The sequence below is a fragment of the Salvelinus alpinus genome, chromosome 1, assembly GCF_045679555.1.
Source record: "Salvelinus alpinus chromosome 1, SLU_Salpinus.1, whole genome shotgun sequence".
Taxonomy (NCBI): domain Eukaryota; kingdom Metazoa; phylum Chordata; class Actinopteri; order Salmoniformes; family Salmonidae; genus Salvelinus; species Salvelinus alpinus.
This window is the reverse complement of record NC_092086.1, coordinates 103,881,792-103,993,260: the sequence shown is the minus strand read 5'-3', so window position 1 is coordinate 103,993,260 and position 111,469 is coordinate 103,881,792. Positions and strand designations below refer to the sequence as shown.

At 43.5% G+C, this 111,469-nt stretch overlaps 5 protein-coding genes across 12 annotated transcripts in view; 3 read left to right on the top strand and 2 right to left on the bottom strand.

Annotated features, from left to right (window-relative positions):
* adamts6 (ADAM metallopeptidase with thrombospondin type 1 motif, 6) overlaps window positions 1–17,779 on the bottom strand; it is a 136,017-nt gene extending 118,238 nt beyond the window's left edge. For 2 of the 3 annotated variants that reach the window (XM_071338982.1, XM_071338992.1), the window contains exons 1-6: window positions 17,301–17,779; window positions 14,924–15,435; window positions 13,725–14,125; window positions 9,200–9,380; window positions 3,381–3,616; window positions 2,579–2,662 (exon numbers count right to left, since the gene is read on the bottom strand). In XM_071338982.1, coding sequence (XP_071195083.1) covers window positions 2,579–2,662; window positions 3,381–3,616; window positions 9,200–9,380; window positions 13,725–14,125; window positions 14,924–15,026 — 1,005 coding nt within the window. In that variant the 5' untranslated portion in view covers window positions 15,027–15,435; window positions 17,301–17,779. The remainder of the gene's footprint in view (window positions 1–2,578; window positions 2,663–3,380; window positions 3,617–9,199; window positions 9,381–13,724; window positions 14,126–14,923; window positions 15,436–17,300) is intronic. The other variant, XM_071338998.1, reaches the window with a different exon arrangement.
* Window positions 17,780–26,368: 8,589 nt separating this feature from the next.
* On the top strand, window positions 26,369–27,285 carry LOC139537534 (serine protease inhibitor Kazal-type 1-like). Its single transcript, XM_071338973.1, has 4 exons — window positions 26,369–26,523; window positions 26,614–26,639; window positions 26,779–26,888; window positions 27,144–27,285. The coding sequence occupies exons 1-4, from the start codon at window positions 26,472–26,474 to the stop codon at window positions 27,187–27,189; spliced, it is 234 nt and encodes a 77-aa protein (XP_071195074.1). The 5' UTR covers window positions 26,369–26,471; the 3' UTR covers window positions 27,190–27,285.
* Window positions 27,286–27,287: 2 nt separating this feature from the next.
* Window positions 27,288–35,460, bottom strand: LOC139537524 (COP9 signalosome complex subunit 4-like). 3 transcript variants are annotated; one of them, XM_071338945.1, is made up of 10 exons: window positions 35,119–35,460; window positions 34,480–34,559; window positions 34,180–34,331; window positions 33,963–34,066; window positions 33,531–33,835; window positions 33,151–33,321; window positions 32,932–33,047; window positions 32,353–32,397; window positions 29,503–29,587; window positions 27,288–29,221 (listed from the first exon to the last, which is right to left on the bottom strand). In XM_071338945.1, exons 1-10 carry the CDS (start codon window positions 35,190–35,192, stop codon window positions 29,088–29,090), a joined length of 1,266 nt encoding a protein of 421 aa, XP_071195046.1. In that variant the 5' UTR covers window positions 35,193–35,460; the 3' UTR covers window positions 27,288–29,087. The 3 variants fall into 3 exon arrangements, with proteins under 3 accessions (XP_071195046.1, XP_071195055.1, XP_071195065.1); XM_071338954.1 differs by lacking the exon at window positions 32,353–32,397; XM_071338964.1 differs by lacking the exons at window positions 27,288–29,221; window positions 29,503–29,587; window positions 32,353–32,397 and adding an exon at window positions 30,471–30,637.
* A 5,706-nt stretch (window positions 35,461–41,166) lies between these two features.
* Window positions 41,167–63,366, top strand: LOC139537508 (protein lin-54 homolog). 4 transcript variants are annotated; one of them, XM_071338924.1, is made up of 17 exons: window positions 41,167–41,348; window positions 43,685–44,435; window positions 44,911–45,022; window positions 45,241–45,359; window positions 46,731–46,859; window positions 47,078–47,279; window positions 47,395–47,468; window positions 47,610–47,798; window positions 47,879–47,970; window positions 48,186–48,257; window positions 48,418–48,520; window positions 48,718–48,855; window positions 56,021–56,223; window positions 56,521–60,413; window positions 60,756–60,806; window positions 61,058–61,099; window positions 62,514–63,366. In XM_071338924.1, the coding sequence occupies exons 2-14, from the start codon at window positions 43,713–43,715 to the stop codon at window positions 56,714–56,716; spliced, it is 2,352 nt and encodes a 783-aa protein (XP_071195025.1). In that variant the 5' UTR covers window positions 41,167–41,348; window positions 43,685–43,712; the 3' UTR covers window positions 56,717–60,413; window positions 60,756–60,806; window positions 61,058–61,099; window positions 62,514–63,366. The 4 variants fall into 4 exon arrangements, with proteins under 4 accessions (XP_071195025.1, XP_071195005.1, XP_071195033.1 ...); XM_071338904.1 differs by having other exon boundaries at window positions 43,682–44,435; XM_071338914.1 differs by lacking the exon at window positions 41,167–41,348 and adding an exon at window positions 42,545–42,745 and having other exon boundaries at window positions 43,682–44,435.
* Window positions 63,367–73,152: 9,786 nt separating this feature from the next.
* LOC139537500 (protein transport protein Sec31A-like) lies at window positions 73,153–111,071 on the top strand. The gene is made up of 16 exons (XM_071338893.1): window positions 73,153–74,834; window positions 76,899–76,995; window positions 79,087–79,265; window positions 80,180–80,306; window positions 81,437–81,582; window positions 84,859–85,032; window positions 85,130–85,366; window positions 85,616–85,714; window positions 92,098–92,203; window positions 94,424–94,738; window positions 95,654–95,689; window positions 97,024–97,076; window positions 107,185–107,424; window positions 107,620–107,739; window positions 107,927–107,998; window positions 108,177–111,071. The coding sequence occupies exons 1-16, from the start codon at window positions 74,361–74,363 to the stop codon at window positions 108,354–108,356; spliced, it is 2,655 nt and encodes an 884-aa protein (XP_071194994.1). The 5' UTR covers window positions 73,153–74,360; the 3' UTR covers window positions 108,357–111,071.
* The last annotated feature ends 398 nt before the right edge of the window (window positions 111,072–111,469 follow it).

Here is a 111,469-nt window from a genome sequence, read left to right as displayed (position 1 = left end):
GAACAGTATGAATACATCCACAACCCAGAACAGTCTAAATACATCAACAACCCAGAACAGTCTGAATACATCCACAACCCAGAACAGTCTGAATACATCCACAACCCAGAACAGTCTGAATACATCCACAACCCAGAACAGTCTGAATACATCCACAACCCAGAACAGTCTTAATACATCAACAACCCAGAACAGTCTGAATACATCCACAACCCAGAACAGTATGAATACATCCACAACCCAGAACAGTCTAAATACATCAACAACCCAGAACAGTCTGAATACATCCACAACCCAGAACAGTCTGAATACATCCACAACCCAGAACAGTCTGAATACATCCACAACCCAGAACAGTCTGAATACATCCACAACCCAGAACAGTCTGAATACATCAACAACCCAGAACAGTCTGAATACATCCACAACCCAGAACAGTCTGAATACATCCACAACCCTGAACAGTCTGAATACATCCACAACCCAGAACAGTCTGAATACATCAACAACCCAGAACAGTCTGAATACATCCACAACCCAGAACAGTCTGAATACATCCACAACCCAGAACAGTCTGAATACATCCACAACCCAGAACGGTCTGAATACATCCACAACCCAGAACACACAACACAGTCTGAACACACAGAACCCAGCATTCCATACAGAACAGGCCCAACATTCTGCACTTGACATATCTAGTGCTGAATTAAAATTCATGCTTGGCATATCTAGTGCTGAATTAAGATTAATGCAAGCCACTCAGACTTTCACTTAAATCTCCCATTGACATCAATGTATGACTTATGTTTTAAGTTAGGATTAGGCCGTCATAGTCAAAAGCATCAGTTGAAAACAATAGTATACAAGCTTATTAAAACCATGTCCACCATTTGACAGGATTCTGACTTATCCGTTAAGCTAATCCATATGATACATCTATGAAAGAATATTCTAATCATCAATATATTCATATTACACTCCATCTGGAAAAAGTATATGGGGTTCAGTCTTAAAATGGAGAATGAATGAAGAGGTATTCATCTCTGCTGGAGTCCATCCTCTATAGACTGAGGCTAGATGTACAGTTCACTCTGTTTCTCTCATCAAACCTACACTATATAGATTGAATGTAAAAAATCCTCAATCAAATCCCCCTGAGGGAAGAAGTCTGAGCTCATCTCCTGAGCTTCGTCTTTAGTGGCGGCAGACATATGGTAGATGCTTCCTATCCTCTCTCTTTTCCTCTTCTCTCTCTTCTCACTCATCTACTCTGGTGTCCTTTTGTCTCATCTTTTCAGTCCTCTCCTCTCTCACCTCTCTGTCATCCTTCTACTCTCTCTCCCAACTGTTTGGAATAACTATGTTATTGCATAATAAGTAACCAAAACAGATACATTTTAACTGAGATTAGAGAAATACATTCATGTTGATGTGGATAGAAAGAGAGAGGAACAAAGAGAGAGGCCGAGAGATAACGAGGAAGACAGAGAGAGAAAGAGAGATGTAAAGAGAAAGATGAAGACAGAGAGAGAGAGAGATAGAGAGAGAGAGAGAGGAAGAGAGATTGAGAGAAAGACAGAGAGAGAAAGAAGCAGAGAGATACAGAGAAAGAGGAAGACAGAGAGAGAGGAAGACAGAGAAAGAAAGAGGAAGACAGAGAGAGAGGAAGACAGAGAGAGAAAGAGGAAGACAGAGAGAGAAATAGGAAGACAGAGAGAGAGGAAGACAGAGAGAGAAAGAGGAAGACAGAGAGAGAGGAAGACAGAGAGAAAGAGGAAGACAGAGATAGAAAGAGGAAGACAGAGAGAAAGAGGAAGACAGAGATAGAAAGAGGAAGACAGAGATAGAAAGAGGAAGACAGCGAGAGAGAAATATAGAGAGAGAAAGAGGAAGAAAGAGAGAGAAAAAGGAAGACAGAGAGAGAAAAGGGAAGACAGAGAGAAAAAGAGGAAGACAGAGAGAGAGAAATAAAGAGAGAGAAAGAGGAAGACAGAGAGAGAGAAATACAGAGAGAGAAAGAGGAAGACAGAGATAGAAAGAGGAAGACAGAGATAGAGAAATAAAGAGAGAGAAAGAGGAAGACAGAGAGAGAGAAATACAGAGAGAGAAAGAGGAAGACAGAGATAGAAAGAGGAAGACAGAGAGAGAAAAGGGAAGACAGAGATAGAAAGAGGAAGACAGAGAGAGAAAAGGGAAGACAGAAAGAGAAAGAGGAAGACAGAGAGAGAAAAGGGAAGACAGAGATAGAAAGAGGAAGACAGAGAGAGAAAAGGGAAGACAGAGATAGAAAGAGGAAGACAGAGAGAGAAAAGGGAAGACAGAAAGAGAAAGAGGAAGACAGAGAGAGAAAAGGGAAGACAGAGATAGAAAGAGGAAGACAGAGAGAGAAAAGGGAAGACAGAGAGAGAAAGAGGAAGACAGAGAGAGAAAAGGGAAGACAGAGAGAGAAAAAGGAAGACAGAGATAGAAAGAGGAAGACAGAGAGAGAAAAAGGAAGACAGAGATAGAAAGAGGAAGACAGCGAGAGAAAAAGACAGAGAGAGAAAGAGGAAGACAGAGAGAAGAGTGCCCTCACCTGGTCCTCAGTCAGTACAATCAGGCGAGTTACTATAATGTTCACAACATTTCCTAGGCTGGCATCACGGTAAAGTTTGGCAACCTGACCTCCAGAAAAGAAGAAAAGACACAAAGTCAGACAAACTGTCACAACACTGGATCATTGTTTTCTTCACACATACTGGGGTTGAAAACAGCAACCACACATCCAGATCACGCTGCGATTTAAATGTCTGTTTTCAGTTAGAGAGAACATTCTGTTAAAATGTTAATGAAAACAAAATTCTATCCAAAGAGAGAAACGCTTCGAATAAGTCCATTGTTCCTGTTGTAATACTCTACATTGGCCTGTTTCCAATATCAGCAGGCTAGAGGTGCATCTTAATATCTTTCCTCCAGTCTTCATCTGCATTGATGTGAAAGACCTGGACAGGTGAAAGTGAGTCCTGACTGCTTTGTAATATTCTGTGCACTCAAACTAACGCAGGGCAGGAGATGAGGAAAACACTACATTAGACCATTGACATGAACCCATTTGAATTGTTTTTTGACCTTAATTTAACTAGGCAAGTCAGTTAAGAACAAATTCTTATTTACAATGACGGCCTACACCGGCCAAACCCGGACGACACTGGGCCAATTGTGCGCCGCCGTATGGGACTCCCAATCACGGCCGGATGTGATTCAGCCTGGATTTGAACCAGGGACTGTAGTGACGCTGCGCCACTCGGAAGCCCAAGTGATTGACTCCAACTCTATTGTCAGGCTTTTCTTTGAGACAAAACAACAGTAATCAAAGCGAAAAGCAGGATCAAACTTACAATATTCATCACAGACAGGATATAGTGCTCGATGTCTTTGCGTCCATGGTAACCAACCATCATCTTATCAGCTACCACCAGGGTCTCAACGAAGCGCTCCATGCTGACCGACCGCCTCTGTCTGTAGCCTCCGCTGGGAAGGGAACTGTTGGACCCAGGGGCTGGGGTGGGAGAGAAGGAGTGAGAGGAGGAGGTTGGAGAGGTTGGGGAAGGAGTGCTATGTTGGCAGGGGAGGTCTGTGGATGAAGGAGGGAGAGAAAAAAGATGCTCAACCAAGTGAGTAAAGTTGTTGTCTGATGATATGCTGTGAAAAAGAACCATCTCAGGTGATTATAGGAAATGGTTCATCTGATGATCATCTTCACAGGGTAACTTCAAAAAGAAAGGGAGCGTTTGATACTGTTCACCTCAATAGAAACATTCCAGGAAGATTAGAAACTACTGATGATTTGATAACCAATAATTATTATTTATTAAACATTTATCAACATTAAAAAAACTATTCACTGAATTAAAACACAATGAAACAATCAGATATACAGTACCAGTCAAAGGTTTGGACACACTTACTCATTCCATGGTTTTTCTTTATTTTTACTATTTTCTACATTATAGAATAATAGTGAAGACATCAAAACTATGAAATAACACATGGAATCATGTAGTAACCAAAAAAGTGTTAAACATGATTTTTTTATATATTTGAGATTCCAACCTTTGCCTTTATGACAGTTTTGCACACTTGGAATTCACTCAAACAGATTCATGAGGTAGTCACCTGGAATGCATTTCAATTAACAGCTGTGCCTTGTGTAAAAGAAAATGTGTGGAATTTCTTTACTCCTTAATGCGTTTGAACCAATCAGTTGTGTTGTGACAAGGTAGGGGTGGTATACAGAAGATATCCCTATTTGGTAAAAGACCAAGTCCATATTATGACAAGAACAGTTCAAATAAGCAAATAGAAACGACAGTCCATCATTACTTTAAGACATGAAGGTCAGTCAATCTGGAAAATGTCAAGAACTTTGAATGTTTCTTCAAGTGCAGTCGCTAAAACCATCAAGCGCTATGATGAAACTGGCTCTCATGACCACCGCCACAGGAAAGGAAGACCCAAAGTTACCTCTGCTGCAGAGGATAAGTTCATTAGAGTTACCAGCCTCAGAAATTGCAGCCCAAATAAATGCTTCACAGAGTTCAAGTAACAGTGTCACGTTCCTGACCTGTTTTCTGTTGTTTTGTATGTGTTTAGTTGGTCAGGACGTGAGCTGGGTGGGAATTCTATGTTGTGTGTCTAGTTTGTCTGTTTCTATGTCCAGCCTAATATGGTTCTCAATCAGAGGCAGATGGTAATCGTTGTCCCTGATTGAGAATCATATATAGGAGGCTTGTTTTGTGTTGGGATTTTGTGGGTGTTTGTTTCCTGTCTCTGTGTTTGTGTTCTGCACCAGATAGGACTGTCTCGGCTTTCACGTTTGTTGTTTTGAATTGTTGTTAAGTGTTCACAGTTTACCGTCTATTAAACATGTTAAACACTAACCACGCTGCATGTTGGTCCTCTCCTTCAGCCCAGGAAGAAAGCCGTTACAGAAATACCCACCAAACCCGGACCAAGCAGCGTGGAAATGGGCAGCAGCAACAGAAGCAGCGGTACCAGGAGGAATGGTCTTGGGAGCAAATATTAAACGGAGAAGGACCCTGGGCTAAGGTTGGAGAGAATCGCCGCTCTCGGGAGGAGAAGGAGGCAGCCACAGCCCAGGAGCGGTGGATTGAGGAGGCAGCACGTAAGAGAGGCTGGAAGCCCGAGAGGCTCACCCAAAAATTTCTTGGGGGGGGATAAAGGGGAGTGTGGCGAAGCCGGGTTGGATACCTGAGCCAACTCCCCGGGCTTACCGTGGAGTGAGAGGGCGTCGTACTGGTCAGACACCGTGTTATGCGGTGGAGCGCACGGTGTCCCCAGTACGCGTGCTTAGCCCAGTGCGGGCTATTCCACCTTGCCGCACTGGTAGGGCTAGGTTGGGCATCGAGCCGGGTGCCATGAAGCCGGCCCAACATATCTGGCCTCCAGTACGTCTCCTCGGGCCGGCGTACATGGCACCAGCCTTACAGGTGGTGTCCCCGGTTCGCCTGCATAGCCCAGTGCGAGCTATTCCACCTCGCCGCACTGGCAGGGCTACGGGGATCATTCAACCTGGTAAGGTTGGAGAGGCTCGGTGCTCAAGAGCGCGTGTCCTCCTTCACGGTCCGGTATATCCGGCGCCACCTTCCCGCCCCAGCCCAGTACCACCAGTGCCTACACCACGCACCAGGCTTCCAGTGCATCTCCAGAGCCCTGTTCCTCCTCCCCGCACTCGCCCTGAGGTGCGTGCCCTCAGCCCGGTACCTCCAGTTCCGGCACCACGCATCAGGCCTATAGTGCGTCTCAGCCGGCCAGAGTCTGCCGTCTGCCCAGCGGTGCCTGAACTCCCCGTCTGCCCAGCGGCGCCTGAACTGCCCGGCTGCCCAACGCCGTCTGAACTGTCCGTCTGCTCAACGCCGTCTGAACTGTCCGTCTGCTCAACGCCGTCTGAACTGTCCGTCTGCTCAACGCCGTCAGAGCTGGCCGTCTGCCAAGCGCCATCGGAGCCATACGTCTCCCCAGCGCCATCTGAGCCATCCGTCTCCCCAGCGCCATCTGAGCCATCCGTCTCCCCAGCGCCATCTGAGCCATCCGTCTCCCCAGCGCCATCTGAGCCATCCGTCTCCCCAGCGCCATCTGAGCCATCCGTCTCCCCAGCGCCGTTAGAGCCATCCGTCTGTCCCGAGCCGTTAGAGCCGCCCGTCTGTCCCGAGCCGTCAGAGCCGTTCGTCAGTCAGGAGCCGCTAGAGCCATTCGTCAGTCAGGATCTGCCAGGGCCGCCAACCAGACAGGATCTGCCAGAGCCGCCAACCAGACAGGATCTGCCAGAGCCGCCAACCAGACAGGATCTGCCGGAGTCGTCAGTCAGCCATGAGCGTCCAGAGCCGTCAGCCAGTCATGAGCTGCCCTACAGTCATGAGCTGCCCTACAGTCATGAGCTGCCCTACAGTCATGAGCTGCCCTACAGTCATGAGCTGCCCTACAGTCATGAGCTGCCCTCCAGTCATGAGCTGCCCTCCAGTCATGAGCTGCCCTCCAGTCATGAGCTGCCACCCAGTCCGGAGCTGCCACCCAGTCCGGAGCTGCCACCCAGTCCGGAGCTGCCACCCAGTCCGGAGCTGCCACCCAGTCCGGAGCTGCCACCCAGTCCGGAGCTGCCACTCAGTCCGGAGCTGCCACTCAGTCCGGAGCTGCCACTCAGTCCGGAGCTGCCATTAGTCCGGAGCTACCTCTCTGTCCTGAGCTACCTCTCTGTCCTGAGCTACCTCTCTGTCCTGAGCTACCTCTCTGTCCTGAGCTACCTCCTAAATCATGTGGGGGCCTTGGGGAGGATTCTTAGGCCAAGGTCGTGGGCGAGGGTCGCCACTCAAAGGACGCTAAGGAGGGGGACAAAGACAGTGGTGGAGTGGTGTCCTCGTCCTGCGCCGGAGCCGCCACCGCGGACAGATGCCCACCCAGACCCTCCCCTTGAGTTTTAGGGGTGCGCCCGGAGTTCTCACCTTGAGGGGGGGGTTCTGTCACGTTCCTGACCTGTTTTCTGTTGTTTTGTATGTGTTTAGTTGGTCAGGACGTGAGCTGGGTGGGAATTCTATGTTGTGTGTCTAGTTTGTCTGTTTCTATGTCCAGCCTAATATGGTTCTCAATCAGAGGCAGATGGTAATCGTTGTCCCTGATTGAGAATCATATATAGGAGGCTTGTTTTGTGTTGGGATTTTGTGGGTGTTTGTTTCCTGTCTCTGTGTTTGTGTTCTGCACCAGATAGGACTGTCTCGGCTTTCACGTTTGTTGTTTTGAATTGTTGTTAAGTGTTCACAGTTTACCGTCTATTAAACATGTTAAACACTAACCGCGCTGCATGTTGGTCCTCTCCTTCAGCCCAGGAAGAAAGCCGTTACAAACAGACACATCTCAACATCAACTGTTCAGAGGAGACTGTGTGAATCAGGACTTCATGGTCAAATTGCTACAAAGAAACCAGTACTAAAGGACACCAATAAGAAGAAGAGACTTGCTTGGGCCAAGAAACACGAGCAATGGACATTAGACCAGTGGAAATCTGTCCTTTGGTCTGATGAGATTGTTGGTTCCAACCGCCGTGTCTTTGTGAGATGCAGCGTAGGTGAACGGATGATCTCTGCATGTGTGGTTCCCACCGTGAAGCATGGAGAAGGAGGTGTCATGATGTGGGGATGCTTTGCTGGTGACACTGTCTGTGATTTATTTACATGTAGAATTCAAGGCACACTTAACCAGCATGGCTACCACAGCATTCTGCAGAGATATGCCATCCCATCTGGTTTGCGCTTAGTGGGACTATCATTTGTTTTTCAACAGGACAATGACCCAACACACCTGCAGGCTGTGTGAGGGCTATTTGACCAGGAAGGAGAGTGATGGTGTGCTGCATCAGATGACCTGCCCTCCACAATTATTATTATTATTTTTTTAACCTTTATTTATACAGGTTTTTCTCATTGAGATAACATCTCTTTTCCAAGAGAGACCTGGTCCAATAGCACCAGGGGGAACAAAGTTTCAGACAAAACAACTGACATACACTAACACAACAATCACCCAACCTCAACCCAATTGAGATGGTTTGGGATGAGTTGGACCGCATACTGAAGGAAAAGCAGCCAACAAGTGCTCAGTATATGTGGGAACTCCTTCAAGACTGTTGGAAAAGCATTCCAGGTGAAGCTGGTTGAGAGAATGCCAAGAGTGTGCAAAGCTGTCATCAAGGCAAAGGGTGGCTACTTTGAAGAATCTAAAATCTAAAATATATTTTGATTTGTTTAACACTTTTTGGTTACTACATGATTCCATATTTGTTATTTAATAGTTCTGATGTCTTCACTATAATTCTACAATGTATAAAATAGTACAAATAAAGAAAAACTTTGTCCAAACTTTTGACTGGTACTGTATATGGTACTGGTACTGTATATCCACGAAGGCATAGCCAGAGCAGAGTCAGGAGAGGGTTGCAGTCAGACACACATTGGGAATCTGGCCCTTTGAACCTTGCAGCTGAAGGCTTGCCTTCCTTTATGGCCCAGATGCTCTGGGGAAGGGCTATAAGATAGAACATGTCAGGGCACGCCAACTTCCTGCCCATGACAGCCTTCGCTGCTACTTATAAGACCTTGGACCAAATACCTCCACATCCACCTGGTTCCCCTCCAATTCCCATCCCACCACACCACATCTCACAGGACACAGCTCTGCGGAGGGCCAGAGTATGTGTATTGTTCATAAAAACACTTAATGAGAAAAGGAGCGTCCATTTGAATTCAGTGGTAGTAGTTGCTCTAGTTCTATAGTGCCCAGTCACAAAGCCTTTTTAGGATCAGTTTCTGGTGTATACACCAGGCTGAGTAGAGGCCAGAACGGGTCAAGCTTACAGCAGCATGGTCATATCCACCGGAACCTGGGCCTAGAACCAAACCAGCACTTCCTCTGTCCTGCTATGTATAGCTGCTTGTTTACGTCAGTCACCCAGCTCAGAGTCGGTCCAGGCTGAGAAGAGGGGAGGGGGAGGGGGGGCAGTGAGGGGAGGGGAGGGGGGGAGCTGGGGAGGGGAGAGCAGAGAAGGGAAGAGCAGAGAAGAGAAGAGCAGAGAAGAGCAGAGAAGAGAAGAGCAGAGCAGAGAAGAGAAGCGCAGAGAAGAGCAGAGAAGAGAAGATTCTTCACCAACCTGAGATGCCACAGCTGAACTCGTGTTGGCTGGGTTGCTGCTGCGGCGAGGGGATGGAAGACTTTTTATATATAACATGCTGCTGTCCTTCTCCCTGGTCCCATTGGCTGGAAGTTGTGGAGGATATATTCTTGAGTGGCTCTATTAAATATTGCTCTTCTTCTGTTGTAATAACGCCGTGCTTGTTGAGAAACAAGAACATCGAGAGAGACAGGTTATAAGCAAAGAATGCAAACAATGTCACAACACGCACACTTAAACACAACATTTCAATTGATCTTATTGCACTTTTTAAATAATTACATAACACCCTTAAAAATTATCTAACAATTTTGCCAAAAGTAATTCCAAGTACGACCAGCCTAAATGGCCTTACAGTAAAACATTTTAAGCTGTTTACATTAAATTACTTTTAACAAATAACCATTTTCATTATAGTCATCAACATATTGTTTTACTAATGAGTATTATTAACCAGTATTATTATTATTAATCAGGTTGAACGCTTTGTTCAGCACAACTACAATCATCTGTGAAATGATTGGCACCCTGAGTCAGGGCTAAATGGCTAATGGTGTGTTACAGCCTGAGTCAGGGCTAAATGGCTAATGGTGTGTTACAGCCTGAGTCAGGGCTAAATGGCTAATGGTGTGTTACACCCTGAGTCAGGGCTAAATGGCTAATGGTGTGTTACAGCCTGAGTCAGGGCTAAATGGCTAATGGTGTGTTACAGCCTGAGTCAGGGCTAAATGGCTAATGGTGTGTTACAGCCTGAGTCAGGGCTAAATGGCTAATGGTGTGTTACAGCCTGAGTCAGCGCTAAATGGCTAATGGTGTGTTACAGCCTGAGTCAGGGCTAAATGGCTAATGGCGTGTTACAGCCTGAGTCAGGGCTAAATGGCTAATGGCGTGTTACAGCCTGAGTCAGGGCTAAATGGCTAATGGTGTGTTACAGCCTGAGTCAGGGCTAAATGGCTAATGGCGTGTTACAGCCTGAGTCAGGGCTAAATGGCTAATGGTGTGTTACAGCCTGAGTCAGGGCTAAATGGCTAATGGCGTGTTACAGCCTGAGTCAGGGCTAAATGGCTAATGGTGTGTTACAGCCTGAGTCAGGGCTAAATGGCTAATGGCGTGTTACAGCCTGAGTCAGGGCTAAATGGCTAATGGTGTGTTACAGCCTGAGTCAGAGCTAAATGGCTAATGGCGTGTTACAGCCTGAGTCAGGGCTAAATGGCTAATGGTGTGTTACAGCCTGAGTCAGAGCTAAATGGCTAATGGTGTGTTACAGCCTGAGTCACATAACATTGCAGGCTGCAGCACATAGCTCTGTTCTGCTTTGCTCTGTGTGTTGCACTGCAGTCAGATGTAGAAACACCCCACACTCTGAAGCAATTTGATAAATCATGTTATAACAACCAATTACACCTAGAACAACGCAGTAATTACTGGGACTGGGACCAGAGTACACAGCTCTCTGCCCTTGAACACCCCCTTTGTAACATAAATTGAAAAAGTACTTCAGAATGTGTTTATAAAAAACATTGGCACGCTGTTTCCCTCCGTAAAAACCCACAACGAAACCAATTAACCAAATATCACAACTTGGCACACTCCGGCAAGAAACCCAGATTTGATAAATGCCTAGCAGAGTGTGATGTCAAGATATCAAATACGTCTAGCATTTTACAAGATTACACTTCAGATACATTTCACTTTTGTCCATTTTTGGTACTATTAAAATGGTCAGAGGCGAAACAGACCTAATTCAATTTATGATACTGTACATTTGGTCGCAGCAACAGTAATACATGTTTTTCTCCACATAATTGTGATTGGCACAGAGGAACAGAGCTTCCTTCTTCTTCTGAGATGTTTCAAAGTAAAATAGGGGGGATGAGAGGGGGATAGGGTGATAAGAGGGTGGATAAGGTGGTATAAGAGGGGGGATAAGAGAAGGGATGAGAGGGGTGATGAGAGGGGGGATGAGAGGGGGTATAATAGGAGGGATAAGGAGGGGGATAAGGGGGGATAAAAGGGGATAAGAGGGGTGATAAAAGGGGGTATAAAGGGGGGTTAAGAGGGGTGATAAGAGGGGGATAAGAGGGGTGGGTAAGAGGGAGTTAAGAGGGGGGGAAAGGGGATAAGAGGGGTGATAAGAGAGGGGATAAGAGGGGGTTAAGAGGGGGGATAAAAGGGGATAAGAGGGGTGATAAGAGGGGGTTAAGAGGGGGATAAGAGGGGGTTAAGAGGGGGGATAAGAGGGAGGATAAGAGTTTGGCAAGTCTGTCAGTGGTGAGTTTTAATGAAGACAGTCTGGCAGTCTATCAGTGGTGAGTTTTAATGAAGACAGTCTGGCAGTCTATCAGTGGTGAGTTTTAACAAGGACAGTCTGTTCAGTTCATCAGTGGTGAGTTTTAATGAAGACAGTCTGGCAGTCTATCAGTGGTGAGTTTTAACAAAGACAGTCTGGTCAGTCCATCAGTGGTGAGTTTTAACAAAGACAGTCTGGCCAGTCTATCAGTGGTGAGTTTTAACGAAGACATTCTGGTCAGTCCATCAGTGGTGAGTTTTAATGAAGACAGTCTGGCAGTCTATCAGTGGTGAGTTTTAATGAAGACAGTCTGGCCAGTCTATCAGTGGTGAGTTTTAACGAAGATATTCTGGTCAGTCCATCAGTGGTGAGTTTTAACAAAGACAGTCTGGTCAGTCCATCAGCGGTGAAATTTAATGAAGACAGTCTGGCCAGTCTATCAGTGGTGAGTTTTAACAAAGACAGTCTGGTCAGTCCATCAGCGGTGAGATTTAATGAAGACATTCTGGTCAGTCCATCAGTGGTGAGTTTTAACAAAGACAGTCTGGTCAGTCCATCAGTGGTGAGTTTTAACAAAGACAGTCTGGTGAGTCTGTCAGTGGTGAGTTTTAATGAAGACAGTCTGGCAGTCTATCAGTGGTGAGTTTTAATGAAGACATTCTGGTCAGTCCATCAGTGGTGAGTTTTAATGAAGACATTCTGGTCAGTCCATCAGTGGTGAGTTTTAACAAAGACAGTCTGGTCAGTCCATCAGCGGTGAGTTTTAATGAAGACAGTCTGGCCAGTCTATCAGTGGTGAGTTTTAACAAAGACAGTCTGGTCAGTCCATCAGCGGTGAGTTTTAACGAAGACAGTCTGGCCAGTCCATCAGCGGTGAGTTTTAACAAAGACAGTCTGGCCAGTCCATCAGCGGTGAGTTTTAACAAAGACAGTCTGGCCAGTCCATCAGTCTAAGATCAACACCTTTAAGAGGAACAATACCTAAGCTTTGATTAGCTGCCTCGTTAAGGCCCACAGAAAGCAACACAATCCCTTTCTTTATTTTTTCCCTGGAGAAACTCAAGCCCAGTTCATAACCCCCTTGTCTAGTCCCTTACCTCCAAACAGTCACGTCTCATAGATCTGACACTACCAGATAGTCCTGGGCTGGGTCTGTGTGGAGCTATTACCATATCGCCTACACTCATCCATCCAACCTCTTCAGATCTACAACAAATGCCTAGGGGTAAGTTAGGGGCTAGGGGTTGATTTGGGACTGGGCATTAGTATATCTGGGGAAACTGAAACCTGAGGAGAAGTTTGATGCATCCCCAAAACAAGAGAGTTGGTCCTGACTGTTTAGTAAGCAAACAGAAAGACAGCCCTGCATGCTTACTGTCACAGTCCATTGAGAAGGATAGGTGTGGGGTACACTATGGTGAACTGACTGGTTGGCTGGCTGGTTGGCTGGCTGTCTGGTTGGCTGGCTGGCTGGCTATGTGTTAGGTTCTTTATAGTGGGCAGACTAACTGGTTGGCTGGCTGGTTTCTGGCTGGCTGCATGTTAGGTTCTTTATAGTGGGTGGACTGGCTGGCTGGATGGCTGACTGCCTGGTTGGCTGGCTTGCTGGCTGGCTGTGACTAAAGCTCTGATGATCCTGTAGAGAGCTTTCCTCATCAGCCTTATCCTACTGTGCCCTATCCTAACAGTGTCACTGTGCCCTATCCTAACAGTGTCACTGTGCCCTATCCTAACTGTGCCCTATCCTAACAGTGTCACTGTGCCCTATCCTAACAGTGTCACTGTGCCAGGAGGAGGGAGGCCAACATGCTATTTAGCAAACTACACTCTGTCTAATCCTGTAGAGCTGTGGGTTTGTCTGAGGTAAGCAGAGCAGAGCAGAGCAGAGCAGAGAGACGGCATAGTATTAACTCTCTGTGACTCAGACAGGGAGAAGACTGGTCAATGGGGGCCTCCCGGCCTCCTCACAAAACAGGTCCTTGAGTACTATTCAAACACACTCAAATATACACAAATACACTCAGACATACTCAAAACTAAAGTCACAGAAAGCCATGAAGGGGAGTAGAGTGGTGGTGGGTGTTCTACGAAACACACAGATCAGGTTGTCCTCTCTTCCATCCCATCATCACACATTCCAATACTGCTTGGCTACTACATACAGCAGCTTCCTTCCAACACACCGCCGAACCAAACACATCCCATGGTACTCACCAAGCCCTTACAGTTACTGAGCGCTACTCTGGTGGAGCTGTACTGATCCTGCAGGTATCCTACATAGTGGCAGTTCTCCACCATGTCATGTCTCCACTCCAGGCCCTCTCTCCCCCAGTACTCCACCGTGAAATGTTTGGACACCAGGTGGGGGTTGAGGGTCAGGTTTAAGTGAAAGTGCTTTCCGTAAGCCGACAGTCTGTAGAAGAGCCGGGACTGGGCCGGGTTCTGTTCAGCGTGGTCGGTTGGCTCTGGGCCGATGGTGGTGTTGGTGGCGTCGGCGGTTCGTCTCCTGCGACCGGGCTTGTGATGTTTCACAGTGTAGCTGAGGAAGTCCCCGTTCTCGTCCACTCGCACTGGCACAGTCAGCTGGTAGTGCTGCAAGTAGGACAGGTACTCGTCTTTTACAGAAAATAATGAACGGGGGGATGGAGGGACGAGCCATCGGAGGAGGGGTGTATGAGGAGAAGAGAAGGAGGAAGAGACAAATGAGAGGGATCTAGCCATTGCATAATACATACAGGATACACACTACAGATAGTAGGACTCATAGAAAGTAGAATGTCAGTGTATGTCTATAGTGGAACTCAGACAGTGACAGGACAGACATGACCTCACAGTGTGCCAGAGCTAGCAGGTTGTGATTCATCCCTCTAAAACAACAGTGAGGTCAGGATCACCAGATGTTACAGATGTCTCACTGACTGACTGACCACTGACCATGTGCAGCAACCATACCTACACCTGCCTCACTGCTTAGAGAAATCACTTTCTCTGAAGGAGAGCATTTCTAGTACCTAGGGAGATGTGCACAAACCCCTTTTATGCATTCTATCACGAATAGTGCCCTCTAGTGGCCACATGGGTGGAATGTTATTCATATTTTTCATAATTTCATAATTAATCAAGGTTATAAAAAATAAAAATAAAACTGGTATTTCTATGTCAAACAGTTTTGGTATATTTCAGTCTTCTGTGATGTATATGAAGTGTAATATTGGGATGCAAACTCAAAATGGAATACATTTCTACTCTATATCTAACATGGTACAGGTGTCCTCTTTTTTAATCCCATAACCATTTGTTTGAGGTGTATCCTTTTGTTTCAAAGTAGATCTATCTAAGACGACCATGAATCACTGTGTGAATATGATTTAGCCCACTGCAGTACAAGGTTATTAAGCAATGCGCAATCCTACCTTGTGAGTTGTGCGAAAGTCTTTGAAATTCAGAGGAAGCCATGACCACCACCAGGCTCAATATCAATATCCAAGTCAGCGTCTTCCACAAAATGTCCATCATTTAGAGAAAGGTCTGACATGGGGTTGGGGGGAGGAGGGTTGAGGGGGGTGGTGGTGCTACTGATGGGCTAGGAACACACTTCAGTCCGGCGTGCCTGGCACCATAACAAGCCCATGGTTTTAGGTCCTCTGTGTGGGAAATGTTATCACTACTTCTCCTTCTCTTCTCGTCTCATCCAGGTCTCACACAGAGAATGTCTCAGAGACACTCAGCTTCCTCCTGAGGGCAACTGACACTTCCAGACCTCACTGGTGTTTCCCTCTGAGCTCATGTCAGCCACTAATCATGGGTGGTGGTGATGCTAGAATCCAGCAGTAGATCAGTCAGTCTCTTCAAACACATCCCATGCAGCAGATCTATAGATCTAGATCTATATTGGAAGCTTGTCTTGACCAATCCATCTGCATACCTGTGAATACATCATTTCATAGGTAAATAAGCATACCTGCTACAAAACAACTGATAAACCAGTACTGATAAACCAGCCTGATAAACCAGCCTGCTAAACCAGCCTGCTAAACCAGCCTTCTAAACCAGTACTGCTAAACCAGTACTGATAAACCAGCCTGCTAAACCAGTACTGATAAACCAGCCTGCTAAACCAGTACTGATAAACCAGTACTGCTAAACCAGCCTGCTAAACCAGTACTGCTAAACCAGCCTGTCATCTCTATCCCAGCCTGATAAACCCGAGGTGTGTGTTTAAGGATGTTTATGACACCATACCATCTCCACAGCCTAAGGAGAAGTCAGCCTCTCAGACGTTCAACAGCAAGTCAACAACAACAACAACCCATTGATCAAGTACAAAAGCAGCGTGTGCTGATGTCCGCCAGCCTCCTCAGTCAACACAGCACCTGTCTCTATAACAGGTTGTGTCATCTCTATCCCACTGATTCTCTCTGCAGCCAGGAGCAAATCAACAGATCAATGTTGGTCTCAGCAAGCCCTCTGAGTGTGTGTGTGTGTGTGTGCTTGTGTGGTGTGTGTGTGTGTGTGTGTGTGTGTGTGTGTGTGTGTGTGTGTGTGTGTGTGTGTGTGTGTGTGTGTGTGTGTGTGTGTGTGTGTGTGTGTGTGTGTGTGTGTGTGTGTGTGTGTGTGTGTGCACGCGCAAATAACTCAGAAGTAAAGGTGTAATAATCAGGTAATAACCATGTAATAACGCACACATTCATACATTAACCTATCAAGCAATTGATCAATCAATCAATAAAAACATTTATATTTCAAATCACTTACCGGATATTCTTCAAGAGAAGGTCACTCACTCACACAGCTCATATATATTGCATGCCATACTGTTAGAACCAAGCGCAGGCGAGGTTCCAAGTTTAGGTCCTAGTGAAAATGACGCGTAAATTCCACCAATCACCTCTGATCTATCAGATGCGCGTAAAACCAGTACGGGTGGGTATCTGTCTGTGGATAGGATCCATAGTGTTGGAAGCGGCGTGTTGTATCTTCTCTAAAGGCTATATAACCAACATAGCTGCACATATCCAGACAGCAGCCTAAATCTACTTGGCCACTCCGTCTGACCCAGACAGTTGGCACTCGGCCCGAATACATCAGACTACAACGACCGACCAAACGACCAACCGATCGCTCAAATAAAAACAAGTGACTTTACACTGCTTCTGTTAATCTAGGAGGCTATGTAATTCAACTACAACTGGAATATAATACAAACAGTCCAGCGCTGTTCTTATTTTAGGGATTTCGAAAAGAGTTTGAAAATGCCGGGAATCATTATTGTTAGTAGCCTAGGCACTCTATCTCGGCAAGTAATTTGGGTTTGTTTGACTTTGCCGACACAGACAGACACGCAGACTGTTCTAACAGATGTGGATCTGTTTTAGTGAGTTACAAATGTAACAGTGCAAGATAAAGTAGCCTGGGCTATGCCAAGTGCTCATAGGCATCAAACCAGTGTTAAAAGTTACACTGTTCTATAAAAATGATGGAATAAATAGTGGATGCAAGTTTGCAACTTTAACCAACATTTAGGCTACTCACCAAACACTGTGTCAGGAATTGTAAGTGCCTATAGGGTATACTTTTTCACCTTTGATCTATTTCCCGTTTTGCTAAAATCACAAAAGAGATTTTCCAAAATATGTAGTCCACAATGTGAAAGATAAGTCATTGTATTTTCTGTTATTTTCTAAAGATGGATAGCCTACAGGTTTTAAAGAAGAGGGATCTGCGTTGGCTCCGTTAAACGTGCATGAGTTGTGTCTATGGAGTGCTGATAGACTACAAGCAGATAGTTACCGTCTTCATTTTCATTGGCAGCGGCAAAACCCAACTGTAGAGAGTAGAGTACAGATTGCAGACAATAGACTTCGTCTGCACTGAGTTCCGTGGTAGCCAGATCACTTCTCTCCTCTGTGCATCTCTTCTCGGTTTATGCCATTCTCTTTTTCTTGGACTCTCATACCGCTACTGCAGTGGCTCGCTCCCCTTGAGAAAACAGAGGAGCACAGGCTAAGATACAACTCACTTTGCAGAAAATAGTCTATCCCCAAGAATAAGGATACCTAATTTATAGCCCAACTGTCCTTTTTAAAATAGACTTGGTGTGTTTGCTGAGTTGTTACTTTTGGATAACGCAGGTAGTACTCTGCTTAATAATAGCAACTAGTCTAGGTCTAGGACAGTGTATGCAACACAGCTAAATTGAGGTGAAGTATAGCTCCCTTTAATACAGTATACCCGGTCTGGAACCATAGCCAAGTTCCAAGCTGCTTCAAATTGGCAGCTTTTTCAGGCTGGGCGGTTCAGTTTACGTCATTGCAGATGTGCCTATTCTAACCATGTGTGCGCATGTTCCGATCTAATATCACGTGCAGGGGGAGGAGGATTGGGGGATAGAAATAGTGCGCAAGAACCGTCAGCGCAAAGTGTAGCATCATTTTTATTTTTATTTCACCTTTATTTAACTAGGCAAGTCAGTTAAGAACAAATTCTTATTTACAATGACGGCCTATCGGGGAACAGTGGGTTAACCGCCTTGTTCAGGGGCAGAACAAAATATTTTTACCTTGTAAGCTCGGGGATTCGATCCAGCGCCCTTTAGGTTACTGGCCCAACGCTCTAAACACTAGGCTATCTCTTCTGATGATTAAACACATAACTATTTGAAGGATTGTTGCGCCATCAAGTGTTCAAAAACTATATAGCAACTTTCACATTTCACAATTACCTGTCATCATTACCTCTATTAATAAATAATAATGAACTGTGTTTTTCTTCATCTCAGAAATGCATATTGTCCTCTTTATTTCGCCTATAGTTATTGCCTTATTCATTTGAGGCATTTGATGTGTTCTTAGTCTGGAGTTTCCTCATTGGGGATTTGATTGAATTCCAGCCTAATTCCAGGTCCTTAACCTGGTACTTACTCACCCTCATGCATATACAGTGCATTTGAAAAGTATTCAGACCCTTTCCCTTTTACCACATTTTGTTACGTTATGCCTTATTCTAAATATAAAATAATCCTCACCCATCTACACAGAATACCCCATAATGACAAAGTGAAAACATGTTCTTAGAAATGTTCACAAATGTGTAATAAAAAAATAACTGAAATTGTTTATTCACATAAGAATTCAGACCCTTTTCTATGAAACTCGAAATTGAGCTCAGATACATCCTGTTTCCATTGATCATCCTTGAGATGTTTCTACAACTTGATTGGAGTCCACCTGTGGTAAATTCAATTGATTGGACATGATTTTGAAAGGCACACACCTGTCTATATAAGGTCTCACAGTTGATAGTGCATTTCAGAGCAAAAACCAAGCCATGAGGTTGAAGGAATTGTCCATAAAACTCAGAGACAGGATTGTGTCTCGGCACAGATCTGGGGAAGGGTACCAAAACATTTCTGCAGCATTGAAGGTCCCCAAGAACACAGTGGCCTCCATCATTCTTAAATGGAAGAAGTTTGGAACCACCTAGACTCTTCCTAGAGCACTCGACCAATCAGACCTTTAGAGTGTTAGAGTGGCCAGATGGAAGCCACTCTTCAGTAAAAGGCACATGACAGCCCGCTTGGAGTTTGCCAAAAGGCACCTAAAGGACTCTCAGACCATGAGAAACAAGATTCTCTGGTCTGATGAAACTTTGAAAGTTTCTTCAAGTGCAATCGCAAAAACCATCAAGTGCTATGATGAAACTGTCTCTCATGAGGACCGCCACAGGAAAGGAAGACCCAGAGTTACCTCTGCTGCAGAGGATAAGTTCATTAGAGTTACCAGCCTCAGAAATTGCAGCCCAAATAAATGCTTCACAGAGTTCAAGTAACAGACACATCTCAACATCAACTGTTCAGTTCATGTTCACGCAGAATCAGGCCTTCATGGTCGAATTGCTGCAAAGAAACAACTAATAAAGGGCACCAATAAGAAGAAGAGACTTGCTAGGGCCAAGAAACACGAGCAATAGACATTAGACCGGTGGAAATCTGTCCTTTGGTCTGATGAGTCTAAATTCGATTTTTTTTGGTTCCAACCGCTGTGTCTTTGTGAGATGCAGAGTAGGTGAATGAATGATCTGCGCATGTGTGGTTCCCACCGTGAAGCCGGGAGGTATAGGTGCGATGGTATGGGGGTGCTTTGCTGGTGACACTGTCAGTGATTTATTTAGAATTCAAGGCACACTTAACTAGCATGGCTACCACAGCATTCTGCAGCCATATGCCATCCCATCTGGTTTGCGCTTAATGGGACTATCATTTGTGTTTCAACAGGACAATGACACAACACACCTCCAGGCTGTGTAAGGGCTATTTGATCAAGAAGGAGAGTTGGACCGCAGAGTGAAGGAAAAGCAGCCAACAAGTGCTCAGCATATGTGGGAACTCCTTCAAGACTGTTGGAAAAGCATTCCAGGTGAAGCTGGTTGAGAGAATGCCAAAAGTGTGCAAAGCTGTCATCAAGGCAAAGGGTGAAATGCCTGGAAATGCCCGGAAATTCCCTTGTCTGGAGCAAAGGATCCCATTTTCAAACTCTCCAAAAAATTGAAAATGTGAAAATTCTAAAAACTGGCAAAAATTGCTATTAACTGAAAAACTATTGGATGTAGTTTCTTGCAATAGCCCTTTGTGACTAGATAATATTGATCTCAAAACTTTGATTCCTGAAAGATTTGGTTTAGTCCATCAGATTTGTCTAAAATCCCAATTGAATCAGGAATGAGCAGGGTCAGCTATACCATAAAGACCCCTTCTTCCTGTCCTCATTACATGTAGTGCAACAAGACTCCTCATGGTCTGTATAGTTCTCTACTTTTGATAGATTTAAGCAAACAATATTGGAATCACCATGGTCACTAACATAAACTCCATCTGCCTGAGAGATTAAAATAGAATATGAATTTTGGTTTGAATATGTTACATTTAATTAGGTTTTAGAGTTATAAAGCATCTGTGGAAAAACAAAATTGCTACTGTGTATACCATTTGAATGAAGAAGAAAAATTACATAAACGCTGTCAGATTTTTGTCTAACATAAACTCCGTCAGAGTGCTGAAACATCTTATAGAATGGTTATGTTTTTATTGGGGATTTTCAAATAAATAATTTTCCATATTTTACAAATATGTGTATTGAACTTTTATTTTTAGAGGCAAAAAATATGTCTCTTTTAAGTATCTGTTGTCAACTCCGTCAGTGGCTCGTCAACTCCGTCACTGATGGCTAACTCCTTTAAGATACATTTTTGGGGGTCAATATTATGGAGTTGGCAGACAGCACAAATAGATCTGGTACCAGAGTACATACACTGAGTATACAACACATTATGAACACCTGCTCTTTCCATAACAGAGACTGACCAGGTGAATCCAGGTGAAAGTTATGATCCCTTATTGATGTCACTTGTTAAATCCACTTCAGTCAGTGTAGATGAAGTGGAGGAGACAGGTTAAATAAGGATTTTTAAGCCTTGAGATCATTGAGGTATGGATTGGGTATGTGTGCCATTCAGAGAGTGAATGTGTTTTTGATTTGGGGAGGGTTGTGTGGTTTTTTATTGGGCACAGGGGATGGTAGTGCATTTTTTGACTGGTTTACATCTGCTCTTTTGCAGGTTTTACTATATAATTTCTTCCAACCTAGCAACATTTCCTCATCTGCTTGTATGCACCTCCCTTATATCAAGGTGTTTTGGTACTTCCCTTTTGCACTATGCTTTTCCGTGTGCTAACTTTTACTATACCACAGGTCAGTATAGTCTACCAGTCTAACGGTCCACCCTGCCCTCTATCCACCATTCATAGTGACAATAGTGGTAGGTGGATCGTTTGTCCAGATATGCAATAGGCTAACTAGAAATATATTACCCATAAAAGCATTCAAAACTGCATCAATTTTCAATATGACTTCACAAGAACAAATACGAATAGCTGATAGGCAGTGGAGAGGCCAGGTGCATCATTGAGCATGAAAGAATATCGAAGACACAGAAAGGCGCAGTAGCAGGCCAGTTGGGCTGTATTTTTATTTCTGATAGTGAATGCGCTGTCTGTTGCAAATCATTATTCTCCCAAGTCCTCCTATAATAATTTGTCCACATAGATAAACAAAGATAAATCACATAAAGAATAATATAAAAAATTTGAGTAAAAAGCTTAAATGAAAATATGGGCAAAAAGGCAAACTCAGCTCCATCATTCAATTAATCAAATGGCTCATTCATCACAAAACCCACTGATATTACCAATTACTTTAATGACTTTTTTAATTGGGAAGATTAGCAAACTTAGGCATGACATGCCAGCAACAAACACTGACACTAAACGTTGAAGTATAACTGATCAAATTATGAAAGACAAGCCTTGTAATTTTGAATTCCATAAAGTGAGTGTGGAAGAGGTGAAAAAATGATTGTTGTCTATCAACAATGACAAGCCACTGCGGTCTGACAACGTTGATGGAAAATTACTGAGGATAATAGCGGACGATATTGCCTCTCCTATTTACCATATCTTCCATCTAACCCTACTAGAAAGTGTGTGCCCTCAGGCCTGGAGGGAAGAAACGTAATTCCGCTACCCAAGAATAGTAAAATCCCCTTTACTGGCTCAAATAGCCGACCAATCAGCCTGTTACCAACCCTTAGTAAAGGGAAGGACATTCAACAAGCACGTCACTTACACAAATGACTGATGATTGGCTCAGAGAAATTGCTAATAATAGCTGTTTTCTTAGACTTCAGTGTGGCTTTTGACATTATCGATCATAGTCTGCTGATGGAAAAATGTATGTGTTATGGCTTCACACCCCCTGCTATATTGTGGATAAAGAGTTACCTGTCTAACAGAAAACAGAGGGTGTTATTTAATGGAAGCCTTTCTAACATAATCCAGGTAGAATTAGGAATTCCCCAGGGCAGCTGTCTAGGCCCCTTAACTTTTTAAATCTTTACTATTGACATGCCACTGGCCTTGAGTAAAGCCAGTGTGTCTATGTATGCAGCTGACTCAACACTATACACTTCTGCTACTACAGTGAGTGAAATCACTGCAACACTTAACAAAAAGCTGCAGTTAGTTTCAGAATGGATGTCAGGGAATAAGTCAGTCCTAAATATTTAAACAACTAACAGTATTGTATTTGGGACAAATCATTCACTAAACCCTAAACCTCAACTAAATCTTATAATAAATTATGTGGAATTTGAGCAAGTTGAGGTGACTAAACCTGCTTGAATTATCCCTGCATTGTAAACTGTCATGGTCAAAACATGCTGATACAACAGTAGCTAAGATGGGGAGAAGTTTGTCTGTAATAAAGCGATACTCTGCCTTTTTAACAACACTTTCAACAAGGCAGGTCCTACAGGCTCTAGTTTTGTCGCACCTGGACTACTGTTCAGTCATGTGGTTAGGTGCCACAAACAGAGACCTAGGAGAATTACAATTGGCTCAGAACAAGGCAGCACGGCTGGCCCTTAAATGTACACAGAGAGCTAATATTCATAATATGCATGTCAATCTCTCATGGCTCAAAGTGGAGGAGAGATTGACTTTATCACTACTTGTTTTTGTAAGAAGTGTTGACATGCTGAATGCACAAGGTGTCTGTTTAAACTACCAGCACACAGCTCGGACACCCATGCATACCCCACAAGACATGCCACCAAAGGTCTCTTCACAATCCCCAAGTCCAGAACAGACTATGGGAGACGCACAGTACTACATAGAGCCATGGCTACATGGAACTCTATTCCACATCAAGTAACTGATCCAAGCAGTAGAATCAGATTTAAAAAACAGATAAAAATACACCTTATGGAATACCAGGGACTGTGAAGAGACACACGCACGGGCACAGACACACATACAGTTGAAGTCGCAAGTTTACATACACTTAGGTTGGAGTCGTTGAAACTCGTTTTTCAACCACTCCACAAATTTCTTGTTAACAAACTATAGTTTTGGCAAGTCGGTTAGGACATCTACTTTGTGCATGACACAAGTAATTTTCCAAAAATTGTTTACAGACAGATTATTTCACTTATAATTCACTGTATCACAATTCCAGTGGGTCAGAAGTTTACATACACTAAGTTGACTGTGCCTTTAAACAGTTTGGAAAATTCCAGAAAATGATGTCATGGCTTTAGAAGCTTCTGATAGGCTAATTGATATAATTTGAGTCAATTGGAGGTGTACCTGTGGATGTATTTCAAGGCCTACCTTAAAACTCAGTGCCTCTTGCTTGACATCATGGGAAAATCAAAAGAAATCAGCCAAGACCTCAGAAGAAAAATTGTAGACCTCCACAAGTCTGGTTCATCCCTGGGAGAAATTTCCAAACGCATGAAGGTACCACGTTCATCTGTACAAACAATAGTACGCAAGTATGAACACCATGGGACCACGCAACCGTCATACCGCTCAGGAAGGAGACGCGTTCTGTCTCCTAGAGATGAACGTACTTTGGTGCGAAAAGTGCAAATCAATCCCAGAACAACAGCAAAGGACCTTGTGAAGATGCTCGAGGAAACAGGTACAAAAGTATCTATATCCACAGTAAAACGAGTCCTATATCGACATAACCGGAAAGGCCGCTCAGCAAGGAAGAAACCACTGCTCCAACACCGCCAAAAAAAAGCCAGACTACTGTTTGCAACTGCACATGGGGACAAAGATCGTAGTTTTTGGAGAAATATCCTCTGGTCTGATGAAACAAGAATAGAAATGTTTGGCCATAATGACCATCGTTATGTTTGGAGGAAAAAGGGAGGAGGCTTGCAAGCCAAAGAACACCATCCCAACCGTGAAGCATGGGGGTGGCAGCATCATGTTGTGGGGGTGCTTTGCTGCAGGAGGGACTGGTGCACTTCACAAAATAGATGGCATCATGAGGTTGGAAAATTATGTGGATATATTGAAGCAACATCTCAAGACATCAGTCAGGAAGTTAAAGCTTGTCGCAATGGGTCTTCCAAATGGACAATGACCCCAAGCATACTTCCAAAGTTGTGGCAAAATGGCTAAAGGACAACAAAGTCAATGTATTGGAGTGGCCATCACAAAGCCCTGACCTCAATCCTGTAGAACATTTGTGGGCAGAACTGAAAAAGCATGTGCGAGCAAGGAGGCCTACACACCTGACTCAGTTACACCAGCTCTGTCAGGAGGAATGAGCCACAATTCACCCAACTTATTGTGGGAAGGTTGTGTAATGCTACCCGAAACGTTTGACCCAAGTTAAACAATTTAAAGGCAATGCTACCAAATACTAATTGAGTGTATGTAAACTTCTGACCCTCAGGGAATGTGATGAAAGAAATAAAAGCTGAAATAAATCATTCTCTCTACTATTATTCTGACATTTCACATTCTTAAAATTAAGTGGTGATCCTAATTGACCTAAGACAGGGACTTTTTACTAGGATTAAATGTCAGGAATTGTGAAAAACTGAGTTTAAATGTATTTGGCTAAGGTGTATGTAAACTTCTGACTTCAACTGTGCAATGATAAGACACGCACTCTACACATGGGCCTTGAATTGTAGATATGTGATGGTAGAGTAGTGGCCTGTGGGAACACACTTAATGTGTTGTGAAAAGTGGTATGTAATGTAATATTTGAAACTGTATATAACTGCTTTAATGTTGCTGGAACCCAGGGATCCTTAATAAATACAAATACAAATACTCCTGGCAAATACTTTGGTGTCCAGGGCTCCCTGTGTGGGGACTTCTGTGCCGTCTTGTGGTGTCAGCTGAAAAGAGACATAGCCCTATGCAAGGAGCAGGGGATCTTCTGGGCTAAGGTACAACCACAAGTCTGTTAATGTTTCACAGAGCAATACACTGAGTGCCCCGTACTTCTGTGGAAACTGTAGTGGCGCCATTCCTGATTGCGTAGCCTTAGACCTACTGACACTTGAACCTTACTGTATAAAGTTATGTTTGACTATAAGTGTAAGACAGTGAGTCATTTTAGTACTTTGTGGTATGGGTCATCGTTGTACTGTAGAGTAGGTCAAGTGTTTTAGGCAAAAACGAAAAAGTGTGTTGTGGTATTCATGTGTTTTCCTCTAGATGGCGCCAGAGACCTGAAGAAAAAAATCTGAGATCGAATTCCGGTATCCTGAATACGTTTTTACTTTTGAATTATATTTTCATGATGTAAGAAATACAATGCAATAAATGTCGTTTTTGCCCACCATTTTTGCCGATTTGTTAATATGAATGCTATAGAAATGTTAAAGGGGGACATACATTGTGGCTTTATCATTCAGTAATTCCTAGAAACTGTATATCATCAGTAAAAGATATTCTGAGCATCAACATAACTCCAACACACCTCAGGCCAGGGTGAAGCACTGAACACATGTATTTGTTAAACTGGTAATGATTACTATAGGTCTGCTAGCTACTCATGGTTTGTCATCGAGATAAAGTCAGTGAGAAAATATGGAAACCACATGTGTGGACAGGATTAAGCTGTAGAGTTCCCATTAGAGATACGTGAATCATTGACTTGTCAAACGGAGCCCTACCATGCAGGTCTGTTTGAATTGTTCCCCTCTGTTATGTGTGATTTGTGTTCCCCTGAAATGATCATACTCAATAAGTACAAAGCTGTTGTTTGTCCTTCTGAATATTGCCTTGAAGAGACATCATAACAGCTAGCTGAATGAATCACCAGGGAGTGTGGTTGTAACAATAGAGACTGAACCAACCTGACCCAGAGAAATATTCAACATTGGTCTTCACAAGAGCTTGGATATCTGCATGGTGCTACTGTTTGACATTTTGTTTTAAGACTAGAGCCAAAAATGTGTGTCACTGTCAATAGAACCGAAGGGGGACTTTGGCCAGAAATGAGGTCATTGAAGTTTCCCAAAACACTACTAGAGTATATAGACATTTATTACTAGGAGAAACACTCACCGTAGCGAACTACTGCAGTTGCCAATATGCCTGGAAAACCTACTTTTCTCCTTCTTCTCATCATATCTTGCCTCTCAAGTAAGCATACTTCTTCACCATTGAAATGTACTTTTAGTATGTATGGTTAATGTTGTGTCACTATATCAATGACAATGTTTTGTCCATCAGATGTGCAGGGGGCAAGTTTTAAGAAGGTAATGTATCCAGTTATTCATATTTTGACACAAAGAGTTCACTAGTTTTTCTTGTGTCACTGATCATAATGGTCCATTCAAATGAATTAAAACTGTGAGGAAAGACAAAGCTCACAACACTCAAACATCTTTCCTTTAGCCGGCGTGCTACAACTATCAGCAGCCTGGCTGTCCCTTCCACTTTGAGCCTGTGTGCGGATCCAACGGAGTCACTTACACCAACGAGTGTGTGTTGTGTGACACCGTAAGGTACAACAAAGAAACACTATCAGTCATTGTTGTTATAAAAGGAGTTGTTTGGATCCTGATTATAAAGAGGGACTGGAGATGGAAATTACATGGTTAAATCTAGTTGTAAAACTTTGTTACCTTATTACTATATGCAAGTCATCATCTATAAGCTGACTATCTCTATCCTGCTGATTCCAATCAAACTGATGAGAGTACAATGTCATTTATACTGACAGGGTCTAAGTAAATTGCAATAATTTTTTTCTCTTACAGAGAAACCAGGGGGAAGATACTTATTGTCAAACATGGACCTTGTTGAAGAAGTCAGATATGGCAAATTCAACCGTATAAACCATGGCACAAATAGTGATGAAAAAGAGCTGACTATTCAGAAGAAATAAAACATGTACGCTGACATATTTCTTCTTTATTTATTCATCTCTTTGTTGAAGTTGCACTCCAGGTCTGACAAAATGTTTCCAAACAGAATGTAACAAAATCATTGTACAAGAATACAGCAACAAATTAAGTGTCGGTAGGCAAGGCCTGTGTGTCTTTCACATTTCAAATAGAATCACTAACACCTTCGTCTTGGGACATCAGTGTTTGCGTTCTCTGGTTTGTATTACATGAAATCAAAGTATATATGAGATTGCAACCACTGGTAACTTGATGAGCCTATGGATTCAAGTATCCATTTATTAGTCCTAGAAAGATGAATGGTAAACTCCAAGCATAATATACAGCAGCCTTCTTCTGAGAAACATGCTAGAGAACTACCAGACTGGAACATGTCTCACACTTACATGGGCGAGAGACAGTGAGAGACAGTGAGAGAGAGAGACAGTGAGAGACAGTGAGAGACAGTGAGAGACAGTGAGAGAGAGAGAGAGAGAGAGAGAGAGAGAGAGAGAGAGAGAGAGAGAGAGAGAGAGAGAGAGAGAGAGAGTGAGAGACAGTGTGAGAGAGAGAGAGAGAGAGAGAGAGACAGTGTGAGAGACAGAGAGAGAGAGAGACAGTGAGAGAGAATGTGGGGAGGAGTGGCCAGTGTTTCCCCTACCACTACTAAGGTTGGGTGCTCGGCTAAGCTCTATTAACCCCTGCCAAAATAAAACAGAATTTGGCTTCAGCTGGTTTCAACTGAACAATTTCGTGTTTGCAGTCTTCAGTACAGTACGATCTTACAAAACTTCGCACTTAGCCCAGCCACCCAGCCAAGATCGCACCCTCCATAGTGAATAGGGAGTAGGGTGCCATGTGAGGTGTACCCTGGTGTGTGGGGTATTCCAGGCCAGGTGTACCCTGGTGTGTGGGGTATTCCAGGCCAGGTGTACCCTGGTGTGTGGGGTATTCCAGGCCAGGTGTACCCTGGTGTGTGGGGTATTCCAGGCCAGGTGTGCCCTGGTGTGTGGGGTGATGTGAGGTGTTCCAGGGCAGAGGGTGTGCCTGGTGTGGCTGGTCATGTGGAGTGTTCCAGGCCAGGGGGTGTGCCTGGTGTGGGTGGTCATGTGAGATGTCCCAGGCCAGTGGGTGTGCCTGGTGTGGGTGGTCATGTGGAGTGTTCCAGGACAGGGGCTGTGCCTGGTGTGGCTGGTCATGTGGAGTGTTCCAGGCCAGGGGGTGTGCCTGGTGTGGGTGGTCATATGAGATGTCCCAGGCCAGTGGGTGTGCCTGGTGTGGGTGGTCATGTGGAGTGTTCCAGGACAGGGGCTGTGCCTGGTGTGGCTGGTCATGTGGAGTGTTCCAGGCCAGGGGGTGTGCCTGGTGTGGGTGGTCATGTGGAGTGTTCCAGGCCAGGGGGTGTGCCTGGTGTGGGTGGTCATGTGGAGTGTCCCAGGCCAGGGGGTGTGGGTGGTCATGTGGAGTGTTCCAGGCCAGGGGGTGTGCCTGGTGTGGGTGGTCATGTGGAGTGTTCCAGGCCAGGGGGTGTGCCTGGTGTGGGTGGTCATGTGGAGTGTTCCAGGCCAGGGGGTGTGGGTGGTCATGTGGAGTGTTCCAGGCCAGGGGGTGTGCCTGGTGTGGGTGATCATGTGGACTGTTCCAGGCCAGGGGGTGTGGGTGGTCATGTGGAGTGTTCCAGGCCAGGGGGTGTGCCTGGTGTGGGTGATCATGTGGACTGCTCCAGGCCAGGGGGTGTGGGTGATCATGTGGACTGCTCCAGGCCAGGGGGTGTGGGTGGTCATGTGGAGTGTTCCAGGTCAAGGGGTGTCAGTCAGTCTACTGGGCCATCTGAGCCTCCATGGCCTGGGCTGTCCACTCAGGAGCAGCAGCAGTGATCTTTTCCAGCAGGTTGTTCACCTGAAAACATAGAGACTGGATCTGCTTGTCCCAGGTGGGCAGGGGCTCCCGTGCTGAGAGACAGAGAGCAAGGGAGAAAGAGGGTTAGGTATCTTATTGAAAAGAAATAACACATTTTAATAATGAAAAAAAAAAAGAGCCTAGGATTACTTTAGCTAGAAAAGCAGAAACTTCAAAAGGAACCATGGAATCTTGCGCTGACGGGAATTAACCAAGAGGAACCAGGCCCTAGCCTAGAGAAAGAGGCATTTCAACCACCTAGAGCTAACTGTGCAGTGGGCATAGCCTTCTGTAAATAGAGGAGTCCATGTACAGCTAACGGCTAAGTACTCACTCTCAAAGTGGACGATTCCATCTATCTGGTCAATAAAGCCGTTCATGCGTCCCTCTGTTATCATCTGGGAGGCGATCTTCTCAGCCTGGGGACAGGGACAGACACACAGGGATAGTTCACTGCCATCGCCATGACACACACACTATACTACCAACTACACATAGGAACATGTCAGTAACAAGTTAACAGCCCTGTCCAGAAACAACCGTAGCCTCATGTGCTATTAGCCATATTGCCAAGCAGTGTTTGGTTTTTCTTCGGGACCCAAATTGAACCAGGTTGTTTCAGTCTTGACAATTTTTGGGGGTTCAAAATACAAGCAGATTTTTTTTTTTTATGCTATATTGATAGTAAATGTAGCAATTATATGACAAGGGAACAACATTCCCACCTTTTTTGTCGTCAATAATTACATTTTGAGATCTACTTATATTTTGTTAAGTGCAGGTTCATGATCATTTCTACACTTTCTACCTGGTTTTAGTTTTTCTTTTTACTCAGACACCCCTGACCAATCGACCCAAATTTGGGTCACAACCCACCAGTTGAGAATCACTGGCTTATGGTACAATCCTTTCAGGTCCCCATGAAGTGGGTAGTGGTAGTACTAGGGGTTGTTTCTGGATCAGGCCAGTGAAACATGGTCAGATTCATTTCAGGCCAATATGAGTATGAAGTGTTGTTAAGTGCTAGTTAGTCTGTGTACATAACTACGGTAATACTTCACAATACAGCCAACATGTACAGGTAACTGCCAAAATACAGGAACATTTTGAGTAAATTATGTATACTGAACCAAAAAAAACAACATGCAACATTCAACTATTTTACTGAGTTACAGTTCATATAATCTACATATTTCACACCTGACAGGTGCAGCCATGGGTGGGCATAGGCCCACCCACTGGGGAGCCAGGCCCAGCCAAACAGAATTCGTTTTTTCCTACAAAATGAGCTTTATTACAGACAGAAATACTCCTCAGTTTCATCAGCTGTCCGGGTGGCTGGTCTCAGACAATCCCGCAGGTGAAGAAGCCGGAAGTGGAGGTCCTGGGCTGGCGTGGTTACACGTGGTCTGCGGTTGTGAGGCCGGTCAGACGTACTGCCAAATTCTCTAAAATGCCGTTGGGGGCGGCTTATGGTAGAAAAATTAACATTCAATTCTCTGCCAACAGCTCTGGTGGACATTCCTGCAGTCAGCATGCCAATTGCACGCTCAATCAAAACTTGAGACATCTGTGGCATTGTGCTGTGTGACAAAACTGCACATTTTAGAGTGCCCTTTTATTGTCCCCAGAACAAGGTGCACCTGTGTAATGATCATGCTGTTTAATCAGCTTCTTGATATGCCACACCTGTCAGGTGGATGGATTATCTTGGTAAAGGAGAAATGCTGACTAACACAGATGTAAACAAATGTGTACAGAACATTTGAGAGAAATACGTTTTTTGTGCATATAGAACATTTCTGGGATCTTTTATTTCAGCTCAGGAAACATGGGACCGACACTTTACATGTTGTGTTTATATTTAGTTCAGTATATATTGAAAGCAGGTGTTTCCACACGGGTCATGTATACCATGGCTAGAATAGATCTGTGACTTTGAAAGAGGGTTCCCAAAGGAGCATAAGGGTTTAAATTGTGTGCGTGTGTGTCGGTCACCAGATTTCAATCTAATTGAACACTTATGGAGGTTCTGAAGCGGCAACAAGACAGTGTTTTCCACCAACATCAACAAAACACCAAATGATGGAATTTCTCGTGGAAGACTGGTGTCGCATCCCTCCAATAGAGTTCCAGACACTTGTAGAATCTATTACCAACGCCCTTAAAGTTGTCGTTTCCTTTAATTTGGCAGTTACCTGTATGCATTACCTACAAATTACAATGTATTTTGGTCTAACCCAGTCCAATGGAGAAATGTAGTGTAGCGTCTCACTCCCGTTATAATTGACTAACACCATCCCACTTTTCAATTCAATATGTACACTAAGTCCACTGTAACTAGACATGCAGTTCACAATCTTTGAACAACAAATATCTCATAGGTTTTCTCCTTATTTGGACGTTGTAACCTAGTGCACTAACACACAAACCAATGAGTAGTTCACATAGCTAACTCTACAATATGTTAAATTCAGCAGAGTTGAAAAAGTCATACTGGGGAGAATAGCAACAGAAACGTTCTGTACTAGAAACATACTGTGGGATATAAGATATGCATGCAATAAATGACTGGCTAATAAGAATAAACAAAATATACAATAGGGTGGAATTCAGTTGGCGCTGTTCCTTGATGATAGAACAGAAATACTAAGTTCAGGCAAGTTCAGACCTTTCTAATGCCTGTATCATTAAACTTAAACAGTCTCCACAGCTTTCCTGTCATTGCAACACAGGCTATTTATTTGTACAGTACAAGGTTTGTTTTCAGTAGAAACCTAATTTACTACTTACCACAGAGACAATAAATTACAGATCAATGTCTTACCTAGGTGCCTCTTATCAACTTGATCATCAAATAAGACTCTACAATTTCACATGGTTATGAGTAATGTATCCCCAATCCCACTACCTGAGGTGGCCTACTTCCCTAAATGACACAATATGAGTCTTTAGGAATTACAAGGAAACCCTTTACGTTAACAAAAACATCAGCCACAGCATTTAGCTGGTATTATAAGGGGAGTGCACATTCCGTTCTGATTACCTCTGTCTTCAACCAAGAAGTTGAGAGAGCGAGAGAGAAAAAGACAGAGCCAACAAGGCTTTTATTTCACTGTATTTTAGTTCTGTATTTTTGGTTTCACACCCCATTCATTAGTAAAGTAGTGATTATGTTCCCTACCAGACTGCATCTGTAACCAGGGACCTCACCATGGAGATAATCGTCCTGCACAACAACATGTATATTCAAAATACAAGCCTTCTAGGTAATGCTGCTGCTTTAAAACTGACACTTCAACTTTCATAATAACAGACCACAAAATATTATTCTGTTTATATTTTGGAATAAATACTGCATGTCTGTGAAAATGCTATAAATCGTTTTTTTTTTTTACTTCAACCTCTCATACTAAAGGTTTTGGTTATGCCCTCAAACGGTACATTTATCATAAATTACATCCCTAACTCTTTCCTTGAAAAGTGATTTTCTCCATCAGATACTTAATGTCTTGAGGAATAAGATGATATGCCTACACCAACTGTCTTGATAACAAATTAAAGAATAGTTTAACACCAACTAACATTCTTGATAACAAATTAAAGAATCGTTTATAACGCACCTGATTTTCAACATTTACAAATACACTAAGTTACAGGATGCATTACCAAAACCCTAGATCTACCTACCCACACCCCTCCGGAAAAAAACTGTACGCCTGTGAAAGTGCTGTTGAGTCTTGTATGTTGAAATCCATCTTACCTTAGCGGGAGGGATCTCCAGAAGCGCCCCTAGCTCTTCAAACGTGATGTTGTTGTAAAGTTTGCTAGCAGACAGCAGGTTGTGTTCAATAACAGCTCTGTCCAATATGCTGGAGCCTACAAACAGAATCCCACAGTAATGCAGCTGAGCATATTTTCTTATTACACAATCAATGAAATAACTAGGGACTATGGAGAGAGGCTGAGTTGGGAGACTGACCATCCCCAGTGGTGGCTTTCTGGTGGGGCATAAGCATGGCAGCAAACTCCTGCAGCTGGTTCCCCCTGATTATGCGGTCCAGGTACATCTTCTCTAGGATGCCGTAGGCCGCCAGCTGCTGACAGCGCTCGTCTTTAAACAGGGTGGCTAACATACGGGAGCGCTGCTGGCCTGGAGAGAAAGAAGAGAGAGGGAGGGAGAAGAGAGAAGGAAGAGGGAGAGTGAACATTACTGTTAATACCTTGCAGTCCAAATATAGTGCAACAAAAAACTGCAGCCAAAAAAGCAACACAGCAATGACACAAAGCTGCTTTGACTACACGCCTTTCACAACGTTGTGACAGACAATAGACAAACCAGTGAAAACCAGTGGCAGGTACCTGCTGATGCCAGGATGGTGCAATGAAGAGCGTGTTTCAGGGCCTCTAGACGCTCTGTCTCGTGGACGATGGACTTGTAAGAGAGCTCGTTGTACCGCTGTGCAGCCTCGATAAACTTCCTCCTGTAGTCCAACACTCTGGCGTAGCACACTTTGTAGTGGACCTGTAGCTGTTCGTTGGTGGACTCGTTCTGTAGCAGAGAGGCTCTGTTGATGTAGGCCTCGGCCTGAACAGGGTCATCATCCTCCAGGTACAGACGGGCGATCTTCAGGTACGTGTCCAACTTATAGTCTACGTTGTACTGCCTGACCAAGGGGACAACAGGGTTTATTAGTTGAATCAGACGTGTTGGTGCTCAGCTAGAACCAAATTGTACACTCCCGGCAAGTCACGCAACAATATATTGGGAAACACAGGACTAAATTGACTTACTTCTGTCCTGTCTCCAGAGGAATGCCCACTAGAACCTGAGCAGCGTTTCTCCAGTCCTCCTCCTTCTCATAGATGGTGGATAAGTGCTGTCTGATGGAGGCCACCTGGGGTTAGACATGGGATTTAGACATAGGGTAGACATTTGTGTTATTTATTTCAAACCAGTGTCTAGGCTAGATCTGGGAAACCAGGTGTGTGCAATGTGCACAGTACTCACCTGTTCTTCAAATGAGATGACCCTGGGCTGTATCTTCTCTAGTGTGAAGTGGTAAACTGACTTGGCTGTGCTGTCAGGAAGACTGGGTATGTTTGTGCAGAAGTCTGTCAGCAGCTGTCTAGAAATCACTAAGCTGACGTTCTCATTGACCACTGCAGGACAGGATTACAGTTAGAAAGGATATACAGTAATGTGATTTATAAGTAATAATTGTACAAAAGAAAAGGGGGACTTTATGTAACAGGTTAGTAAATGGTAAGCAGGATTTATTCCATCCCGTACTCTATACAGGATACGTACTTGCTTCGACGAATGCTTTTAATGATTCCAATTGTTCTGCATCTGTGAATTGGATGGCCTTCTCCAGAATCTGTCGATATCTACAATTGATAAAACAAGGGGTGTATTAGCTAGCTAGCTATCTTAAATGAAAAATTATATTAATGACTTGAGAATTTACAATTATATTCAATTACAATGGAAATGGAATAGCAAGCCTGTAATAGCAAATGCAAATCAATACACGCATCAAATCAAAAGCCAACTACAGTTAGCTAGCTATATTTAGCAAACTATCTACATTACTAAAAGCCATAGCTAGCTGACGTTAATAAACTAAACTGTAGCTAATCGACCAGTGCACACTATTGACAACACAATACATTTGGCAATCATTTTATCCACAGACACTGTCTAGCTAGCTGATAATTGACATTAGCTAACATACCGGTAGATAACGTTAGATACATACAGTACCGGTAAAACATCTAACCTATGCTAGCCGCAGTGTGATGCTAATAGCTATTGCTAGCTAGCGTAACTAGCATCGGCGGGCTGCTCATTGACACGTTTATAATTCACTGTAAACGTCACACTCAGGTCTAAAGTAATGTATATCTCCACGCACATATATTTTCCTGCATTTTGGCCAATACATACTTTCCAGCGAGATCTTTGTGAGATCCGCTTGAATTCATAAGTTGTGCAAGCTCCTGTCTCACTCCAGCCGCCATTTTCTCCGACGAAGTGTCAACGAGAATTATCAGCCGACAAGAGGGTATGCTCCCACGCTACACAGGGAACGCCTAGAAGGTCCTCCAAGACTTGTAACAGATCTGTACAGCAGTTTTTCTAAAACAGAGATTAGTTTGCTCTTTAGACTTTTCTGATATTACTATACAACAGTGCAACGTCTAACAACGTTTTACTGAATAAAAAGTTATTTTCATGTCTGTATTTTCCAAAGAATTAGACTCGTGTGCCTTGTCACATTTAATGCTTAGGCAGCTGTCATTTTCTTATGTTAATTAACACAGGTGCGATTTAAAAATATATTGGTCAACCTTGACACAACACACCTTAAGATAGATGTAGCCCATACAGTACCTGAACAACGAAATGACAGACATGAGAAAAGAATGCCAAAACAAACAATGTGACAAGGCACAAGAGTCTAATTGCCAGCTGAAAGGTAAAAAGTTAGCTCTTAAGTTATAACCCAAATGGTACCATATCCCCTATGTAGTGCACTACTTTTGACCTGGTCATAAGTGTTGCACTTTATAGGGAATAAAGTGCTATTTGGGACAGACACTTAGATCGGGTGGCAGGTAGCCTAGTGGTTAGAGCGTTGGGCCAGTAACCAAAAGGTTGCTAGATCCAATCCCCAAGCTGACAAGGTAAAAATCTGTCATTCTGCCCCTGAACAAGTCAGTTAACCCTCTGTTCCTAGGCTGTCGTTGTAAGAATTTGTTCTTAACTGACTTGCCTAGTTAAATAAAGGTAATCAAATCAAAATGTATTTGCTGAATACAACCTTACCATGAAATGCTTACTTACAAACCCTTAACCAACAATGCAGTTAAGAAAAATATGAGTTAAGAAAATATTTACTAAATAAAAATAGTAGCACAATATAATAATGAGGCTATATACAGGGGTACCAGTACCAAGTCAATGCGCAGGGTACAGGTTGAGTAAGGTAATATGTACATGTAAGGGTAGTGACTATGAATAGATAAACAGCGTGTAGCAGTGTAAAAAAAAAAAAAGCTATGCAAATAGTCCAGGTAGCCATGTGATTAACTGTTCAGCAGTTTTATGGCTTGGTGGGTACAAACTGTTAAGAAGCCTTTTTGACCAAGACTTGGCACTCCGGTACTGTTTGCCTTGCAGTAGCAGAGAGAACAGTCTATGACTAGGGTGGCTGGAGTGCTTGACCATTTTTAGGGCCTTCCTTAGATGAAATAGAACAAATGGGGGGCATCTTTGGACAATATAATGCTTCAGGAAGGGTCATATTTTTGGACAACACAAGTATTGCAGTACAGTGCTCAACTAGCAATAACGATAGTTTGAATTTGACAAAAGCATCTACCCGGTGTTCTTTGTCTGAAAATGTCTTGTTGCATTTCAGCAGAACACCATTTTTTTTTTTTATAAACTAAAACCACACACATCTGAACACCCTCCCCATTCCCTGTATTTTCTAAAGAATCATACTAGGACGGACAAATACATGCCTATGTGAACCCTATGTGCCCTGGTCAAGTTTCACTAGAGGCAAGAAAAAGTATGTGAACCCTTTGGAAATAGCTGTATTTCCACATCATTTGATCTGATCTTCATCTAGGTCATAACAATAGACAAACAGTCAGCTTAAACTAATAACAAACAATTATATGTTCATGTCTTTATTGAACACACCGTGTAAACATTCATAGTGCAGGGTGAAAAATATTTGTGAACCCTTGGATTTAATAACTGGTTGACCCTCCTTTGGCAGCAATAACCTCAACCAAACATTTTCTGTAGTTGCGGATCAGACCAGTACAACGGTCAAGAGGAATTTTGGACCATTCCCCTTTACAAAACTCTTTCAGTTCAGCAATGTTCTTGGGATGTCTAGTGTGAACTGCTCTCTTGAGGTCATGCCACAGCATCTCAAATCGGGTTGAGTTCAGGACTGACTGGGCCATCTCCGAAGGTATTTCTCTTATGCATTTTGGGTCGTTGTTCTGTTGCATCACTCGACTTCTGTTGAGCTTCAATTGGTTGGACAGATAGCCTAACATTCTCCTGCAAAATGTCTTGATAAACTTGGAAATTCCTTTTTCCATCAATGATAGCAAGCTGTCCAGGCCCTGAGGCAGCCCCAAACCATGATGCTCCTTCCAACATACCTTACAGTTGGGATGAGGTTGATGTGCCTTTTTTTCCACCACAGTGTTGTGTTCCTTCCAAAACAACTCAACTGTAGTTTCATCTGTCCACAGAAAATTTAGCCAGTAGGGCTGTGGAACATCCAGGTGCACTTTTGCAAACTTCTGATGTGCAGCAATGCTTTTTTTGGACAGTAGTGGCTTCTTCCATGGTGTCCTCCCATTCTTGTTTAGTGTTTTACGAATCGTAGACTCAGAGATGTTAGCATGTTCCAGAGATTCATGTAAGTCTTTAGCTGACAGTCTAAGATTCTTCTTAATAACCTCATTGAGCATTCTGCGCTGTGCTCTTGCAGTCATCTTTGCAGGACGGCCACTCCTAGGGAGAGTAGCAACAGTGCTTTCTCCATTTATAGACAATTTGTCTTATCGTGGACTGATGAACGTCAAGGCTTTTAGAGATACATTTGTAACCCTTTCCAGCTACATGCAAGTCAACAATTCTTAATCTTAGGTCTTCTGAGATCTCTTTTGTTCAAGACATGGTTCATATCAGGCAATGCTTCTTGTGAATAGCAAACCTAATTTTGTGAACACATTTTTTTATAGGTCAAGGCATCTCTAACCAACATCTCCAATCTCGTCTCATTTATTGGACTCCAGGTTAGCTGACACCTGACTCCAATTAGCTTTCGTGGAAGTCATTAGCCTAGGGGTTCACATACTTTTTCCAACAAACACTGTGAATGTTTAAATGATATATTCAACATAGACAAGAAAAATACAATAATGTGTGTGTTATTAGTTTAAGCACACTATGTTTGTCTATTGTTGTGACTTGGATGAAGATCAGATCAAATTTGATGACCAATTTATGCAGAAATCCAGGTAATTCCAAAGGGTTCATATACTTTTTCTTGCCACTGTATATAAAGGGAATAGGGTGCCTACCTGTATATAGCCTCATTATAGGTATTTTATTGTGTTATTTTATTGTGTTACTATTTTTTAAATATATTTGTTCATTTGTATTCTTTTTAACTGCATTTGTGGGAAAGGGCTCGTAAGTAAGCATATAAAGGTAAAGTCTACACTTGTGGTATTCGGCGCATGTGACAAATACAATTTGATTTGAGACGTGGCCCATCTCTCTATCTTTGTCACAGTAGCAGTGTGGTACAGAGAGCCTGCAAGACCATGAGGGCAGAGGCCCCTGGGCCCCAGCCTGGGAACGTTAAAGATGGTGTTTAGTCTATACTGAATTCAGTGTTTTTACATTGACTACTGTATGTACATGTTGTTACATCAGCGGTTAAATGTGACCAAATAACTAATTATTGATTTATATTCCAAAATCGTTCTTTTTGTGAACTGTACAGCCTTACTGATCTACAGGTAACTGCCAAAATAAAGGAAACACCAGCATAGAGAGCCTTAATAGGGCGTTGAGCCACCATGAGCCGCCAGAACAGTTTCAATGCGCCTTTGAGACCCCTCTTTCAAAGTCACTGAGATCTCCTATTCTAGCCATGGTCGTCAAATTAAAAATATTGGGCAACTGTACATTTTTATACATGATCCTAAGCATGATGGGATGTTAATTATTTAATTAACTAAAACTAAAACCACACCTGTGCAGAAGCACCTGCTTTCAATATACTGAGGGGGTTAGATTATCTGTCCCAGGTTACCCTGGTGGGAGGCTAAAAATCAATACATTTTTATTTGTCACATGTGCCATAAACAACAGGTGCAGACTAACAGTGAAATGCTTACTTCCTAACAATGCAGAGAGAAAAATAGAGAAATAATAATTTACGGAATAAATACAGAATGAGTAATGATAACTTGGCTATATACACGGGGTAGCAGTACTGAGTCAATGTGCAGGGGTATGAGGTATTTGAGGTAGATATGTACATATAACCAGGAATAGGGTGACTATGCAACAGGATAGCAAATAAACACTAGCAGCAGCATATGTGATGAGTCAAAAAAGTTTGTGAAAAAAGGGTAAATGCAGATATTCCAGGAAGCTATTGGTTAATGATTTAACTAACTATTTAGCAGTCTTATGGCTTGGGGGTAGAAGCTGTTCTGGGTGCTGTTGGTTCTAGACTTGGTGCATTGTTACCGCTTGCCGTGCGGTAGCAGAGAGAACAGTCTATGACTTGGGTGGCTGGAGTCTTTGATAATTTTTTGAGCTTTCCTCTGACACTGCCTGGTATAGAGGTCCTGGATGGCAGGAAGCTTGGCCCCAGTGATGTAATGGGCCATACGCACTACATTATGTAACGCCTTGTGGTCGGATGCCAAGCAGTTGCCATACCAAGCGGTGATGCAGCCAGTCAAGCTGCTCTCAATGGTGCAGCTGTAGAACTTTTTGGGGGATCTGAGGGCCACTGCCTAATATTTTCAGCCTCCTGAAGGTGGAAGAGGTGTTATCGTACCTTCTTCAAGATTGTGTGGGTGTGTGTGGACCATAATAATTCCTTAGTGATGTGGACACCGAGGAATTTGTTAATTATATGACCACCCTACCTTAAGTTATTGGGCTTGAGTTTCTGTACGGTTTAATTAGCATATTAACTACATAATTTGCATAATAACGCATATTCATTTAATACATTTTACTTGTATTTGAATCATCTCTGAGTTCTACACCAGCCCTGAAAATGTCACAACAATATGACCACCCTATCTGGAAATATTGTTGAATTTAAGATTTCAGACAGGTGATTAGGTGCCTTATTGATAACAGATTATCAGTGACCTGTCCGCAACCTTTTCGACCTTTTCCGATCACTTCAAAAAAATCTCAGCAATGGTAAATCCTATCCTCATGAAATAAGTTGTTCTGTGTTCCCAAGAAGCTGCTTTATAACATGGAATACAACGTATCCCCCTGGGAACACACTGGTTGACTCAATGTTGTTTTCACTTCATTTAAATGACGTTGAAACAACGTGGAATAGATCTTGAATTGACGTCTGTGCCCAGTGGGATAACACCATAACCACATTGAGTAGTAATAAGTAGGATTATGTTTTCACATGCAAATGTGATTGCTTTTGATAAAACACGCTTTTTCTGCCTTCCGAATGAAAAAAGGATCGACAATAAGAACATATATTTGATGGAAAACCGATGTGTGTTTCTGGACGATGCATCATGCTACCTTGACAACATGCCCAACTGGCGCAGATTACTGTTCGATTTGAGGATGGCCAACTCCCTTACTGCTTTTACCCGTTTACGTCATGAGGTTAGACTGGTCACTCTATGATGTATGTAAACCCTGAATTGCTGATGCTATGTATTGGCTTTGGAGCCAACGGTCGGACATATTGGCACTCCCTAGTAAGAGCAGGCACTCCCCTAGTAAGAGCAGGCACTCCCTAGTAAAAGTAGTCCATGTTTCAAGGACAAAATTACATGTGTTTTTTTGTTGCAGTTGGGCCTGTATCATTAGTCATCTCAAAAAATTATACTTATATTCTTTCTGTTTAGCTCACATAATATCATTTAACAGTATGCATGAAGGTATAATAAATGTGGCAAAAACGAATGTAAACGTTAACAAATGATGAAGGCACGGTGGCTTCAACATAGCGCACCTTATTAGAAATCTAGTGTATATATAAATAATTTGGTGCACCGCGGCTCAGGTTAATACAATTTGTCTCGCTCTGTAACCCTCATTTACTCAAGTGTTTCCTTTATTTTGTCAGTGACCTACCTAGTTGTTGTGTAGATCTATCACACGCTGAGCGCGAGTCCGGAAGTACTTCGATCAATGACGCGCCATGTGGTTGTCAAGGACTGCGTGACGTTATTATGGGATGTTAGGGGTGAAATGGCGCTCGGCGCGGTATTTTGAACAATCGTCTACGTTTCTGTGCTTTTTACTGATATGTTGCTCCGCCTGTATGGACCGGTGAAGGAGTATGTACGTTAAGGCGTTTCGAGACACTAAAAATCATAGCTTCAAGGGGAGAAACAAACCACGTAAGAATCTGTTCGCTGTGTGAAAGGGGCAATACTTTGTGTTGCTGCTGGCTAGGCTTGCTAACGTTAACTAGCTAACAGCTGATGATATCAATTTGGCCAGTTAGCAGACAGCTAGCAGCATATTAAGATACAATATATAGTAACGTTACAGTCAGTAACGTTGGCTGTAGTATGTACTTACAAACTGTGGAAATACCTTATTCTAGTTAGCTAACGTAGCTTTGTTATAGGATTCATGTTGTTGAAGCGATATGAAGTTGGAAAATATCCATTAACTTTATTCACCATTCATTCGGATAAAGGAAACTATCAACGTTGTATATATTTCATAGCTAATTATTATTTTACTGATGTTTGAGTGTTACATTGATTATTCAGCCTGTAGGTTTGTGTGATTATAATGACATCAAATTCATTGCAAATGCAGCCCAATAGATAGTTTCCAGCACCCCGACAGATGGACAGCAATTTCTGATTTTGTTAAACCAGTTTGCCATTAGGGCCTGTCATTGTTTAGCTTCCAGAGGTTAATGCCGCTGTAGTAATCCTTTCTATTCAATATTGGCTAGACAGAAAAATACCTTCCTAGTATAGTCTGTGTGTCTGCTTTGTGAAATGGCTTGAAGGCAGCTGGGGCTTTGACTGTCAAATAGTCAGATGATTACGTCGAGGGTTCCTCTCAAGGTTTCTTTCTTCCAAAAGGAAGTCATATCCCCATTTTATTTAGGTCTCTGGGGGTTTGTTCTTTGACAAATGACTATTAAGCGTTGGTCTAATGAATGTTCTTATTCTACATTTGAATAGGTTTACCAAAAACACATAATAACAGTACACCAGTTGTTTACAAATGTGGACATTTGACAGAATTGAGATGTATTATTCGTGACGTTATTTACGTAAGTTGTATAGTTCTACACAGTACACAGAGTATCATGCAAGTATTTACAGGCTCATATGGCTTGTTACAGTAGGTGACACAAGGCGGAGAACTCTTCATATTATTACTGTGTTGCACTACCAGGTAATCTATCGCAAACTGTGACCCCATTACTTTATTGGTAAACAAGATTCCTGACATGGGCGTTCATATCTATTGCTCGTGCTTCCTCTCATCTCTTTAGTTGAACTCATGACGAGGTGAAAATGGCGGATATTTCGAAATCCAACCCGGCCTGAAAATAGAAACGTAGCTAGCAAGCTATAGCTGGTCGTTTTCACAGTGCTGCTCCTGTCACAAATTCATGATTTTGACAGGCTGCTTAATAGTTGAGACAACAAGAAGCAGGCCCCGATCATATATCCTATCGAAAATTGAGGGGATGAACATCGACCCCCTCCCCCTAGTTGATCAACTTGTATAGTATCATATCTGTCTTATTTTGCGTATACCGGAGGTAGGACAAAGATTTATTTTCTGGGATGTCCAAAGCGGCCTAGCCAAGCTAACTAACCAGCTATCTACACCTCCGCTATGCAATCCATGACATGTTAGCTAAACTATTTAATTTGCACCGTTCGAGATTAGGCGGATTTTGTTGCAAAGTAGGCTTTTGATCTAGTTGTGTTGCAATCAAAGTTAAGATCATAACGTCGTTGCATAAACATGTTTGTTATTGTTCTTGGTGGCTAGCTAAACTAACGTTAGCGTATTCGGCGTCGTTTAGCTAGCTAGTGTTAACGACCATAGAAAGCACGGTTAGTTACCGCTGCAGATCCATTGCAACATTGCTAATGCTAGCTAAACAGATTATTTATGAATTTATACTGTAACGTCAAGTACTTGATTTTGCATTGCCTGTGTGTGTGTTCTGTAACACCCTTTTCATTGCTTATGAATTCATCGCTGTCTTTGAAAGTATTTGGTGTATTTGCGCTTGTGTTTTTGATAGTAGATGTATACATCTAATATATTCACTAATGTCACACTGCATGTTTTGGCTGTATATTGTGACAATAACATCATTCAAATCCATGGTGATTTTCGCCTTCCATTGTCTTTGCAGTGGTGTCTGTGTGTGCAACATCAAATGCAGGAATTGGTCATTCAGTTTTAGGCATCTCACTGTATTTTTTTCACACTAAAAAGAAAGAAATACTTTTGTAATTGTTCTTGGTTGCCTAACAATTGCTTATGGGCACTAACCAAGATGCATAAAAACTATTGTTAGAAATGCACGTTTATAGCCCAAGTAGCAGCTATCTATATCTGTTTTATAGTGTACTGGTACTTTCCTGTCAGTCATTCTACTGAAAGAAAAGTTGTTTTACACATCCAATAGCTTGGTGGAGCTGTTGGACTGACATTCTGATGCTTCCTGTTCTGTCTCCAGCAGTGACTGAGCTGAGTGTAAACCTGCAGACATGGACGTGGTGTCGCCAGAGCTGAACAGTCTGCTCCCTGATGAGATCATGGACACAGAGGCCATCATCATGGATGACGACCCCCCCTCCGAGTCCCCTGCAGCCTCTGGCCAATCACAGCCTAGTGACGACTCACCAGTCCCCATGGATACGGATGTGCCCGCTGTCCCAGAGATTGTAAGCCTGTGTTCGGACGCCCCTCCAACCCAGCTGACCCAAGCCGGGACCACCCCCACAGGTTCCACCCTCTGTAGCACCACCTCTGCTACCCAGCTCCTCCTCACCTCTTCCACGGTTTCATCCTCCTCCCTCACCTTGCGACCCACCACAGCCTCCACCCTAACCTCAACCACCCCTAAAACCACCAGCAGCCTCTCCCGGGTTAGTCTCACCTCGGGGGGCTTACAGAAGCTCTCAGCCCCCTTCACCCTCTCAGCCAACCACCAGATCATCCTCAACAAGGTGGCCTCATCCCCAGGCGCAGACATCACCAGGTCCCAAGGCACCACCACTACTACCACTACTCCAGGGGGCCAGCAGTTCATGGTGACGGCCATAGGGAAGTCTGGCCAGCCTATTGTGCTGCAGCTGCCCCACACAGGCTCCAAGTCTGCCTCAGTGCAGGGTCTGGGGGAGGCCAACCCGCAGCATTTCAAGGTGGTGACGGTCAGCTCCGCCAGTCAGGTATCCACCCTGCAGGCCCAGCAGCTGAAGACTGTACAGGTGAGACCTGTTTGTTTACCTGTTTATTGACTTGTTTTTGTCTCAAGAGTCTGGATTCTTTGCAATTCATCAGAAAGTAATTCTGTTTCTTTGCTATGCTGTGCTCACATTGTGTAGTGGGGAGATATGTTATGTGTTGTCATGAAGAGCCTTATAAGGCTGGAAATCAATCCGCAACTGTAACCCCTCCACAAACACCATATGTGATCATCTTCATTTCAAGTACACTCACATGCATTTACTTGGTTGGTGAAAGGAGGGGTTACAATTCCACATCATTGCTATTTACAGAGAGAAAAAATACATTTATTGGCATGTCCAAACCTAAGTGTTGAAATTATTAAATAAACATATTCAGAAGCAAATACTGTAACAATTTTTTATGGTGGATGATGTTGACAGGCTTTATAGGTCTGGGCTTTATCTCTAAGCTGTAGTTTGTGCAGTGAAGGTAAATTAACATATTTCTCAATAGATTGCTCAGAAAACTCAGGTGTCGTCGGCTGGACCAATCAAGTTTGTCTTTACTAAAGCTGTCAACAACAAAGGTCTGACTGCCCAGACATCAGTATCCAATGTCATTACAGGTAATCCCCTTGACATGCTCTTCATATTGACATCTTCATAGAAAGAATGCTTGGTTTGCAATGTGCCACACACACCCATGGATAGCTGCGTAATTGAAAGTTCAGCCTATTATAACAGCTTTGAGCCATAGAAATGTATATAGACTTTGATCCCTGCCTCAACTGTTTCTGACCTCATCGTTGTGATTCTGTGCCCTTCCCTAACCCCACCCACCCAGGTCGGGTCCTGTCCACAAGCAGCCCAGTGACCCCCCCGCGGACCATCACCCTCTCTGAGACCCTCGGCTCCAGCTCCAGCAACAAGATCGCCATCTCCCCCCTCAAGTCGCCCAGCAAGGTCAGACATGCTGCCACTCAATCCCTCTGACCCCACTTTGAGTGAGGGAGAGGGAAGCAGTGTAGTTTCAGGGTCTGACATTAGAGTGGCCTATTGGCCCGGGGCCAGTAAACGTATTTCCAGTCAGTGGATCTCCTTTTTGCGTTCCAGTTCAACGTATACTTGCTCTGTTGCAGTCTACCATTGAAGACTACATACGTAGAAGTCATGTTATTTGTATTTGAGCAATATGATTGGCCATTCATTAAAGCACCACCACGCTGCCGTGAGTCACAACGTCTACATGAGTTGATGCCATCAAACGGCACACGTGAGCTGTCCAGAGCAAAAACAAGCACCCATCAATCTACTCACTCAGCTTATTTATTTTAACTAAGGAAAGTGATTTACAAAAGTGAACATACTAGCAATATACTGGCTACTGTTGATAGTCTGCAAAAAGACACCTTAGCATTTGTCTTGGATAGTCTACCGTAGCCAGGTCGATATCTTTTGAACCCAATTCTCTTAAAGGAGCATCGTCCTATTTTGAGATGTAAAAAAATAAATAAAAAAATCCTCTCAAAGGGACATACTTTAGAAACAAAAATGAATGCAGTTAATACATTTTAAATTCTAAAGAATAGAGTAATGACTTGCATTGTACAAAACGTTAGGAACACCTTCCTACTATTGAGTTGCCCTCAGAACAGCCTCAATACGTTGGGTATGGACTCTACAAGGTGTCGAAAGCGTTCCACAGGGATTCTGGCCCTATGTTGACTCCAGTGCTTCCAACAGTTGTGTCAAGTTGGCTGGATGTCCTTTGGGTGGTGAACCATTCTGGATACACACAGGAAACTGTTGAGTGTGAAACCCAGCAGCATTACAGTTCTTGACACACCCAAACCGGTGCACCTACTACCATACCCTATTCAAAGGCACTTAAATATTTTCTTTCCCATTCACCTGCTGAATGGCACACAAACACAATCCATGTCTTAAGGCTTGAACATCCTTCTTTAACCTGTCTCCTCTTCTTCATCTACACTGATTTAACAGGTGACATCAATCAAGGATCATAGCTTTCATCTGGTCAGTCTATGTCATGGAAAGCGCAAGTGCTCATAATGTTTTGTACACTCAGTGTATATTACACCACTTTTTAATACATATCATAATAACCAAATATAGCATATTTAATAGCTGCATATAGAGAGAAAGCATGCCAACCTATAGGCCCCACATGACCCCAATCCATTTAGAAACTATTCCATGTCTGGGCCAGTGAGTGGGACCCTGAGTTTTCTCCCATTTTGTGTTTGGATGACAACTTGGAGCTATTGACATGTATTAGTAAACATATCATTCCGTTTTCTCTTTGTGTGACAGTTGACAGTGGTGTCGGTGGCCTCACAGGTCCCCAACTCCCCTCACAAGTCAGTGTCTCTGCCTCTCAACATGGCCCACCTGGGACATCAGATACTATTACAACAGTCTACATCCACCTCCCCAGCCAAGGTAGTCTCAATCCATTCTACTGCGCAGCTACAACTAGCCTCTATAACGGTGTTTCTCAATTGTGGTCCTCTAGGACCCCCAGAACTGCACATTTTTTGTTTTATTCAAACACTGGAACACCTGATTCAACTAGCCAACTAATCACCAAGACCTTGATCATCAGGTATGCTACTGCTGATGCTCTTGGAAATAATATTGACCGTTTTCTCCCCTCACAGACCATGAAGCCTGTGCAGACTGTGACGGTGGGAGGGGTGGGCGCCCCCCAATTTAAGACCATCTTTCCCCTGTCCACCCCGTCCAACGTGCAGCAGATCCAGGTGCCAGGCAGCCGCTTCCACTACGTCAGGCTGGTCACTGCCACCACGGGCAGCAGCACGGGACATGCCGGCAGCCCCATCACTAACTCATCCATGACAGGTAGGAGCCAGACTCCCAACTCACCATCCATACAGAGTGGCAGGGAAAGGATTTTAGGTCCAAACAGTGCAATAAATATACAGTGTGTATATAATGACCTGTTTTCCTTCCACAGCCAAGCCCATGGTGGTCAACACAACCCAAGTCAGGATGTCTGTCCCCATTGTCCCAGCACAGACAATGAAGCAGGTGAAACACACGCGACACGAACACACTACTTGCTTACAGATTGAATTGCTCCCCTAATCATACATTCACTCAGCCACAACAACATGTACTATCAATAAGATGAGTGTAATTGAACTAACCTTCATTGTTCTCCTCTCTCAGGTGGTGCCTAAGCCCTTGACATCGTCAGGCCAGGTGCTGACCACTCAGACCCAACAGAGGTTGATCATGCCCGCCACATCGCTACCCCAGATTCAGCCCAACCTCACCAACCTACCCCCGGGCACCGTGCTGGCGCCTGGCTCTGGGAACATGGGCTACGCCGTGCTGCCCGCACAATACGTCACACAGGTACAGGGCTGGTATGTGTGTTGAATGCATTTTAAATGTGTGTGTCTGTGCTCTCACACGTCTCTCTCTCCCTTCTCCAGCTCCAGCAGTCGGCGTATGTGACTCTGGCCAGCAGCTCTGGGTTCTCCACCCCTACAGGCATCCAGACTCAGGCCAGACTGCCTCTCAATGGGTAAGCACAACACCACACAGGAAATCCCCAGCTGGAGTATGATCTGTGGTTTGATGGCAAAGAAGTCCTTGTCAGTATAAAAACAAAACTGTTTGCGATAAAGCACCTTTGTTTTTTTTGAAGGTTTTAAATTCCTTTTGATATGAAATGTTATGACAACATTGTTATAAACTCACTGCCCTGACTAATTATAAGCATATTCCCTTCTCCCACAGCTTATCAACATCGGGCGCTGCCTTCAGACCACGGAAGCCCTGTAACTGCACCAAGTCTCAGTGTCTCAAACTGTACGTACTATAATCATTTACAGGGAACTCAACCTACTCAACTATTGATGTTTAACAGGATTCCTGCTTTAAAAAGTAAATGTCCTGTATTTAGACGTGTAGATGTCATTTGAGATGAACCTCTAGCTGTCTATGTTGTGTCTGAATGCTCTCTCTGCAGGTACTGTGACTGCTTTGCCAACGGGGAGTTCTGTCAGAGCTGTAACTGTACCAACTGCTTCAACAACCTGGAACACGAGACCGACCGAGCTAAAGCCATCAAGGTGAGGAACAAGACATCAGATTTGACTCAACTTTATTTGTCTCACCTTATTCTTCCTTTGTGTGAAAGAAAAGCTTGGTGTGACAAATGTCCTCTTTGATTCGTGATATGATTTGGCCTTGTGTAATACAGCAGACAGTTATTTATCTGTCTCCTTGCGTACAGAGTTGTTTTAAAAGGAGTGTATATTTTCCCCAGGCGTGTCTGGACCGTAACCCGGAGGCGTTCAAGCCGAAGATTGGTAAAGGTAAAGAGGGCGAGTCGGACCGCAGACACAGCAAAGGCTGCAACTGTAAACGCTCAGGCTGCCTGAAGAACTACTGCGAGTGTTACGAGGTGGGTCTCTCTCTCTCTCTCTCTGTCAAGCAAGTGAAATGGTACAAGCAGTAAACATTACTCTCACAAAAGTTTCAACGCAATGGAGATGTCATATTATGGCTATGTACAGTGTTGTAATGATGTGCAAATAGTTAAAGTACAAAAGGGAAAATAAATCAACATAAATATGAGTTGTATTTACAATGGTGTTTGTTCTTCACTGGTTGCCTTTTCTTGTGGCAACAGGTCACACATCTTGCTGCTTTGATGGCACACTGGTATTTCACCCAGTAGATATGGGAGTTATTTTCAAATTCTTTGTGGGTCTGTGTAATCTTTTTATTAAATGTTTTTATTTAACCTTTATTTAACTAGTCAGTTAAGAACAAATTCTTATTTACAATGATGGCTTACCGGGGAACAATGGGTTATCTTCCTTGTTCGAGGGCAGAACGACAGATTTTTACCTTGTCGGGGATTCGATCCAGCAACTTTTCGGTTACTGGTCCAACCCTCTAACCACTAAGCTACCTGCCGCCCCAATCTTAGGGAAATATGTGTGTCTAATATGGTCATACATTTGGCAGGAGGTTAGGAAGTGCAGCTCAGTTAACACCTCATTTTGTGGGCAATGTGCACTACGTGCCTACGGCGGCTTCTCTCAATAGCAAAGCTATGCTACTGTCTGTACATAGTCAGAGCTTCCCTTAATTTTGGGTCAGTCAGTTTAGGGCCAAATAGCATTCTAGTTTATCTTTTTTTTGTAAACTCATTCCAATGTGTCAAGTAATTCACTTTTTGTTTTCTCATGATTTGGTTGGGTCTCATTGTGTTGCTGTCCTGGGGCTCTGTGGGGTGTGTTTGTGTTTGCGAACAGAGCCCCAGGACCAGCTTGCTTAGGGGACTCTTCTCCAGCTTCATCTCTCTGTAGGTGATGGCTTTGTTATGGAAGGTTTGGGAATTGCTTCCTTTTTAGGTGGTTGTAGAATTTAACGTCTCTTTTCTGGATTTTGATAATTGGGGGATATCGGCCTAATTCTGCTCTGCGTGCATTATTTGGTGTTTTACGTTGTACACGGAGGATGTTTTTGCAGAATTCTGCATGCAGAGTCACAATTTGGTGTTTGTCCCATTTTGTGAAATATTTTTGTTGGTGAGCGGACCCAGACCGTAGAGGGCAATGAGTTCTAAAACTGAGTCAAGTATTTTTTTCCCAGGTCCTGACTGGGTTGTTGATTTTTATGTTCCTTTTGATGGCGTAGAAGGCCCTTCTTGCCTTGTCTCTTAGATCGTTCACAGCCTTGTGGAAGTTACCTGTGGCGCTGATGTTTAGGCCGAGGTACGTATAGTTTGTGTCAATTAGGGTGTGCAGGGTGAATACGTGGTCTGTTGTAATTGGAGAGTCCAGTTGGTTCTGGTAGTCTTTAATAGCTGATTGTAAGATTAGTATTTGATCATGTACATGTTTTTTGCTGTTTGAATTTTGTTATAGAGCCAAAAAGACTGGAGAAGTGGTTATCCATGCATCTCTGTTTTGAATAGATGCAGTGCATTCTGAAAGTATACAGACCCCTTGACTTTTTCCACATTTTTGTTACGTTACAGCCTTATTCTAAAATTGATTAAATTGTTTTTTCCCCCTCATCAATCTACACACAATAGATGACAAAGCAAAAACAGGTTTTTAGAAATTTTAGCAAACGTATAAAAAATAAAATGGAAATATTACATTTACGTAAGTATTCAGACCCTTTACTCAGTACTATGTTGAAAAACCTTTGGCAGCAATTACAGCGTTGAGTCTTCTTGGGTATGACACTACAAGCTTGGCACACCTGTATTTAGAGTTTCTCCCATTCTTTTCTGCAAATCCTCAAGCTCTTTCAGGTTGGATGGAGAGTGTCGCTTGTCGTATAATATTCTAATCAAGTGAGAAAGACTGTCATTTCTTCAACAATCATTTTTATTTAATATCGATTAATTATTGCGATAATGAAACTGGCGACCCCACACTCTTGAGTGTTGGACGGAGAGCTTAAACTTACAGAAAAATGCAGTGTTCTTATATAGTAGATCTAAAAATGCTTAGTCGTGGCTGGTTCCACCCCTCCCATGTAGATTGAGGGGCATCATAAGCCACCTTGGGTTTATCTTGTGGTTATCTGCACTGGGTGTTTTACCCACAACCTCACTTTTTCTAATCATCCTTGTATCTGGGAAACTATGAGTGGATTGTTCTACTCCTCCAGGCTCTCTCTATCTCGGGTCACACACACCACATCTTGTCTATGGAATGCAGCATACCACCCTGCATACCACTGCTGGCTTGCTTCTGAAGCTAAGCAGGGTTGGTCCTGGTCAGTCCCTGGATGGGAGACCAGGTGCTGCTGGAAGTGGTGTTGGAGGGCCAGTAGGAGGCACTCTTTCCTCTGGTCTAAACAAAGATCCCAATGCCCCAGGGCAGTGATTGGGGACACTGCTCTGTGTAGGGTGCCGTCTTTCGGATGGGACGTTAAACGGGTGTCCTGACTCTCTGAGGTCATTAAAGATCCCATGGCACTTATCGTAAGAGTAGGGGTGTTAACCCCGGTGTCCTGGCTAAATTCCCAATCTGGCCCTCAACCATCACGGTCACCTAATAATCCCCAGTTTACAATTGGCTCATTCATCCCCCTCCTCTCCCCTGTAACTATTCCCCAGGTCGTTGCTGCAAATGAGAACATGTTCTCAGTCAACTTACCTGGTAAAATAACGGTAAAAAAAAAAAGTCTTTAGCCATCATAAATCTATTGTCAGCTCAAGTCCCAGATGCCCAACTCAGTCCCACAGACGAGAGAGTACACATCAAAGCTATTCGATGCATAAACAGTGTTAAAACATACTCTTGTCATTCTTCTACCATTTGCTGCACAGCTATTTTCAGATCTCTTTCTAGAGATGTTCGATCAGGTTCAAGTCATGGCTCTGGCTGGGCCACTCAAGGACATTCAGAGACTTGTCCCGAAGCCACTCCTGAGTTGTCTTGGCTGTGTGCTTAGGATCATTGTGCTGTTGGAAGGTGAACCTTCACCCCAGTCTAATGTCCTGAGTGCTCTGGAGCAGGTTTTCATGAAGGATCTGTACTTTGGTCCGTTCATCTTTCCCTCGACCCTGACTAGTCTCCCAGTCCCTGCTGCTGAAAAACATCCCCACAGCATGATGCTGCCGCCATGATGCTTCACCGTAGGTATGGTGCTAGGTTTCCTCCAGATGTGACGATTGGCATTCAGGCCAAAGAGTTGATCTTGGTTTCATCAGACCAGAGAATCTTGTTTCTCATGGTCCGAGAGTCCTTTAGGTGCCTTTTGGCAAACTCCAAGCAGGCTGTCATGTGCCTTTTACTGAGGAGTGGCTTCCGTCTGGCCACTCTACCATAAAGGCCTGATTGGTGGAGTGCTGCAAGGATGGTTGTCCTTCTGGAAGGTTCTCCCATCTCCACAGAGGAACTCTAGAGCTCTGTCAGAGTGACCATCGGGTTCTTGGTCACCTCCCTGACCAAAGACCTTCTCCCCCGATTGCTCAGTTTGGCTGGGCGGCCAGCTCTAGGAAGAGTCTTGGTGGTTCCAAACTTCTATTTAAGAATGATTGAGGCCACTGTGTTCTTGGGGACCTTCAATGCTGCAGACATTGTTTTGGTACCATTCCCCAGTTCTGTGCCTCGACACAATCCTGTCTCGGAGCTCTATGGACAATTCCTTTGACCTCATGGCTTGGTTTTTGCTCTGACATGCACTGTCAACTGTGGGACCTTTTTTTATATAGACAGGTGTGTGCCTTTCCAAATCAAGTTGTAGAAACATCTCAAGGAAGGTCAATGGAAACAGGATGCACCTGAGTTCAATTTCGAGTCTGAATGCAAAGGGTCTAAATATTTATGTAAATACGGTATTTCTGTTTTGTAACAACAACAAAAAAGTCCATAAACCTGTTTTCGCTTTGTCATTATGGGTTATTGTTTGTAGATTCGCTCTGGATAAGAGCGTCTGCTAAATGACTTAAATGTAATGTAAATGTAAATGTAGATTGAGGATTTTATTTCATCCATTTTAGAATAAGGCTGTAATGTAACAATGTGGAACATGTGAAGGGGTCTGAATACTTTCCGAATGAACTAACTCTTCGTGTTTGTTTAGTTTGTTCCAATTTTCCCGGAAGTGGTTAGATTCCATGGATTCTTGAATTACATTGTGTTGATATCTGACGTGCTGTTCCTTCTTTTTCTGTAGTGTTTCAATGATTCACCATAGTGAAGGTGTAGGCTCAGGTTTTCTGCATCTCTGTTTTTGGTTGGACAGGTTTCTCAATTTCTTTTGTAGGTTTTGCATTCTTCATCAAACCATTTGTCATTGTTTTTTATTTTCTTAGGTTGTCTGCTCTCAATTTTTAGATTTGATAGGGAAGCTGAAATGTCAAATATTCTGTTTAGGCTTTCTACTGCCAAGTTTACACCTTCACTAAATACAGTGACATGTTTTATCCAGGAAGTTATCTAAAAGGGATTGAATTTGCTGTTGCCTAATTGTTCATTTTTTTTGGTAGGTTTCTACACTACTTTCATTCCATCTATAGCATTTTTGTTATATTGTGCAGTTCCTTTGGCTTTGATGCCTCTACTTGAACAGAGCAATATTCAATCATAACTATGATTTTGCTGATAGGGGTGTCAGTGGGCTGACTGAACACTCTGAGAGACTCTGGGTTGAAGTCAGTGATAAAGTAATCCACAGTACTACTGCCAAGGGATGAGCTGTAGGTGTACCTACCATAGGAGTCTCCTCGAAGCCTACCATTGACTATGTACATACCCAGCGTGCGACAGAGCTCCAGGAGTTTTATTTTTTTATTGAACCTTTATTTAACTAGTTGTGACTGGTTTTTGTTGGTTGTTGTGTCTAGGAGGGCATACTGTCGCCTCCAGGTAGGTATTTCTCCCTGTGTGCTGAGTGTCAGGTTCTTGTCCAGTTCTGGCACCTAGATCACCACAGACTAGTACATGTCCCTGGACCTGGAAATGGTTGATCTCCCCCCTAGGATGGAGAAGCTGTCTTCATTAAAGTATGGGGATTATATTGGGGGAGATATACAGTGGGGAGAACAAGTATTTGATACTTTGCAGGTTTTCCTACTTACAAAGCATGTAGAGGTCTGTAATTTTTATCATAGGTACACTTCAACTGTGAGAGACGGAATCTAAAACAAAAATCCAGAAAATCACATTGTATGATTTTTAAGTAATTAATTTGTATTGCATGACATAAGTATTTGATACATCAGAAAAGCAGAACTTAATATTTGGTGCAGAAACCTTTGTTTGCAATTACAGAGATCATACGTTTCCTGTAGTTCTTGACCAGGTTTGCACACACTGCAGCAGGGATTTTGGCCCACTCCTCCATACAGAGCTTCTCCAGATCCTTCAGGTTTCGGGGCTGTCGCTGGGCAATACGGACTTTCAGCTCCCTCCAAAGATGTTCTATTGGGTTCAGGTCTGGAGACTGGCTAGGCCACTCCAGGACCTTGAGATGCTTCTTACGGAGCCACTCCTTAGTTGCCCTGGCTGTGTGTTTCGGGTCGTTGTCATGCTGGAAGACCCAGCCATGACCCATCTTCAATGCTCTTACTGAGGGAAGGAGGTTGTTGGCCAAGATCTCGCGATACATGGCCCAATCCATCCTCCCCTCAATACGGTGCAGTCGTCCTGTCCCCTTTGCAGAAAAGCATCCCCAAAGAATGATGTTTCCACCTCCATGTTTCACGGTTGGGATGGTGTTCTTGGAGTTGTACTCATCCTTCTTCCTCCAAACACGGCGAGTGGAGTTTAGACCAAAAAGCTCTATTTTTGTCTCATCAGACCACATGACCTTCTCCCATTCCTCCTCTGGATCATCCAGATGGTCATTGGCAAACTTCAGACGGGCCTGGACATGCGCTGGCTTGAGCAGGGGGACCTTGCGTGCGCTGCAGGATTTTAATCCATGACGGCGTAGTATGTTACTAATGGTTTTCTTTGAGACTGTGGTCCCAGCTCTCTACAGGTCATTGACCAGGTCCTGCCGTGTAGTTCTGGGCTGATCCCTCACCTTCCTCATGATCATTGATGCCCCACGAGGTGAGATCTTGCATGGAGCCCCAGACCAAGGGTGATTGTCCGTCATCTTGAACTTCTTCCATTTTCTAATAATTGCGCCAACAGTTGTTGCCTTCTCACCAAGCTGCTTGGCTATTGTCTTGTAGCCCATCCCAGCCTTGTGCAGGTCTACAATTTTATCCCTGATGTCCTTACACAGCTCTCTGGTCTTGGCCATTGTGGAGAGGTTGGAGTCTGTTTGATTGAGTGTGTGGACAGGTAACGAGTTCATACAGGTAACGAGTTCAAACAGGTGCAGTTAATACAGGTAATGAGTAGAGAACAGGAGGGCTTCTTAAAGAAAAACTAACAGGTCTGTGAGAGCCGGAATTCTTACTGGTTGGTAGGTGATCAAATACTTATGTCTTGCAATAAAATGCAAATTAATTACTTAAAAATCATACAATGTGATTTTCTGGATTTTTGTTTTAGATTCCGTCTCTCACAGTTGAAGTGTACCTATGATAAAAATTACAGACCTCTACATGCTTTGTAAGTAGGAAAACCTGCAAAATCGGCAGTGTATCAAATACTTGTTCTCCCCACTGTAGGTAGCTACCTCTTGGGGGGAGCATAGGTCTGATTAGGCTGGGCCTATATAGGGTGTGGCCAGCGTTTGTTTGGGGGGGTCTCAGCTGGTTTGGGTAAGGGCTGTGGTCTGGGTGTAGGTCCTCTTGGTGTGGCTTCTCTTGATGCAGATCCTTCAGGAGGGGGTCTCGCAGGTCTGGGATGGTGTCTTGGCGGGATATCTGTTGCTCCTGTGTGAGGTGCTGGGGCTGCGGGATTGCTGCCTTGTAGAGGTGAACCTGGTCGTAAAGACTGTTCAAGTCCAGGGTGGTCCTTATATGGGTGGACTATAACGTTGTACTCTGTTCTATTATATGTTGCACGCCACTTTACATCAGGGGTGGCCAGTCTTATCCCTAAAGGGGTGGGTGCAGGCTTCTGGTCCGACCTACTAGTAGCACACACCGTTCTTGGTCACGCCTGCTTATTTATTGAGACTCTCTCTGCCAGGCCAAGATCATGTGCTCGTCTACCTGTAAGTGTGTGGGCTGTAAGAACTTTGAGGAGAGCCCTGAGAGGAAGACTCTGATGCACCTGGCCGACGCAGCTGAGGTCAGAGTTCAACAACAGACGGCAGCCAAGACCAAGCTGTCATCACAAATCTCAGACCTGCTTACACGGACCACTCCCGCCATCACCAGCGGAGGGGGGAGGTAAGACTCACTCCTTCTCTACACTCGCCCTCTGCAGCCTCACCCCCTCTCCTCAACGCATCTTCTCTAGATTTATTTTCTCTATCCTTAACGCCTCCTCCCTCTCACCTCCCTCTCTCCAGCCTCGGCTCCCTCTCTCTCCAGCCTCACCCCCCCCCCCCTCACCGGCTCACTCCCTCTCCAGCCTCGCCTCCCTCTCTCACCGCCTCCCTCTCTCCAGCCTCGCCTCTGTACTCCCCATCTATGCTGTATCTTGTTCTAGAACAGTGGCTAATCTCTTCATCCTCTCTCAACCAGGATGCCCTATACGTTTGTGACGAAGGAGGTGGCGGAGGTGACGTGCGAGTGTCTGCTGGAGCAGGCTGAGCAGGCAGAGCTGAACCAGCAGCCCCAGGCCACCGCAGAGAGGATGATCCTGGAGGAGTTTGGACGCTGCCTCATGAGGATCATCAGCTCGGCGGGCAAGACAGACTGTCCCTCCATCAACTGCTAGGCTAGGTCCATGGGCTCTCTCGATTTGCCTCTCACCCAGCGCAGAGAGAACTCGTGCCTGGGAGACTGAAAGGGTGGCCCCCTTTCTCCCCAAGCTCCAGAGCTAAACATTGGGACTGGCGAGTGGTGGTGACCCCTGGGAGGTCCTTGGTTTCTCTGTCTCCCGGGCTAGCTATCCCCATAGACATTGGATTGGGAGGAGAGTAGACTGCCCCGTCAACTGTTATCTAGCTAGACCCAGCACCAGGAGGCAAGGACAGCCCTGTGCACTGCTTACCCACCCTCAGAGCTCTAGCGTTGGGAGAACTAAGGGACATGAATTGCTATAGCGCTGGTGCTGCTCCTTCTTCACAGTTAGTGGGAATAGCCTTGGCTGAAGGGAGGGGCTGTCCCCATGCCTGCCTGAAAAAACAAGGATTGTGGGAGAGACTCGGCAGAGATAGAAGTGCAAGGGTAGAGCAAACGAGCGGGACCAGGATTTGGGTTTTAACCAGTTCTTGGTTTCGGTGCACCCTCTTACTGAGTGGAATAGCACAGTTTGTTTGTGTTTGGAAGGGGGTTGTTTTAGACTTACCATGCACACTTTTTGATAATAGGTATTTTTACATGTTTTGTTTTTTCTTCTAATGTATTTTTCTTCTACCATCCTATCATGGCTCTGTTTGTCCCTCTTTCTCCCTCTCCTTCTCTCTGGTGTGATATTAACATGTTTTAATCATTTCTGATGATTCTGGATGCAGAGGAGGATTCTTCAGTTCGTAGCCCAGGTTCTAATCATGATGCTGATCTCTCTACAGTAGCTAGCTTTTACTGTAGCCCACAAGATACCCCCACTATTTATTTTCCTCAGCCAGTGTTTCAACTTGTGCTTAGCAAAATGTCTCAGAACAAATTCTAAATTCCCACTTTTGATTTTATCATGGATATGGATTCTATTTGCCATTTTTAAACAACTAATTGGTAAGTATTTGAATTTACATTCACCAAACTGGGTTTTGGGGTAGCATACAGTCCTGTTGCTGACACTTTCAGGTAGGGTAAAGTTTCACAATATCAAATCCAAGTTATTTGCTCTGCTAAAGTGCTTATGGTACTCTAAACTAAATTAATTGTGAAGGTATGAAAGTTCTCTACTTTTATTAGGTACATAGGAATATTGGAATCTAAGTGCCCCTACTTTAACTTCTTTGTGAATAACAAAGATGTAGAATAATGTATGTAGAATAGTGCACACACATCCATGTTGGATCACTGTCGAGCCAGGGGCAGATTGTTTGATTGGATAATGAATCTAGCCATAGTATCACAGTATGTCAGGAACTATTTTAGCATAGCAGAGTGCCTTTAGTCTACAGTGAGCTGATGATTGGGCATGGTAACATTGTTCTACAACGTCATCATGGATTAGGATACCAGGTAACACATGATTTGGCCTCTGTGTGTGTCACACTAACTCTGCCCATCAAGTGTGTTCAACAGCATCTGGGTCGTGTTTTTAAAACCCGTTATATCATGTCCACTAGTCTGGCTAACACACAACTCTCAAAGTCCTCCTGACTTCAGTCTGGAATGGCTCTTCGATGTCGGCACAATGCTTCGATAATGAAGAGGGCTGTGCCTTTACTGGCTGGTTCTCTTCCGTATTATTCTCACTCAAACACCCACATGCATGGCCACACAGCCCCCCGAGTGCTGCCCCTTCCATTACAATGGTTGTATTTTAAAAACAACGAGAGGTCTCGACCTCTGAGGGGGAAAAATAACATTTGATTGAACCAATCAAAGCCATCGCTCAATTTCTGAGTGAATATTGCATTAACGGCCTTCTTTCCAGACCAGTGTACAACAGCTGTCCCTGTGCTGTGAGTCATGTGGGTCGTGCCAGCCAGGCTACATTTCCCCCTCACAAAGCCAATCCCTCTTTATGTTTTTGTATTGGGGTGAGTCTTGTGTGTGTTTGGGTGTTGTTTTTAAAATACTGTTATTAGTTGTAGATTTATTTCCCCCAGGATACCTTTGCCTTACATTCCCCACTCTGCTCAGGGCATTGAAGGACTTTTACTACGTTGTCAATTGTTTCCCCCAATGTTGTTGAAGAGACACACATACTTATTAAAACACATTTAAGATCTATCAAAAAGCAGGCGTTTGTTGATATAGATTGCCCTTGTCCTAAAGAGTCAGAGTATGACCATGTTATACACCATCACACATCCTTTTTAAAGTTGTAATCATCCCTATGCACTGAAAACTTTGTTTATTGTATGGATGATCTTGCTGGATGCTAAAGTTATTACAAAATTGCTGTATAGGAGCATCAACAATTGGTTTGAGCAGCATGATGCATCCCTAATAAAACACATTTCTCTAGGCCCTGTTCAGGAGGGTGCAATGTTACAGAACGTTCAGATAGAAATGTATTGTGTAGAACTAATACAGTGGTATTTCAAGTAGAGGATTGGAATTGTCTGCACTATATGTTACATTTCTATTTGTAACATTTGTTGAGTCTCCCCTCATTGAATACAGCCCTAGTATCTATTGTCAACCCACAAAGTGGGACGTTTCAAAGGGCTTCCAATAGTTGAGCACAAACAGAACGCTGCTCTGAAAGTGCTCTGCTCAGCTCACTCCCTCAATCTGATGTTGAAAGGTGGTGGGAAATTGTTTTTAGATTGTCTTCGAACAGAGAAATGTAACAAAAAATACATTTATATTATCAATAAAACTAAACAGCAAAGTTGTGCTCTGTGAACAGAAAAGTTCCTATCAAATCTATATATTTCAGGAGAAACCTAGCCTTCTATCAGGTAACCTAAACCATGGCATCTGCTAGTACTCTGTACACTAGACAAAACAATAAACCTTCTTTGTACCTTCTCAATGTTTGCAATACCAGGCTTTTTTCACTGAGGGTGTCTGTACTGAACTGATCTGTGTAAATCTGTTACCTGCTGCCCCTCCATGTATAAAAGCCCCTGTGCAACAGCTCAGTAGTACTACTTGTATTTTGGTTGTTTGATTGTATATCGTATGTTAAGTGACATTGTCTGTATTACTTTTTAGGTGAAATCATGTTTGTCTTTTTTCTTATGTCACCATTCTTGTAAACATCTCTTTCTGTCTGCAATTATTTATCTCATGTTATCCTGACTATAACACAGTATCACCAAAATTAAAGTACTTTTAATTATTTTCAGATTTATATTGAGTAACGTGTATGTAAGATGTTGTGACTGTAATGTAAGCAAAATACAAAGCAAATACAATTTATACAGTTCTGTAAAAAAAAATGTTTTCTCAATCTTTGCACTAAATTGCAGTCATAATTTACTAATTACATAGAATAGGGCGATCAGATATTGTCATATTTCTGATAAGCCAATTTTCAGATGTCTGATTGTTTTAGACAGTAACATGAAGTTGATTTGTACGTGATTGATGCTATGCTTTAACACTACACTGTAATTGTAACACTTAGATGTGTAAGATATTTTACAGAAGTCCCGCATTTCTCGTGTTTTTCCCACATTGCTTTGCTGTGTATATAATGCGCATGCACGAGTTTTTCTCGCTTCCCTTTTATGAAGAGAAGAGCGAGTGAGTATCTGGCAAGTCATATGAACATAACCTGAAGATTGTCGCCCTTGTTGGCGAGATAACATAGCATTTGAGGCATATCTCCGATTTATAGTTCAGTAAGTTTTCTTCAGTGTTGTAACAGCAAGCTAGCTACTACTAGCTATGAAGTGTTAGCTAACGTTAGCTATATATAGCAAGTCCTGACCAATTGGCTATCAATATCATATTTCTTATCCATCGTCTGATTTTTAAATATTTGCTGTTCACATCATGAATCTCTGATTACATGTTTTGTTTACAACTATGAGGACGCGTAGTTAGCTTCATTATGTATCACAGGTCAGGAGTTTAACTTCGTCTCTGTGCGCTGTGCTCGTGGTCTATAACTTGGCCTATGCTTGATCCAAGAATATTGCATGTTACATTATAATGCATCAACTTGTTTACCTTTTCTATAGTGTCGTTCGATACACTCACAGGATGGATGACAAAATGATACAGGATACGTGGTAAGATGCCAAACTGGCTACACCGTCAACTTGAGCCTGAACACTAACTTACAATGTATTGAGGAATGACTGAAGTGTTCTGCACCCATTTTCTCGTCCTATGATTAAAATCTGTATCTGCTGTTCACATCATGAACCATAGTGATTAATACTACATTATTATGAGGACATGTGCTCTAGCCTATAATTTGTCATATTTTGACTGGCTTTGATTATACTGTGTTTTAACCTTCATTTCAATTTTGGCACAGATCCAACAGAATGGTCTCTTCAGTGCTGAGCAACAATACACTGTATGTATGATACGTGTGTGTATTTGTATGTATGTATATACCGTACCAGTCAAAAGTTTGGACACCTCATTACATTTTCTAATAAAAAAAAAAAAATCTACATTTGTAGAATAATAGTGAAGACATCAAAACTATGAAATAACACATGGAATCATGTAACCAAAAAAAGTGTTTATTGTCCTGTTGTCCTCTGCGGCAGAGGTAACTCGGCCTTCCTTTCCTGTGGCAGTCCTCATGAGAGCCAGTTTTCATCATAGTGCTTGATGGTTTTGCGACTGCACTTTTGCGACGACTCTCGGCCAATTGTGTGCCGCCCTATGGGACTCCCAATCACGTCCGGTTGTAATACAGCCTGGAATTGAACCAAATCAAATTTTATTTGTCACATACACATGGTTAGCAGATGTTAATGCGAGTGTAGCGAAATGCTTGTGCTTCTAGTTCCGACCGTGCAGTAGTATAACAAAATACTGCATAGTTTCCTAGGAACGCGAAGCGAGGCGGCCATCTCTGTCGGCGCCGGAAGTCAGAAGGATATGTAGTGACGCCTCTAGCACTGAGATGCAGTGCCTTAGACCGCTGCGGCACTCATGGCTTAAAGTAATGATGGACTGTCGTTTCTCTTTGCTTATTTGAGCTGTTCTTGCCATAATATGGACTTGGTCTTTTACCAAATAGGGCTATCTTCTGTATTCCACCCGTACCATGTCACAACAACTGATTGGCTCAAGTGCGTTAGGAAGGAAATAAATTCCACAAATGAACTTTAAATCAGGCACACCTGTTAATTGAAATGCATTCCAGGTGACTACACCATGAAGCAGGTTGAGAGAATGCCAAGTGTGTAAAGCTGTCAAGGCAATGATTGGCTACTGTGAAGAATATAAAATACATGTATTTGTTTTAATACTTTTTTTGGTTACTACATGATTCCATGAGTGTTATATCATAGTTTTGATGTCTTCATTATTCTACAATGTAGAAAATAGTAAAAATAAAGGAACCCTTGAATGAGTAGGTGTGTCCAAACTTTTGATTGGTACTGTCTATGTATATTTGTGTGTATGTGATCTGGTGGTGAGAGGAGCTATAGGATGGGCTCATTGCTGCTGGAATGGAATGTGGTTTCCGTCTGTTTGATACTGTTCCATTCCAGCCATTACAATGACCCTGTCCTCCTATATCTCCTCCCACCAGTCTCCACTGGTGTGATCTGGGTCAATCATCAGATAAAATCACAAAATCTAACCCAGTCTTCCATCCAAGTCTGGGAGGGAATATTATTCAACTTGATTGATGTTGCAGTCCCCAATGTTTTCAATTATGATTTTTTTTGGCTGCATATTGTGTATCTTTTTTAATTTCGTGCTGACATCCCTCTTCACACTAACGATGAGATTGTGTTTTTCTCCAGGCTTTGCAATAGGAGTGCCCTGGGCGGTCTCATGTTTTCATAGTAAATTGACTACAAAGATGGCACTGGATTCCTTGTGAAACTACAGTACAAATGTATATGAGCATTTCCTATCCCTTTGTCCAATGACAAATGTTTGGGGAAAACACTACAAAGTATGTCATTTTGAGTGACTGATTATTTCAGAAATGTGTTTTGTCTGAGTGTTGTCTTGAATAGAACATTATGAAATTGAATTTCTTGTGCCAATGAAGGTTTCACAAACTCAATTGAAATGCATCTAGGGAATTGTATTGTTAAATTCAGTTGCTTTGCTAGTAAATCAAGGTACGTTTTTGTTTTTTTTGTTGAAAAAAGTTAACTATGGTAGCATGAGAAGTTGAGTGGCCAGGACCAACGTGTGCATACACACAATACTATGCAATGAGAGGAAATGCAAAATGCAGCTTTCCTTACAATGTTACTATGGACGGATTCACTTTATTCAGAGACTTTTGTCTGATGCAACATGGTGAAATGTTAATATATATAAATCATGTAGATTCCAATAATGAAGTTGGCAGGGGGTGCACTCTAGTGTGAAGTATGCAAAAATTGTTTGCTACACATAACGTACAGTAGGCCTAAAGCGAATGAGTTAATGCATGTGATTGAACATATGGTCTACACAGTACAAAATGGTCAAGCCACGTTCCCCGGAAGTGCCTGAAGAAGGGGGAGATTATATTGGTCCCGTGAATATTTGTGGTTGATTGTGCCGCGTTGATGGAGCCGAAGACCAATTAGCGTCACCGCAGCAACATTAAGACTTCCGCTGTTACGATTTTGTCTTCAAAATAAACGTGGAAACGTATATGATGCGAAATAAATCATTTTTGCGGCTTTGCATAATGTTAAATTACAACTACATCGGGGAAAAATCTCAACTAAAGACATTTACTATATATGAGATAAATAGTATAAGGTGGAGCACATTTTGACATGGTTGTAGCTTAAGTAAATTAATATAAAGAAAATATTCTACAGACCGTACTCATCTAGCATTAGTCGACTATATTGAACAAAAATATAAATGCAACATGTCCCATATTTCATGAGCTAAAATAAAAGATCCCAGAAGTTTTCCATGAGCACAAAAAGCTTCTCAAATTTGTTGCACAAATTTGCTTACGTCTCTGTTGGTGAGCATTTCTCTTTTGCCAAGATAATCCATCCACCTGACAGGTGTGGCATGTCAAGAATCTTATTAATAAACAGCATGATCATTACGCAGGTGCACCTTGTGCTGGGGGACAGTATAAGGCCACTAAAATGTGCAGTTTTGTCACACCACAATGCCACGGATGTCTCAAGTTTTGAGGAAACATGCAGTTGGCATGCTGGACTGCAGGAATGTGCCCCAGAGCTGTTGCCAGATAATTTAATGTTAAATTCTCTACCATAAGCTGCCTACAATGTTGTTTTAGAGAATTTGCAGTACATCCGACTAGCCTCACAACTGCAGACCACGTGTAACCACGCCAGCCCAGGACCTCCATGTCCGGCTTCTTGTATTCCACAATATTGTGGCATTGTAGCCAATGTAAAAGGCCAGCAACACTTATTATTATTCAGAGCCCTGTGAAATGACACCATATAGATTCTACAGACCCTACTGAGTACTCCCCACCCCACTTTTACATTGACACAAATACATGTTTTTCCTGTACAGTGGTATCTATATTTGTACCTAATACAGTGTCCAGGCACCTCCTTTTAAGCTGTTTGACCACAGTAAATGGCAAGCAGCACTCAATATTATTCAGAGCCCCATGAAATAACACCATATATAGATTTTAAAAACCTTATTGAGTACTCCAACCCCACTTTTACATCGGCACCTAGAATACCTTTTGCTCTATAAACCAATATGTATTCAATATACAGTGATTTGCATTGGGGTTATTTATTTGACCTTGGAACATGTTTAACTCACATTTAATGCAAATGGCACTTAAATATGAACAAATATTAGTCATTGTTTATGTTTAGACAATAATTGTACATAAATCAATAATACAGGCTAATGACACTTTTATACTATTACGTGGGGGATTTTTCTTCTGAAAATGTCCGAAATTCCGTGACCCAGAAGTACTTTCTCAATGTTGCTGACGAGACACTGATTGGAGTTGGGACGTGGAATTTCAGTGAATCTGCAGCCCAAAGCTATTGCCTTCTCGCAAATAATAATACAATAAGAAAAGGGAACAAACGAGTGATCACAGTATTTGTCGTCTGTCTGTACTGTATATGTGTGCTCATGTTATAAGAGCGAACAGAATTTAGAAGGTAAGCACTTTTGGGTTTAGCTAACGTTAGGTGCGGGTGGGTATAATTTGTGGAACGTTCCAAAAGGAATCTTCCAAAAACTTCGTTAACAAGGTTGCCAACAAACAACGCATACAAAGTTGTATAGCGGCATATTAAGATGCCGGGTAGGGAGTGGGCTATTTAATAAATTTTCACTCACCACGTTAATTCCCAAAAATATCTGTTCTCACTCTGGTAGCCTATGTACAAACATTAAGAATAAGCTACGTGGTGAGTTGATGCCTATTCGGCAGCTAGTTAACTAGGTGAATTGATCATGCTACTTTGTATGCGTTGTTTGTTGGCAACTTTGTACTTTACGAACTTTTTGGGACACATTCCTGCTGGAACGTTTAACAAATTATACCCAGCCGCTAACTTGCAACTTGCTCTTTAACTGTACTAGCTAGCAAACGTTACTGAGTTCATTGATCGGTTTGATCAGAAACCACTGCCATTTGTAGCTGTTGTCTTTGCTTACAAATGCTGCTGTCAAAACCAAAACCATCACTGAAAGGTACCTACGCATGTATAGCGTTAGATGCGTGGCTTCTTATTATAGCTAGTATAGCAACTAGCTAACAAGGAACTTTGCTGCACAAACAACCACTTGCCTGTGAATTTCCATTGAATGGACTTGGCTATCTAGCCAGTGCTAATGAAATAATCTAATGGTGACGACACGAACAACATTACAAATGTTTGTCGTTTCATTTTAATGGACCTTTGCCCTACCCAACCTATTTACAGACATACAAAACTATACCCAGTTCAGATACACAATATCCACTCCCTTTATTCTGTATTTGAGCCCTTCATGAATTGTCATAGACATCAGCCAGATGTTAGCCTACACATCTGCCTCTGTATGAAGGAGAGGAGATGAGGATCTTCAAGACAATGTCATTGTCTATTGTGAGCCATTCTTTCTGTGTGCTAAAAGCTTTATCCATAATTTTTCTTTCTATGGGCTAAAAGCTTGTTTGTGGTGTTTTTGTTTTTTCCCCATCAAGATGAAGCTCAAAGAGATCAACCGTACAGCTATCCAGAGCTGGAGCCCAGCACAGCACCATCCTGTGTACCTGGCAGCAGGTGTGTGTGTGTGTGTGTTTTCCTGTCTTATACATTTCACTGTCCATATCTGACATGTACGTACTGTGCTGACAGGGGTTATGCAAAGAAGACTTACTGTGCTAACTGTAATCATCCAGCAGATGTTTTTGTGGTTTAAGCGTAGCCATGAGGTACATAATGAAATGTTGTTGAATATCCTTGAAATGAACAAAACTGACCTTGACTTTCAACTGACATGTTTAATATTTGTTGTCTGAACAGCTTTCCAGTTAGTGTGACTGTCTACCTGGTCAGGTATTGCTGACCCCTCACCTGTCTATCTGTGTGTCCAGGTACATCAGCCCAGCAGCTGGATGCCTCCTTCAGTACCACTGCCTCTCTGGAGATCTTTGAGCTGGACCTGGCTGAGCCTTCTCTGGACATGAAGCTCCGCGGAGCATACTCCTCCTCTCACAGGTAAGGAAACCCTAGCACTAGCCTTAACGCTAACCTCATCAGAGGTCTCTGACCTCCTCCCCAATAGGCTGTCTCATCGTTGTTGGTGATCAGGCCTACCACTGTTGTGTTGTCAGCGAACTTAATGAAGGTGTTGGAGTCGTGCTTGGTCACGCAGTCGTGGGTGAACAGGGAGTACAGGAGGGGACTAAGCACGCACCACTGAGGGGCCCCACTGTCATAAACAACTTCTGGCTAGATTTTGAAAACATCTGTCTTTGTAACTCTTCGTCATAGCTAAGAGTGCTCTTATCTCTCTCCACCAGATACCACACGCTGGCGTGGGGTCCCCACGGCATGGATGCAGAGGGTCTCCCGTCCGGAGTGCTCATTGCAGGGGGCGAGAATGGTGATGTCATCTTGTACGACCCGGCCAAGATCATTGCTGGAGACAGTGATGTTGTCATCGCTCAGAGCGACAAACACATCGGGCCGGTCAGGGCCCTTGATGTCAACTCCTTCCAGGTACACCTAACTAACTGGAACTATGCTTTCACTAATCTGTGGAGTGAGCTTTGGCTTTATGCTGTGCATAGTACTCACATTTTGTTTCCAATATCTCTAAGAGAACACTTGAAAACTTCTCACTTTTGTTTTGGTCTACTGACCTTTGTTGACTGGTCTACCAACCTTGTCAAGTGTCTCTCATTGTGTTTGTTATAGTGTTTGCAGTGTCACCCCATGATAGCTAGTGATAATGCATTACTTCCCTTACCCAGACCAACCTGGTTGCTTCAGGAGGTAACGAATCAGAGATCTACATCTGGGACCTGAACAACTTTGGCTCCCCGATGACACCAGGCCCTAAAACTCAGGTAAGACCCATGACATGGTTAAGAAATAAATATGTTTTGAAATTGAACCTTCAGAGAAGGGTTGTCACATTACCAGTATTGTGATAATCAGAGGTGTTGTAGCAAGGAAACAAAACATGAAGCGGACAAAATGTCCTGAGGAAAACAGTCCTGATGTTGGAAACAAGCAGCCTGATGTTGTCACCCATTACATTTACGTCATTTAGCACACGCTCTTATCCAGAGTGACTTCCAGTAGTGAGTGTGTAACAGTTTAACTTTAGTCCGTCCCCTCGTCCCAACCCGGGCGCGAACCAGGGACCCTCTGGACACATCAACAACAGTCACCCACGAAGCATCGTTACCCATCGCTCCACAAAAGCCGCAGCCCTTGCAGAGCAAGTGGAACCACTACTTCAAGGTCTCAGAGCAAGTGACGTCACCGAATGAAAGGCTATTAGCGCGCACCACCGCTAACTAGATAGCCATTTCACATCCGTTACACTCACCCCACTTTCGACCTCCTCCTTTTCCGCAGCAACCAGTGATCCGGGTCAACAGCATCAATGTAACAGTTTAACTTTAGCCCGTCCCCCCGCCCCGAACCGGGCGCGAACCAGGGACCCTCTGCACACATCAACAACAGTCACCCACGAAGCATCGTTACCCATCGCTCCACAAAAGCCGCGGCCCTTGCAGAGCAAGGGGAACCACTACTTCAAGGTCTCAGAGCAAGTGACGTCACCGATTGAAAGGCTATTAACGCGCACCACCGCTAACTAGATAGCCATTTCACATCCGTTACAAGTGCATATATCTTCATATTTGTTTGTACTGGTCCCCCGTGGGAATCAAATCAGCCCTGGCGTTGCAGATGCCATGCTTTACCAACTGAGCCACCCAGAATCGTATGTTTATTTACCAAGCTATAGCACACTGTTACATACAGTAGGTTTTTTAACCAAAGAGTTTAGTCTGCTTTGTGTTTTCCTTTGCCATGGAAAATCAGGTATTGTAGTATCGTGGTACTGTTATCGGGACAACCCTACTTCAGAATGCTACCCATTCCATTTCTCATGGATTATCGATGAGGATTTATGGAGTAGAGGAATGTTCGAGTGAGCAGGTTGTTTATGTCATTTCAGCCTCTGGAGGACATCAGCTGTGTGGCGTGGAACAGACAGATCCAACACATCCTGGCTTCAGCCAGCCCCAGCGGCCGCGCCTCCATCTGGGACCTCCGCAAGAACGACCTCATCATCAAATTCAGCGACCACAGCAACAGGGTCGGTAACGCACATCTGCTGTTTACGGCTCAATCTGACACTTATGAACCCAGCAACAGGGTACGCATCACGTTTATCTGTGTCTGCTGTTAAAGCCTTAGTCTTTAATTTGTGACCACAGCAACATGGTACATTCTACGCATGCGTGTTCATCTTCTGTCTGCTGTTAAAGGCTTATTAGTCTGTCACTTTCATCTCCAGTTTAAAAGTATTTTCCCTGGCCTGCAGCGTTCTGTAAACTGAGGGGGTGAATAATTCCCTGCTCCTTCAGTCAGAAGATTGGCAAATGGAACTGCCACTGAGTTGTTTTGAATTCTGTGGTAAACCTCCCTAAAACTAATAACAATGGAAGGTACAGGTTGCGCCTTCAGTTGTTTTGGGATGATAATTCTTATGTCATTTTCCTTTGACGGACAGACTGATTTGGCAACCGTATAGGCCTGAGGCATTTGACATGAATGTTACTTAGTACAAACATAGTATTAATACCATGTGACAGATGGGCGGAGAGAACCTCACATTCATTATAATGACTAAATGAATAGGTAAACAAGAATAGGGTAATAAGTGTGTGTGTGTTCAGATGCACTGCTCTGGGCTGGAGTGGAACCCAGAGGTAGCTACTCAGCTGGTGCTGGCCTCAGAGGATGACCGGATGCCAGTGATCCAGATCTGGGACCTGCGTTTCACCGCCTCCCCTCTCAAAGTCCTGGAGAACCACACACGGTAAACTATCACTTCAAATTAATGTCGTATACAGTCTTGAAAAAGTAATATGTTAAAAGTTGAAACGCTGACTGACTGTACAAATCAAATCAAATGTTATTTTTCACATGCACCGAATACAACCCGGCGTAGACCTTAGTGAAATGCTTACTTACGAGCCCTTAACCAACAATGCAATTAATAAAAAAAAGTGTTAAAGTATTTACTAAAATAAACTAAAGTAAAAAAATATGAAAAATAATTGAGGAGCAACAATAAAATAACACTGGTGAGGCTATATACAGGGTGTACCGGTACAGAGTCAATGTGCAGGGGCACCGGTTAGTCGAGGTAACTGAGACAATATGGACATGTAGGTAGAAGTAAAGTGAATATGCATAGATAATAAACAAGAGAGTAGCAGCAGTCTAAAAATTGGGGTGGGGGGGGACAATGCAAATAGTCCGGGTAGACATTTGATTAGCTGTTCAGGAGTCTTATGTCTCGGGGGTAGAAGCTGTTAAGAAGCCTTTTGGACCTAGTCCGGTACCGTTTTCTGTGCAGTAGCAGAGAGAACAGTCTATGGCTAGGGTGGCTGGAGTCGTCTGACACCGCCTAGTATAGAGGTCCTGGATGGCAGCTTGACCCCAGTGAAGTTCTGATCCGTACGCACTACCCTCTGTAGTGCCTTGCGGTCGAAGGTCGAGCAGTTGCCATACCAGGCGGTGATGCAACCAGTCAGGATGAAGCAGCTGTCAAACTTTTTGAGGATTTGAGGACCTATGCCAAATCTTTTCAGTCTCCTGAAGGGGAATAGGTTTTGTCGTGCCCACAAATGTCTTGGTGTGTTTGGACCATGATAGTTTGTCGGTGATGTGGACACCAAGAAACTTGAAGCTCTCAACCTTCTCCACTACACCGCTGTCGATGAGAATGGGGGCATGCTCGGTCCTCTTTTTCCTGTAGTTCAAAATCAACTCCTTTGTCTTAATCATGTTGAGGGAGAGGTTGTTATCCTAGCACCACACTGCCAGGTTTCTGAACTCCTCCCTATAGGCTGTCTCATCGTTGTCGGTGTTCAGGCCTACCGCTGTTGTGTCGTCGGCAAACTTAATGATGGTGTTGGAGTCGTGCTTGGCCATGCAGTCATGGGTGAATAGGGAGTACAGGAGGGGACTGAGCCCGCACCCTCGAGGGGACCCGTGTTGAGGATCAGTGTGGCAGAAGTGTTGTTACCTACCCTTACCACCTGGGGGCGGCGCGTAAGGAAGTCCAGGAACAAGTTGCAAAGGGTGTTTAGTCCCAGTGTCCTTAGCTTAGTGATGAGCTTTGAGGGCACTATGGTGTTGAACACTGAGCTGTAGTCAATGAACAGCATTCTCACATAGGTGTTCCTTTTGTCCAGGTGGGAAAGGGCAGTGTGGAGTGCAATAGAGTTTGCGTCAACTGTGGATCTGTTTGGGCGGTATGCAAATTGGAGTGGGTGTAGGGTTTCTGGGATAATGGTGTTGATGTGAGCCATGACCAGCCTTTCAAAGCACTTCATGGCCACAGACATGAGTGCTACGGGTCGTTAGTCATTTAGGCAGGTTACCTTAGTGTTCTTGGGCACAGGGACTATGGTGGTCTGCTTGAAACATATCGGTATTACAGACTCAGTCAGGGACAGGTTGAAAATGTCAGTGAAGATACTTGCCAGTTGGTCAGCGCATGCTCGGAGTACACGTCCTGGTAATCCGTCTGGCCCAGCGGCCTTGTCAATGTTGACCTGTTTTAAAAGTCTTACATCGGCTACGGAGAGCGTGATCACACAGTCGTCCGGAACAGCTGATGCTCTTATGCATGCTTCAGTGTTGCTTGCCTCGAAGTGAGTATAGAAGTAATTTAGCTCGTCAGGTAGGCTCGTGTCACTGGGCAGCTCGCGGCTGTGCTTCCCTGTCCAAAATTTTGTATTGAAAGAAATAATGGAGCCAAAAACAACCTGTTGATAGTCAAACGTGTTGAAGGTGAGCTCTGTAAGACAGTCACCCAGCAATCTGGCTGCACTATGAATTATTCCTTGCTTGCTATAGAGATCTCTGGGAGATGGGGATGCCTGCTCAAAGTGGAGTGATCAGAACTCAATGATCTGGTGTGAAGGCTAACAAAAGAATGGCACAACGAAGACTGGTCAGAACTAATGCAATACAAGTGTTCAGTAGGTCAAATGTAGTCGGATTTAAACAATGCCAATGAAATACCTGGTGTGTTCATCAGGGGTGTCCTGGCCATCGCCTGGAGTCTGGCTGACCCTGAGCTGCTACTGAGCTGTGGGAAAGACAACAGAATCCTCTGCTGGAACCCCAACACTGCAGAGGTCTCACACACATGCATACACATGCATTGATCCAATGACTCTGTTATTCTTAGTATGGACCCTAACTACAGAGTACAGTACACTGTTAATAAGTGTTATTACTGAGAGATACATGGCTTTATTTACCCAGAAATCTGTTCCTGTCCTATCTGTAGTCATCTTCTGATGTGAATCTGTTGCTTTTTTCCAGGTGCTGTATGAGTTGCCTACCAGTACCCAGTGGTGCTTTGACATCCAGTGGTGTCCCAGGAACCCAGCGGTGCTGTCGGCAGCAGCCTTCGACGGACACATCAGCGTCTACTCCATCATGGGGGGCAGCAGCCAGGCTGTCAGCCAGACACAGGCAGACACAGTGGGTACTAGTTTCACACATTAACGCTGTTCAGGGTGGAAACTGGCCACCATGTTGGTTAGGGTTACAGACACGGTTTGCACTGACTCAGAGATTAACAGTGTTTAGAGTGGAAACTCTCTTCCATTTTGGCCCATTATTGGAGGCACTTGATATGAATGAATACCTAATCTGTATACATCCTTGGTTATTTTGCTGCTCTTTGGCCTGTCTCTGTTCCAGATCAGCATGTCGTTTGGCAACGTGGATCCATTTGGAATGGGCCAGACCCTGCCCCCCCTGCAGCTTCCCCAAGCCTCCCCCTACACCATCACCCCCCTCAAAAAGCCCCCCAAGTGGATCCGCAGGCCCGTGGGGGCCTCCTTCGCTGTGAGACACTATCTTCTCTGCCTTTATTACTTTGCTATGTTTGTCAAATCATGAATGCATGAATGTGTGATGTACATTGTTTTCCTTTTTGTGCTATTATCTGACCTCCTGGTGACCTTTAGTGCATGTTGCTCTTTCTCTCACCTCTATAGAAATTGTATTGATAAGTTGAAATCGTACTAAGAAGTTATTCTCTTCCTGTTTCTCTCCCCCTCCAGTTTGGTGGTAAGCTCGTGTCGTTGGAGAACATTAAGCCCAGCCCCCAGCACCCTCAGCAGCCCACGGCCCATGTGGTTCACGTCAGTCAGGTGATCACCGAGACAACCTTCCTGGAGCGCTCGGCGCAGCTGCAGGCCACACTGGCTGCAGGCAGCTTCACTGACTTCTGCCAGGAGAAGATCGATGCTGCCCAAAACGAGTTCGACAAGACCGTCTGGTCCTTCTTAAAGGTAGGATGGGAACTCGGGAGCGTTTCCTTATCGTCTAGAGTTAAAACAGTAGTTGTCTCTTGCTGTACTGCAAAGTATTGCTGTCCTTTTACTTTACCAATGTTAAATTGTGTTCTCAGGTGAACTTTGAGAATGATTCTCGTGGAAAATACCTGGAGCTTTTAGGATACAAGAAGGAGGAGCTAGCATCAAAGGTGTGGTTGGAAATGAACCCTCACTGAATGTCCTCAGGCCTTGTCTGTCTGTTGTCTGTCTGTTGTCAGTCTGACCTGTCTGATCCTCATGCTGTCTGTCAGCCTTGTTTAACTCTTCTGTGGATGTTGGTTGTTTGTTTACAGATTGCAGCAGCATTAAAGGGAAAACCTATTCAGCCTGAGGAGGTACTGCCTTTTTGTGTCTACTGTGTGTGTGTGTGTAAGTGTAAGAAACGTATAATTCATTATTTTTGACAACACGGTGAGTAACAATTAGCTGAAATGTAGATAGCAATGCTAATGGTAATCAAATGCAAATGTATCTGCTCATTGACTCTCCATGTGTGTGAGTAGCTTTGTTGTCATTGCTCGAACAGGCAAGTGGTAGGGGCAGTCAGAAACTGTCCAAAATGCCTCTCTCTAGGTTTCACACAACAGTTGTTTATGTAACTATGGGAAGGAAGTAGGAAAAGGATGTCTGTCTTTTTCATGCGCTTGGCAGTTCAAATTAGGACAACTGAAAATTGTTGAATCGCTTGCTTCTGTCATAGATCATCATTTAATATGATTTGGTGAACTTCATATTTCCATTGTAGCTTATATTTTTCATCTGCAAGATGATGCTATTTTCTCATCTGGTTCTTAATGATATTTTACTGCTAAAATTTAAGCTAAAGCATCTTTTGTGATTCTGACATTGCTTAACCTGGACTCAAAGATAACGCTACTAATATCTCAATGGACACAATCAACTTTAATCATTGAACATTGTTAGGTTTCTGACATAATTCTGAGGATTATTTATCTCAATCTAATGGCTCTCTCTGCTAAACTCTGAATCTGTCTCTCCTCTCCTGCTGTATGAATGTGTGCAGTCTGCTCCTGCCCCCTGCTCCTGCACCCCTGCTCCTGCTCCTGCCCCCTGCTCCTGCTCCTGCCCCCTGCTCCTGCTCCTGCCCCTGCTGCTGAACCTACTTCTGAACATGAGCATGAGGTTGAACTTGAGCCAGAGGTAGTGCATGAACATAGTCCCGCTCCCAGGCTCAGTGCTGAAACCCCAGCTGAGCCTGAGGTCCTTCCTCCCGTGCCTGAGCCTGCTGCTATCGAGCTGGCCCCCGAACCTCCACTTGAACCCGCCCTCCAGCCCGAACCTAAGCCAGAGCTTGCCACCTCACCCTGCGGTGACCTTTCACCTCCTATGCCTGTTCTCCAATCTGAACCTGTCCTTACTCTTGACCTCAGCGCTGAACCCCAGTTTCTTGCTCCTGTTGCTCTCCTGCCAGAGTCTGACCCTACTTTGGCCCCCCCAGCTCTGGCCCCCACCGCTGACCTGCAGCAAGTATCTGTGTTTGACGTACAGCATGTATTCAAATTTGACCAGGTGGACTTAGCCTCTATCTGAGTTTGACCACTTTGGCCTAATGCCTCAGGTACAGCCCCAGCTACAGCCTGTACCTGACCTCACCAACCTGCAGCCAGTACCCGGCTTTGACCCGATGCCATCAGTCCCCACCCTGCAGCCTCTAGCCGACCCTGGACGACTCCGCTCTGCCGACCTCCCACCTGAAGACGCATTTGACCTCATCGCTGGTACAAATCTCCATCCAGCAGTGGAACTGGAACTCAAACCTGCTCCAGAACCGGAAGATCCGTTTGACCTCATCGCTGCTGCAAACCTCCAGCAAATAGCGGAACTGGACGTGACCAAGTCTCTGGAATCAGTGGAACCAGAAGTGGACCTGGCAGAGTCTCTGGAAGCAGTGGAACCAGAAGTGGACCTGGCAGAGTCTCTGGAAGCAGAAGTGGACCTGACAAGGGATTTGGCCCTTGAGGCTGAAGCTGAGCCCAAGGCCCAGGAAGAGATGCCAGTAGTAGAAGAGATTCCTCTGGAGGAGGTACCCTCTTCTCAACCCCTCTTCCTGTCAGTCCATCCCAGAGAAAAACAATGGCACATCGTACTGTTACATCTCTAAACTGTAAATATATTGGTACTGCTACGTCATTATATTGCTACAGTTATGTTGAAACATTGCTTTACATTTACATTTAAGTCATTTAGCAGACGCTCTTATCCAGAGCGACTTACACATCGTCTCTCATCTATCACTATAATTGACCCAATTATTAGCCTCCTATTTTCCTTACACTTTACTTTCTCTCTGGGGTAGACTCACACCTATTTGTTTGGTTTTACTTTGCTGTCTAATGGTTATATGTAAAGCTCTCCATGAGATTACATGTACAGTCGTGGCCAAAAGTTTTGAGAATGACACAAATATTAATTTTCACAAAGTCTGCTGCCTCTGTTTGTATGATGGCAATTTGCATATACTCCAGAATGTTATGAAGAGTGATCAGATGAATTGCAATTAATTGCAAAGTCCCTCTTTGCCATGCAAATGAACTGAATCCCCCCCAAAACATTTCCACTGCATTTCAGCCCTGCCACAAAAGGACCAGCTGACATGTCAGTGATTCTCTCGTTAACACAGGTGTGAGTGTTGACGAGGACAAGGCTGGAGATCCCTCTGTCATCCTGAGTGAGTTCGAATAACAGACTGGAAGCTTCAAAAGGAGGGTGGTGCTTGGAATCATTGTTCTTCCTCTGTCAACCATGGTTACCTGCAAGGAAACACGTGCCATCATCATTGCTTTGCACAAAAAGGGCTTCACAGGCAAGGATATTGCTGCCAGTAAGATTGCACCTAAATCAACCATTTATCGGATCATCATGAACTTCAAGGAGAGCGGTTCAATTGTTGTGAAGAAGGCTTCAGGGCGCCCAAGAAAGTCCAGCAAGCGCCAGGACCGTCTCAAGTTGATTCAGCTGCGGGATCGGGGCACCACCAGTACAGAACTTGCTCAGGAATGGCAGCAGGCAGTTGTGAGTGCATCTGCACGCACAGTGAGGCGAGGACTTTTGGAGGATGGCTCGGTGTCAAGAAGGGCAGCAAAGAAGCCACTTCTCTCCAGGAAAAACATCAGGGACAGACTGATATTCTGCAAACGGTACAGGGATTGGACTGCTGAGGACTGGGGTAAAGTCATTTTCTCTGATGAATCCCCTTTCCGATTGTTTGGGGCATCCGGAAAAAAGCTTGTCCGGAGAAGACAAGGTGAGCGCTACCATCAGTCCTGTGTCATGCCAACAGTAAAGCATCCTGAGACCATTCATGTGTGGGGTTGCTTCTCAGTCAAGGGAATGGGCCCACTCACAATTTTGCGTAAGATCACAGCCATGAATAAAGAATGGTACCAACACATCCTCCGAGAGCAACTTCTCCCAACCATCCAGGAACAGTTTGGTGACGAACAATGCCTTTTCCAGCATGATGGAGCACCTTGCCATCAGGCAAAAGTGATAACTAAGTAGCTCGGGGAACAAAATATCGATATTTTGGGTCCAAGGCCAGGAAACTCCACAGACCTTAATCCCATTGAGAACTTGTGGTCATTCCTCAAGAGGCGGATGGACAAACAAAAACCCATAAATTCTGACAAACTCCAAGCATTGATTATGCAAGAATGGGCTGCCATCAGTCAGGATGTGGCCCAGAAGTTAATTGACAGCATGCCAGGGCAGATTGCAGAGGTCTTGAAAAAGAAGGGTCAACACTACAAATATTGACTCTTTACATCAACTTCATGTAATTGTCAATAAAAGCCTTTGACACTTATGAAATGCTTGTAATTATACTTCAGTATTCCATAGTAACATCTGACAAAAATATCTAAAGACATTGAAGCAGCAAACTTTGTGAAAATTAATATTTGTGTCATTCTCAAAACTTTTGGCCAAGACTGTATATAGTGGTATGGAATAACTTGTGTTTGAGTTGTTGCGCTGTATATCTCCCATTGACATGATTTGCACAGCAGTTGGAATTGTACTCCTACTCCAGTGAAGGTCCTGCTCTCGGTCAAAAACACATGAATAAACTCCCTCTCTGGTTTGTCAGGAGGAGGCAGCACCAGTGGAAGCAGAGGCCAGCCTCCCTGAGGAAGCACCAGAACCAGCTCCAGTCCAAGAGGGCGTTAACCTCGGTGTCAGTCAAGGTAAAGATCCATCTGAATTAGAGGTTGACCGATTATGATTTTTCAACGCCGATACTGATTATTGGAGGACCAAAAAAAGCCGATACCGATTAATTGGCCCATTTCTTTTATTTTTTATTTGTAATAATGACAATTACAACAATACTGAATGAACACTTATTTTAACTTAATATAATACATCAATAAAATCAATTTAGACTCAAATAAATAATGAAACATGTTCAATTTGGTTTAAATAATGCAAAAACAAAGTGTTGGAGAAGAAAGTAAAAGTGCAATATGTGCCATGTAAGAAAGCTAACGTTTAAGTTCCTTGCTCAGAACATGAGAACATATGAAAGCTGGTGGTTCCTTTTAACATGAGTCTTCAATATTCCCAGGTAAGAAGTTTTAGGTTGTAGTTATTATAGGAATTATAGGACTATTTCTCTCTATACGATTTGTATTTCATATACCTTTTACTATTGAATGTTCTTATAGGCACTTTAGTATCGCCAGTGTAACAGTATAGCTTCCGTCCCTCTCCTCGCTCCTACCTGGGCTCGAACCAGGAACATATCGACAACAGCCACCCTCGAAGCAGCGTTACCCATGCAGAGCAAGGGGAACAACTACTCCAAGTCTCAGAGCGAGTGACGTTTGAAAAGCTATTAGCGCGCACCCCGCTAACTAGCTAGCCATTTCACATCGGTTACACCAGCCTAATCTCGGGAGTTGATAGGCTTGAAGTCTAAACAGCGCAATGCTTGAAGCACAACGAAGAGCTGCTGGCAAAACGCACAAAAGTGCCGTTTGAATGATTGCTTACGAGCATGCTGGTGCCTACCATCGCTCAGTCAGACTGCTCTATCAAATCATAGACTTAATTATAACATAATAACACACAGAAATATGAGCCATAGATCATTAATATGGTAGAATCCGGAAACTATCATCTCGAAAACAAAACGTTTATTCTTTCAGTGAAATACGGAACCGTTCCATATTTTATCTAACGGGTGGCATTCATAAGTCTAAATATCCCTGTTACATTGCACAACCTTCAATGTTATGTCATAATTATGTACAATTCTGGCAAATTAGTTCGCAACGAGCCAGGCGGCCCAAACTGTTGCGTATACCCTGACTCTGCGTGCAATGAACGCAAGAGAAGTGACGCAATTTCACCTGGTTAATATTGCCTACTAACCTGGATTTCTTTTAGCTAAATATGCAATATATAAAAATATATACTTCTGTGTATTGATTTTAAGAAAGGCATTGATGTTTATGGTTAGGTACAGTCGTGCAACCATTGTGCTTTTTTTCCGCAAATGCGCTTTTGTTAAATCATCCCCCGTTTGGCGAAGTTGGACAACGACAGTCCTTTTTCGCGAATGCGCACTGCATCGATTATATGCAACGCAGGACACGCTAGATAAACTAGTAATATCATAAACCATGTGTAGTTAACTAGTGATTATGATTGATTGATTGTTTTTTATAAGATAAGTTTAATGCTAGCTAGCAACTTACCTTGGCTTCTTACTGCATTCGCATAACAGGCAGGCTCCTCGTGGAGTGCAATGTAAGGCAGGTGGTTAGAGTGTTGGACTAGTTAACTGTAAGGTTGCAAGATTGAATCCCCGAGCTGACAAGGTAAAAATCTGTTGTTCTGCCCCTGAACAAGGCAGTTAACCCACTGTTCCTAGGCTGTCATTGAAAATAAGAATGTGTTCTTAACTGACTTGCCTTGTTAAATAAAGGTGGACACTTTTTTTTTTTACACTTTTATTTAATCTTTATTTAACTAGGCAAGTCAGTTAAGAACACATTCTTATTTTCAATGACGGCCTAGGAACGGTGGGTTAACTGCCTTGTTCAGGGGCAGAACGACAGATTTTTACCTTGTCAGCTCGGGGATTTTTGGACACCGCCAAATTGGTGTCCAAAAATACCGATTTCCGATTGTTATGAAAACTTGAAATCGGCCCTAATTAATCGGCCATTCCGATTTAATCGGTCAACCTCTAATCTGAATCTCTATTTTGATTGTTCACAGTTTAAGTTGACGATGTGCTTTTGTTGTGGGTTGTTGGTTTGTCCGGTCAGGCATGGACGGCCTGATCACCCAGGCCCTGCTGACCGGGGACTTCGAGGGCGCCGTGGAACTCTGTCTCCATGACAACCGAATGGCCGACAGCATCATCTTGGCCATCGCTGGAGGGGCGGAGCTTCTGGAGAAAACACAGAGGAAGTACTTCACCAAGACTCCCAGCAAGATCACCAAGGTAACTAACACAGTAACATAACGTGACATGCTGGTGTGAATGACCAATGCAACGGTGTTGTAGCGAGGTGCTTCACACTGGGCAGCAGTTGCTTCACAGGGAAACTGTATCCCATGTCGCTGGTGGTAGCTAATGTGGAAAATTTTGCTCCATACTCAATTATATTTTTAATAGGATAGCAGCCTTCAGGAGAAATAACTTGTAATATTAATAGTAGCCATCTGGATGTCACCGTGATAATCTACTGCTCAATGGGGAGAGTTTGCATTGCAAGCCGGCAACACAACAGCACCGTGCAATATCCTTCGCTCCCGGGTCCTGCTTGCCGAGGACTTCTGTCTTGCAGTAACTTAGAGGGAAGTAGCTAGATAGTGTAGCTAATGTCAGGCCAAGGTGACAGCCAGCTAAAGCACATTTATTGCTTTTGTAGTTCAGTATAAACAGAATGATTCTGAACACCTCCAACTTCGGCAGACCAGTTTTAAATTCTCTCTGAAGTTTCTAGCCGCAAACCTAAACTATCTATCTTGGGAGGGCTCATCAGGACGACTGACTGAGCTGATTGAACCGAATCCGTTCGTCTCCACTTAACTTGCGACATACGTCATGAATTTTGGGCGTGTCCGTATAGCCTCTCCCATCACAAGAGTACCTCTATCATGATGAGGTCAGTCAGTGCCACGGCCATGTGATCAGGTAGTTGTTGATTCATGGTATTGGCTACTGTTCTACTCATTGATTATTGACAACATATCCTTCTTCAGCTGATCAGTGGGGGTGTTGAGGAACTGGCAGAGGGAGGTGTATTGTCATATTGATAATTGGTTATTGATTTGCAGCTGATCAGTGGGGGTGTTGAGGAACTGGCAGAGGGAGGTGTATTGTCATATTGATAATTGGTTATTGATTTGCAGCTGATCAGTGCAGTGGTGATGAGGGACTGGCGTGATGTGCTGCAGACCTGTGAGCTGCAGAACTGGAAGGAGGCTCTGGCTGCAGTCATGACCTACGCCCAGCCTGATGAGTTCTCCTCTCTGTGTGGTAGGAACTGGCACTTTCACTCTCTCCCCACTGGTTCTCTCTTTCACTCTTTCCCTCGCTGGGTCTCTTTCTCTCTAGCCCTTTCATCATTTTTTTAAACATTTGAATAATTTAGCTGATGTTCATATCCAGAGCGACTTATATGAGCAATTAGGGTTAAGTGCCTTGGTTTTTAACCTAGTCGGCTTGGAGATTCAAACCAGCGACCTTTCGTTTACTGAACTTTTCTCTTTCTGTTTCCAACCTGTTGGTCTGTGTGGTGTTGTGTGGACCTGTTGGTCTGTGTGTGTGATGGTAATGTGTACATAACTGTGCTGCTGTCTGGACCTTTTGATCTTTGTGTGATGGTAATGTGTTGTGGTGGTTAATTTATTTACTATCAAATGAGGAGACAAACTTATCACACAAGTCAGAGTCATACTTAAACTAAATCTTGATTCACTTAACTTATTAGTAAGGGAGCAGGTCAATACAACACACACATATAAAGTGAATCGATTGAGTACTCTCCGATAATGATGGCTGGTCGATTAATCACTCTTAGGTGATTGGTTGAGAGCCCAGAGACAAAGGTACAAAGGTATTTTATAGCCAAGATGCACCCACTTCAGGCTACATGACAAACAACAGATGTGTGGAATAGGTCACAAGGTTAAGATTTGTATGAAAGATACTAATAATTCACATCAGACAGTATCTGCTATAAAGATTGTTCTCATTGTGTAGAGACCAGGGTCTGGCCCCAAGCCATCTCTCCCTGGTACCTTTATAGAACAGAAACACCAACTCATGCTATGGAATGTGGTCTTGTTAGGTTTATCACCCAAAGCGTCGTAAATCTTCTGTCAGCATTAAGCCCCCCGCTTCCAGTTCACACAGACACAATAGAGATATAACAACCCTCTATTCTGTCGCATAAAACAACCATTTGATGCAATAACAGTATTATAACAGTATTATAACATCATTTTGTAATTTCTCTCACAGTATACATACATGTGCTGCTGTCTGTGTTGACCTGTTGGTCTGTGTGTGATGATAATGTGTACGTAACTGTGCTGCTGTCTGTGTAGACCTGCTGGGCTGTGTGTGATGATAATGTGTACGTAACTGTGCTGCTGTCTGTGTAGACCTGCTGGGCTGCAGACTGGAGGCTGTGGAGGACAACACGCTGCAGGCTCAAGCCTGTCTGTGTTACATCTGTGCTGGGAACTTGGAGAAACTGGTGTCCTGCTGGACCAGAGCACAGGACAGACACTGCCCTCTGTCTCTGCAGGTGTGTGTGTGTGATGCCCGGATTGACTCATAACCCGCGGTGACTGTGGGTTATATCAGGGCAGGTCATTAATTATTCGGGCAGGTGGGTTGAATAAAGAGAAAACAATAACTTTTAAAAAATCCAGAAATATATAATTCTTGTGCAATTTATAGTGCATTCAGAAAGTATTCAGACCCCTTCCCTTTTTCCACATTTTGTTACGTTACAGCCTTATTCTAAAATGGATTAAATAAAAATCATTATCAATCTACACACAGTACCCCATAATAACAAAGCAAAAACAGGTTTTTAGACATTTACATAAGTATTCAAACCCTTTGCTATGAGACTCAAAATTGAGCTCAGGTGCATCCTGTTTCCTGTTTCATCCTTGAGATGTTTCTATAACTTGATTGGCATCCACCTGTGGTAAATTCATTTGATTGGACACAGGCACCTGTCTATATACGGTCCCACAGTTGACAGTGCATGTCAGAGCAAAAACCAAGCCATGAGGTTGAAGGAATTGTCCATAGAGCTCCAAGACAGGATTGTGTCTCGGCACAGATCTGGGGAAGGGTACCAAAACATTTCTGCAGCATTGAAGGTCCCCAAGAACACAGTGGCCTCCATCATTCTTAAATGGAAGAAGTTTGGAACCACCAAGACTCTTCCTAGAGCACTCGACCAATCAGGCCTTTATGGTAGAGTGGCCAGATGGAAGCCACTCCTCAGTAAATGGCACATGACAGCCCACTTGGAGTTTGCCAAAAGGCACCTAAATGACTGTCCATGAGAAACAAGATTCGCTGGTATGATGAAACCAAGAATGAAATCTTTGTCCAGAATGCCAAGCGTCACGTCTGGAGGATACCTGGCACCATCACTATGGTGAAACATGGTCGAGGTGGTATCATGCTGTGGGGATGTTTTTTATTGGCAGGGACAGGATTGAGGGAAAGATGAACGGAGTAAAGTACAGAGAGATCCTTGATGAAAACCTGCTCCAAAGTGCTCAGGACCTCAGACTGGGACGAAGGTTCATCTTCCAACAGGACAACGACCCTAAGCACACAGCCAAGACAATGCAGGAGTGTCTTCAGGACAAGTGTCTAAATGTCCTTGAGTGGCCCAGTCAGAGCCCGGACTTTAACCCGATTGAACATATCTGGAGAGACCTGAAAATAGCTGTGTAGCGACGCTCCCCATCCCACCTGACAGAGCTTCAGAGGATCTGCAGAGAAGAATGGGAGAAACTCCCCAAATACAGGTGTGCCATACTTGTAGCGTCATAACCAAGAAGACGCTAGGCTGTAATCGCTTCCAAAGATGCTTCAACTAAGTACTGAGTAAAGGGTCTGAATACATATGTTAATATTTTTATTACATTTTTTAAAATAAATTTGCAAGTATAAAAAAATATATATATATACGTTTTGCTTTGTCATTATGGGGTATTGTGTTTAGATTAAAAACAGATTTAATCCATTTTGGAATAAGGCTGTAACAATGTGGGAAAAGTCAAGGGGTCTGAATACTTTCCGAATGCACTCTAGGCTACAATGAGGTTTTTCTTTCATTAGTTTAGGTTATCTGGCATTAGTGCGTAAGCCTTATCTTTAGGGCCTAACTGAACTGTCCACACACCAAATGGCCTAAATGCTTTTGGGAATGGGCAGAAAAGGTTAACGTCGATCCACAGAGGCAAAAAGGACAATCTCAGGAGTTGAATACAATAAGAGAAAATCTGCGAAAGGGAGGAACAGAAAAGTGATGTTTGGGAAAGATTAGGTGAAATGGTAAAAGAGGATGGTAGTAGCGCTGGCAATGTTATGTGTGATCATTGTGAGGGGACTTTAAATAGGCCTATTCATGTCAAGGGAACTGTAGCCTACTGTTCAGATGGGTTAAATAGAAACTGAAATTTGGATTCTGACTGATGTCTGTGTTTCAGGATCTTCAGAGAATGCTAATGATTTAGATATATTTAGAATGCTAATGATTTAGATATATTTAGAATGCTCATGATTTAGATATATTTAGAATGCTCATGATTTAGATATATTTAGAATGCTCATGATTTAGATATATTTACAATGCTCATGATTTAGATATATTTACAATGCTCATGATTTAGATATATTTACAATGCTAATGCGCAGTTGGATACTGTCTGCTATTTTTATCAGTGTCATAAAAGCTGATAGCATATCAACCACATAAAATAGGCTTTGCATCTAAGCTGAACTGAAATCTTATCAAAAACATGTTGGGTCATTTTAACAGCTTACGTTTTCCCTACAAATGTTCAAACTGATATCATTTGGACAGTTTGCACAGAAAATCTTTCCAGTTTTTTTAGAGTTATTGCATTTTCTCCCCGGTCCCTAAACGTCTTTGCTCCATGAAAGCAGAGATGAGAGAACTTTACTGACGTCAACTAGATTTAAAAATTGTATTCTATCAATTTATGACATTCTGGTGAGCAAGAGTTTATTTAGTCTTCTATGGCAACATGCACTGAGTGAACAAATCATTAGGAACACCTTCCTAATATTGAGATGCACTCCCTTTTTGTCCTCAGAACAGCCTCAATTTGTCAGGGCATGGACTACAAGGTGTCGAAAGCATTCCACAGGGATGTTGGCCCATGTTGACTACAATGCTTCCCTCAGTTGTCAAGTTGGCTGGATGTCCTTTGGGTGGTGGACCATTCTTGTTACACATGGGAAACTGTTGTGCGTCAACCCAGCAGCGTAGCCCTTCTTGACACACTCAAACTGGTGTGCCTGGCACCTACTACCATACCTCGTTCTCTTGCCCATTCACCCTCTGAATGGCACACATACACAATCCATGTCTCAAGGCTTAAAAATCCTTCTTTAACCTGCCTCCTCTCCTTCATCATCACTGATTTGAAGTGAATTTAACAGGTGGCATCAATAAGGGATCATAGCTTTCACCTGGTCAGTCTGTCATGGAAAGAGCAGGTGTTCCTAATGTTTTGTACACTCGGTGTATAATGACAGAAGAGAAGCTACATGTATCTAATTATAGACAAGTTGACTAACAGTCTACCAAAATGTTGGAAGTTACAAGTAGAAACATATCTAAATCAGGCAAAAACAATCCTGCACCCCCTGTCAACAAATCGCTCTGCCGTCTGACAGTAGCCTCTAGCGCATTTTCTATATTTTCTGGTTAGGGTCGGGTGCAGGCTTCAGATTGTGTGTCTCAAGACATGGTGGTGTGTGTGTGTCCATCTAACACTATATACTATGTGCATTTCTTTAGGACTTGGTAGAGAAGGTGGTGGTGCTCCGCAAGGCGGTAGAGCAGACCCAGGAGTCTGGTCCCTCTGCTGTGGGGCTTCTACTGGGGGAGAAGATGAGTCAGTATGCCAGCCTGCTGGCCTCCCAGGGCAGCCTCACCACCGCCATCGCATACCTGCCACAGAACACAGAGCAGGTCAATGATGCACACAATCCATTTGCCCCACAATCTGCCTTAGAATGTAATGTCCATTCTACTGATTCTAATTCTACAATATTTTCTCTACTTCCAGGTTGCGGTGCAGCAGCTGCGTGACCGTCTCAGCAGAGCTCTGGGCCAACAGGCTCTAGCTACAGCCCCAGCAGCCCAGGGCCAGCCCCAACCCCCAACCCCCTTCTTCGCCCCCCAGCCCACCGATGCCCAGTCCAGGCAGCTCTTCACCCCTGCCCAGCCTCCTATGGTGCTGCCCGCTCCAGCACCAGCCCGTGTACCCGTCGCTGCCCTCGCAACACACCAGTTTTACCAGCCGGTAAGTGACAGTGACAGCAACATCACTAGTCCCTAAGTGGTTGATGATCCTCTCAGTACTAACATAGTCAGCACTTGTCTGGGTGACCTGGCTTGTGACTGCCTGCCTGGATCCCCTGTTATCCCAACTTCTGGGTCTTGTTTCTTCGTTGTGACGCCGGCGGCCGCTGACTGATGGTGTTTATGGGCTGTGGTTTCTGTTGTGGCTCCTCTGTTGTTTGGTCATCATTGCTGTGTGTGTGTTCTCCAGGTGAGGTCTGCCTCTACAGTGACCTCCTGGAGTAACCAAACTCCCACAGCTCTCCCCAGTGTCCCTCCTTCTCTAGGCCCTGCCACCACAGAGCCCAAGGTACACACACACACTAGCTCTCACTATGGCTGTGACCATACACATCTGTACCACACTAGCAACTTTGCGTAAACTTTTTTGGCTTGTGTTCAGTTTGCCACAATCTTGGCGAACTCTAAACTCTAATTCTAACAGAGACGTAAACGCACAAATGTTGTTCAAATATTTGCCTTGCTTTGCTAGCTGCCATAGTTATTAGTGCCAGTGGCTTTCCTCCCTAACTCTTTTTCCTGGATGTTTATATGTCTCTTTGATATCTTTGATGTTTTCTCTGGTTGACTAGTCCCATACTGGATGAAAATGAATTGATTGATTACATTGATTCAACTGGGATTAATACTGATATGAAACCAATAAATTGATTTCCAGTGGTATTATTACTGAGGGGCTTTTTCTAGACTGGTTCCAGTATGGGATCAATATGTTACTACTCTCTTCTGTTTCAAGCGCTCCTCTTGCTATTGTGGTACAACTAGACTTAGCACAAATACCATGCACAGCCATGTACCCCTGACCTCTCACCCCTGACCCCCTGCCCTCACCATGGACATGCCAGCTAATGCTCACTGAGCTCCATTTAATTGCTAGCGTTCCTCCCTTAGGTGCTGCATTAGTCTGCATGTCCCCTGCTCTACACCCCGACCTTATTAAGGTCACTGACTGACCCCAACACCACCACTACTTCAAAAATGCCCCCCTAGTCTCTCTCTCTACCAGACCCTGTACCTCCACAGTCACAGCCCCCCCCCCCCCCCCCCAGCTGGTCACTTATTGTAGCTGCAGTAGTATGCATGTCACCCTGTTGATACCCCAACCCACCCTGGATACATGTGTGGTTTGTCATGTCAGTGTGGTGCACCTGATACAGTTGAAGTCAGAAGTTTACATACACCTTAGCAAAATACATTTAAACTCAGTTTTTCACAATTCCTGACATTTAATCCCAGTAAAAATTCCCTGTTTTAGGTCAGTTAGGATCACCACTTTATTTTAAGAATGTGAAATGTCAGAATAATAGATTTAATCTTTTATTTCTTTCATCACATTCCCAGTGGGTCAGAAGTTTACATACACTCAATTAGTATTTGGTAGCATTGCCTTTAAATTGTTGAACTTGGGTCAAACGCTTCAGGTAGCCTTCTACAAGCTTCCCACAATAAGTTTAGTGAATTTTGGCCCATTCCTCCTGACAGAGCTGGTGTAACTGAGTCAGGTTTGTAGGCCTCCTTGCTCGCACATGCTTTTTCAGTTCTGCCCACAAATTTTCTATGGGATTGAGGTCAGGGCTTTGTGATGGCCATTAAAATACCTTGACTTTGTTGTCCTTAAGCCATTTTTCCACAACTTTGGAAGTATGCTTGGGGTCATTGTCCATTTGGAAGACCCATTTACGACAAAGCTTTAACTTCCTGACTGATGTCTTGAGATGTTGCTTCAATATATCCACATCATTTTCCATCCTCATAATGCCATCTATTTTGTGAAGTGCACCAGTCCCTCCTGCAACAAAGCAACCCCACAACATGATGCTGCCAACCCCGGGCTTCATGTTGGGATGGTGTTCTTCGGCTTGCAAGCCTCCCTCCTTTTTCCACCAAACATAACCATGGTCATTATGGCCAAACATTTCTATTCTTGTTTCATCAGACCAGAGGACATTTCTCCAAAAAGTACGATCTTTGTCCCCATGTGCAGTTGCAAACTGTAGTGTGGCTTTTTTATGGCGGTTTTGGAGCAGTGGCTTCTTCCTTGCTGAGCGGCCTTTCAGGTTATGTTGATATAGGACTCGTTTTACTGTGGATATAGATACTTTTGTACCTGTTTCCTCCAGCATCTTCACAAGGTCCTTCGCTGTTGTTCTGGGATTGATTTGCACTTTTCGCACCAAAGTACGTTCATCTCTAGGAGACAGAACGCGTCTCCTTCCTGAGCGGTATGATGGCTGCGTGGTCCCATGGTGTTTATACTTGTGTACTATTGTTTGTACAGATGAACGTGGTACCTTCACACGTTTGGAAATTGCTCCCAATGATGAACCAGACTTGTGGAGGTCTACAATTTTTGGCTGATTTCTTTTGATTTTGCCATGATGTCAAGCAAAGAGGCAATGAGTTTGAAGGTAGGCCTTGAAATACATCCACAGGTACACCTCCAATTGACTCAGGCTAATTGACATAATTTATCAGAAGCTTCTAAAGCCATGACATCCTTTTCTAGAATTTTCCAAGCTGTTTAAAGGCACAGTGTATAGTGTATGTAAACTTCTGACTGAGCTCTCTTGTATGACACTATTATGTATGTCTATCTAGTTGTCTTGAAGGGAAACTTCGGGATTTTGCCAATGAAGCCCTTTATCTACTTCACCATAGTCATATTGGGCTCCTGAGTGGCGCAGGAAGAAGGCACTGCATCTCATTGAAAGAAGTGTCACTACAGTCCCTAGTTCGAATCCAGGCTGTATCACATCCGGCTGTGATTGGGAGTCCCACAGGGCGGCGCATAATTGGCCCAGCATCGCCCGGGTTTGACCGGTGTAGGTCGTCATTGTAAATAAGAATTTGTTCATAACTGACTTGCCTAGTCAAATAAAGGTAAAAATGTTTAAAAATAATAATTCTATATTATTCTATATTATTATATATGTGTGTTAGAGGTTGTTCCCAGATTTTCCCAAATCTGTGTAGACTGGAGGGATCACTAGTGTTATCCATTCCTGTGAACGGGTTTGGTAACTTATGATTATCTTAATTAATGATGTTACAGGGAGTTTATAGAGAGAGTTTATGTAAGATTGCTTTGTAAATACATTAAAGAGAATGCAGCGCTCTTCTTACAGACAGAGAGATCCATCCCACATTTTATACAGACTACAATGATGAGTTCTAAAATTGTCCCCTGTGATAAAACGTATTGCTGAATGGTCGACTGTGTCCAAGGGTTTTAAAACCAAGGTTGCCGCATGCATGTAAACACTATCACCAAAATCCAATACAGGGAGAAGCGTTGTTTGAACAGTCTTTCTCCTATTTTTAATACTAAGGCACGATTTATTTCGATATTAAAAAAACTATCTTGGCTTCTTAGTCAGATTTTTTATATGCGTTACAAAAGGACAACTTGTCATCAATCCAGACACCCATGTACTTATATTGTGAAACAAGTTAAATTAGGGCTCCATTTATAGCGCAAAGGCCTCATTGCCAAAATCCCAAAGTATCCCTTTAAAGGTCAATTCCACCACTTTCAACTTCATATTCATCATCTCCAGCACCATACCTGTGTCTACATATGTGACATATCAGCATGTTTCTATGATCTGTGGTTGAAAATATTTTATTTTTTACATTTAAAAATGCGAAGTAAAAAACGGTATTGTCTTGCTCGACATGTCACCGCGAATCTGTGTTTGAAAATATATATTTTAACTTTTGTTGTCATTGGGTATAACTTTTTAACTTTATATATTTTTTACTACAAAATGTAGAAACGTGCAGTTTTCACACATGTATACTCTGGTATGTTGCTGGAGGTAATGAATATGAGGTTGAAAAGTGGTGGAATTGCCCTTTAAGACAGAGGAGAGGGAACGTCTCAAATTGGGATTACGTAAGGATTCACTGATATGCATCGGTCCATGATTCAGAGGCCAATGCAACCGATCCAAATTAAGCATAAGTCCTTCAGAAACCCGATTCAACCGTTACGAAAACATTCCTCATATTTTGTGACAACTACGTCCTCTCCTTCAGTGTCGAACTAAGCATGTAATTATGTTGACAGTCATTGAGCTACAAGTCAAGGCATGTTGAGCAACCCCAGGCAATATCAGTAGCCTAGTCAAACTGATCACACATTCCTGATCTGGCACATCTGCGTGTCACATTCAGCATTTAAATATTTGTAAAATGGCTTGCACAATATTAGGCTTTATTAGTTGAGTGACAACCAATGTTATTTGTTAGGTTATTTTTTATCAAATGCGTTGTTGAAAATAGTATTTTAAGCTACCACTCATCTGGCTGTAGGTAGGCTACATGCTGATCGAGGCTTACATTAGATTTTATTTCAGTATTTTTGCTTGAATCAATCAGTGTGTATGGTCATTTTTAGATATACAGAGTAAAGTTGATAATTTCATAACGAGGAGAGCAAACTTTTGCGAGGTACACTGCATGGTCGAAGCGGGAGAAGAAGAGAAGCTCACTCCAGCAGGGTTGCTAGGTCTAGTAAAAATCACTTAACCAATGACCTTTCTAAACCCTCCCTAAAGGCCTGAACTAGCCCAGGATTTGTTTTGCAGCAAGAGAGGAGTTCCCACATTTATACAATAAACCCTTTTCCCATAATGTTATCGATGTAACCTGTAACAATGTTAGAAGCAAAATTTGTTTATTATCAAAATAATTGTTCTTGCGAGCTGTGACCTAAAGGAATTTGAATATGTTGCAAGAGAGAATGTGTCTCCATAATGTGTCTCCATAATGACAATCTAAATAGCCTACCTACAACCGGTAAAAAGTCATGACGTGCGCGCATGCTGCTCTGTCTCCTCTCTCACTCATGTGACTCAGCCAATAGGGGACTAAGCTGCCTGCTGCAGTGATCTCAACACACACACACACACCTGCAACAGTTTTCAAAATAGCCTAATCTAACTGATAGTGGGGTGGTAGAAGCCCAGTTTCCCTTATGGCTCAGGTCAGGTGCCTATAGTGCATACACCATAGACATACACTACATGACCAATAGTATGTGGACAACTGCTTGTCAAACATCTTATTCCAAAATCATGGGCATTAATATGGAGTTGGTCCCCCCTTTGCTGCTATAACAGCCTCCACTCTTCTGGGAAGGCTTTCCACTAGATGTTGGAACATTGCTGCGTGGACTTGCTTCCATTCAGCCACAAGCATTAGTGAGGACGAGCACTGACGTTGGGCGATTAGGTCTGGCTCACAGTCGGCGTTCCAGTTCATCCCAAAGGTGTTCGATGGGGTTGAGGTCAGGGCTCTGTGCAGGCCAGTCAAGTTCTTCCACACTGATCTCGACAAACCATTTCTGTATGGACCTCGCTTTGTGCATGGGGGCATTGTCATGCTGAAACAGGAAAAGGCCTTCCCCAAACTGTTGTCACAAAGTTGGAATCGCAGAATCATCTAGAATGCGTAGCGTTAAGATTTCCCTTCACTGGCACTAAAGGGTCTAGCCCGAACCATGAAAAACAGCCCCAGAACATAATTCCTCCACCAAACTTTACAGTTGGCACTATGCATTCGGGCCGATAGCGTTCTCCTGGCATCCGCCAAACCTAGATTTGTCCGTCGGACTGCCAGATGGTGAAGCATGATTCATCACTCCAAAGAACACGTTTCTACTGCTCCAGAGTCCAATGGCCGCGAGCTTCACACCACTCCAGCCAACGCTTGGCATCTCACATAGTGATCTTAGGCTTGTGTGCAGCTGCCCGGCCATGGACACCCATTCCATGAAGCTCCCGACAAACAGTTATTGTGCTGATGTTGCTTCCAGAGACAGTTTGGAACTCGGTAGTGAGTGTTACAACAGAGGACAGACAATTTTTATGCGCTAAGGGCTTCAGCACTCGGCGGTCCCGTTCTGTGAGCTCGTGTGGCCTACCACTTCGAGGCTGAGCCGTTGTTGCTCCTAGACGTTTCCACTTCACAATAACAGCACCTACAGTTGACTGGGTCAGCTCTAGCAGAGCAGAAATTTGACGAACTGACTTGTTTGAAAGATGGCATTCTATGACGGTGCCACGTTCTCTTCAGTAAGCCCATTCTACTGCCAGTGTTTGTCTATGGAAATTGCATGGCTTTGCTCGATTTTATACACTTGTCAGCAACTGATGTGGCTGAAATAGCAGAATCCACTAATTTGAAGGGGTGTCTACATACTTTTGTGTATATATAGTGAATATACACAGACACACCATAGACAGACATACATAATTCAAACACACAAGTCAGCTCAGACAGATCCAGCTCAGAGGTTCAGCTCATGAGCTCCATCAGCAGCAGATTTTAATTTAAATGTAAAATGGATGTGTTTAAGCAACAACTGTTAGTGCATCGAACCAAATCTTATCGATTACTTCCTCTAATGAAATTGAATCGCACCGAAACGTTTCAAACTTAAACAAATCGTTCTTGTATCTTATCGGAGACCATGTATCTAGATACGTATCGAATTGTCTTGAAAGGGAAAGATGCACATCCCCACTATTCCCTTTATGATGCACTTTATAGGCCAGGGAATAAGGCTCTTGTCAATAATAGTGTACTTTAGGGCAGAGGCTGCCATTTGGAATGTAGCCCCCGAGTCTGTGATGTCATCTCCTGTGTCTGTTCTGTCTATCATTTCAGGCTGAGCCGACACCCCCCATGTATGGGACGCCTCCCCCTGGGTCAGCTGCCCCCCCAGCCTCCTCGGCCGCCGCATACCCCCCCATGTTCTCACATCAGTACCAGTGTAAGTGTCTCAAACATCACAACCACTTCCAGGTGATAGGTGCTCTCTTCTTCGTGTAGAAGGAAAATGGCACACTGAACACCTATAAGTGTGTATGCTGCCACCAACACATTTGGAGTATACATTTAATAGGCTCGAGCTAATCGTGGCCTGGCACATACAGGCGCTAGACTTGGGTATTCTAAATACAATTAGTCTGACTTGGAATACAGTTGGAGACACTATTTTCAATGCCCTGTTTTCTAAATTTAAACCAAGCATTTTCTGTTGAATGTTTGCTTTCCTAGTGTTCTCTTTGGAATGTTCTTTGCTAATCAGCCTTGAGCCTTTCTTTGGCGATTTATCTAAACCTTAACGTTTGGCTGTTAACTATCACTATGCACGATGTTCCATTCTGATTGACACATTTTTCATGCCTGATAGTCTCTCTCTATAAAATTCGACATAGTCATGGCCCCCAAAATTTTTTTCAGAAAACTGTTGAAATTCAAACACATTTTGGTATCCACATACGTATGTCTTTGTTTTGCAATTGAACAAAACAAAAAAATCTGAATAATATACTAACTCTTAGGTTATTCCACAAAGAAATCCTAAAATGGCCCCGACAATATTATTGGCACCTTCTAGAAGTAGTTAGAAATAATTTGATTTCCAAGCAGGTAATTCTCTTTTACTTTGGAATTGAACCCACCTGTGGTGAGTTGCTTGTGCCTGCAATATAAAAATCAACTAGTTTGAATAGAGAAAAGGACTCATTCTCCTGTTTTGTGTCACTGTGTGTACCTCAATGAGCATGGAGAAAAGAAAGAAAACCAGAGAATAATCTGATAATTATCTGTGGTCAGACACAAGATTGTATCCAAGCATGGACAATCTGAAGGCTCCATCACCAGAGACCTTGATGTTCCTGTTTCCACCGTACGTAATGGTATCAAGATGTTTAAGGCCCATACCACTGTAGCCAACCTCACTGGGTGTGGCCACAAGAGAGAACTTGATGGAAGATTACAGCGAAGGATTGTTCGAATGGTGGAGAAAACATCTCGATCAACTGCCACACGGATTCAAGCTGACCTGCAGACACAAGGTATGACAGTTCAACTTGCACCATCTGTCACCAACTCAATGAAATGGGGTTATATGGTAGGAGTCCCAGTCCCACTGCTGAGAGAGAGACATAAGAAAGCCTGACTGCAATTTGCCAAAACACACCTGAACATGCCAAAATCCTTCTGGGAATGGACAGATGAGACCAAATTATAGCTTTTTGGTAAAGCACACCATCTCTATGTTTACAGAAAACAAAATGTAAGCCTTCAAAGAAAATAATACCTTCCCTGAAGGCAAACATGGAGGAGGTTCAGTGATGTTTTGGTTTTCTGCCTCTGGCACTGGGTACCTTGAACGTGTGCATGGCATCATGAATCAGGAGAATACCAAGGCATTGGCGCGCAATGTCGGACCCAGTGTCAGAAAGCTGGGTCTCCGTTGAAGGTCATGGGTCTTCCAGCAGGACAATGTCCCCAAACACACTTCAAAAAGCACCCAGGAATGGTTCAAGATAAAATGCTGGACTGTTCTGAAGTGGCCAGCAATGAGTCCAGATCTAAATCCCATTGAAAACTTGTGGAGAGATCTGAAAACAACAGTTGGGAGAAGACACCCTTCAAATCTGGGAGAATTGGAGCTGTTTGCACAAGAGGAGTGGACCAAACTGCCAGTACAGAGGTGCAGGAAGCTCATTAATGGCTATAGGAAGCGCTTGATTGCAGTTATTTTGACCAAAGGCTGTGCTACCAAATATTAATTTAGTCAATGCCATCTGTTTATTTTTTAGATTTAAATGGATATATTAAGTTCTGAATCAAAATCAAAGGTTCTGTAATATTGACAGTGAAATAAAGAATTGTGGAGACCAAATACTTAGGTCAATTTCAACTTATTTTGGGGGAAATTGTGAGTTACCTGAAAAAGTTGCAAGGGTGCCCATATATCTTTGGCAACAACTGTACTTTTGAACTAATTTGAAGCATTTTTCTGTAATGTTACCATATATTGTAATTATTAACAGAGAAAAATGCTTCCATTTCACATTTCCTGAACTGCTAGAAATTAGAATGCATGTTACTTTTGTTAAAGACCCACAGTGAGCACTGTTAAAGTCTTTAATGTAACTCTGTGACTAATGCATGCTGTTCTCTCTCCTGTGAACCCCAGCCTTCCCTCCCGCCAGCCAGTACAACCCTGGCACTGGTGGCCCAGCTATCTATTCACCTCTTCAGTACTCTGCTCCTCCTCCTCCCTTCTCACCTCAAGCCCCAGCTCCAGGGTTCATGCCCCAGTACACTCAACAACCCCTCTACCAGCCTCCTACCATGGGCCAGCCTCTGTCTTCCGCTCCTCCTTCTCATCCTCATTTCTCTCCTACTTCCTCCTTCTCTCCTCCACTGTCCTCTGGAGCGTTTTTCCAACATGGCGGGCCGGGGTCGCCTGCCTCGTACATGCTGCCTCCTCCACCAACCGGATCGTCAGGTACGCAGCCTGATCGTGGCTCTGCCCCTCTCGCCATCCACCAATCATCTACAACATGCCAGTACTCAGAGGTGTCACTGGATCTGTTCCAATGTCACAATAGCCCTTTAGAAAAAAAACATGTATTGGACCTGTATTCTAGAGTGCTATGCTAGTGTGGATATTGGAACAAAGCCATATTTCAGTTTAAATGGCCAACCAAATGTCATGTATAGGGTTAGAGACCACCATAGGAAGCTAGGACTCCATATGGAACTGGTCTTAAAATTGCGTAAGTGACAGACAGCTGCGTAGACAGTGTCCAAATATAAGGCCATAGGGAGGCAGGAGTCAGTGTGTGTGCTATCTATCTGCTTAGTGAGCACAGTGCAGACAGCCTTCAGACAGTCAACAGCTGCTGTTGTTCCAAGCCTCTCTCACACCTCTATCCCTGGGTGGAGGAAGCGTTTGTCAACTGACACACTGTTACTCCTCTGAAATATGGCTGATACTTATTAACATGGCCCTGTCTGGCCTTCTGGGGTAACCGAAGTGTGCGATGTTATTAGCATTAGCATCTTGTTAAAGGAAATGGAACTTTATTAGGTGTAAACATTTACAGGTACAGTAACAACAACACATTTGTGGGAAGTGTGGCAGGTAGCCTAGCAGGTAAGAGCGTTGGTCCAGTAACCGAAAGGTCACTGATTCGAATCCCGAGGTGAAAAATCTGTCGATGTGCCCTTGAGCAAGGCACTTAACCCTAAATGCTCATGTAAGTCACTCTGGATAAGAGTGTCTGCTAAATGACTAATTTAAATGTTGAGTGTACTATTAGTAGTTCCCTAGCTATCATTGTCATTATCATATTCCTGTTCTCTCACGTGCCCTGTTGGTTCTGGGAAATGTTGTAGAGTGTATTTGTTTCATTCACAGAAGGATATAATCCAGACAGTACCTGTTTCATGGAAGGTGAATTTAAATAGACAGCTCTGCTCTGCTACCTTATATAATTACTGCCCGGAAATGTCTGCCACCGGGCCTGACCAGATCATACTAATCAATGTAATCAAAACCGTCAAAAGCGCTTGCCAATATTCCTCATGACCAACACCATGTTAGTTGCATTTCCGCTTCTGTTTTATAGATTCATATTTAATCAAAGAACCAAATTCTATTTTTTTTTTAACCAGCTGATTTTAACGGGAGCTATCACATAATCCGGTCTGTCACAGACCGGAAGTACCCAGGACAATAATCATAACTGCCATGATGCTGTTGATCAAGAGGTTAACATGGGTATGAGTGTCAGTTGGTCGGCTCCGATGTGTGGTGGTCTGGGCAGGAGCGCAAGTAGCAATGATTGGGTTGGTGATATATTTGAGTCCATTTTGGATGACTCAGAGCTTTGCTTGGCTGTCTAGGGCAGGCAATATCCTGAGGAAAATGACAGGTAGGAGGATCATGATGATTACATTTAGGGGTAAGCCCAGGCTACACTGGTCAAATACTAATACATTTAGCCTAAATTAAAACTGTTTTGGTAATTTACTGAAATGTAAATAAAATTAGCCATACAGACCAGCCGCCGTTGCTTGTTGTCTTGCACTATGAGATATATCGCTTGCTTCAACTTTGGTGATTAGTAAGTATTTTTTTTAAACCTCCCGCTTTGGGCTGAATGTGTCAATGTGTATTTCATATATGCATAATCTATGAGCAGAATTACTGTTTTACCTCAGCCACGAAATCCCTAGTTTGAAAGTGACTGTTCCTTGGAAACTGCGGCGGCATTTTCGCTACATTTATCCCCACATGGGCCAGCCCTCTAGCAATTCGAGTTTAAGCCAATGAGCTTCAGCCCCTCACCATTTGAGTGACAGCTAGCAAGACGCACACACAGCAGAGAGGGAGAGCGCAATGACATGGTGCACATATCTGCACATATTCTGGGACCACTTTTGGTTCGTGAGCGCTACATTCAGAACTACTGGCAAAAAGTGTACAGAATTACCAGATAATCTATTTAAGTAATTTTAAAATAAGCAATCAAAGCAACGATAATATTTTTGCCTATCCATGCTACCAAGAAATCGTTATATGAAATATTCAATATCCCTCTTCATACCCGCTTGTGAAAAACAGCTCTTACAAGTCTCGTTCTCTATGCCCGAATCATTCCAGTGTTGTGCTGTGAGTAGACTGGGTGCCAGTCTAACTGTGGTTGTCTCTTGCCAAGCTAGAGAAAGTGGCACCCAGTAGTGAGGAGATGAGTGAGTGATGAGTTTCTTTCTGCTTCTCCACAGGCCCTCAGAACGGCTGGAACGACCCTCCTACCCTGAGCAGAGTGCCGAAGAAGGTGAGACCTATCACACAACCACTAACACATACAGTATCATGCTGTGGTCACTGACCCTGGGTCTATAGTTCTCCAGGACACAGGAGCAGGGGATTATACATGCATGCATACATACATACATACATACATACATACATACATACATACATACATACATACATACATACATACATACATACATACATACACACACACACTGAGTGTACACAACTCTTTCCATGATATAGACTATGCAGGTGAAAGCTATGATCCCTTCTTGATGTTAAATCCACTTCAGTGGAGATGAATGAGGAGATGAATGAGTGAGGAGAGACAGGTTAAAGAAGGTTTTTAAGCCTTGAAACAATTGAGACATGGATTGTGTACACATGGCCTCCCGGATGGCGCAGTGGTCTAAGGCACTGCATCGCAGTGAATTATAAGTGAAATAATCTGTCTGTAAACAATTATTGGAAAAATTACTTGTGTCATGCACAAAGTAGATGTACCAACCGACTTGCCAAAACTATAGTTTGTAGGCCTCCCGGGTGGTGCATCATGTGCCACCAGAGATTCTGGATTCGAGCCCAGGCTCTGTCGCAGCCTGCCGCAACCGGTGCACAATTGGCCCAGCGTCGTCCGGGTTGGGGAGGGTTTGGCCGGCAGGGATATCCTTGTCTCATCGCGCACTAGCGACTCCTGTGTCGGGCCGGGCGCAGTGCACGCTGACCAGGTTGCCAGGTGTATGGTGTTTCCTCCGACACATTGGTGCGGCTGGCTTCCGGGTTGGTTGGGCATTGTGTCAAGAAGCAGTGCGGCTTGGTTAGGTTGTGTTTCGGAGGACGCATGGCTCTTGACCTTCGCCTCTCCCGAGTCCGTACGGTAGTTGCAGCGATGAGACAAGACTGTAACTACTACCAATTGGATACCACGAAATTGGGGAGAGAAAAAAAAGAATACAAGTTTCTTTTCTTTTTTTAAGAACTTCAACGCTGCTGGGTTTTTCAATCTCAAAAGTTTCCTGTGTGTATCCAGAATGGTCCACCAGCCAGCTTGACAACTGTATTGTATTCATTATGGACCCCCATTAGTTCCTGCCAGGGCAGCAGCTACGCTTCCTGGGGTCCAGAAACATTAAGGAAGTTCTATACAATTTAAAATATTACTTGACATTACATTTCAAAACACTTTTCACAATACATTAACACATATCTACAATACGTACGTGTGTAGAGTGCGTGTCTTATGTGTATGTGTGCCTGTGTGTGTGTGTCTCTTCACAGTCCCGCTGTTCCATAAGGTGTATTTTTGTCAGTTTTTCCCCCCGACCGGATTCTACTGATTGTATCAGTTACCTGATGTGGAATAGAGTTCCATGTAGCCATGGCTCTATGTAGTACTGTGCGCCTCCCATAGTCTGTTCTGGACTTGGGGATTGTGAAGAGACCTCTGGTGGCATGTCTTGTGGGGTATGCATGGGTGTCTGAGCTGTGTGCTAGTAGATTAAACAGACAGCTCGGAGCATCCAGCATGTCAACACTTCTTACCAAAAAAAAGTAGTGATAAAGTCAATTTCTCCTCCACTTTGAGCCATGAGAGATTGACATACATATAATTAATGTCAGCCCTCTGTGTACATGTAAGGGCCAGCCGTGCTTCTCTGTTCTGAGCCAATTGTAATTTTCCAAGGTGTCTTTGTGGCACCTGATTACAGGTGTGACAAAACTAGAGCCTGTAGGAGCTGCCTTGTTGATAGTGTTGTTAAAAAGGCAGAGTAACGCTTTATTATGGACAGACTTCTCCCCATCTTAGCTACTGTTGTATCAACATGTTTTGACCATGACAGTTTCGAATACAGGGTTACTCCAAGCAGTTTAGTCACCTCAACTTGCTCAATTCCACATGATTTATTACAAGATTTAGTTGAGGTTTAGTGAATGGTTTGTCCCAAATACAATGCTTTTAGTTTTAATATTTAGGACTTACTTATTCCTTGCCATCCATTCTGAAACTAACTGCAGTGATTTCACTCGCTGTAGTAGCTGACGTGTATAGTGTTGAGTCATCCGCATACATAGACACACTAGCTTTACTCAAAGCCAGTGGCATGTCATTACTAAATAATTTTAAAAGGGGCCTAGACAGCTGCCCTGGGGAATTCCTGATTCTACCTGGATTATGTTTGAGAGGCTTCCATTAAATAACACCCTCTGTGTTCTGTTAGACAGGTAACTCTTTATCCACAACATAGGAGAAAAGCAATATTACATAGGTTTTCCATTAGCAGTCTATGATCGATAATGTTAAATGCCGCACTGAAGTCTAACAAAACAGCTCCCACAATCATTTTATCATTAATTTCTCTGTGCCAATCATCAGTCAAGTGTCGTGCTTGTTCAATGTCCTTCCCTATAAGTGTGCTGAAAGTATGTTGTCAATTTGTTTACATTAAAATAACATTGTATCTGGTCAAACACCATTTTTTCCAAAGGTTTACAAAGGGTTGATAACAGGCTATTTGAGCCAGCTGATTGGTCAGCTATTTGAGCCAGTAAAGGGGGCTTTACTATTCTTAGGTAGCGAAATGACTTTTGCTTCCCTCCAAGCCTGGGGGTACACACATTCTAGTAAGCTTAATTTGAAGATAAGGCTAATAGGAGTGGCAATATTGTCCGCTATTATCCTCAGTAATTTTCCATCTAAGTTGTCAGACCCCGGTGGCGTGTCATTGTTGATAGACAATAATTATTATTTCACCTCTTCCACACTCACTTTACGGAATTCAAAATTACAATGCTTGTTTTTCATTATTTATACTTGGATGTGTAGTGTCAGCGTCTAGCATGTCATGCCTACGTTTGCTAATAGATTCTTCTAAACAGCTTCTACCTCCAAGCCATAAGACTCATGAACTTCTAGTCAAATGGCTACCCAGACTATTTGCATTGACCCCCCTCCCCTCTCCACACCACTGCCACTCTCTGTTATCTATGCATGGTCACTTTAATTAACTCTACCTACATGTACATACTACCTCAACTAACCGGTACCCCCGCACATTGACTCTGTACCGGCACCCCCCTGTAGATATAGTTTTTTTTTTACTGCTGCTCTTTAATTACTTGTTCCACACTCACTATCTCTTATTCTTTTCCGTTTTTTTTTTAAACTGCACTGTTGGTTAGGGGTTTGTAAGTAAGCGTTTCACTTGAAGGTCTACACCTGCTGTATTCGGCGCATGTGACTAATTAAATTTGATTTTAATATTGCCAATTACTTTAATGATTTTTTTCATTGGCAAGGTTTTGTGACGAATGAGCCATCTGATTCAATGAATGATGGAGCTGAGTTTGCATTTTTGGCCAAAATGTAATTTAAGGTGCTCCAAAGCTTTTACTATCATTCTTTATATAATTTATCTTTGTTTCATAGTGTAGTTTCTTCTTTTTATTCAGTTTAGTCACATGATTTCTCAATTTGCAATACGTTTGCCAATCGGTTGTGTAGCCAGACTTATTTGCCATTCCTTTTGCCTCATCCCTCTCAACCATATAGTTTTTCAATTCCTCATCAGTCCACAGGGATTTAACAGTTTTTACAATCATTTTCATAATGGCTGCAAGCTTATCAGCAACTGGAATAAGCTATTTCACAAATATGTTAAGTGCAGCGTCTGGTTGCTCCTCATTACACACCACAGACCAACAAATATTCTTTACATCAACAATATAGGAATCACTACAAAACTTACTGTATGACCTCTTATACACTATATTAGGCCCAGCCTTTGGAACTTTGTGTTTCCTAGATATGGCTACTATATTGTGATCCCTACATCCAATGGATTTGGATACTGCTTTAAAGCTAATTTCTGCAGCATTAGTAAAGATGTGATCAATACATGTGTATGATTTCATTCCTGTGCTGTTTGTAACTACCCTGGTAGGTTGACTGACAACCTGAACCAGGTTGCAGGCACTGGTTACAGTTCAAAGGTTTTTCTTGAGTGATCAGCTTGATAAAAGCCAATCAATATTTAAATCACACAGAAAATATACCTCTCAGTTGAGATCACATATATTATCAAGCATTTCCCACGTTATCCAGATACTGACTGTTAGCGCTTGGTGGTCTATAGCAGCTCCCCACAAGAATGGACTTTAGGTGAGGCAGATGAACCTGTAGCCATATTACTTCAACAGGATTTAACATGTGATCCTCTCTAAACTTTACAGGAATGTGGTTCTGAATATTAACAGCAACACCTCTACCATTGGCTTTTCTGTAGATGTTATAACCATGGATTGCTGCCACTGTATCATCAAATGAACATGATGGCGCCGACAGAGATGGTCGCCTCGTTTCAGGTCCTTAGGAAACTATGCAGTCATTTGTTTTTTTATGTATTATTTCTTACATTGTTAGCCCAGAAAATCGAAAGTGTTATTACATACAGCCTGGAAGAACTACAGGATATAAAAGCGACATCAACTTACCAACATTACGACCAGGAATACGACTTTCCAGAAGCGGATCCTTTGTTCGGATCTCCACCCTGGACGTGGGGTCTTATCCTAGAGGCCGACACAAAACAGCACGTTTGCCGCAGGAGAGGCAGACGGAGCGGCTTACTGGTCAGACTTAGAAGGCGAACACACCATCCACCGCTTCCGAGCATATTACTCGCCAATGTCCAATCTCTAGACAACAATGTGGATGAAATTAGGGCACGAGTTGCCTTCCAGGGAGACATCAGAGATTGTAACATTCTCTGTTTCACGGAAACATGGCTCACTCTGGATATGTTGTCAAAGTCGATACAGCCACCCAGTTTCTTCATACATCGCGCCGACAGAAACAAACATTTCTCTGGTAAGAAGGGCGGGGGTGTATGCCTTAAGATTAACGACTCATGGTGTAATCATAACAACATACAGGAACTCAAGTCCTTTTGTTCACTTGACCTAAAATTCCTTACAATCAAATGCCGACCGCATTATCTATGTATTTATTTCACCTTTATTTAACCAGGTAAGCAAGTTGAGAACAAGTTCTCATTTACAATTGCGACCTGGTCATGATAAAGCAAAGCAGTTCGACACAACAACACAGTTACACATGGAGTAAAACAAACATACAGTCAATAATACAGTAGAAAAATAAGTTTATATACAATGTGAGCAAATGAGGTGAGAAGGGAGGTAAAGGCAAAAAAAGGCCATGGTGAAGTAAATACAATATAGCAAGTAAAACACTGGAATGGTAGATTTGCAGTGGAAGAATGTGTAAAGTAGAAATAGAAATAATGGGGTGCAAAGGAGCAAAATAAATAAATATAGTAGGGGATGAGGTAGTTGTTTGGGCTAAATTATAGATGGGCTATGTACAGGTGCAGTAATCTGTGAGCTGCTCTGGCAGCTGGTGCTTAAAGCTAGTGAGGGAGATAAGTGTTTCCAGCTTCAGAGATTTTTGTAGTTCGTTCCAGTCATTTGCAGCAGAGAACTGGAAGGAGAGGCGGCCAAAGGAAGAATTGGCTTTGGGGGTGACCAGAGAGATATATCTGCTGGAGCGCGTGCTACAGGTGGGTGCTGCTATGGTGACCAGCGAGCTGAGATAAGGGGGGACTTTACCTAGCAGGGTCTTGTAGATGACCTGGAGCCAGTGGGTTTGGCGACGAGTATGAAGCGAGGGCCAGCCAACGAGAGCGTACAGGTCGCAGTGGTGGGTAGTATATGGGGCTTTGGTGACAAAACGGATGGCACTGTGATAGACTGCATCCAATTTATTGAGTAGGGTATTGGAGGCTATTTTGTAAATGACATCGCCGAAGTCGAGGATCGGTAGGATGGTCAGTTTTACGAGGGTATGTTTGGCAGCATGAGTGAAGGATGCTTTGTTGCGAAATAGGAAGCCAATTCTAGATTTAATTTTGGATTGGAGATGTGTAATGTGAGTCTGGAAGGAGAGTTTACAGTCTAACCAGACACCTAGGTATTTGTAGTTGTCCACATATTCTAAGTCAGAACCGTCCAGAGTAGTGATGCTGGACGGGCGGGCAAGTGCAAGAGAATTTTCTTCGATTATAGTCACAGCTGTATATCCCCCCCCAAGCAGATACCTCGACGGCCCTGAAAGAACTTCACTGGACTCTATGTAAACTGGAAACCATATATCCTGAGGCTGCATTTATTGGAGCTGGGGGTTTTAACAAAGCTAATCTGAGAACAAGGCTTCCTAAATTCTATCAGCATATTGAATGCGCGACACGAGCTGGTAGCATTCTGGACCATTGCTACTCTAACTTCCGCGATGCATGCAAAGCCCTCCCCCGCCCTCCCTTCAAATCTGACCATGACTCCATTTGGTTGCTCCCAGCCTATAGACAGAAACTAAAACAGGAAACTCCCGTGCTCAGGTTTAAACTACTGGTCTGACCAATCGGATTCCACGCTTCAAGATTGCTTCAATCACGTGGACTGGGATATGTTCCGGGTAGCCTCAGACAACAACATTGACGTATACGCTGACTCTGTGAGCGAGTTTATTAGCAAGTGCATCAGTGATGTTGTACCCACTGTGACTATTAAAACTTTCCCTAACCAGAAACCGTGGATTTATGGCAGCATTCGTGCAAAACTGAAAGATCGAACCACCACTTTTAATCATGGCAAGGCGACCGGAAACATGACCGAATACAAACAGTGTAGCTATTCCCTCCGCAAAGCAATCAAACAAGCAAAGTGTCAGTATAGAGACAAAGTAGAGTCGCAATTCAACGGCTCAAACACAAGACGTATGTGGCAGGGTCTACAGTCAATCACGGATTACAAAAAGAAAACCAGCCCCATCGCGGACACCGACGTCTTGCTCCCAGACAAATTAAACAACTTCTTTGCTCGCTTTGAGGACAATACAGTGCCACTGACATGGCCCGCTACCAAAGCCTGTGGGCTCTCCTTCACCGTGGCCAACGTGAGTAAAACATTTAAACGTGTTAACCCTCGCAAGGCTGCCGGCCCAGACGGCATCCCTAGCCGCGTCTTCAGAGCATGCGCAGACCAGCTGGCTGGTGTGTTTGTACGGGCATATTCAATCAATCCCTATCCCAGTCTGCTGTGCCCACATGCTTCAAGATGGCCACCATTGTCCCTGTTCCCAAGAAAGCTAAGGTAACTGGACTAAATGACTATCGCCCCGTAGCACTCACTCATCATGAAGTGCTTTGAGAGACTAGTCAAGGATCATATCACCTCCACCCTACCTGATACCCTAGACCCACTCCAATGGGTCTTACCGCCCAAATAGGTCCACAGACGATGCAATCGCCACCACACTGCCCTATCCAGTCTGGACAAGAGGAATACCTATGTAAGAATGCTGTTCATTGACTACAGCTCAGCATTTAACACCATAGTACCCTCCAAACTCGTCATTTAGCTCGAGACCCTGTGTCTCGACCCCGCCCTGTGCAACTGGTTCCTGGACTTTCTGACGGGCCGCCCCCCAGGTGGTGAGGGTAGGAAACCATCTCTACCCCGCTGATCCTCAACACTGGGGCACCACAAGTGTGCGTTCTCAGCCCTCTCCTGTACTCCCTGTTCACCCACGACTGCGTGGCCATGCATGCCTCCAACTCAATCAAGTTTGCAGACGACAGTGGTAGGCTTGATCACTAACAACGACGAGATGGCCTACAGGGAGGAGGTGAGGACCCTCGGAGTGTGGTGTCAGGAAAGTAACCTCTCACTCAACATCAACAAAACAAAGGAGATGATCGTGGACTTCAGAAACAGCAGAGGGAGCATCCCCCCCATCCACATCGACGGAACAGTAGTGGAGAATGTGGAACGTTTAAGGTCCTGTGTGGGTGGACCATTTCAGTTTGTCCGTGATGTGTACGCACACATCACGGACAAACTGAAATGGTCCACCCACACAGACAGCGTGGTGAAGGCACACGGCACCTCTTCAACCTCAGGAGGGTGAAGAAATTTGGCTTGTCTCCTAAAACACTCACAAAGTTTTACAGATGCACAATCGAGAGCATCCTGTTTGGCTGTATCAACGCCTGGTACGGCAACTGCTCCGCCCACAACCGCAAGGCTCTCCAGAGGGTAGTGCGGTCTGCACAACGCATCACCGGGCGGCAAAGTACCTGCACTCCAGGAAAGCTACGCACTCGATGTAACAGGAAGGCTAAAAAGATCATCAAGGACAACAACCACCTGAGCCACTGCCCGTTCACCCCGCTATCATCCAGAAGGCCTGGTCAGTACAGGTGCATCAAAGCGGGGACCGAGAGACTGAAAAACTGCTTCTATCTCAAGGCCATCAGACTGTTAAACATCCATCACCAACATAGAGTGGCTGCTGTCAACATACAGACTTAAATATCTGGACACTGTAATAAATGGACTTAATAAAGGTATCACTAGTCACTCTCAAATAACGCCACTTTAATAATGTCTGCATATCCTACATTACTCATCTCATATGCATATACTGTATTCTATACCATCTACTGCATCTTGCCTATGCCGCACGGCCATATATTTATATGTACATATTCTTATTCATCCCTTTATTTGTGTGTATAAGGTAGTCGTTGTGAATTTGTTAGATTACTTGTTAGATATGACTACACTGTTGGAACTAGAAGCACAAGCATGACTACACTCACATTAACATCTGCTAACCATGTGTATGTGACCAATACATTTTGATTTGAAGGTATTATCTAAGAGTTTCAGAGGTTGTCAGAATGAATGTCATCTGTTACCTGCAAAACACCAGTCTCAACGTCAACAGTGAAGAGGTGGCTCCGGGATGCTGGCCTTCTAGGCAGTTGCAAAGAAAAAGCCATATCTCAGACTGGCCAATGAAAAGATTAAGATGGGCAAAAGGACACAGACACTGGAACTCTGCCTAGAAGGCCAGGATCCTGGAGTCACCTTTTCACATTGAGACTGGTGTTTTGCCTGTACTATTTAATGAAGCTGCCAGTTGAAGACTTGAGGTGCCTGTTTCTCAAACTAGACACTGCAACGTGCTTGTCCTCTTGCTCAGTTGTGCACCGAGGCCTCCCACTCCTCTGGTTAGAGCCAGTTTGCGCTGTTCTGTGAAGGGAGTAGTTTTTTTACCAGTTAAGTTGACTGAGAACATGTTCTCATTTACAGCAACGACCTGGGGAATAGTTACAGGGGAATGAATGAGACAATTGTAAACTTAGGTGATGGTTTGGGGGCCAGATTGGGAATTTAGCCAGGACACCGGGGTTAACACCCCTACTCTTACAATAAATGCCATGGGATCTTTAATGACCTCAGAGAGTCAGGACACCCGTTTAACGTCCCATCCGAAAGACGACACCCTACACAGGGCAGTGTCCCCAATCACTGCCCTGGGGCATTGGGATATTTTTTAGACCAGAGGAAAGAGTGCCTCCTACTGGCCCTCCAACACCACTTCCAGCAGCATCTGGTCTCCCATCCAGGGACTGACCAGGACCAACCCTGCTTAGCTTCAGAAGCAAGCCAGCAGTGGTATGCAGGGTGGTATGCTGCTGGCTGCTATGAGAGCTTTGAGGCCATATAGTACACAGCGTTGTACGAGATCTTCAGTTTCTTGGCAATTTCTCGCATGGAATAGCCTTCATTTCTCAGAACAAGTATAAACTGACGAGCTTCAGAAGAAAGGTTTTTGTTTCTGGTCATTTTGAGCCTGTAATCGAACCCACAAATGCTGATGCTCCAGATGCTCAACTAGTCTATAGAAGGACAGGTGTATTTCTTATTTTAATCAGGACAACAGTTTTCAGCTGTGCTCACATAATTGCAAAAGGGGTTTCTAAAATGATAAACTTGGATTAGCTAACACAACCATTGGAACACAGGAGTGATGGTTGCTGATAATAGGCCTCTGTATGCCTATGTAGATATTCCATAAAATAATCACCCGTTTCCAGCTACAATAATAATTTACAACATTATCAATGTCTATACTGTTTTTGATACATTTTATGTTATTTTAATGGACAAGGACAAGGACATTTCTAAGTGACCCCAAACTTTTGAGTGTGTGTGTGTGTTTTATTTATTTATTTTCCACTCACACGCTCTCCCCCTTCCAGGTTCCAGAGAACTACAATCCTCCTGCTCCCATCTTTTCCCCCCTGGGTGCCGGGGACCCCCAGTCCCAGCAGCCCCCCCAGCCCATGGCCCCAGGCCAAGCCCAGAACCAGGCCCCATACCAGGGCATGCAGCAACAGCAGATGGCCCCCCCACCCATGAACCCTGGCATGCCCAAGACACATGGAGGGAATGTGGAGGGAGCGCCCGGAGCCCCTACTGCAGATGTCATACAGGCATTGGTCTGTTCCTTTTATAAATTGGCCTATTCCTGATTTGAAGATTATGAGAAACATTGATAGTGGATTACATTACTAGTCGTACTATATGGCCTCAAAGCTCTTAACATTGTAAGATGATACAATTTCAACTTAGAAAGCTCCACAATGATTCACAAGAATTCCAGTCTAAACCCATGTACTGTGATTACCGTCCAGCCGCTGCAGTCCATCCCTGCTGAGCAGGTCACTAAGAAGCCCATCCCTGAGGAGCACCAGGTCCTGAAGAACACCTTTGAGGGCCTCATTCGGAAGTGCTTGGTTGCTGCCGCAGACCCCGTGAGTACAGCGCTCCAAAAACAAAATCCCCTTCAGTTACAGTACATATACAGTACTGTGTAGTACACAGACCTTTAGATGCCTCTTCAAATAAAACTTATTTCCTATATAATTAATTTAGCTGTAAAGTGATTGTAAGAAAGTGATTGTGTAAAACATTTCAATGTACTTGTCTCATCCCCCACAGCAAACCAAAAGGAAGCTGGATGATGCCAGCAAGCGCCTTGAGGCCCTCTACGACAAGCTACGAGAGCAGACAGTGAGTTGAATAATTCTACATTCTTACACTTCTAAATTCCATGTTAGAATGTTGCATATCATTTTGAGATTTACACTCACACCATGAATCTCTCTCGCTCACTGTCAATCGCCCTGTCCATCTCTCTCTCAATTTCTCTCTCTTTCGTCTGTCTCTCGGTCTCTCTCGTTCTCTCTAGCTCTCCCTGGCCATCGTACGAGGCCTACACAACATGGTGCAATGCATCGAGTCTCGCTCCTACATGGAGAGCCTCAACATCCACACACACATAGTGAGTAGCAGCAACTTCAGCGAGACGTCTGCCTTCATGCCTGTGCTCAAGGTGGTGCTGACACAAGCCAACAAACTGGGGGTCTGAGAAGGAGGAGAGACCCTCCCCCACTCCTCTGAGTCTGGGGTGAGATGGAGAAGGATTGGGCAGGGATTGATGATGTCATAAAAAAAAGACCAGAAAGTCAATTTGTGAGCCAGGTGGTTTTTTGTTGTTGTGCTTTTTACCCCTTTTTTTCTCTCCAACTGGTAGTTACAGTCTTGTCCCATCTCTGTAACTTCCGTACGGACTCGGGAGAGGCGAAGGCCGAGAGCCATGTGTCCTATGAAACACCACCCTGCCAAGCTGCGCTGCTTCTTGACACACTGCTCGCTTAACCCGGAAGCCAGCCGCACCAATGTGTCGGAGGAAACACCATACACCTGGCGACCAATGTCAGCTTGCAGGCGCCTGGCCCACCACAAGCAGCCGCTAGAGCGCGATGGGACAAGGAAATCCCGGCCTGCCAAACCCTCCCCTAACCCAGACGACGCTGGGCAAATTGTAAGCCGCCTCATGAGTCTCCCGGTCACGGCCGGCTGTGAAACAGCCTGGGATCGAACCCGGGTCTGTAGTGACACCTAGACCACTGCGCCACTCAGGAGGCGTGAGCCAGGTGTTTTAATCAGCTCATTTTAGTGGAAGTTCCATTTGGCTCAGTGCAGATATTCTACTTCCTCTAGATTCATGAGATTTATGACATCACTGTTGGATTCTTCATCCCATTCCAGACTCTGAGTCCCCTCCTCCCCTTTTACAACTTGAACACAAGCCATGCCACCAGTATCACAACAGTACATTAGACACATGCGGGAAAAAGGACTAAGATATATTGATATAGCCAGTCTTATCATTCTCACTGGGGTAATATGTTAAAAAGAAATGTATTTTATGTTGTTTTAAGATCTTTATTTGTCATTCTGTTTAATTTACTTGTTTATTTTCTGTGTAATCATGGTTTTCAGACAGCGTAGAGTGCAATGGAGGTTCCTCCCCTTTTAACCAGAGACTGTACTTTAGAACACAGAAACCAGACTGTACTTTAGAACACAGAAACCAGACTGTACTTTAGAAACCAGACTGTACTTTAGAACACAGAAACCAGACTGTACTTTAGAACACAGAAACCAGACTGTACTTTAGAACACAGAAACCAGACTGTACTTTAGAACACAGAAACCAGACTGTACTTTAGAACACAGAAACCAGACTGTACTTTAGAACACAGAAACCAGACTGTACTTTAGAACACAGAAACCAGACTGTACTTTAGAACACAGAAACCAGAGACTGTACTTTAAAACACAGAAACCAGAGACTGTACTTTAAAACACAGAAACCAGAGACTGTACTTTAAAACACAGACACCAGAGACTGTACTTTAAAACACAGAAACCAGAGACTGTACTTTAGAACACAGAAACCAGACTGTACTTTAGAACACAGAAACCAGAGACTGTACTTTAGAACACAGAAACCAGACTGTACTTTAGAAACCAAACTGTACTTTAGAACACAGAAACCAGAGACTGTACTTTAGAACACAGAAACCAGAGACTGTACTTTAAAACACAGAAACCAGAGACTGTACTTTAAAACACAGAAACCAGAGACTGTACTTTAAAACACAGAAACCAGAGTCTGTACTTTAAAACACAGAAACCAGAGACTGTACTTTAAAACACAGAAACCAGAGACTGTACTTTTAAAACACAGAAACCAGAGACTGTACTTTTAAAACACAGAAACCAGAGACTGTACTTTTAAAACACAGAAACCAGAGACTGTACTTTTAAAACACAGAAACCAGAGACTGTACTTTTAAAACACAGAAACCAGAGACTGTACTTTAAAACACAGGAGAAATGCATGCTGACATTATGCCTGGAATCATTGTCAGACTGTTTTAAGTGGGTACTAATAATGTCAGGTTTATGACGAGGGGACTGACTCTAATAATGGTGGTCATGCCATCATGGGCTTAACGCCATAGTTTTGATTTGTTTCTTCTCTGTTCTTGTCTTCAGTATGATTAAGGCTGTAGGTTTTAACAGTCTATTTTATGTCGGTAAGAAGAGAAAGACACTTTAATATTGAGAGTAGGACATTTTTTAATCGACAACATGCAATATTTTCAATAAATAGTATTTATTTAAAACATGCTGCTTCGTCGTTTTCAGTTGCTTTGAGAGGTTACTAAATGTTTGTCATAAACAGCTTAGATGTCATGCTTTAATAGACGAAATGACTTTCCGTTTACAAATACTGACCAATGAAAAAATATCTAATCTAATGAATCAACTGGACAGTTAACTTATCTCATGTCCTCCTTGTGCTCTATGGAGATGTTTGTCTTAGGAGTGTCTGGATGTAATGCCAGTGTGTTGCAACGGAGAATGATGTATGTGTCTTGACTGTATGGCTCCATCTTCTGCCTTGACCTGATGGCTGAAGACATAAAGGGACTTTTTAGTATCTTGAATTTGTCATTTCTTATGTATTTACAAAATGAAGATGGCCACTATTAGCTTTTATATCAATCTCTGCCTGCACTCATATCTACTAAGACTAATAATACCTACTGTGCCTTCAGAAAGTATTCACACCCCTTGACTTTTTCCACATTTTGTGTTACAGCCTGAATTTAAAATGTATTAAATTGAGATTATGTGTCACTGGCCTACACACAATACCCCATTATGTCAAAGTGGATTTCTTTTTTTTGAATTTTTTATCAAATTAATTAAAAATGAAAAGCTGAAATGTCTTGAGTCAATAAGTATTCCAACCCTTTATGGCAAGCCTAAATAAGTTCAGGAGTAAAAATGTCCTTAAGTCACATAATAAGTTGAATGCACTCACTGTGTGTAATATTTGTGTTTAACATGATATTTGAATGACTCCACTCTGTACCCCTCACATACAATTATCCATAAGGTCCCTCAGTCGGGCAGGGAATTTCAAACAGATTCAACCACTAAGACCAGGGAGGTTTTCCAATGCCTCACAAAGAAGGGTACCTATTGGCAAATGGATAAAAAAGCAGACATTGAATATCCCTTTGAGCATGGTGAAGTTATTAATTACACTTTGGATGGTGTATTAATACACCCAGTCACTACAGATATACAGGCGTCTTTCTGAACGCTGTTGCTGGACGG

Bases quoted from the DNA above. Each gene is read 5' to 3' on its own strand.
- LOC139537524 (XM_071338945.1), bottom strand. From the start codon at position 35,192: ATGGCGGCTGGAGTGAGACAGGAGCTTGCACAACTTATGAATTCAAGC. The intron at 34,560-35,118 runs GTATGTATTGGC...TATCAATTGTAG, and splicing joins CACAAAGATCTCGCTGGAAA to ATATCGACAGATTCTGGAGA. The intron at 29,222-29,502 runs GTGAGTACTTAG...TCTGTCTCTCAG, and splicing joins TGGAATCGTCCACTTTGAGA to CACGGGAGCCCCTGCCCACC.
- LOC139537500 (XM_071338893.1), top strand. From the start codon at position 74,361: ATGCCTCAGGTACAGCCCCAGCTACAGCCTGTACCTGACCTCACCAAC. The intron at 81,583-84,858 runs GTGTGTGTGTGT...GCATTTCTTTAG, and splicing joins ACTGCCCTCTGTCTCTGCAG to GACTTGGTAGAGAAGGTGGT. The intron at 107,999-108,176 runs GTGAGTTGAATA...CGTTCTCTCTAG, and splicing joins ACAAGCTACGAGAGCAGACA to CTCTCCCTGGCCATCGTACG.
- LOC139537534 (XM_071338973.1), top strand. From the start codon at position 26,472: ATGCCTGGAAAACCTACTTTTCTCCTTCTTCTCATCATATCTTGCCTC. The intron at 26,524-26,613 runs GTAAGCATACTT...TTTGTCCATCAG, and splicing joins CATCATATCTTGCCTCTCAA to ATGTGCAGGGGGCAAGTTTT. The intron at 26,889-27,143 runs GTACAACAAAGA...TTTCTCTTACAG, and splicing joins GTGTTGTGTGACACCGTAAG to AGAAACCAGGGGGAAGATAC.
- LOC139537508 (XM_071338924.1), top strand. From the start codon at position 43,713: ATGGACGTGGTGTCGCCAGAGCTGAACAGTCTGCTCCCTGATGAGATC. The intron at 45,360-46,730 runs GTCAGACATGCT...TTTGTGTGACAG, and splicing joins CCCTCAAGTCGCCCAGCAAG to TTGACAGTGGTGTCGGTGGC. The intron at 48,521-48,717 runs GTGAGGAACAAG...TATTTTCCCCAG, and splicing joins ACCGAGCTAAAGCCATCAAG to GCGTGTCTGGACCGTAACCC.